Consider the following 123843-nt stretch of genomic DNA (forward strand, 5'->3'; position numbering starts at 1 on the left):
CCTGGCTATGGGAGAAACAGTACCATAGAGTGGATGCTGATTTAGAGCATACACAGCCCCCTGGAGAACACTGCCCCAGCCCTGCAAGGTATTACCACAGTTGGCACTGTAACTAAGTCTTCAAAAAGCCACTCCACCATTCTATCAATCCAGCTGCTTCAGGATGATGGGGAACATGCTAAGACCAGTGAATTCTGTGGACATGTGCCCATTCCCGCACTTTAATTGCCATGAAGTGGGTTTCTTGATCAGAAGCAATAATGTGTGGAATACCATGATGCTGGATAAGGAATTTTTTAAGTCCACAGAAGGTAGTTTTGGCAGAAGCACTGTGTGCAGGGAAGGCAAATCCATATCCAGAGTATATGTCTATTCCAGTTAGAAAAAAATGCTGCCCTTTCCATGATGGAAGTGGTTCAATATAATCAACCTCCATCCGGTAGCAGGCTGATCACCTCGAGGAATGGTGCCATATCAGGGACTGAGTGTTGGTCTCTGCTACTGGCAGATTAGGCACTCAGCAGTGGCAGTAGCCCAGGTCAGCCTTGGTGAGTGGAAGTCCATGTTGCTGAGTCCATGCATAACCTCCATTCCTGCCACCATGGCCACTTTGAGCAATGACAGGGGAAAGAGGCTGACTGGTATCCACAGAACAGGTCATCTTACCTACTTGGTTATTTAAATCCTCCTCTGCTGAAGCCACCCTCTTGTGAACATTCACATGGTATGAAAATATCTTCAGGGTTTTTAAATGTTCAGAAAGGCCTATCCACATACCTCTCCCCCAGATCCCTTGTCACTAATTTTCCAATCATGTTCTTTCCAAGTCCCTGACTATCCAAACAAACCATTGGCCACAACCCATGAATCAGTATATTAATGTATCTCTGGCCATTTCTCCTTCCAAGCAAAATAAACAACCAGGTGCCCTGGGCAAAGTTCTGCCCACTGGGAGGATTTCCCTTCACCATTGTCCTTCAGGATGCCCCAGTTGCCCTCTTTTGGGTGGAACCTGTATATTATGCAGAGCCATCTGTAAACCGGGTCCATGTTTTCCCTTGCTCAGACAAGTGATCATAAGGAACTCACCATGAGGCCATAGCTGTGGGCTGGGAGAAAGAAGGTTATGTGGCAGGAGTGGGGCCATGACATTTGGTTCACTTCCTCATGTAACTTGCTTGTACCTTCAGAGCCTGCTTGAGACTGATCTCATATATACCACTTCAATTTGATGATGGAGTGCTGCTGTGCACATCCAAATTTATGGCTCGGTGTGTCAGACAACACCCAGTTTGTAATAGGTGACTCAGGTCTCATGGCAACTTAGTGGCCCACAGCTAAGCATTTGGTCTCTATCAAGACCCAGTAGCAGGCCAAAAACTGTTTCTCAAAAGGAAAGTAATTATTTGCAGAGGAATGCAAGGCTTTTCTCCAAAATCCTAAGGGTCTGCATTGTGATACTCCTATAAGAGCCTCCCAGAGGCCCCAACAGTATCTCTATTTGCCACTGAAACATCGAGCACATTGGATCTGCTAGATCCCATGGCCCAAGTGGCAGAGCAGCTTGCATGGCAACCTGGACCTGTTGCAGAGGTTCCTCTTGTTCTGATCTCCGCACAAAACTAGTAGCTTTTTGGGTCACTTGGTAAATGAGCTGGAGTAGCACAATCAAATGAGGAATATGTTGTCTCCAAAATCCAAAGAGGTCAACTAGGTGTTGTGCCTCTTTTTTGGTTGTAGGAAGGGCCAGATGCATCAGCTTATCCTTAATCTTAGAAGGGATATCTTAACATGCTCCACACCACTGGAAGCCTAGAAATTTCACTAAAGCAGAAGGGATCTGAATTTTTGTTGGATTTATCTCCTAGTCTTTGACACACAAATGCTTTACCAATAAGTCTGGATTACTTGCTACATCTTGCTCACTAGTTGCAATCAGCAGGGTACCATCACTATAATGGACAAGAGAGATACCTTGTGGAAGAGAAAGGTGATCATGGTCACCGAGTACTAGATTATGACATAGGGCTGGAGAGTTGATATACTCCGGAGGTAGAACAGTGAAGATGTATTGTTGACCCCACCAGTCAAAAGCAAACTGTTTCTGATGATAATTACCGATGGTAATTCATGACAGGTATCAAAAAAAAGCATTTGCCAGATCTATAGCTACATACCAGGTACCAGGGGATATATTAAGTTGCTCAAGCAATGATACCACATCTGGAACAGCCGCTGCAATTGGAGTCATCACCTGGTTAAGTTTACGATAATCCATTCTCATCCTCCAAGATCCATGTATTTTCTGCACTGGTCAAGTAGGAGAATTGAATGGGGAGGAAGTGGGAATCACCACCCTGCTTCCTTCAAGTCCTTGATGGTGGCACTAATATTTGTAATCCCACCAGGAATGCAGCACTGCTTTTGATTTACCATTTTTCTAGGTAGAAGCAGTTCTACTGGCTTCTACCTGGTCTTTCCACAAGTCAGGGAACCAACGTGGTGATTCTGCCCATTGCTGAGCATATCTATTTGAATTATGCATTCCAGAACTGGAGAAATAACCACAGAATAGGTCCAAGGAACTATTAGGCCCACTGTGAGACAGACCTGAGCTAAAATTCCATTGATCACCTGACCTCCACAAGCCCATACTCTGAAAGGTGGACCAGAGTGACATTTTCTGTCTTCTGGAGTTAATGTCAGTTCTGAGTCAGTGTCTAGTAATACCAATTATCCTTTTCCCCAATGCACAGTTGTTTCCTTTTTCCCAGTGCACACTCACCCTAGTAAAAGCCACAAGTCCCTTTGGGTAAGACTAGGAAAAAGATTAACAATATAAATTTTTGGCAGTGTAGCAGGGTCCTTCCCCAAGGTGACCCAGCCTTCCTTTCATTGAAGGAGTTCTGGGTTTGTAAATTATCTCAAGTATGGGAATTGATTGAGGGGCCATGATTCTGTTTCTGTGATTCAAGTTAGGCTTTTATTTACTTGGCCTAGAACTATTCTGCTTATACAGATCAAGTAAGAATCTAGTAGACTGCCCATCTATTTTACTTCTTGGTATAACCAGCGCCCTGCTGGCAACAATGCCAGACAGAACCCCATTCCAGGTTCAGGAGTCTCACTGTGGAAAGAATTCAGAGACAAGAGGGGCCAGTAGGAATAAGTAGTAAAGTTTATTAAAGAAAGAGATAAAGAATATACATTAAAGGTATAACACAGACATGTTCAAGGGAGAAGCGCACACTGAGTGGCAGTGGGTTAGCTTGTTATACAGGGAAGTTTTACAGTGATTTTCTTATCTCAACCTTTGAACACCATGTGAGGATAGGAGGATATAGTTATCAGAACTTGTGACCTACCATCACATATCTAAAATTTTCTTTGGACAGATGTTTAGCAACCTTTATGACCCCATGCTTTCTGTCATTAACTAAAAATTTGCTTTGGGCCCATGAATTTACAAACCTCTATGATTTGGGGAGGTTTCTGAGCTTTAAGGGAAATTTTTGTCCCATGAGGTTTGCAGCTGAAGTTCGCAGCTCTGCATTAACTCTTTTGAAGCTGAATAGAAGACCAGGGACCACAGCCTTGATGCCCTATTCTATCCTGCCTCTTTGGTACACCGTGATCAATGAGTTAACACCATAAGTCTCTGCAAGTCAGACTATTGTGATTACTGTTTTGAGTCTGCTGTCCATTATGGTAGCCATACCTGTTAGGTTCAGAGCCATTCAAGAATCCACACAAACGCAGTGAGTCATGGTTTAAGTAGAGAATTTAAGGTTTATTAGAGGAAGAAAGCAGAAGAAAGCAGGTGGGAGCCATCAGAAAAGAAAGAAAGGAAAATGGCTCCAGCCCTCTATCTGAGAGCAGCATTTTTAAAGGAAAAACCCACATGAGGAGGGAAGGGTGTTGGGGGAGAAGGGTGCCTGCTGAGTGCATCCTGTGCCTTGATTGGGTGGGTGTCTGTCAACTTCTAGGCTGAAAGGTTGTTAGGATTCTAGCCCATTATTCTTCTCAGAAAAGCAGCTACATTATCTATCTAGGAAGAGCAGGCCTTTTCAGTTGTTTGTCCTACAGAAATATCTGATCTTGCTTTTACCCGCCTTTTGGGGTTGGGGCACCACTGTGGCAGGGACAGCCTTAAACAGCCTTCACTCTTTAGTTTATGGGGCGCCTGTTTTCTGTGAGTTAACCTGCGGGGCCTCTGGGTTAGAAACTCCTTCTACATGTTAGTTCCTTTCTTTCTGGGATCTAACAATACCCACCTTATTTTTAATAATTAAGTACTGCCCCTTGGCTTCCACTAACCCAAGATCCAGTCATCCCCATTATGTTTAAGGATCCAAGTTCAGTGACAGCTGTTCCTGTAGTAATATCTGACCTAGAGAGATGAGTAACCACAGAGCTCTTTAGGGGTGATGGAGTTAGTCTCCCAAATTTATTCCTCACAGTCCTACTGAAATGTGTGTCTTCTGGACATTTCTGGGGTGGGTGGGTAGGTCTTATACATGATAAATCCATGTTAACATTACAATTTCTCTAAGCCTTTGGAGCGCCTCATCTACATTATATCAGGGCAGTTCTAACACTTTGACCTCAGGCAATGCAGGCCACTTTTTGGTCCATGCTTCAGCCAACCACCTGAATAAACTGTTAGAGCCCTTTCTAATTCCTTGAGCTACAATATTGAATCCGGAATTTCTGCCTAGAGGGTCTATATCAATAAATCCAGCTTGATCCAACTTTATGTTCCTTCCACTATTACACCACATCCTTAATTTCCATTCCCACACATATTCCCCAGGTTTCAATCTATATAAATTGGAAAAATCATGCAGTTCTTTTGGAGTGTAGAACACCTCATGAGCCATACTTTGTACCTCAGCTTTGGGGGCCTATTGGGACTTCAGTCTAATTCTAGGTCTGGAAGAAAAGAGGGGTGGTGGACATGGGTCATGAGAGGAATTAGCAGTGTTTTTGCAAGCCAACTAACTCAGGGCATTCCATTTCAGTTTCACATGACAGGGTTAATCTCAAGAGAGGGTTAATTTCTTCAGACAGAGGTGTGAGAGCCATTTCCTTAGGGGAGGCAATTACACATTTATCAGTTTTGTCAGGGTTAATCTCTTCAGGTGGAGGCTGGGAAGCTGGTTCCTCAGGTTTAATACAGGTTTATCTGTCAAAGAAGACTCAACAGAATTTAGGGTTTCAATGCCTGCACTAGCATCATTATCAGACCATAAGTCCCTAGTCTAATTTTGAGGATCCCATTCCTTTCCAATCAACATCCTCACTTTAACAGCATACACCCTACAAGTTTGGGGATTCAATTTATGTTGTAATTCAGCCACTGGCACAATGAGACTCTGGCTCCATTTTTTAGAAATCTCAAGTCTGTGGCTACAAGAAATAACAAGTTTCTTTATGGATACACATAGAAACTTTCATGTCCTTCATGTGGCACTCGAACTGGGAATTCAGAACTTGAGCTCATCCCTTTCTTTATCTGTATCCAGCATACTGAGCCACAACCAGCCAACATCATTATACTTTTTAATGCCATGAGACTCTGTTGTCAAATACAGTGTCACACTGAGCCTTCCCTGCCTTTTGTAAGTATTTGAGTAGAAGTATCCAATGGTGATTTTTTGCATATCTTTATTGCCAGTTCACACCATGGACTATCAGTACCATCTTAATCATTCTAAGCAGAGACATTAATGCCTTTGAATCTAATCATATTAGAGAACAAATTCCAAAAACACCAGAACCAACTCAGAAACCTCATGCTTAAAATTCTGTTTCTCAAGAACCACTCTTGGTACCAAATCTATATTAGTAAGGTTATCCAAGGAAACAGAACTGGCAGGAGATACATATATATGTAAATATTATGAGATTTATTATAGGAATTGGCTCATGTGACTGTGGGTATTGGCAAGTCCTCTAAATTCCTTAGGGCAGGCCACAAGCTGGGAACTGCGATGATGAAGGGTTCGATGAATTCCCCGGAAACTGACTGGTTGACATAGAAATAGAAATTCTTCTTTCAGACTGCTGCAATAACTAGTTTCTCCCTTTAGGGCCTCCAACTGATTGGATGAGATTTTTTCCTCATCATTGAAGGTAGATGTAATCAGCCATAGGTACAATCAATTGACTGATGATTTAAATCCAGGAAATATCCTCACAGTAACAATCAGGCCAGTGCTTGCTTGACCAAACACCTGGACACCATAACATAGCCAAATTGACACATGAACTTAACCATCACAATCCCTCAAAGTGCACTATCATTGAACCTATCGCACTATACTGTGATCCGCTACCCAGTCCTCAGCCCTCACACACTTATCATTGGGCACAGAGAAGTCAGATTTGTTGAATGACTGCACACGTGGAGTTGATCTGACCTTATTTATCAGACACATTGAGTTTCTCAGAAAAAAAGGTAGCCAAAGAGTCTGTTTCTCTATTCTTGAATCACAGTCTTTAACTACGTAGTGTCCTGTATTGCTCATACTTGTTTCATGCATGTGAATCTCATCTATCAAGCTATTGTGTAAGCTTCTCAAAGATAAGAACTGTCTGTATCTGATAAATGTTTGCCTTCCCTACAGTGTTGGAAACATAGCAGATACTTAGTGATCAATTGCCTAAAGGCTTTTTACACTATATTAGGAGATTTAATCATATTCCTGTCAGTCTGGTTCCCTTAGAATCTTGGATAGAGAGTTGTTTGAATTCCTTAGGCTATTGTAACAGTTCAAATGACCAAGGGTGCCTTCCTCCAACACTATTGGTTGTTAATAGACCTTTCACTATTGATCGAGAGAGTCAGATCTCCAGTGAAAGAACTACAAACCACAGAATAGATGGTCACTGGCAGAGTTGATGCTGTTTGTGCACCACCCACACCTCCTCTGATCATTTTTGATCAGTCCTGGGGTCCGTGTGCCAGCTTCTGTTTGCTTTGTTTCCAATGAAGCTGTTTCACCAGTATTCACAGAAACCCAGAATTGCCTTTTGTGTGTGTTGGGGGTGGGGGAGGAGGGTGGGTTATGAGACATACAAAACAGCCACTGGCTGACTGGTGCCTGAATATGAAAATCCAGCTCTTTTGCCTCAGGGCTGGACACACTTGAGGTGTAATTTATGCTCCAAAGTTCGCCACAGGATCAGGCTGAGGCTTGGACTTCATCTGAAATTGTGTCCTTCTTGGCTTCTTTCCTCCTTCCCTATCCTACTTCCTCCACTCCCTTTCCAGTTTCTCCTGGGAACACTTTAAAAAATCTCTTGAACACATACTTTTGCTTCAGGGTCTGCTTCTGGGGAACCAGGCCTAAGACAACTAGTAAATTAAATTAACAATTCAGGAAAGGAAAAGATTTTAGTCCCACCCCTTATATTGCAGTTGAGGAGGCCAAGAGCCAAAGAGTTGCAGTGATATGCCCAGACTAAGGTATCAGTCAACCTCTGCTGGGAAGAGGAGAATAAGGATTGAGCACTTCTTTACAAGCAATAAACACTCTCTGCCACCTCAGGTAAAATGTCAGAGATGAGGATAAGTCATGATTCTGAGCAAGGATTGGTCATGGTTCCTGAGTTGGCTCGTTCGATTCCAACAACACCATAAGCCCATCTAGTTGAAAAGGCACTGAGTTAAGTTGCTTCTTACTACCCTTGTGACTCTGGGGAGGTTGTTTACGCATTTGGATCCTGTTTCTGCATCTGAGATTTAACTTGTAAGAATTTCCATTTGAAGTTTTTTATAAAATACTATACAAGTATGAAGTTAAATTGATTTTCAGGGAACTAACTACGGTGAATTTAAGCAGGGCTGCTACTAGGCCATAGTTGTCTTTGGGTAAATTAGTAAAAATTGTGCCTTCCTTTATTTAATTAAAAAAAAAATCTGAGTGGAGCTTTCCAGAGCCCCAGACGGTGGCAGCTATGCTGCATATACATGACACTTATATTCTCTCCCACTCACACCCTCCAGAAAATACATACTCTATATAACCCCACCCCCCTAACTGATGACCTGTATCAGGCAGGAAGCAAGAACCAACTTCTGAAAGTGGTGGGATGTGGGAAAGGAAAACAACTTCAGGCGATCCCCGGAGCATCGCTGGAAGAGGGTGTAGTCACAAAAGCAAGTGTCAGTTGATATTTGTATGTACATTCTCCCGAGTGTATATGGCCACGTGTGCCCTAGTGGGTTTAGAAAGGAGAAGACTCTTCTCTAATGCTCCAGGTCTGGGCCAGGAGGTCCAGAATCCCAGTACTTGCTTGCATATTCTCATATGTGTTAACATAGCTCTACCTTGTGAAAATGCCTCTTGAGATGTGACCCCCTTTTAGAGTGCACAGCTTGGACACCCATATAGGATGACATTTTTTAGGTTAGGTCTGATAGTCCAGAGCCTGTAAGCGATGAGGATAGTTTACCTTTTCTTTTTCACTACTGCAAGCATACCTACAGACTTCTATTTGTAACAAAAAATAACAGCTAATTTTTTTTTTAATTTCTATTACCTCCTTTAATCCTTACAATGATCCTATGAAGTAGGTGCTCTTATTACAGATGAGAAAATGAGGCCCAGAGAAGGTAAAAAACTTTTGTCAGCTTTGTGAGTTTCCTGGTTGGCTAGGCAGTGAGTCTGCAAACTGGATATTTTATTGTGCAACAATTTCACCAGATAATTTACACACATCTCAAATAATATTTTCCCCAGACAAGAAGATTCCACTGTTTCCTGATTGAGAAGGCTATTTACACATAGATTTTCTTATAAATAAGAATAAATACCACATGAAGAAATAAAGATCTCTGGTAAAGATAAAAAAAAACAACAACAACGAATAAATAGAGCTGTTGAAACCAAGCCAGGAAGAAGCTAAGAGATGAAATCCAGGGTTTACCCTGGGGAAGCTAAGAGAGGATCCCCAGACGTTTAGAGAGCAACAAGCAAGGACACACAGGAGCTGAGAGAGAAAAGCTAAGACAGAAGCCCAGAGACATTTGGGAGAAAGCAATGGCAATGGGAAGCTAACCCTGGAAGAGGTCCAGCAGACTCCGGCCATGTGCCTTCCCATGTGACAAAGGAACCCCAGATGCCATTGACCTTTCTTCAGTGAAGGCTGAAAGTGAACTAAATTTGGTGAGAAAAATGATACAGTGGAAACCCTGGGAGCCTTTAGTGGAAGAACCTCCCACCAACTAATGGAAATGGCCAATATAATCATCATTAAATGACTTTAGTGAGTTGATAGAAAAATGGTGTAATTAAATGTTCTGGTATATTATTAAAAATGTTTCCATATTATTGACATCTTAGAATCAAGAAAACTGATATGGAACATATTTAGGGAATTTATTAAAATTAGTGATTACTTCACAATTATGGTATTAGGGACTTGTGTATCAATTTTTGTTTCGTAAAGTAGCCACTCAAAATAAATGATTCAAAATGTTATTTCTTTAAACAGAAAGATGTTGGTAAGATTTGAAAGTTAATTGGAAAAATTCCTACAGATCTTCAAAGCTGAGACCATAATCCAAAGGTGAAGTACTTATAGATGGTATTTTACCTTCAACACATCATTTAAAAAAAATTATTATCCTGGAAAAATGAGAAAATGTACTCTATTTACTATTATTGTCTAATCAAATTTATAAGTCACTACTTGAAGTGAAGTGGTGAGAGTGAAGATGTTTGAATGTGATTAAATAGTGAAAGAAGTTGGCAATGAAATTTTAAATTGTGGTTAAACTCCTTGACTCTGATGTTATGTATGTAAAGTCAAATTTAAATATATGATTATACAACAATCACCAAATCCATTATAGATAAAATTTTCTTTTAGTCTATTTTTGAATTATTTATTCCATTTACTCTGTTTTCATATTGTCTTCATTTTGTCATATCTTTACTAAATCACATTTGAAAACCTTCATCAAATGAAAATTCATTGTACAGTAAAAGAAATTGTTTCAATACTTGAAAGAAAGATTTGTTGTACAGAAGTAGTTGGAAAAGCCTTTCCTTTTGCCTCATTTAAGGAAATTAATTTTCTGGTCCTTGGCCCTTAATTTTTTTTATCAACCCAATTATATCAAGATAGAGGTAAATTTTTGCAAAAAAGAGACATTAAGAATCCCCAAAGTTTATCTGGCATATGTACAGGCATATACGCAAGGCTTTTAAATTTCAAAAGCTTTATAATTTCAAAGTGGAATTAGTAAGTAGTTTCCAATATTAGTACAATTGGATATCAAACAGAAGAAAATGCTATTCAAGGAAGGAAGCAGTTGGCAAGCTTAAAGTTAAAAAGAAAAGAAAATTACGTCTCACGTGCCCTCAAAAAAAAAAAAAAAAAAAAGAATAAATAAGGATGAAATTGGATGACCTGTGTAAATGCCTAACTTAATTCCTACTCAAAGTAGATGCTTGAAAACGGTTATTGTTGCTTTTATTTTCACCCAGTTTCTCATTTATACCCCAATATTGTCCATTCTCATGGTAACTCTTTTTTTTTGTAACTCTTACTTTTTTAAACAAAAGCCTTTGACATAGAGCCTGATCAAATATTTTGAAGCCATAATTAAATTATGTCCACTAGTTTCTCTTTGTCCATATGTACAAAGATCTTACCCAGTCTCAGTAGTAGAAGTTTAGAGGTAAAAGATCTTGGAAATCATCTAGTCCAATCCACTCAGAAAGCAGAGTAACAGGACCGAGATCACTTATGATCAGCCCTGAAACAGAGGTTTCCTGATTCCCAGCTCAGTGTTCTTTATTATATGTTGCTTGTCCCCGAAAACCCTATTGCATTTCTCCCAATACTGTAGATCTTCCCAAGACTGGCAGTACTGATGCTCGAGGTATGTGGTTTCTAGAATTACTCTGTATTGGGTTAGCTTATACCTGGAAAAGGAGAACTTGTTTTCTTTTTCTAAATCCTACCCCTACCTACAATCTAAACACCATGATTATCAACTGACATCCTTACAATGTAAAGGCTTTCCGAGAGACATGTTAAAAGGACATGGTAAATACTTTCAGAGGACTTTCATACAGTTAGGATAGATGTGTAAAATGGCAAATGACAATATGTCAAGGGCCATCAGAGTGATGGGAGCAACACATGTTTTCAGAGCACAAAGAAGGAAGTGACCCTTGAGGACTGATGCCATCGGGGAAGACCTGATTTGGACCCAGCCTGAGAGTGGAGAGTAGGATTTAGGCTAGTAGAGATGGGAAAGCATGAGCAAAGATGTAGTGATAAGAATATGGAGGTATTCTCATCACTACCAGGGATGCCAGGGAGAGGGGCGGAAGAAAGACTAGAAAAGGGCACCATGAGCATTGCTTACTGTTTTTCAGGATCCTTATTCTTGATTTGCCATTTTCTCAGTTACTACAACCCTTTAACTGTTTTCCAGAGTTTTGAATAAAATGGCTCTGCTAGTATGTGCTATCGGTTCAAAAATTCTGTGGAAGGACAGCACCCTGAAACTTCTCTGCTGCCATCTTGGTCAACCAGAAGTCCCCATACAGTAATTATATCAGTCCAGGCTAGTAATTAATTATGAGTAATTATATCACTCACACTCTGATGGTTTTGGCTGAATTAGCAGTGTGCTACACTTCAGGGGTCAAAAGAGGGATAGCTACTAGGCCTCAAGGTATAAGATTCTGGGAAGGGGCAGACACTCCTAATAAAATCCCCATCATTGAAAAATAAACATGAGAAATCCTGCATTTCTCGTATCCCTTAACTATTTAGGTCAGAGACAGATTAAATTAAATTTAGAACAAAGTAGTATAGAAAATTTTGTCTGTTTTGCTCATTGCTTTATTATCCCTAGCACCAAGAACAGTGCCAATAAACTGTTGCTGAATGAATGATTTCTTGCTTCCAGTGCCAAAGACCAAACTCATGCCTGCCATTTCAGTAAATCACCTGGTTTAGTATTAGGTACCACTGAATGGTACTTACTTTTGCCAAACACCATAGAATACCTATTTGTATGTAATTTGTCAGATGAGCCTAGGGTACCCTGTTTACTTACTAAATTGTTTTGGCACTGGTAGACTCTCTGTTAGGCCCTAGCAGAGATCCTTGCCTTCCAGGATCCCTCACTTCCTTACTGTCATAGCTCCTCATCCCATTTTCTGATGGGACTCCTAGTGATTAAAATTTCAGAGTTTCTTGGAAATTTGTATGTGAACCCAACCTGTTCCAGAGACCTCAGTTTAGGGCTCTAGACCCCTCTCAGTCCATATGTGACTTTCCTGCCCATCAGAGTATAGTTCTGCCCATTGGTAGTGCCCACATTTAATACAGTACTTGCCTTCTCTTCCATCCTAGATGCAGTCTTTAAGTTAGAAATTCCAGTTGGTAAAGGCTCATCACCAGATATGTCCTTTAATCTCCGGGCCAGAAAGCGATTCTCCCACTGTTACTCTTCAGAATGCTTTATTCAGAGAAGAGTTATAGAATGAGCGAGTGCATCCAAAGCAATCTCCTTTCTTAGCAATCTGAGGACTCAGGGTGCTGTTTTAAGGGTACCCTAGAAGTCTCCATGTACCTATTTGTGTTTCTCAGCTCCCTGCCACCTGCAAAGAAAAATCCCATTCTCTGAGGATTAAACATCATATGGTCTCCGCTCTGTTGTTGGACTGTAATTGTAATCATGGCCAGGACTCTATTAGTTTGAATCCGACCCTCTCCTGTATGTTAACTTAACTTAGAGATTTAGCTACACTGAAATTTTACTAGAACCCAAGCTCAGTAAACTCCTAATCTATACAGTGGAAACTCATTACAGACAAGAACTGTGTTTTCTGTTTCTCTATCTCCAGCCCTCAGCAATCTACATATATTAGTTTTTCAGTGAAATATTGAGTTGAAAGTCCAAGTAGTACCTCCTTTCTGAGGATAGGTGTTGTCAAGAAACTGTGGAGGGTATGAGATATCACCCTTCTTTCAAGTTAACAAGTAGCCTGTGACAGTTTTATGGATGCTGTTAGAGGATATGAGACTCCTGGTTCAGAGACAAACCAAAACCAAAACCAAAAAAAAACTATTTATTACTCACAACAATAGCAGTAGGCAGAATATCTGCATGTTTTTCAGACAGTTCAAGAGCCCTAGACCCCACAGGGTAATGTAAATAGGACCAGCTAACACCTGTACGTGAAGAACTCTGAGCTTAGGTAACCTGATTTTTTGTAATGGAGCAGTAACCACGCCTTCCCTTTGCTCCAAAGGGAGATACTATCTCTATCTTCCAAGGCTATGCAAACATCCCTGGAATGGTAATCTGGAACAAAGAGCAACCTCTGCCTTGCTTGCAAGACATGTAGAAATGTGAGATGTTGTCAACAGGTGGTTAAAGTGAGGCAGAGGTAGAAGCAGCTTGAAGTTTACTTACCCCTGTCCACCCGCACTTTGGAAGAAGAACAAGCCACTTGTGCTGTTCCACCATCACACTGTGCTGCTTCCAGCTTCTATTTGTTTGGTGGTGCAGTGCTCCCTGAATGCATTCTTCCTACTTCTCTTACTGTATAAATAATCTTCAATAAGTAATCATTATTATAAATTTTATTAATCTACCCATGTCACAGATTCAAATTCCACCTCTTCCATAAAGCATTTCCTGATTGGCCCAACTCACAGTGATTTCTTCTCCAAAATTATAGAACATGTATCATCATATCAATCACACTGGCATTTAGGAAGTAACAATAGTATCAACATCGACAATCTCTGACATTTGTGTATCACTGCTTACAGGTGAGATGCCCAAGAGAGTCACGCAGTATGGACAATGCACATTGCACTCTCATGAGCAAGAAGTAAATGTTTTACAAAGTGTTTCTACACAAACTATTTCTTTGAACCATCACAGCAATCTAGAGGCATGCAAAGGAAAATACAATTATTTTAAATTTATAGATGAAGAAAAGCAGAAATTCAGAAATTTGCCTACAGCTACCTAGTTAACAGATAGCTTACCAAGCTGAGAGCTAGTTCCTAGGCTTGTAGGGGCTACAGTATATCCCATCTTGTTGTTTAAACTTCCAAATGCATTTATGTCATGTGGTATTAAATCTCAGGAAAGACTAGATAGCTTTCCTATAGTCAGAAATTAGGGGAGGGGAGTAGAGTTAGAGAAGAGCTGAATGATTAAGAGTTCTGAGTCAGACAGACCTACTATGGAGAGATTTCTTGGGTCCACCAATATCCAGTTTGTCTTTCCTTTTGGAACACAAAACTAAACTACATTTCCCAGGTCTCCTTGTGTGTAGATGGAACTATGTGACTGACTTCTGGCTAATGGAATGTAGGCAGAAATGATGTCATCACTACTAGGCCTACTCATAAAACATCCTGCTCAATCTTCCATGTTCTTTTCCTCGTTCCAGGCTGGTTGATGATGGAATGACCTTGAAGCTATAACATGGTCAAGCCACAAGATGGAAGGGGCCTGTGTACATGAATCTCTGCTTTGAAGTGAGCTGCCCAGGAGAGCCACCCCATGAGGGTCATCCACACTGCACTTTGCATTAGCAAGAAACAAAGTTTTATTGTATTATATCACTGTGATTCGGGGATTGTTAAACTAGTTAGCCTAATCAAATACACATAAGATTAAATCTCAGCACTGCAGTGTACCAGCCTGGTGTGACCTTCAGCATGGTTCTTAGCCTCTGTTTCCCCATTTGTAAAATGGAAATAATAATTGTTTTGGTTTGCTAAAGCTGCTGAATGGAATTAACCATAAATAGGTTGGTGTTTAACAATGGGGATTTATTAAGTTACAAGTTACAATTCTAAGGCCATGAAAATGTCCAAATGAAGGCATCAAGAAGAAAATATCTTCTCTGAAGAAAGGCTGCTGGCATCTGGAGTTCCTCTGTCAGTTAGCAAGGCACATAGCTGATGTCTACTTCGCTCCCAGGTTTCGTTGCTTTCAGTGTCTGACTCCAGTGGTTTTCTATCTTTGCCTCTGTGGGTTCTCTCTTAGCACCTCTGGGGCATTCCTCTATGCTCTCTCTGGGTATCTTTCTGGCTTTTATCCTCTCATAAAGGACTCCAGTAAAGGATTAAGACTCACCTTGAATGGTGTGGGTCACATCTCGAAACAACCTAATCAAAAGGTCCCACCCCCAGGGATGGATTAAAAGAACATGGAGTTTTCTGGGGTAGTAACAGCTTCAAACCAGTCCAACAATATCTACCTTATAGGATCTTGTGAGAATTAAATGATGTAATACATACAAAGCACTTAGCACAGCATCTGGCACATAGTATAAATACTGTTTAATCAATAAACATTAACTATTTGTATTATTATTGTGAAGCCATTTTCTGTTGGTTTCAAACAGAAAAATTTGAAAATTTCTGGTTTTCTACCTTATGTTGGAGGACAAAAGAGAGTGCCTCTTCTCATCCTGATTACTTTATGACAATGAGAATGAGGTGGCTTGGTTTAGAGCCAGCCTACACATGGACCTTATTTTCTGGGTGCTCTGCCAATCTGTCCTTTCCTGCCCCTACAGATATTTAATTTTCAATGAGAAATAATCAGGGGAAAAAAATAACACAAAACTATATGGCTATTTCCATTGCAAAAACAAAAAAATCAAAATCTTCTGACACTATCTCAATATCATACTGGAAATAGCCATTTCTAACATTTGGTAACACTTAGCCTGCATGTTCACAATGAATTCGACTGTTATGTGGCTGGGCCATTTGGACAACTAGATCTTTCAAGTAAAAATATCCTATTCACCACCACTGAATTGAATGTCCCATTGTAAACATTGGATAATTATGTTAATAAGAACAAATTAAGATTGTTTGGTCTTTAAATGATTGGCACAGTGTGTTCCCAGTATATTTTTCCCCCTAGTTGGTGGCAATATAAACTGGACATCAGACTAAGCCATCTCTGTGACACGTGGGAAGATTACAGAACACAGAAAAGCCTGTCGCAGGCTGATTTCAGTTTACGGCTCGTTAATAGGTGGGGCATAGACACACTTACAGTAGTACAGGGGATTTAAAAAAGGAATACCTGAAGATACGCAGCAAGAACATTTACTACATGAGAAGATTGGAAAAATAAGGGGATTTCTTTGGAGTTTTTGCTTGATGGCTCCAATTTAAAGATATGCCATAAGATAAAGAATGATTTTCATTCACCCTCTTGTCAGTTATGTTGCTGCTTGCTCTCACCTGTCTGCTGAACAAGCAAACCTCAATAAAGCTGTGAACTCTGAAATCAGCTTTGACAAAGTTTTTTACCTTTCCAGGGATTCGCTATCCTTATCTGTAAAACTGGAACATAATAGTACCCAAAGGTTGTTTTTTTTTTTTGTTTTTGTTTGTTTGTTTGTTTTTGTTTTTTTAATTTAAGGATTAAATGAGATAATACATATAATGTTCTCAGCACAGTGACTGACCAATTGTTAAGTACCAAGGAAATGTTTTTTTGTTTTGTTAAGATAAGATTAAGAACCAAGCTTTGCATCGTGGGATGGAGAACATCTTCTTGACCAAAAGGGGGATGTGAAAGGAAATGAAATAAGCTTCAGTGGCAGAGATATTCCAAAACGAGCCGAGAGATCACTCTGGTGGGCACTCTTACGCACACTTTAGACAACCTTTTTTAGGTTCTAAAGAATTGGGGTAGCTGGTGGTGAATACCTGAAACTATTAAACTACAACCCAGAACCCATGAATCTCGAAGACAGTTGTATAAAAATGTAGCTTATGAGGGGTGACAGTGGGATTGGGAATGCCATAAGGACCAAACTCCACTTTGTCTAGTTTATGGATGGATGTGTAGAAAAGTAGGGGAATGAAACAAACAGACAAAGGTACCCAGTGTTCTTTTTTACTTCAATTGCTCTTTTTCACTCTAATTATTATTCTTGTTATTTTTGTGTGTGTGCTAATGAAGGTGTCAGGGATTGATTTAGGTGATGAATGTACAACTATGTAATGGTACTGTAAACAATCGAAAGTACAATTTGTTTTGTATGACTGCATGGTATGTGAATATATCTCAATAAAATGATGATTAAAAAATAAAAAAAAAAGAGAAGAACCAAGCTTTGATAAAAATTTGGCATAAAGAAAACAGACTACTCTAAAAATTCCTGAAGAGTTAATCACAAAACTTCTGGTAAGAGGAGATTGTAATGACTAATAACCCATTTTTTTAAAAATCTCCTCAACCTCTTCCTAACTTCTTCACCCTTTCAACACTTGAAGTTATACAAGCAGTTTTTTGGAATATGAACTATTTTATATAAATATACTATCTTATCATATTATCAAGGAACTTTAATCCCAAACTGCTTATATTTTTTCCAATTGTTTACCATTAAGCAGATAGTCTATTGAGGGATTTGTAACACATTAAAATGAAAATTCATTTTTATTTTCATTTTAAAACTGAAAATGAAAACAGTCATATTATGAGAAAAACTTTCAATGAAATGACATAAAACCACTGTGAAGTTAATTTAATACTTTTATCTGGCCTGGGTGCCAAGGGGTTTGGCCAGTCCAGGTTAATATGTATTCCAACGAGCATAGTGTCCAGTTACGGACCTACCAAGTGTTTGGTCTGAAGTTTTGGTCCTCTCTACCATCTCAGAGAGATTCACACTTTGATTTGGCCTAGAATTGATCTAGTCCCTCCAGAAAGCCTCCAGTGAGAATTTACTGGAGACTACTTACCAAGGTCTATCTAGTTCAGGAATCACAATGTTTCACCTTGATGCCTTCTACCATCATTTAAAAAAATAACCTAAAAACTGTTTTTAAAGTAACTGTAAGCGGTGGCAGACAGTTAATACTCACCCAATACTCCATTTTTTCCCTATGCTGCCCAGATCATAGCAGGTAGATGGGGGCATGTGACTAATTCTGGCTAATGGGGTATGAGGAGAATTGATGTATGTCACTTCCAGACTGAGACAGTGAAAAGCCACTGCCTGATTCCGACTTTCTTGCCACTCTGATTGGTGTGGTCTCATGGGTCCCTGACTGATACTATAGAGTAAAACGTACTGCCTACTTCCCTGGAAGTGTAAGTGAGAAGTGTGTGTGAGAAATAAAAATTTAGCTGTGTTATGCCACAGAGATTTAGGGGTTATTTGTTACTGCAGCTTAATTTAGTCTGTCCCAATTCACAATGGTTCCCTGAATGCAACATGTTCTTTTACTCCTCGTGCATTTGCACATACGACTCACAACACCTCAGAGGTCCTCAGAACTTGTCCATTATTCCAACTCCTATTCGTACCTCAAGACCCAACCCCAATATCTTCTCCCGTCTAATGAAAGACAGCATAGCATATAGAGGAAAGAGTATGGGTTTCAGAATCAGTTTGGCTCGGGTTCAAATGTGGGTTTCATCTCTTACAAGCTAAGTGACTTTGGGAAAGATATTTAACCTTTCTCTGCCCCGGTTTCTTCCTCTATGTATTGAGGAAAATAACCTCATTGGGTGGTTGGGAGGATTAAATTACACAGTGTATGTAAATTGCTTAGCACAATGCTTGGCACATAGAAAATACTAAAAAAAAAATACAAGCTGTTATTATTATTCCTAGACCACTGCCACCCCATCTAAATTCAGTTGTATTCTCCTATGGGTTCCCATAGCACCTTTGGCCCAACACTTACCCTCTTGCAGTATATTTATTTGTATCCATGTCAATATCCTCCATTAATCTATAAACAACTAGAAGTCTGGCATTATCTGATTTTGTTCACAGTTTAAGTCCCAGCACCTAAAAATAGCTGGCAATAGTAGGTGCTCTCATGAATCTCGACATGTCCAGCATAGTCAGTCCTTAATAAACCGTTTATTGTTTGAATGAACACAGCAATGAACAAATGAATGAATAAATGCTAATCACTTGCCTTTCCTGATAAACAAATTAACTTTTTAAAAAGGGAAACTATTTAATTTAGTTCTTATAAACCCCATCTCATTCCTCCTGCTGCTGCTTTTGCTTTCCTCTTAGGCAGACTGGCTGGGAATTCATCAATATTTATGTTCTCCTAATTAGCATGCTTCTAGAAAACATTTACCAGTCCCCTTGCAACTGGGAAGGACCTTGTGACTAGTTCTCACCAATGAAAAGCAAACAGAAACAATGTACCCAACTATAAGCTAGTCTGTAAAACACCCCTCCCCCCTTAAGGTCTTCCATCATTTGCTATCCCTTCACCTGGATGCTGAGGAATCAGTGCAGGATTACAAGGCCCTAGAAGATGGTGGAGTCACCATGTGGAAGACGCTTAGAAACTGGGTTCCTGAATGATTGTGTAGAGTAAAGCTCCCCAGATGCTGCTCCAACTAATTCATATCAGACTGTGACATGAATAATAAATATCGTGTTTAGCCATTGATATTTTTATTGTTAATTACACTCAGCACCTTATTTTCAACTGCAGTTCCCTGGCCCATCAGGGTTGGAGTAAAAAGCACTTAAGTAGCTCAGTATTCTTCAGTTATCTTCCCAATCTATGGGGCTTGGAAGGAACTGGTCTTCTCATTAGTGCTGACCACTAGGCTCCTGTGTTTTCCACCAGTTTATCTCTGACAGAGATCTAACCTGGGACCCAATCAGTGCTGTCTACAGTTCCAGCTCCTTATGCCCCTGAGATGCCCTGTTCTGGTAGTGGGTAATGCAGAATTCCATTTCCATTCGCACAGCTGAGTCCTTGTTTTAAGCCTTGTATCGTAGGGCTCTTAGGAATGGGGACTTGCTTTGCTTTGGCTGAGTCTTGCTCCATAGCCATAACCCCTACTCCAGAAGCCCAATCCACATTAGTTAATCATGGCCAGCATCCTAAAGCCAGCTTCCTGCCTGTTTGCAGTCCCGAGTCTTGCCTACTTCCTCAACACCCTTCCCACACCCATGCTGGGAAACCTTGCAATACCCTGAGCCTCTAGTTGGCAGACCAGCCATTTGCTTCAACTATGCCCAGTTCCCTTGTAGTTCACTGGGGCCCCTTTGCCCCACTGAGCCTTTACTTTCAGCTAGGCCCAGCCTACCTTTCATGAGCTGAAATGGGTGGGTCTGGTGCCAGGTGCCCTCCTGACCTTCCTCTCCAGCCTAGAGTAAGCAGAGGAGTTGTGAGAGAGCACCGTTTCAGAGGTCATCAGGATACCTGATTTGTTTTCCATTGGCATTTAGTATTTTAATGAATGTTTTTTATTGTGATAAATAGGTTTTAATTATAGAGTATCACAAATAAATTAATGCTTTTAGGGCTCTTATTTTTTTATGAGCTGTGGATAAACTGCATTTGGTGCACGCTTAGCATGCACGCATTATTTTATTGTGCCAAATCAATTTCACATTTGATGTCTCAATACGCAGGTTTACAAAAGTCCTAGGTAGTTGCCCTTATGAACGGTGCCATGTAAGCAAGCTTTCAAGTGTCGTCCTTCTTTAATCTCATTTTTAACCCACAGTCCTTCCTAATATGCCTTGCTCTCATTAGCTAGCAGGTATCTTTGCCATTGAGCTAAATAGAGCTAATCTTTTCTAAACATTCTAAACAATTACTTCTATCATTAAGTTTAAGGAAGTTAAAAAATAAAATCAAACCTGCTGCTTGTAGGTACAAGTTGTCAGTTGTCAATTCTCAGGAAAGCAGCTGCTCTAAGTAGTCTGTCCTACACTCCTGGCAGCAAAAAGGACAATAAAAGCCTCACCCGACAGATTCCTGGAAACACCCAGTTTCCATCCTGGAAGGTGCGAGCATTGCATTTGCTCTCAGGTTTCACCACCTACACTAAGGACGTCTACAGAGTCCAGCAAAGATACCTATATTGAGTATTTAACATGTGCCAAGCATTGTTATGTGTTTTATGTACATATCACATAATCATTGCAGCATTTTTACAAGGCAGGTACTATTATTATCATCCCTATTTTACAAATAAGGAAACTGAGGCTTAGATGTTTTAGGTAGCTTGCCAACATCACAGTGTATCAATCAGTATGCATTCAGCTGCAAGAAATAAAAACTTACGAGGAGTAGCTTACACCAGTGCTTTTCAAATTTTAATGTGCATAAGAATCACCTGGAGATTTTGTTAAAATGCAGATTTTAATTCAGTAGATTGGGGTGGTCGTGTGAGTTTCTGCAATTCTAATAAGCTCCAAGGAATGTCAAAGCTGATCTGCAGACCATACATTGAGTAGCAAGTGCATAAGTCATAAGAACACTTACTGTTTACTTACGAGAAGTTTGGAGCAAGGTGGTGCCAGGATTGACTTCAGCAGCTCTATAACGTCCTCCACGACATCAAACTACACTGATTTTCTTTTACTTGAGCTATTTCCTTATGATCACAAATGACAACTACTGCTCTAAGCATCACATCTGTACATGGCCACAAATATAATTCATTCCTGAGACTGGGCACATTGCCAGCTGAAAAAAAATACCTAGCAAGAAAGATGTGGGGACAGAAATGGAAGTGCGAAGAGTGAAGGTTGGAAAAAAAAACTCATGAATAGGCATTAAATAGTGTCTGCCATGGTTTAGAAAGGATAGGGCCAGGATTCAAACCCATCTGTATGATTTAAATATAGCTAAGAGGACTTGGAGTAATTTCAAAAGGCAAGCCTAGAATGTGATTGTTCTAAGCACACTCAACTCTAATGACTTGTACCATGCCAGACTGAAAAACAAATGGGCTATCAAAAAGGAAATAGATCAGTTTGGAGCCTAGAAGTGAGGAGTCAAATAAGCGCTGTCTAGTGACAAAGATTCTGCTCTGTGAGAGCTGTTTTTTTATGAGGCAGAAATTGTTCAACTGGATTAGACATACACATAAAATATCCTTTTTAAATGATTTATCCTCCTTTAATATGCTTGATTCCATTCCCACCAAGCAAACTTCTGATTCTTCATTTGACCTGACAGGTAATTTGGTAGCAAGGAAGCGGGGATTCTTTAGTTAGCCTACACAAACGTTTATTTCTCTGAGAATGCAGTTCCCAGTGAAAAAAAATACTTTGGCAGAAAGTAGAGCCCAGAAATATACTCATGTCTAAACTGAGAACTTAACATGCAATAAAAGTGGAACCACTAATCATTATGAAAGGTACAGACTGTTTAGGAGACGTTGTTGGGAAAACTGGCTCACTTTAAGGAAGAAAATAAGACATAATCTGTAGTATACATGTTACTAGAATAAAAATTGAAAAAGACATAGGACTGTACAACACAAATCAGGAACCCTAATATAAACCATGGACTATAATTAATAGTACAATTATAATACTATTCTTTCATTAATTGTAACAAATTTACCACACTAATATAAGGTGTCAATAATGGGGTAGGGTATATGGGAACCCTGTATTTTCTGCATGATTTTTCTACAAACCTACAACTTCTCTACTAGTAAACAAAGCAAGAAATAACTGTAATCTATACCTAATATCTTATTTGGAAACTTGATCATTTAAAGACTGAAATGTGAAAGGTAAAACTATAAAGTTAACAGATGAAAATATAGACCAATTTCTTTGTGACTTAGAGGCAAGGAAAGAGTTTTTATACAAAATTTCGGCAACACAAAACACATGGCAAAAAATAATTTGGCTACATCAAAATAAGGGTTTTCTGTTCATCTCGGACAAGGTGAATAGACTGTAAGGGAATGAGAGGAGTTTTTTTTTAATTAAATTTTATTGAGAAATATTCACATACCATACAATCATCCAAAGTGTATAATCAATTGATCACAGTATCATCATATAGTTGTACATTCATCTCCACAATCAATTCATGAACATTTTCATTACTCCATAAAAATAGAAGTAAAAAAGAATACCCAAAAACATCAATGAGGGGAGATATTTTCAATTTAAAAACCAACAAGGATTAATAGCTAGGATAAACAAGGAACTCCTGTGAATCAACAAGAAAAAAAAAAGGCAACTCTGATACAAAAAAGTGGGCAAATTTACAGAAGAGGAAACTCCAAAAGTTAAATAAGCACCTAGCAAATGCTCAAAATCACTGGTTTTCAGAGTAATGCAATTTAAAACAATGAGATATCATTTTACATCTGGTCTCTCAGGAAGCAGGTAAGAGGGTGTTCACTGAAGCATTGTTTACAATACTAGGGAGCTTGAGGCAAACTGGGCAGCCATCACTGAGAGAGTGAATTGGTTGAGAGCAATGGATTAGATGTGTACAGAACATGAACAGATCTTAAAAACAGTGCTGTTCATGAAAATTAAAAATAATAGCACACAGAATAATAGGCAATTTGTATAACACATTCAAATAAAAAGATAGATATTAAACACACTAAATTGCCTGTGGAGATAGGGGAATGGGAGTGAGGTACAGTGTGTCAGACCCCAGAAAAAGAGTCTAACATACAGAAGGAATGTCTGATCTAGGGGCCCTGCTGCTTATCTCATAGATACCAGGTGCGCCATAAACTAAGGGCTGAAGGCTGTTTTAGAAATCCCAGTCACAGTGGTGCCTAGACCCCAGGGGGCGGACAAGGCAAGATCAGATATGCCCATAAGATGAACGACCACAAACAAGCCAAAAGGCCTGCTTCCTCCACATAGTAAGATAATACAGTGCACATCAAAGAAGAGTAGTGTGTTAGAATGCTAGTAACCAGTCAGCAGAAACTGATAAGCACTCACCCAATCGAGGCTCAGAACACACTCAGCAGGACCCTTCCCCCCCAACACCCAACTTTAAAAAATGCTGCTCTCAGAGGGCCAGAGACATTTTTCCTTTCTTTCTTTTCTGATGGCTCCCACCTGCTTTCTTCTGCTTTCTTCCTCTAATAAACCTTAAACTCTTTACTTAAACCATGACTCGTTGCATTGTATGGATTCTTGAACAGCTCTGGACCTAACACAGTGTAAAAGGGAATGGATGGATGGGTGGATAGATGTATACACAGACGAGAGGGATCTTAGTGGGGACCAATAAAGATTACATGCCAAGACTTAAGTATACCATTTACCCAACTGTCTGCACCTAAGAACCAAATAAAAAAATAAACAAACATATGCATGCATACACATGTACAGATATATAACTATCTATACATAGACATAAATTTTCAAAAATCAAAAAAATGAATACATGAAGATTCTTATTTATTCTTTAGTTTCTTGTAATATCTTGCAGATACCCTGACAAAATTGAATCTCAGGGCCTGCAAGCTGAGTCAGAGCCTGGACTGTGGAGACATCAAAGTAACCTACCTTGAATAATAGCCTTTCTAGGCCATAGCCATTTTGTCTCTCCCTAACTGTAACTGTCAGTTTGGATGATTTTAGTTATTAAAGTTAGATGTCACCTTTCCGTCCAGTTAGAATTCATCCTTCTTTTCCTTCAGACAAGAAGTTATGCCTTTTCATTTTTGTTTCTATTCAGTTACTATTCCTTTGTGTTATTAAGTTCTTCAGTTGATGGGAAGAGTTAATATATTATTAACAATTGAAAACTTCTCATTTGCACTAATAGTTTTCATATTGTCACTGTTAAAACTCCTATAAGCAATTTTACTGGTCAATGTAGTTTTTGTTTTGTTTTTGTTTTTAGTGTGAATGTAGATACCCCTTTTTGTGTTTTAGAAATAACTCCTAATATTTTAGGGAAACCATCTAAAGTGAAGCCACTATAAATAGAAAACCAGCTCACTGAATTGTAAATTGGCCTTTGCAGTGGAAAAAAAAAAAGTGTGTCCATAAATGGAAGAGAATGTTTGAACATAAGGCCAACTGTTGTTTTTTTAAATTAACCTTTATGCTAGGATTTAACCCTTTATTCCCAAGGATATTAGGTTCATTTCTAACCAGTTGGAATCAAAAGGCAACAGGGGCAAAATTATGAAAATTTGTAGGTCATGCTTGAATTTGGAAAAGCTATAATCTAAAGTGCTAAGCAAATGTCAAGACAAAATCCTTTATTGCCTGTTTTTTTGTTGTTGTTGTTGTTTTACAGAGGTAAGTTGTAAGACGTATAACCAGTATACTGAAGGAAAACAGCTGCATAAGCAAACAGTTAAAATATCTGCCTGATATAAAAATCCAAATGAATACATATACTTTTATAATAACCAACAGAGAACTTAGAACAGCTAAAAATGTGGGTGCCTGTAATGTGTGCTTTTTATAACACAGTCCAGCACTAAAGGAATGTTATGACTTTGTGGCTTCAGGCTTTCTTCCTCTTAAAATGCCGTTTATATGCATGCAGGTGTAACTCATTGCTATGGACTGGTGTTACAGTTTGCCTCTAGGATAGTGTAGCTAGAAATGAACTTTGCAGATGCCAGACACTCAGGCTCTTATCTCTGATAAGATATAGGGCCCAAAGGCAAGATCACAACAAATTCTAATTGCATGCCCTCTGGAAAAAAATACATGAACTAAGGCACTGCAGTTCTAGAAACAGAAAATGGAAATCAATCCAAACAAATGGCCAGTTTGGAGAAGTAACTCAGTAAAGGGAGTTTGCAGAGGAAGCATGTTTACCTAGAAAAACATAATGGGGAAGTATTTGAAAACAAAACTACTAAATTGAAAAGGGATAGTATAGGAAACATGTGCTTCTTTAGGATTTTATTTAAGAGCCAAGCTTTATTACATTATTTATCCAACTGCTAAAAAATGACTGGCACTGGTGCTTCCCAAATTGGGAATGGGATATGAAGAAGGAGGGTAAGGCATGGAACTTATTAGGGGAGGTCAACTCCAGGAAGTAATTTTGAGAAGAAACTGCTTTGCATCTATTCTCCAGGCTTTAGGCAGAGAAAAGGATATAAATAAGGTGACTATTTAATTTATCATCCAGATATTTTGAGAGTAAAAGGGAGCAGTATTAATAAATATGCAAGTATAATAGGTGTAAACTAGGACTGTCTCAGGCAAACAGATATATAGTTCCCTAACTATTTCAGGAGCACTAGAAAGAGGATTAGCTGATGTATAAAATCCCACAATTAGAGCTTTATTCCTTTGACTTACACAAACAAGGGAAATGGCTCCATTTCTATAAAATTACTTCTGGAGAAGTAACCACTAAACCTTAATAGTCATTTACATTTTAGCATGAATAAACACCTCAGATTCTTTTCTGGGGGGCAAGGAGGGGAAAACAAATCTGTAGGAGAACTCTGGACTGCCTTTGACTGAGAGAGGAGGGGAAAGAGCATTAGATGAAGGAAGCTGGAGAAGTCTGAGGATGCCTTTGGCCATTATGACCCAGCTCCAACCTAGAGAAGACTCTACGTGGACCCACAGGTGCCAGCCAAGCCTCCTCAGCCTGAAGGATCTATGATTACATAGGTCCAGGGAACTCATGATTCCCCAAAAATGAGCTCCCCACTGCTTAAGACTCATCCTGCTCCAAATAAGCCAATTTAGAAGCTCACAGGATAAATGCCATTTTTATGAAGTTTAGAGGCTGATTTCCCTTCTTCACCACACGACTAGTAAAGAAATGTCCACGGTCAGACCATCACTCAGTACGGGAGCGCTGAAGAGGAATGGGTACAGAATACTGAGTTAACGCTACGAAACATCATTTCCTACAGAAAAGATTAAGGGATCTTTTTTTTTTTTTTTTTTTTGCATTTCTCAACTGAGCAATTTATATCTCAGGTTTAATCACTATTTAACTAAACCCTTAGTATTGAAAACAGTAACTACAAAATAAATAAATGAATAAATTAAAGTGTCTAGGCTGTAATTTGGGCCATTTTTGGCCAGTAATTTGCATCAACCCCATCCTTGCTTTTCACAACAACAGGTTTTACAAGGAGGATAATAGCCAGTGACCATTCACTTTTTATGAATATATAAATGAACTGAAGGATGTCTCTGGAGAACATTACAGGTTTTATGTAAAGCTATTTTCAAAAATAAGGCCCTGAAATAGAAACTTACAATCTGATCAGAAAGCAAACTGCTTCAGGATGTCTGTACTAAGGTGTCCTTTCCAAAAATGTCTGCTATGGCAAATGCCCCATCCATAAAAAGCTTAACAATCAGGCCACAGCCTCTAGTTAACCCCAGCAAGGTTTGCAGTCTAGGACAGCCCTGTCAGTAGAACTTTCTGCAGCGATGGAAATGTTCTGTATCAGTGCTGTCCGACATGGTAGCTATAAGCCACATGTGGCTATCGAGCAGGTATGTGGCCAGTATAATTTAGGAACTGCATTCTTAATTTTATTTTATTTCAATTAATTTAGATTTAAATAGCCACATGTGGCTAGTAGCTACTCTGTTGGACAACACAGGTCTAGAAGTTATGATAGCCTAAAGAAAGCAATCAGGAATTTCCTTTAATTCAGCAAGGAATTTGACAAGAGCATTTGATAACTTAACATTACTATACATAGATAACTATTATTTCATGAAAAAACTCCTAAATTTCCTTGTTTCATCTTGGCATAAGGAAAATACACAGTCTGAATGGCCTTAACAGTGCAGGATGTGGAACAGGCCATAATTTCTAGTGACACTACTGATTTTTATTCAAAGGAAGAGAAATGGGGATAGTGAGAAGGTGGTGGGGGCAGTGATCCACCAGGTTAAGAATGTGAATGTTCTTGGTTGTCCTGGTATCTCAATCCAGTGGTTTTACAGACCATCCAAGCCAATCAGTAATTTAGGAGAAAATGTGGTCAAAAGATTCCCACATCGTCATGTGGATGGCCCAAGATGGGCCCAAGATCCTCTGATCTTTGTGTATGGTTCTTTTTTCAAAAAATTCAGTTTTATTGAGCTATGTTCACATATCATACAATCATCTGTGGTATACAATCAACTGTTCACAGTATCATCATACAGTTGTGCATTCATCACTCCAATCTATTTTTTGAAAGTTTTCCTTGTACCAGAAAAAGTAAAAATAAGAATAAAAATAAAAGTAAAAAAGAACACCCTAATCATTCCCCTATTCCTACCCTATTTTTCATTTAGTTTTTGTCCCCATTTTTCTATTGAGTATGGTTCTTAACCCCTTTTCTTGCTGCATCACTTTGGAAGAATAAAAAGGATTTTCATCAGTAAAAATAGTGAGTTGTGACACTGATCCTTAAATGGAAGGGGAGATTTTGAGAAAGTCCCATAGCACGTTCTAGCATTTTCCAAGCTTTGCTCTTTATAACAATCACCTGGGGCTTTTAAAACTCAACTAGACTAACACCTGACGAATTCCCTCCTCTGGAAATTCTGATTAAGAGGATCTGGGATGGGGACTTGGGAATTTATGTTTTTAACAAATACTCTAAGTGATTTTATCAACAACCCAGCCCACCCCCCAGTGAGGTTATTCCCTCCAAAACTGAAGAGCAATCTTGGGCCACAGAAGATGGAGAAACCATCCTATCATCCCCACAGAGACTCAGGTCTCCTGGTGGCCCTTCAACACATTTAGTTTTCTAGATTAAAAACATGGCAGGCATGTTTTTAATCTGGCCTCACAGTAGTTCCAATTTTTTAATCCAAGTATAAAAATATCAGGGAAACAGCAGAATATCTTGAAAGCTGTGTCCCAAGAATGATGGTTAAAATGTAAGATTTATTTTCTGAAAATGTTCACATTCAATTTCTTTATTCATCAAATCTGAGGAAACTTATAATAACCGTGCAACTTTATATATATATAATTCCCCAAAAGTTACTAGGTCTGAAAAAGATGAGTTTCTATCACTGGATTAATTTTGTATTAGATTGTAGAAATCAAATGTATTCAACCAATCCTGTGCTTGCTCTACAATAAGCACTGGGAATAAAACAAACAGCAAGTAAGACACAGACCCTGTCCCTAAGGTGTCTGCAGTCTCCTGTGGGGGGAACTTACAAATAACCAGGCAATACAGCAGCATGACCTATATTATCGTGGGGAGAGGAGGCTTCCTGGAGGAGGAGCGACTAGACTGAGACCCAAAGGAGGGGTGGGTATCATCCACGTTAAAGAAGAGGTGGTGGGAAACAGGAATATCCCAGCAGGAATGAACAGAATGTTCAAAGTCAGGAGGTACGAGAGAGTGGCTGGATGCTACAACGGAAAGAAGTTCAGCATGACTAGACTTTTAAGTGAGATCAGGGGAGTGGCAAGAGTTGAGATCAGAGAAGCAAGTAAGGGCCAGGTCATGGGGGTCTCGTAAAATCATGTCTTTCATTCTCTGAAATATGTCCTTTTCCTTTTTGTAATAGCCAAAAGCTGAGAATTACTCAAATGCTCATAAGTAAAGATGGATAATAAATTGTAAAATATTCATAAAATGGAATAAAACGATGATGATCACATGCAACAATATAGATGGATTTCACAAACAACATTGAGAGATAAGAAACAAAAGCCTACAAACTATTTGGTTCATTTATCTGAAATTTAAGAAGAGACTAAACTAATATGGGATGATAGAAGTTAGAAAGCAGCTATTCTTGTGGCACAAATACTAGCTAGAAGGGAACAAAAGGGAACTTGTGAGAAGCTACTAATGCTAAGTTTCTTCAACTATGTACTGGTTACAACAGTGTGTTGACTTTGTGAAAGTTCATCAAAGTGTACACTGAAATACATGCACTTTCCTGTCTGTATATTATACTTCTATAAAAAGTTAATTTAAAATATATATAGGGCTCTTCCATCATCATAAATTATAAAAGACTTCTCTTACCTCTCCCTATTCCCTAAGCTCCTCACTTTCCTTATCAAATTTTAAACTCATGGCGTTAAGTATGTATCTTGTGACAATGGGTCACCTTCCTAAATACCCTTTCATTTAAATTGATATTCCCATGTCAGCTGATCCAAGTGGGCTGGACATGATCGGCTGCAGTTGGTGACAGGTTCACCCAGTGGATTGGTGATATCACATGGTCCTATCACTGCAAGCTCTGGCATGTACTCCTGACACAGAATGCTAAGTGTAGGTTAAGGAAAAACAAGAAAAAGGTAAAGAAGAGCATAATACTGTCAAGGCTTGTTAATGAGAAAATATAATTTTATATTTTATATTTTACTCAAAGAATTCATGGAGTCAGCCTACGCATTGTTAAACATGCAATGTTCCTGAAACATCGGTCAACTGATAAAACATTGATTTAAAATGTTAATTTATTTTTGTAAATTGGTGCCATCATTGATCTGGGGGAAAAAGACACTGGTTTATCACCAAAAATATTCCCTATTCATCTTGTACTTAATAGAGGCTCAATATAGTTTTCACTGACTTGCACTATTGGTCAAAAATCCTGAGTCTGTTTTTTTCCCTAAGCAGGTAACATAGAATCATAGCAAAATAGAGCCGGAAAGGTCATGTGCAAATTACTATGATGTATAATGAATGGCACCTTAGAAATCTGAAAGTGTCCTTCTGTGTCAAAAAGCATCTGACTACATTTATTTGCTTTGGGGGGTAGTTTATTCATCTGGAAGTTTCAAGAAACTTTGATTTTAAGAGCCCATAGTGGTCTCAACATGCCAACAGATAATCTTGTAGTGCCCAAACAAGCCATGTCAGTTAATTCATGTGGAGCCAGAGGCGGATTTAGTAACACGTGAATCAATATGCTAAGTTTGGAAATGGGCTAGGCTTTGCCTTTCCCAGCAAAATCTAAAATAATCAACCACTGCTTCTTGCATTCACACTGATTAAGGTAGACAATAACACCCCTTAACAAGAACAACATAACTCTAGTTTACATTACGTTATCTCTTTTAGAGTTTCTAAGACACCTCATTCATACAAAAGAATACGTAAGTACCTACATAAAACATGTCTATAAGGTTATCTTATGTATGTATCAGGTTATCTTTATTAATTTTCAGTGCGGAAATATTTCCTGGGAGAAAAAAATTCAGGCTATGTCCAGAGACTCACTTCATGTATTGAAACTGTCCCAGAAAGTTGCATAACCTTTTAAAAAATATAGTTGGGGGTTAATAATTCTTATGACCAAAAAGAATCATCTACATATTGAATCTGCAACTTAAATGTCTTCTTCCTTGTTACCTAGTCAGTAAGGAGATTCTTGGATTTTCTAGGCAAATCAAAATTCAAAGAACTGATTTTGTTTGAAATTATATCCAGCTAATCCTCAAAAAAAAAAAAAAAAAAACTAGATTTGTTTAAGTTTTAGAAGGCACCTCAGAGGTAATTTCGTCAAAATATTCAAAACCACAATATAGGCTTTTAATTATCGGTACAAGTTTCTTAGTTTAGCAAACATTTATCGAGTACCTACAATGATACAAATGGGAAGAGGATTGACCAGATTTAAATCTCTGCTCTGGGAGGTTTTGTATGCCTAAACATAATTCGACCTCTCGATTTCCTCTTATGCAAAATGGGAATAATAATTTACTTCATAAGACTGCTTCAAAGGAATTAAAGTATTTAAAGTAATTAAAGTACATAATAGCAGTAAATGCCAAATTTAAAAAATAATAATAGTTTATAAGACATTATTATTAAATTTTGCTTGGCTTTTGCATTCAAGAAGTTCCCGTATTGAGAGCTTACGAGATTTCCTAAGAGAAAGCGACCAGAACCTAAATTTTGCTCTATCACCTTGGGTCACGTGCTGCCCCATTACAGTGAGTGCTGTGAAATCCTTTCTCCAATTATTTACATCTAACGAGTACTTCTCTTCTGTGTTCCCTGAGATTCAAATCAACATTTCAATTCACTTCTCATATAGTGTCTACCACGTTTCTGTGATTGACACAATTCCAAAGGGGATGAAGCTGTATCAAAAGCAGTAATAAATATATGTGAACAGGTAAACAAGATCTAGGGATGAAAGAAACCACAGGCGACTGCTAGGCTTCTACTAACCCATTGCGAACTAGCAAGCATTCAAGTCCCACCTTCTGCTCAAGCTGGAATGTCTTGTAGACAGGTAAGCAAAGGAGAAAAGAATTTACTCTAATCCAGGTAATCTGTACAGAAACACAATACCAGGAAACTTTGAGCAGCTCTTTGATCTGCAGGCAAGATAATTGCTGAATCTGAGATGGTAACATTGATTATTCCCATTAAAAGAGTGATAAGTATGTTGTCTCCCAAAAATTGTGTTCACAGAGATAGATTCCAACTGCATCAAACCTGAACAATGGAACCACTGACTAAAAACTGGGAGGATACTTTTTTTTCTACTTTTAGAGAAGAGAAGAAGGAATGAGATCCAGTCCATAGACTCCTCTGGAAACTCCTAGAAATTCCTGATTTCTCTATACCACTGGTTCCCAACCCTGGCTGCATATTAGAATCACTTAGGGAGCTTTAAAAATATACTGATATCCTGATCCCACTGCAGACTAAATAAATTGGAATCTCATGGGGGCTGGGGACTGGGCAGAGGATTTGGCTGTGCTTTTTTGTTTGTTTGTTTCACTTATTTTTTTTTACAGCCTTATAGAGGTATAATTGCACACATTTAAAGCATACAATTTGATGAGTTTTGACATAATCGTATACTTGTGAAACCATCACCACAATCAAGATAACAAATACTTCTATCATCCCCCAAATTTCCTTGTTTACCCTTGATTCCATCCCTCCCTCCACACCCATCCCCAGGGAACCACTGATTTCCTGATTTCCTTTTGATCACTATGGATAAGTTTGCATTTTCCAGAATTTTATATAAATGGAATCATGCAGTATACACTATTTTTGGCTTGGCTTCTTTTACTCAGCTTAATGATTTTGAGGTTCATCAACATTGTTACATAGGTCAATGGTTTAATCTTTATTGCTGTGTAATATACCATTGCATGGATATACATTTTGCTTACACTTCACCTCCTGGTGGATATTTGGATTGTTTCCAGCTCGGGGCTATTACAAATAGAGCTGCTTTGGACAATCATGTACAAACCTTCACATGGACATATGCTGCTTGCTGGATCCTATAGTAGGGAGATGTATAACTTTATAAGAAACTACCAGTTTTCCAAAGTGGTTATACTATTTTACTTTCTCACCAGCATTGTATGAGAGTTCTGGGTCCTCCATAGCCTCGCTAAAGTTGGCCAGTGTTCTAGTTTGCAAATGCTGCCAGAATGCAAAACACCAGAGATGGATTGGCTTTTATAAAAGGGGGTTTATTTGGTTACACAGTTACAGTCTTAAGGCCATAAAGTGACCAAGACAACACATCAGCAATTGGGTACCTTCACTGGAGGATGGTCAATGGTGTCTGGAAAACCTCTGTTAGCTGGGAAGGCACGTGGCTGGCATCTGCTCCAAATTTCTGGCTTCAAAATGACTTTCTCCCAGGACGTTCCTCTCTAGGCTGCAGTGGCTCAAAAATGTCACTCTCAGTTACTCTTGGGGCGTTTGTCCTTTCTTAGCTTCTCTGGAGCAAAAGTCTGCTTTCAATGGACGTCTTCAAACTGTCTCTCATCTGTAGCTACTCTCTCAGCTTCTGTGCATTCTTCACAGTGTCCCTCTCGGCTGTAGCAAGCTCACTCCTTCTGTCTGAGCTTATATAGTGCTCCAGTAAACCCATCAAGGCACATGCTGAATGGGCGGGGCCACACCTCCAAGGAAACTATCCAGAGTCATCACCCACAGTTGGGTGGGGTGCATCCCCATGGAAACACTCAAAGAATTACAATCTAATCAACACTGATATGTCTGCCCACACAAAATTACATCAAACATAATGGCGTTTTGGGGGACATAATACATTCAAACCAGCACAGCCAGTCTTTTAATTTTAGCTAGGTATCTGATATTTTAAATTTGTATTTCCCTAATAATAAATGATGCTGAGCATCTTTTCATGTGTTTATCAGCCATGCATATATCTTCTTTGGTGAAGTGTCTGCTCAAGTGTTGTCTTCTATAAAATTTTTTTTTTTGTCATCTTAATGAGTCTTAAGATGTTCTTCATATATTCTGGATGCAAGACTTTTGTTGAATATATGTGTTTTAATATAATTTATTGATTTTAATAGTGGTAAAATATATATAACACAAAAATCATTTTAACTGTTTTAAGTGGGCAATTCTTTAAAGCTAAGTTATTGGCAATAATGTGTAACTTTTACCACTATCTATTGCCAGATTATTTCATCATCCCAATCCAAAATTCTTACTCATTTAACAATAACTCTCCATTCCTCCTTCTCCCCACCTGTGGCAACTACTATTCTGCTTTTTGTCTCTAAGGATTTGCTTAGTCTAAGTATCTGATATAAGAGAAATCATACAATATTTGTCCTTTTGTGTCTGGCTTATGTTACTCAACATGATGTCTTCAAAGTTCTTCCATGTTGTAGCATGCATCAGAACGTCATTCCTTTTTATGGCTGAATAGTATCCCATTGTGTGGCTGTACAGCATTTTGTTTATCCATTCATCTGCTGATGGACACCTGGGTTGCTTCTACCTTTTGGCTATTGTGAATAATTCTGTGATGAACACTGGTGTAAGAATAACTGTCCAAGTTCCTGCTTTCTACCGTTTTGGGTATATGCTTAGGAGTAGAATTGCTGAGTTATATGGTAATTCTATGTTCAACTTTCTAAGAAATTGCCAAACTATTTTCCACAGTGACTGCACAATTTTACATTCCCACCAACAATGTACAAGGGTTCCTAGTTCTCTGCATCCTCACCAACACTTGTTATTTCATACCTAGTGTTGTGAAGTGGTATCTCATAGTTTTAATTTGCATTTCTTTAATGCCTAATGTTGTTGAGCATCTTTTCATATACTCTTTGGTAATTTGAATATCTTTTTCTGAGAAATGTCTATTAAAATCCTTGGTCAATTTTTTAAATTGGGTTGTCTTTTTGTTATTGTGATGTAAGAGTTCTTATAGATTCTGAATGTTAAATGCTTATCAAATATATGGTTTCCAAATATATTCTCCCATTGGGTAGATTGTCTTTTCACTTTCTTGATAATGTCCTGTGATGCACAAACATTTTTAATTTTGAATTCCATTATATCTGTTTTTCATTTATTCCTTGTGTTTTTGGTGTAAAATCTTAAAATCCATTGTAATCACTCCATTATTGTCCTTTATTGTATTTAGTTGCTTTTTTGGAGTCTACCATTTTTATTCCTTATTCTTTCCTTTTCTGTATATTTTTTAGTTATTTTCTTCGTGGTTACCTTTGTAATTACAATGAACATTTTAAACTAATAATAATCTAGTTCGACTAGTGCCAACCTAGTTTCTGTAGTATACAAACTCTCCACTCCTATATATTGCCATTCCTCTCCCTTTATACTGTTATCTCAGATGACATCTTTATACATTATATGCCCGTTAACATAGATATAAAATGTTATTTTACACATTCACCTGTTAAGTCATGTGGGGGTGAGGGAAAGCACTTACAAAATAAAATAAAACAATAGAGGATTTCATATTTACCTATGTAGTTACCTTTACCAATGTTCTTTATTTCTTATTACTGAAGGATTTCCTTTAGCATTTCTTGTAGGGCAGGTCTGCTGACAATGAACTCTTTCAGCTTTTGTTTATCTGTAAATGCCTTAATTTCTCCTTCATTCTGGAGTCACCTCCAGAGAACCTCTTTTGTTGTTCAGAGATGGCCTTTCTCTCTCTAAGTCCGACTCTGCAAATAAATTCATTAACCTCCTCCGAATGTGGGACATGACTCCCAGAGGAGTGAATCTCCCTGGCAACATGGGAAACAACTCCTAGGAATGAACCTTGCCCTGGCGTTGTGAGACTGAGAATGCCTTTTTGACCAAAAGGGAAAAAAGAAAGGTAACAAAGTAGAGTTTCAGTGGCTAAGAGATTTCAAATAGTGTCAAGAGGCTATCCTGGAGGTTACTCTTATGCAAGCTCCAGCTAGATATTCCAAATGGCCACAGTATGTCCAGCCCTAATCAACAGTACACCTGAAAGTACTAAAGAATACCTAGGTCCCTATCTGAGACTCTGTAAAAGTTTCACCCACTAAGTTTGCTTTTCAGAAACTTAAATTCCCCAGAGTGTTCCTATGCCAGATAAGTCCCAAACCCCATAGGCAACAGCCTCTCCAAGAACATCAACCAGATGTAACCCTTGTTCTAGTTTGCTAGTGCTGCCAGAATGCAAAACACCAGAAACGGATTGGCTTTTATAAAGGGGATTTATTTGGCTACAAAGTTACAGTCTTAAGGCCATAAAGTGTCCAAGGTAAGTCATCAACAATCGGGTACCTTCACTGGAGGATGGCCAATGGTGTCCGGAAAACCTCTGTTAGCTGGGAAGGCACGTGGCTGGTGTCTTCTCCAAGTTCTGGTTTCCAAATGGCTTTCTCCCAGGACGTTCCTCTCTAGGCTGCAGTTCCTCAAAAATATCACTCTTAGTTGCTCCTGGGGTATTTGTCCTCTCTTAGCTTCTCTGGAGCAAGAGTCTGCTTTCAATGGCCATCTTCAAACTGTCTCTCATCTGCAGCTCCTGTGCTTTCTTCAAAGTGTCCCTCTTGGCTGTAGCAAGCTCGCTCCTTCTGTCTGATCTTATATAGTGTCCCAGTAATTTAATTCAGACCCACCCAATGGGCGGGCCAACACCTCCATGGAAATTATCCAATCAGAGTCATCACCCACAGTTGGGTGGGGTGCATCTCCATGGAAACACTCAAAGAATTACAGTCTAATTAACACTGATAGTCTGCCCATACAAGATTACATCAAAGATAATGGCGTTTGTGGGGACATAATACATTCAAACTGGCACAACCCTATTCCCCATAATGTTGACACCCCTTTTCAATATGAACATGTTAGGGTAAGTTACTGCCCAGATTTCCCTGAAGATTGAGAAAGTGATCAAACAAGAGAGAGAAGGGTAGCAACTGACAAGATAGGATTTAATAAAGGATTATGAATACTGATTCTTTATATATATATATATAATATGTATTTAGTTTCTAGGGTACTAGAATAGCTAGAGGGAAATAACTGATATGGTGGAACTGTAACATATAACATGCTTTGAAATTTGCTCTATAGCTACTTGTAAAATCATACTTTGAAAGTTATCACACTTCTATATATGTTATACTTCACAATAAGAAAATAACTGAAATTGTGGAACTGTAACCCATAACATTCTTTGAAATTTGCTAGTGACTTGTTAAACTGTACTTTGAAAGTTACAACTTTTCTGTGTATATATTTCACAATAAAAAAATGTAAAAAAAAAAAATAAAGATGTCATGTGAAAGTGATTGGACAGCTACTTTAGATTGGGTATGCCAGGAAGTGTCTTCTGGGGAAGTGACATTTAAGCTGATAATTAAATATCAATGAGTCAAGCTTCCACATTTTAGAAAGAACAGCATTCCAGTGAGAGGGCTACCAGAAGAACCAAAGAAAACCCATGTGTGGTTCAGAGCATGGGAAGTGAAGATGTGGTCACAGAGAAAGGCCAGATGACAATAGGCCAGAGCAGAGTTCTGATTTTATTAAGTGTGATGGGGAGTGATATGATCTAATTTATATTTTTAAAGGAGAACTTTTCGTACTGCTCAGTAGATAACGGACTGCTGGATTGGAGTGAAAGCAGTTTGAAGAAGAGTAACGTTGGTGGCCTAGATAGGGTGATCCCAGCGGTTTTGGAGAAAGTGTACGAATTTGGAATATATATGTCAAAGTGGACAAGACATGCTGATGGGAAGATGAATTATGATTGACCCGTAGACTTTTGGTTCGAGGATCCGGGTAGTTACTGGGGAAGGAAGCAGGCGCTCATTAACTTCCAGAGGAAGGAAAAGTCCCTTCACTTCCCGGAGCTGCGGCGAGAGTTGAGATCAGGCGGCTGGAAAACAATACTCCAGACCCACAGCGCGGGGCCACCCCGCACCAGAACGCAGACAGAGCGCGGCTGTCCGCGGACGGCTGGACACTAGACCCACCATTCTCCGTGCCGAGCTTTTGGCGTCTTCCGGGCGGGGCCGGAAGAGGAAGTCGCCTGTGCCGTGGCGCCCCTATTAGCAGCAGCGGCCTTGCGAAGCCCGGCGTTCCGCCACCATCTGGCCGGTCTGTGGAGGCAGCGTAGCGGCAGGATCCGAGCCTTCCTACGCGGAACCGAGCCGCCGGGAACACACTTCCCATGGGACTGCAGTGGCGGCTTCCCTCGGCCGCGGCCGTCCTGTTCTGGGGCTTCCTGCTGCCTCTGGTAAGGGGGCCGGGCGGGCGCTCGGGCCTCCCCGGGGCGGGGCTGGGGCTGGGGCCGGAGCTCCCCCCTCCCTGTCCGGGCCTCCCGTCGGTCTCCGCTGCTTCCACCCTGCCTTCTTCCCCCGCCAATGCTGGCCACTCTTATTTTTACATTCTGTTTTCCTCCCCTTTACGCCCTTCTCTCCTTCTAGTCTCCTCTTTTTCACCTGTTTCCCCCATCCTTTGTAGCCCGCACCCCATTCCCTTCCCTTAAAGTTCCGCGAAGTACTTACCCTAAAGAAAGAGATCTGCGGAGCCCCTCACTTTACGTTTACCTTGGTGCTTCTCTACAGTTTTCACTGTTCGGGCATTTTTTATTGACCTCTGAGTTTCACCGTCTGGCCTTGCTTACCGCCTCTAAACCTCTTTCCTCCGAGTGGAAAAAAAATTATGCATGGCTCAGAAGTGTTAATCAGGGACTGCACTTTAGTTTAATTGCTCCAATAGAGGCTTTTTTCTTTTTTCTTTTTTTCCTCCCCATCTGTAGTTCCCGCTTCGCCTTTGGGCTCTTAAAATTCTAGGTTTTTTGGGGGGTAATAGTAATTTTTTTTTTTTTTTTATTACACCGAAGAACATCTTTAGTGATTTTCAGTGTTCTACCGAGTTTAAAGGGGAGGGTGTCCAATAAGTGTTCACGAGTAAGTGTTGACGAGTTTACTTTCATAATTACAGAAAAATAGTGATTTTTAAAAATTCAGCGTGAAGTAATTGGAACTTCAATCAGTGGGCAGGACGCCCGTTTTGAATGTTTCAGTTTTTGTTCTAGTGAATTCTACTGAGGGAGTTTCATGTTGGAAACTTTTGTGAACGTTATTTTATACAGAATTGGTATCGTGTATGCCTATCTATTTCTTTCCGTTAGAATATGAAAGTTCTCCGTAAGACATGTTTTGCTTGCTTTCCAGTTTAAAGGCCCAGTGTTAGTGAATATATTCAATATAAAGTGTCTTTAACTTTTATTAAAAAAATGATGTAGTCATATCTTTGCTAGGCAGCATTAGGAATATAAAGAGAATGTATCTAAAAATTTCTTTTGGGGGAGTATGGTATAAAGAATAATAAAGTAGCAGTAGTAATCTAGTAATAGTCTGTTTACTGTGTGACAAATAATACTTATGGTCCAAAAGATAGCAACTTGGATAGAATATAAATGCACTTAAAACTATAACCTAGTTATTAAACTTGTCAAAGTGTTTTTGGACTCTTTTTCATTTGAATCTCTTAAACTAATAGTAAGTTTGTGTGTGTGTGTGTGTGTGTGTGTGTGTGTGTGTGTATATATATATATATATATATATATATATATCATATCCCCATGAATCCTTTGTCAATGTTAATTGATAATACAGTAATACATCAGTTCCTCGTAAATGTACATTGAATTTCTTATTAAAAACTCTAAAGCCTCTCCCTCGAAAAAATGTAGGCAGAATTTTCATATGATTTCAAAGGCTTAACAAATCTAAAGGCTACTGTATTCTACGTCAACTCAAAGAATCTTCTTTAATTCCTTCTCTCCTGCCCTCCTCTCAATCCGTTGGGTAAGCTAGGTGTGTTCTGCTATCAGAGATGCTGAGCTGCTGGTTTTACTACATTCCTCCTTTAACTTTCAGGTTCATCACAATTTTGCCACCCTATCAAGTTCATGCCATCTTTGCCTTCTGTATTCTGAGCTGTTTGTGAATTTCTGCATTCCATTGCTTGCTTTTTGAGTCACTGATGGTTGTTTTATCTCCTTCCCAAAATATTCCACCTACAAGTACATCTCTTTGAAACTCAAAATAACCCTGAGAAGATTCAAGAAGATTATGACTTGTCCTAGATCCAATGGAAAGTAATGAAAAAGAAGACTAGATTATATACATTTATTGATATTTTTTCTACTCAATTATGCAGTAATGATCTTTTTCCAAATCAAAAGTAGAACACAGACTGATAGGATAAATTCATGATTTATTATTTTTAAGAAAAAACTTAATGATAGAAGTTATATTATTATATTCTTGATACTATGTTAAAAATCACCTGAAATTGAGTCTGTTTATGAAAATCTAGATCATAAAGTCTCTAGGTATAGACCCTCATTCCAAGCTTATTAAGATTCTTTTTTTCAATTTTGATTGCCTTTATGCCAGAATTTGTCAAGCTTTACCATGCCCTATGGTCTTAAATCTACTCTGATTGGTGCATTTTTATCACTTGCCTGGACTTGTAGGCATTTGTAGTTGTGAATTCTTGTCTACATCATAAATTCTGTAAAAGTTGAGATGAGATATATCATTATGTAGTAAGATTACTTAGGGAAAACCCAGGAGGAAGGATGGCTCTAGGTAACAAGTACTATATAAGTCCTATGAAAGAGGAACCATCTGATCCTGCTGTCTCCCCTGGCAGCTCATAGACTGCTGAGTACTGACTGAATGAATGGTTGCCTTCTGTCCTCTTCTGCACCCCAGTACTTATTAGCCTGTATATTGCAGTCCTGAGATTCTCCAAGTGCTAAGAATGATCCTGGCCCTATTTCCCCATGGCCCACAGACTACTCTGACCTCTAAATCTCATTAGATGCCCTGGCTCCCACTCAGACATGAATTTTAAGTAATTAAGATTAAACTTAATTTCTGTGGGTTTGGGTCTAGTCTCTTTCAGTGCTTCATTTCTGTAAACCTCAAATGTTAGAAGTAGGAATAGAAAAAACATTGGTTATCTTGATTATATAATTCATTGGAGAAGAAAGACACATAGAAAATATATGATAGTGGATGATCAGAAAGTTATTTAGATGTGACTTTGGGATGGGTGTTATTTAGACACACAGTCTCAACTCTGCCTTTCCTGCAGAGGCCCCTTAAAACTTTTACTATAGTGCTATTGGCTAAAACTCAACTATGTGTAAAATAAAGATGTTTGGGAAGAAAGAGGAAGCTTCCTACATTGATGTGATGTAAAGGTTATCTGGGTAGGCCTCAGCATTTACCATTCAGTGATTATATTGCAACTTCACATATTCTGGTTTAGAAATACAGATTTTTAAAAAATTGTGAGTTCCCATATATAAATTCTGTTTATTAACAAAATTAATGCAAAAAAAGAACTACTGTATTTTAATGTCTAAAAAAGTGAAACAACATTAATTTGTAGATTTTATGAAGAAAGATTGCAGGGGATTTAATTAGAGTCACAGTCACATTCCCACATTGCCCCTTGAAACTGAAGGATTCAGTAACTAAGGGATAACATTACAAATAACACAAAGCAGGTTTAATTGGCATACTGTGGAGGGGAGGTGGTGGAACTGGGAGTCTGTGATACATCTACTAAAGAGTTTTGAAGGTGCTATGGATGAAATGGGGGAACTGCGGGCCAAAATACAAATACTGGCTGTGCCAGCAGACTGCAGATGCAGTGTGACTCATATCTTGAGAAAATTTCTAACTGGGCCCCAGCACTATCCAAAAAACTGGTAGATTTCATTCTCATTCGTGATGAGGTCTATAAGCTTGTACTCTGTGGACCAACGTCAGAGTATCACCTGGAAGCTTGTTATAAATGCAGAGTCTTAGGCTCCACCTCAGATCTACTGTATCAAAATCTGCATTTTAACAAGAACATGAAAATTTGAAAAGCACTGAACTTTAATAAAGGGTAAGAAATTGCTGTGTAAATTTCTAAGCATAATCTCCAGGAAAAAAAAAGAAGAGCCATGTTTGACTAATCTGTTAAAGCTTTTAAAGAGAATTAAATATATACACGGGTAAAGTTAATGTTGCGTTATTCAGAGCTTGATCGTGTGAATATGGGCCAAGATACAGAGTCCCACAGATCCAAAGGATGGCATGAATACAGAGGGTAGGGCAGAGTATGCTAGATAAGTAATTAGCTAAAGAATTGTTTTCAGAATGAGTATGTGAAGACTTGAACTTGGAAAATAAATCCAATTCTCGAAGATCCTGTTGAAAGAGAAAGAAGGGTAGAAACCAATAAACCTTGTGAATCAGGGTCAAGAAAGAATCTAACTGTCGTATTGGCTTGGACAGGAGTAGAACAGGCCTCTTCCCAGTAGGTTAATATTGGGCTAGTGAGTCAGCATCAGGAGGCTGTTGGAACAGAGGTCAGGAATCCAAATACATGTGGTTGGAGCTACCAGGAAACTGGAGTGTGAAGCATTAACGTAGCCCTAAGAGACGGACATGAAGGCAGTCTAAGACTGACTCGGTGTAAGTAAGCTGATGAAATAAAGTTCCTTGTACAGACCCTCTGTTTAGGGTCTGAGTACGGAGAAAGGGAAAGTAATGTCCGGTAAGGATATGAATATAACATGTACCATTACAGTTGTCCTTTTTTAGACTTTGGAAATCTTTTGGTACTTATACCAAAAGCTTTTTAGGAGAGAAATTGTGAAAGGAATAGGCAACTATAACGTTAAGATAGACTTAAACATTAATATTCTTTGATTTGAAAAGAAGATGATATGGAAAATGATTGAAGTCAAGTGGTCTAGATAAAGCAGATTAGGAATTGTTCACAAGATCCTAGAATACCCAAACAAACAGACACACCAAGAAGTTTTATGAGGTAAATTTGAGTCAGAAAAAAAGGAAGTACTGGTTCACATTATGGGTTGATAAACTTGCTTTCCTTGTATGTGAGGATCAAGTAATATGCTGAATGTTAAAACACTCATGTGAGTTGATGATTTCATGGCCCTGGAGGACACTTGTTTCCAGGACCAGTTTGTATTAACTGGCCTGAGAGAGAGAATTTGGGGCGAGCAGTAAGGAGCAACTGTCATAGGGAAAGGAGCTCATAAAGGTCTAGAGCCTATAATTAGGGATATTTGAAAGAGCACAAGGAAAGGACTTAATGTTTGGGATATTTAGGATGTGGTAGGAACTGGTTAGGTATTAGAAGAATTTGAGGAGTAGTAGGATTATTGTGGAGAAGATATATGTGACCAATATTAAAACTGGAGGTTGATGACTGGACACTAAAGAGAGAGGTGCTTGGGCCCTTCTCTATGAAGGGACTGTTAAGTAAAAGCAGAGTTGAAAAACTGGTGGTCTCAGTTTTTGGAGAGCTTGGTTCTGATCTTGGCCCTGACTGATCATTTCATTTTGATCATTTTCGCTCAGTTTAATCTCTAAAAAGGGAGTAGACTGTGTTATCTCTAAATCCCTTTTAGCTCTCGAAACTAAGCTTTTTCTTAAGAAAATATTTTTGTTATTGATAGGAAACTTAAAGGGTTTTGTTTTTGTTTTTGTTTTTTTGGGTTTTTTTGTTTTTTAAGGATTGAATAAAGTCATAGATGATCAGGCTACTGTTGATTGTAAAGGAAAATTCACATGTTTTGAAGCATGTCATTAACTTAAAAGATGTAAAGGATGGTATCCTGCCCACTCCATCATAGTCTTTGTCAAATGATCAGTACTAGCCTGAGTGGACCACAAGTCTCACCTAATTTGGCACTTGTAATATTTGAATGGAAGCTGAGTTTCAAGTCCATTTTCTTTATGCTTCCCAATTTAATTGATCCACAGTGATGGTGATGTGGTTTCCACTACTATGTTCCTTATAGCCTTGCCACACATGGTGTGGTCCATAACCAGCAGCATCAGCATCACCTGGGAGCTTGTTAGAAATGCAAAATCTTAGACATCACTTTAGACCTACCGAATTAAATCTGCTTCGTTGGTATGATAACTAGGCAATTTGTATTCACATTAAATCTTAAGAAACACTGTTCCTATAGCAGTGGTTCTCCAATTTTATCAGGCATCCCAATAACCAGAAGGGCTTGTTAAGACACAAGTAGAGTTTCTGACTCAGTGGATCTTGGATGGGCCTCAAGAATTTGCATTTATAACACTTTAAGAACCACTAGAGCTTTTACTAACAACTCTGACTTTACTCACATTCTGTTTGTGATTGTTTCAGGTGTATTTTTAATCTCCCCAGTAAAACTAATTTGTTTCTTTCTTTAATAGCTTTATTGAGATATAATTCACATACCGTACTGTTCACTGATTTAAAGTATATAATTTAATGATTTTAGTACATTTCCAGGTAAGTGCAACCATCACCACAATTTTAAAACATTTCACACCTCAGAAAGGAACCCCATACCTTTAGCTATCAATCTCCTATCCCTTATCCCCTTGGCTTAAAGCAACCATTGATTTTGTGTTTCTCTTGCATCTCATACAGCACTTGGCAAGGTGGTAAATATATTTTTAATGATAAAAGCTACCTTTATTAAGAGCTTACTATGTGCAAACAGTTGTGTCATCTAACTTAACCCTCATGATAACACTGTGAGAGCAGGGCATTTATTGTTCTCATCTGAAAGCTGAGAATATTGAAGCTTAAAACAGGTTAAGTGACTTGCCCAATGTAGCATAGCCAGTAATATTGAAACTGGCATTTTATCCCAGGTCTCTAACTCTAAAACTCATGTTCTTAACCTTTATACCATAATATTTGTTGAAGTAAACTGAATTTTGAAGCTTTACAATCTCTATGAGCAATTTTACCAAGATAATTAAAAATGTAGTGGAGATGCTTAAGTTGTTTTTAGACATGCTACCTTGTGAAATTTGCTGCATGCTCTACATTCAGTATAACTATTCTAAAATCATATATGGTTGTACTTTCATCTTTTATACTAGTCTTCCCCTAAAATGTGTGTTTTTTTCTTAGTAATTCCCGTAGCAATGAGTTTTCCTTTTATCAGTGGTGAATTTTCTACAGTTGTAGGAAAGATTGTAATCTCTTTATAATGATAAATTTTACTTATTTTTGGACATCTTTGTACTGCCTTGAACATAACACTTAAAAAAACTCTTATTTTTGTAATTATAAAAGTGATGCAGATGTGTTTTAGAGGCAGCCTCAAATGACGAGGCAAAGGGCTAGAGCGTTTCAGGCTGAGGACCCAGCCCGAGCAAAGGTGTGGAGGTCGGGAATGTTATGGATATAACTGGGAACTGCAAGCAGGGCAGGCTGGATGCTGTGTGTGCAGAGAGTGGGAAGACAGGCCGAATCTGGGGTGTGGAGAGCCTTGACCGCCAGGCAAAGGCGTCTGGGATTTATCTCATGGGTGGTGGGGAGCCACAGAAGGTTTCTCTCCACAGCCGACCCAGTTCCAAAGACACATCCTGTCCTTCCTCAATGTCTCTGAAACCTCAGTCCTCCTCCTCCTCACTTCTCTCTCCCAGATTAGAGCAGCAGCCACCCCCACTGTGCTCCCTGCAGTTTGGCTCCTCTGAGCCACCTTCCAAAGGGAATGTCCCCAACACCTGCTGTTCACCTTACACCTCCTTCCAGGAAACTTCACTGGATGTGGGAACTCCGCATTTGAGGAAGGTTTTATTTTGTAAACCTATAGCTTCTCTAATAAAAAATTAAAAAATAAACAAATAAACAAAAAAGATGCAGAGAACAATCATATAAAAGAAGATACTGTATATGTATCCGTATGGAAAATCTAATTGAAATTTTAGAAAAGCTACAGAGCAGTATGTATAATGTGATCCCATTGTGTCAAACAAACAAAAAAGATCTGTATATATTTATCTTAAATGTTCATGGACAGTGTCTGGAAATATATAAAAGAAACCCATGAGAGTGTGAGTATGAGAGCCAGGATGATCGAAGAGGAACTTTGTATATACTCTTCTGTTTTGTTTGAATGTTCTTCCTTCTATTAATTTCTCTCCCTCCTGTCTTTTTACACCCTCGCCTTTGTTTTCCTTTCACTTTTTTCTTTTAATAGCCTGGTGTGTGTCTCTCACATCTTTTTTTCAGACTCACACAGATATACGTAGGAATTTATTGGTCATTTTTATAAAAATAGCATTATACAATAAATATCTCTCTGAAGTTTTTCTCACTGTGGACATCCATTTTGCTAAAGGTAGAGCTAGTGATTTTTTATTCTGTGTACTATGCCATAATATAGCCTTACCATAATTTAATTGGATCCCTATGAGTGGAAGTTGTTGACATTTTTTTCCATAAATAATATTGCAGTGATTACCATAATTCATTTATTTTTGTGCATTTGTGTATTATATCAGGACAAAATGCATCAGAGGATTCTATCAGAAATTTTGATAGATACTGCCAAATTGTCTATTGAAAGGGTTATACCACTTCAACATAATGTGTAAGTTAGAGCCCAGATCCTGGTTTCTAAATACTCTTCGTCTCCAAAAGGACCTTGGTGGAATGGCTGGTTTCAGATCTGTGGCAGAACAACAAGTTGTGCCTAGTACATCCTGTGTGGAAAAATAAGGAAGTCCTCAAAGACTAATGAAATCTTCTCAAAATGATATAATGGTCAAGTAGAGTAAGCTCTACTGGCCAAATTTGGAACGATTTGTGCATCAAATGAATAATTATGGTAACTGTTTATAACCCTTTGAATTAAAAAAAATCAAAGCATCTCTAGTTTATATTTAAAAAAGGATGGTGGGGGTTGACGGTAGGAGATTAAGGCTGCTTTTAAAGAATACAAGCTAATAAATGTAGAAGGAATGATAGTATAGTATTAAAAAACATTCACCGTTTTCCAACCCCCAATGTGATACCTAAAATTAAATTCAGGTAAAGATCTTCATGGATGTAAAACCCTGGGGAGAGATAGTTGGGGTATTCACAAGGTGCCACAGATCACCTACCAATCACAAAGGGAAATAATATACCTTTACATGGGAGAAATCTTGCAATTACTACCTTAACCAGATGATCAAACTCAGCATCATTATAGATTTAAAATGGTTAAAAATCAGCAATTTCATATGGTTCAACCTAATTGCACTGTAGTGGCAGAGGTTCAGTATATTATTTTTTTTATTTGCCAAGCAGTCTCTTTTATCCTCCCTTATGGTTCTAGAGAAAGATTTGCTCAATGGAGGAGAGAGGAAGCATTTGGATTATTCCAAGTTTTAAGGAAATTGTGCTGTGGAATGGTATTCCAGTTATCTTAAGATGTTTCTTTAAATCATGCTGTCTCCCTTAACCCAATGTACAATAGTTATTTTCAGTCACTTCTTACCTCTTAACTTGTCCTTCCAGGTAGTAGAAAGTAAGGGAAAAGAAAAGAAAATTATAGTGACTATTCTTTTTCCTCACTTTAAGTTCTAGATTTTTTTTTTTTAAATAAGTTGGAGAATCTTGAAAACTTGAGAAACTGTTCTGTTTCAAGTAACAGCTGGTTCTCTTCTAAAGATAGCATTTAGAAATAATCACATACCTTTTTTATTCCAATTACCTTTAGAATATGTAAGGTAAGACAGGTTAAGGGATTTGGGATGCATTTTCTTTTATAGAAGGTAAACAATGAAGTAATAACTCATAGGAGATTGAGAAGAAAAGTTTCAGGCTGTGAGAGAGTGTAGTTTAATACATCATAGCAAGAATCCTCCATGGGATATGGCACTTATAACAGGGGCATAACTGTGTTACCATAAAAAAGTAACTTATTTTCCTTAAAGACTGTGTTCTGGGCAAATGTGTAGAGTTTAAATATCCTCAGGTTTTCTTTTTTAACTTCTCAAAACAAGAAACAAATTCATTGAAAACCTTCTTTCTTAAGGAAATGTAGTCAAACCCATATATAAATAGGTTACTAAAATCCTTAGTTGTTGACAAGATAAATTATTACCAATATGAAAATTATTGTTCATATCCTAGACAGCTTCTCAGGAAGCAATCCTGCATGCATCTGGAAATGGCACACCCTTATCATCTAAGGACTACTGCATGCTATATAACCCTCATTGGACAGCTCTTCCAAGTACCTTAGAAAATACAGTAAGTAAAACACAGTTTCTGTTCTTAAATATAAAAATATCAAAATGGTGAGAATGAGTAATCATTATGGTTTAGTGTGTGAACTCATTATAATATATGGTGATTAATAATTATTTTATTGATTTTGCTCAAGTATTTTTCTTTCTGTTGGAAAGGCAAGTTAGGGGATTTAAAAATATTTACCTCTAAGCCTTGGTTTTTAGTTATAAAATACTTCTGATTTAAAGAATATTGTGTAAAATCAATATTGGTACTTTATCATTTAATGCATTTAGGGTGAGATATGATATTTATCATGTAAAAGGAATTTCTTATTTTCAGACTTCCATTAGTTTGATGAATCTGACTACCACACCTCTATGCAACCTCTCTGATATTCCTCCTGCTGGAATAAAGAATAAAGCTGTTGTGGTGCAGTGGGGAACCTGCCATTTTCTTGAAAAAGCCAGAATTGCACAGAGAGGAGGTGCTGAAGCATTGTTGGTTGCTAATAACAGTGTCCGAGTAAGTTATAAATGTATAATTACTTTTTTACAGCTCATGCCATCAAATTTTGCAGGAATTGAATCAAAATAACTTCCTTGTGTGTGGTTAGGGACTGAATTTTGAATAATCTGATGATAGGATTCTTTTTAAAGAAAAATTTTGGATCTGATGAGCATTTAATTGGAAAATTTTGTTGTTTTCTATTTCTAGTGTAGACAAGATTTTGTTAGGGAATATATCAAATCTTAAATCCCTTAGAATTCTACTGTGGGTACCTAGGTGGCACATTGCTGCAAGGTCACTGGGCTGTTTGCCCAGTAAGTTGATACTGGTAAATACTATCCATTTTATACATATATACACACACATACATACATACATATTGTGTTTATGTGTATATATGTGTGTGTGTGTTGTGTGTATATATGTGTATATATCTGTGTGTATCTAAGTTTATTTGAAAAGGATTCTCGTTTTCCTTTTTTGATGGATTTTTGTTGTTTTTTGTTTTTTGAAAAAGCACTATGTGTTTGTAAACAGAAAATGGTCTGGTAAGACTTACAAATAGAGATTCACTAAAAAAGGACTCAGAAACGCCTTGGATTTAGGTTCTTTAGGGGTTTATAGTATAACATTGGTAGTAACTGGGAGCTAAAACTCTGGTTTTTGAGAACTCTTACTACAGTCTTAAGAAGGAACACCTGAAACTTTGTTGTTTTTTTTTCCTAAAGCAGTTTTATTGAGATATATTCACATACCATACAATCTATCCAAAGTGTACAGTCACAGGCATTACTGTATTCACAGAATTGTGCATTCATCACCACAATCAATTTTAGAACATTTTCATTACTCCAAAAAATTAAAAATATAAAATAACTGAAATTTTAAGAAAAAGGAAACCCAAAACATCCCATATGTATTAGCCTCCCATATTATTGACTCCTAGTATTGGTCAATAATACCAATTTCTTACTGTTGATGAAAGAATATTAAGGTATAATAGTGTTGTACCTCTTAATAATATTTAGTCTTCTGATCCATGAACACAGAATGTCCTTCCATTTATTTAGGTCTTCTTTGATTTCTTTTAGCAATTTTTGTAGATTTCTGTGTACAAGTCCTTTACAACCTTGGCTAAATTTATTCCTAGATATTTGATTCTTTTAGTTGCTATTGTAAATGGATTTTGTTTCTTGATTTCTTCCTCAGCTTGCTCATTACTAGTGTATAGAAACACTACTGATTTTTGCATTTGATCTGGTACCCCACCACTTTGTTGAATTCAATTATTAGCTCTAGTAGCTTTGTTGTAGATTTTTCCAGACTTTCTATATGTAGGATCATGTCATCTGCAAATAGAGAAAGCTTTTCTTCTTCCTTTCCAAATTGAATGCCTTTTACTTCTTTCTCTTTCCTGACTGCTCTGGCTAGAACTTCTAGCACAATGTTGAATAACTGATGACAGTGGGCATCCTTGTCTTGTTCCAGATCTTAGAGGGACAACTTTCAGTCTTTCACAAATGAGAACGAAATTAACTGTGTGTTTTTCATGTATGCCCTTTATCATGTTGAGGAAGTAAAACTTTGTTTTAAAACTTTAAAAAATATGTATTATTTATATTTAGTGGAATAGTTTATATTCCATTTTTTTCTGTAAACATAGCCACTCACAATTTTTCATAATATATTTTTTTCTTTTAGTATCCTCTCTCAGGGAACAAATCTGAATTTCCTGATGTGAAAATACTGATTGCATTTATAAGCCTTAAAGACTTTAAAGATATGAAACAGGTAAATTGGTATTTACATATTATATTTAATTTATAAAAATATGATTTTACTTTTAATCATTGACATTTATTGGAATTATATTTGTTCCATTTGCTGATTTAATTGGAACTGTTGTATTTGCTCCATTTGCTGACAAGAAGCTATAATGGCCTTTCAAGTCTTTATTTGGGAAGTACTCATCTCCTATTTGGTACAAACTGTCTCTTGTGCCTAACTTTAAAGCCCTTACTTTAGAAAGGATGTATATTTGTTTTGACTTCTTTTAAATCCCTCTGTTTCATATCATTTTTCTTAACTTTAAATCCCTCAACAAAATGTGATTGTGTGAAACACTACATTTTGAATGTTTAATAAACCAAAGCATAACCTGATACTTTTTTTTTTTAATTTTTGTTTTTTTTATTCTTTTTCTTTTATAACCTGATATTTTTAACTGAAGAATGTATCATGGTCTCAAAGATAATTCTGTTACTCTTTACTGTCTGATGTATAGTGTCCATTCCAGAGTGAAATGTAGGATATTGCTGCCATTCTTTGTAATATAGAAAAAACAAAGTCCTGTGCTCATCTGTTATTTTGCCTTTCAGACTCTTGGAAATAATATTACCGTGCAAATGTATTCTCCATCATGGCCTAACTTTGACTATACTATGGTGGTTATTTTTATAATTGCTGTGTTCACGGTGGCATTAGGAGGATACTGGAGTGGACTAATTGAATTGTAAGCTTAATTAAGTTTTTTTGTGATAAATGGTTAAAAAACATTGTTTGATAATGATTTTAATCCTTGTCACAACATCCAAAAAATTTACCTGAACTCAGAATATAGTACCAATATATATGTAGTGCCAATAAGACCAGACTGCAGACCTGTCCTCATACAAGACATTTAACTTTTCACTGAGAAGAGAATCCTGAGAAAAAGAAGAATTTCTTCTAATTCTTCTGCTGGCAGGGAAACAGTGAAATCACAGCAAAGACTCTTTTAGGTTAAAACGTTTAATTATCTTTCCCAGGAAAGGTGAAGGTATTTAATATCTTAATATGCCTATTTGCTTAGATTGGAAGAAAATAAACAGGAGAAGGTAAGGAGTTTTTCAGCTCCTTTTGAGATGGGTCATCACAGTGTGGCCTCAGCATTCTGTTTAATGCTTTAGGAATTTCAAAAATATTACGCATACCTGTATTTTATTTTACCTATAGAAATTCCAAATGTACATAAAATTTGGATTTCCATACTTAATAGTAATATATTGACCTGAACACAATCTTCAAGGTTATGTACTTATGAGTCTCAATTAAAGTAGGCAATATAATACAGAAGGATCAGTTCATATTCATAACTCTGAATGGAAAAGTTTTCTCAAAGCATATTGTTTCATGCATAAAACAATATATTCATGTTCTGAATTGATCTGTTGGTTCCATTAAAAGGGCTTATTTTTAACTAATAAAACCAAGCTTATTTGTAATTTCTTAAATACTAAAACATAATTGTCTTACATCAAGAGGGAAGTCTTAGAGTTTAACAAGTGTAGTAGGTTCCTGGAATAGTGAACTTTGAACATTTTACATATTTGGGAAGCATGTTTCAGCATACTTGATTCCATTTATCCTTGTGAATAAGTTTTTTTTTGTTGTTGTTCATTATTAATTTTTAAAAGCGTAGTATGTAAGAAGAGTTCCAAGATCCCTAAGATCATTTTCCAGTTTATTTGGTGAGAGTTTATAAATTATTTTTCAAAAGCTATTGAGCATTAAAAATGTTTTCCTATTTAATACAGATTCTACTTCCATTTCTGTGTAAATTATGTTTCTTCTGTGGAGGAGGGCTTTTTACACTGTAATGTGCATAGAAACTATCTGGAGATCTTGTTAAAATGAAAATTCTGATTTAGTAGGTTTGCATTCGGGCTGAGATTTTGCATTGTTAACAAGCTCTCAGGTGATTTTGCTGGGCCAGGGAGTGCACTTTGAGTTAGCACAGGAATCTTCTTCATCTATGTCAACACAGGCTCCTCCTCAAAATTGGAGATGGGAGAGGAGCACATTCCTTTTTTATTCATAAAAGATAATTATGGGACAGGAAGAATTTGTTGCCTTCTGTAGTCAGGTTGGAGAAGGAGTTGACCCTTACCTCCAGGATTTTGGAATTTAGAATTGAGGGGGCTGATTCTAAGAGAGAGATAAAGATGGGAAGAATTAAGAGTGTGTTGGGATTGGGGAGAGGATGGTGTTATGGGAAGGAGAAAGAATATGAGTCAGTGATAAAAAGGAAAAAGTTCCATAAAAGGAGAATTGTCAAAAACCTAAGGACTATTGTTTAGCAAATAGAGTTGGGTAGAAAGAGAAGGAAAAAGAGAGTAAGTCCTGGGAAAGAGAAAATCTGCCAGAACAGGAACTCAATCCAGAATTACCCTGCCATATGAAAGATGTACATTATACAAAAGGGAAAAGATACCTTGGTTCCTTTTAAAGATTTCTTAGCAGAAAGTTAAAATCTGTCCTCAAATGTCTTAGTTTGCCTGAGCTGCTCTCAGAAATACCACACAATAAGGATTGGTTTAAACAGGAATATATTGGCTCATGGTTTTGAGGCTAGAAAAAGTCCAAAATCAAGATATTAGCAAGGCTTGCTGTATCCCCAAAGATTATAGCCTTCTTGGGCTGGCTGCCAGCAATCCCTGGGTTTCCTTGGTTTTTACACCCGCCTCCCATCACATGGTAATGTTCTCTTCCTTTCTCACTTCTGTGACTTCCAGATTCTCTTTGTAAGGCCTCCTGTAATCCGGAGTAAGGTCCACCCTGCTTCATTGGCCACATCTTAACTAAAAATAATATCTTTAAGAGGTTCTGTTTACAGTAGGTTCCTACCCGGAGAGATGGAGATTAAGATTAAGAACATATGTTTGTTGGGGTACATAATTTATCCTGCCACATCAAGCTTCTTGGCCTTAAGGTGGCATGGAAAAAGGCTCCACTTCCCATTGCAAGTGGCTCTCGAGCTGATTTAAGAGTACATTTATAGAAAGATGAATTGTAATATTTTAAATTGATACAAATCTAGTATGTGCTTTCCCTTCATGAAATTGCCTGGTGCTTTTGGAACACTGAATATGACTATATAGGTCTTTAATGTGTTATGGTTTATATTGTACAGTGGTAAAAATGTCTTTAAATGTATCTGTATGCGATGACAGATACCAAAGGTTAGCACCTTTTCCCACTCAGGTCACACTTGTATAAAAACTTCTGTTAATCCTCTGTCATCTAGTTAAGTTTCAGGGGAGGTACTGGTATGGTTTTCTACCAACTCTCTTTCTACTCTCTTCTTTATCCAGGCAACCTGCCTAAAGTCACAGATGCTTAAAATGGTAGCCGTCCTTTTACAAGCAAATGGTGTGTTGGTAAATGAGTCATTAGCAGATGTGCGATTTAATAAGTATGAAAGTGTTGGGGTGTTTTTTTTTAACCTACAGTTTATATTCTGTGCGGACTTGAGCAGGGTCAAGATGTGCACAAGAGGGAGCAGAGTTTAGGAGACTAGAGATTAAGGTACTGGAGCTGAAGCAGTATGTAGTGGGTTCCGTATAAGGAGGAGGAGATAGTAAGGTAGAACAGAGACTGCTCAAGAAAGGAATCTCGTGGCTCTTTCCTCTTCAACTTCTGTCTCTTGCTTTTTATTAGCTGTGTGACCTAGCAAAGGTTATTGGGAGAATTTTAATCAATATTTTGCTGTCTTAGATAAAGATAGAAAAAAGCCATGACTTGAACTTCTTTTTGAATCCTTCATAACACTTTGATGAGCACAGAATAGGCATATAGTAAATCCTGAGCTAATTGGTATGAGAATTACCTGTTTACATTCAGGAGGATTTAATTTTAGAAGTACTTTACTATCTATGAGCTGGTAATAGTAAATATTTAAGAAGAATTGTTTATAATTTTAAAAATATCATATCAATATAAATAGTTTTCCAAGTTAAATAATGTAAACATCTACAAACATTAGTTTTATATAATGAATGTCATCTGTTTCAACAATTTTGCCTCCAGAAAAGATACTTCTTCAAAAGTTAGTGGTTAATAACAGATCATCTCAGGGAGGTAAATTATAGGCAATTTCCACTTTCTAGGCTAGATACATCCTTTTTGTGTGCAGTTTTTCAAAAATACATTCTTTTGTAATCAAAAACAAGTCTGAATTGGTGTTAGAGATACATTTTAAAAATAACTATACTTGGCAGAGATTTGCTGACATTCCTGTGTGTGTTTATGCAGGGAAAACTTGAAGGCAGTGACAAACATTGAAGATGGAGAAATGAGAAGAAAAAAGGAAGAATATTTAACTTTTAGTCCTCTTACAGTTGTAATATTTGTGGCCATCTGCTGTGTTATGATGGTCTTACTTTATTTCTTCTACCAATGGTTGGGTAAGAAGTCATATTTTATGTTTGCTACTTTTAGTACATATTCTTTTCATTTATTTTGCCAGATTTATATTTTCCTTTAAAGTCTCCATTACTCTGGGATAAAAAAAAATTCAGGTAAAAAATATAGCCTGTCTTAAGGTACGAATACTTCTTCATGGCTGACTTGAAAGAATTGCTGTGGTCCCTAAGTTTTCCTTTGCAGATAAAGCATGATCACCCAGTATCTAAGCAGTGGACTGAGGACTTCTTGGGTGGATATATTTAGTTACGTGAAATAGAAAACTATGCAAATTACTGGTTTATTGCTTCTGCTTACCCCCAAAGTATAGTTTAGTGTAATGCTGTATTGATTGAAGTTTGTTTTACTTATACAAGCTGTCAGGATCATATTATATCTGAAGACACACAGGTACTTGCTGTTGTCTGGAGAGTAACTGGTACTTTTTCTCCTTTAAAAATGCAAGGGTAGGAACTATAATTGCTTGCCCTTTCCCTGGACAGTCTTCCTAATGGTTTGACAGGATGGAAATTTACCATCCCTGGCCAGTGTATAGCACAAAAAGGAGGGAAACTGGAGAAAAGTGGAATGTGCCTAAAGAGAACCAGCAGAAACCCTTTGTAAAACCACCAAAGGCTATAACTCTTATTTGAAGAACATTAGCATAAATTTCTAGACTAGAAAGCTGAGGACCTGGTATTTCATCTTTTTATAATTCTTTTGTCTTGTGGCAGGAATTTAAAAATTAGACCTATGACATGTACTTCCAATTTTAAAAAAAACATTCTGTAAATGTCACTCATGTTTCAGTCTGTTGCTGGGAGAGTGGCTGCTAAGATGATTTTTGTCTTATGTGGGTATTGAGCAGCTAACTTTTCTGAATTTAATACTCAGTCTTCAGTTGTTTAATTTGTGCCTGAACCTCAGTTGATATATCAGTGGTTTTTAATAGAAAAAAAAAGGAGTCCTACCCTAAAGCATGTTTAAATATTTGGTGAGAAATAACCTGAAACTCATCACATTTAAAAAGTTGACATTGTTCATAAATGCAGTTTTTGATGTAAGAGGAGTATTATTGAATCACATGGTTTTCCCAAGACACAGAATTTAATTGTGATTCTGACAATGGTTTGTGTGATATTGCAAGATTTACTTTACTTCTGAACACTTCCTAATGGCTAAATTGCTTTCATTTCTTAGTATATTAAATAAGGAGGTTGTACTAGATAGCTAAGATTCTCATTACCATTTTATGATTAAATCATACTGAAGAAGGTAAATAAAGAGGAGTTAAATAAACCAAATTATTTCCCAGCCTAATCATTTTCTTAGCTATAATAAGACATTGAATGAAAACTCTCTTAGGGCCTCAGGAGCATGATGTCCGCCAGTGTTTTAAAACTTGGATTGGACAACTGTGGTAGATGACTTACCAGACTCCACTTGGCATTCTGTACCTGTATATCTTACTATTCAAATTTCCATACATAGTTACTGCCAATAAAAAAAAAAAAATGATGTTTACATAAGGCTTATTATGGGCCAGAAACTGCTCTAGGCATTTTACATATATTAACTCATCTAATACAATAACCTTGAAATAGGTGTTATTACATTTTATGTTTTAGAAATGAGGAACTCAAGGGACTAAAAGTAATTTTATTAGGGAGAAAGTGCCTATTCCTGATTTACTGTCTCTACTCTTTCCTCCCTTTCTCATCTAGAACAGAACTCTAATTCCTGGAATTTAGTGGAATTGGAAAATTCTGTTAAAATTTGTATTTCCATTGTGAAATTTTGAGAGTTCAAAAGGGAATGCTTTTAGAGTACAGCAATTTCCCTCCTTTTTAGTAACAAAGAGGTTGTAATATTTTTAATTTTTAAATAGTTCTTGAATAAGTCTAGATAATATAGAGAAACATTTGTCAATATTACCCACCTTTGGTTATTTGTGTATCATATCATAAAGAAGAAATGTGTTTAAATGGATTTGATTTTACCACAGGCCAAGTTATTATAGATAAAATCCTACCATAGGAAAATATAGATAGCATGGTTAATGTCTAAGGTGGGTGTCAGTTCTCATCCCTAAGCTACATTTAAGAAAAGTATTTCTTATTGGTTTATTAACTCTGTCATTCCTTAGATTTAAATTAAATATTCATAAATGTCTGCAACTTGCTTTATAAAAAACTTTAACAAACATTTCCGTTTGAATCATTGAATGATAGAAAATGTAGAGCCAGCTTCAGCCTCTTAAGCAATCCTACCAGTGTGTAATGGACCTAAAACAATGTGTAAAATACCCACTCTAAAACTCAAGATTTAAATATTTTTAACTTAGTAACCAATTCAGATTATAGTATAGTCACTCACATTGAAAGTATCATGATCTAATAAGAAAGCTGAAGAATCAATATTTTTCTTATCATAGTTCCTTCTATTCAAATATAATTCAGTGTCTTTTTTTTTTCTAGTTTATGTTATGATAGCAATTTTCTGCATAGCATCAGCAATGAGTCTGTACAACTGTCTTGCTGCACTAATTCGTAAGATTCCATGTGGACTATGCACGTATGTATCTTTTATAGGGAATCCTATAATGTTAGCATTTGTAATTTTAAAAAAATACAAGATGTAGGAGCGTTATTTTAAACCTGCGTGGTCCAATATACATCTGGCTGTTTAAATTTAAATTAATTAAAATTAAATAAAATTAAAAATTCATCTCCCCAGTCTCAGCCATATTTCAGGTGCTACATATGTTAGTGGCTACTGTATTGGACAGCTCAGATACATTTCTGTGATCACAAAATGTTCTGTTAGACTGATAAACATTTTACTATTTAACATTTGTTTTACTTAAAATTAAGATTTTTAAATTGGTATTTCAATAGCCTTCTTGTATCTCTGGTTAATGTTTACCATATATTATATCAAGTAAACATATTTCTTCTGCAGGGTAAACAAAACTGTTTCAATCTGTTTTTTAGGATTGTGTGTCATGGCAAAAGCATTGAAGTAAGACTTATTTTTCTCTCTGGACTGTGCATAGCAATAGCTGTTGTTTGGGCTGTGTTCCGAAATGAAGATAGGTATGACCACTCAACATTTTTGCTTTTTGATTATGGATGGGTTATTTTATATCTTGACTTGATAATTATTCATTTTTGTTACTGGAATTTTTTTTTTTTTTTTTTGCTTTTATCCCAGAACAACATAGTCTTGAACAAGCTTTTTAAATCAGCATATCTTCTGCTAATACATTTGAGCTCATAGAGAGAAGAAAATGGGAACTATGATTTAAACTCCTAAGCTGAAATAGACTTCAGAAATATACTTAACTATGATGTAGCCACACAATGGAGTATGATGCAGTTTAAAAAAAAAAAAAAAGATTTCTATGAACAGATATGCAGTGATTTTTTAGGATATATTGTTGTGAAAAAGCTGAAGTTTGCTCCTTTCATGTAAGAAAGAAGGAGATACAAGAAAATATACAGATATCTGCCCATTTGCAGGAAAGAAAACCAGAAAAAATATATACTTACATTTGTTTAAAGGTTTATTAATATAATTATTAAAAGTGAAATGATTTAATGGCCTAAAATTTGGGGAGTGAATTTCATACAACTTTAGGCAGCTGTAGGCATGATAATCAACCAATTATATATCACTTTCTGATAGAGTGAGTTGCATAGCTCTCATTTCTTTTTATGTTGTAGCTGTCTGGATGTATAACACCAATGTTTTAGTTTGCCAGTGCTGCTGTAACAAATACCACAGACTAGCTGGCTTAAACAATAAGAATTTATTTTCTCGTAGTTTTGGAGGCTAAAAGACCAAAATGAAGGTACCAGCAGGATCATGCTTTCTCTGAAGCGGTAACATTCCTGGTGGTGGCTTGCTTTTAATCCATAATTCAATCTCTGCCTCTGTCACATGGCTGTCTTCCTGTCTGTCTCCTGCTCTGTCCACATTACCTCCTTGCTTATAAAGACTCCAGTCATATAGGATTAAGGCCACCCTGATTCATTTTGGCGTCACCTGAACTAATAGGATCTTCCAAGATCCTATTGTAAACAGATGAGTTTACATTCACAGGACCAGGGGTTAGGACTTGAACATATCTTTGTGGGGGAGATCATTCAATCCATAACACCAGTGTCTTTTGTTATAAGCCTCCTTTCTAGAAACAGACATATGTATAAGTTCAAATATTAAACATCAATGTGCATTGATGTCTGTTTGTTATACGTCCCTCTAAGGTAGACTTTCAACTTCTAGAATAGTGGTATTCATTTTTCTGCAAGGGTAGTAAATTACTACACATGGAGAATGTGAGAGCTTCTTTTATTACTGTAGTTGCTGCTAATCAAATTGTCAGATCATATTGAGCAGTATTATTTTAGTGGTCTTTCTTTTGAAAAGTTTCATCTAAAAAAATAACTGGGTAAAACAATGCAGTAATATCTTTTGATTTTAGGTGGGCTTGGATTTTACAGGATATCTTGGGAATTGCTTTCTGTCTGAACTTAATTAAAACACTGAAGTTACCCAACTTCAAGGTAGGGTATACTACTTCAACTAGCTAAGATAAATTTTTCTTTTTAAACTATAAAGTATAATTTTCATACAGTAAAACGCACCCATTTTAAGTGTAGAGTTTGTTGAAAGTTTACCAGTTTATAAGTGTCACTACTATCCCATTCAAGTTATATAACATTTCTTATGACTTCAAAAAGCTTTTATTGTATCCTTTTTCAGTCAGTCCCACCCTTCACCCTCAGCACTATGCCAATCACTGATCTGCTAGTTAAAATATTTTAGTCATTTATAGTATATGAGTTAATAAAATCCTTGCAGGACTAAATACCAGGGAAGAATATTTCTTTGATTCAGTGATTTCTTTTTTTTTTTAATGAGTGGGATAATGAGTTGCAATTTTATTGAGCTATATTCACATACCATACAATCATTCACATGTACAATCACTTGCTCACAGTATCAACAAATAGTTGTGCATTCATCACCACAATCAGCTCTTGAACACATTCATTACTCCTAAATAAATAAATAAAAATAAAAATGAAAATGAAAGAACACGCAAAACTTCCCATACCCTCATCCCCTCCTATTATTATTCATTTACTTTTTGTCCCCATTTATCTACTCATCTGTCCATACACTTGATAAAGGGAGTGTGAGCCACAAGGTTTTCTCAATCACGTGGTCATACTGTATAAGCTATACAGTTATACAGTGGTCTTCAGGAATCAAGGCTGATTGCAGTGCAACAGTTTCAGGTATTTCCTTCTAGTTGTTCTAATACACTAAAGACTAAAAAGGGATATCTATATAATGCATAAGAATAACCTCCAGAATGACCTCTTGATTCCATTTGAGATCTCCCAGCCACTGATTCTTTATTTTGTTTCATTTCTCTTCTTCCTTTTGATCAAGAAGGCTTAAGAGAAGAGTTTTAATGTGGTATACAGAATAAAACTACAAATAGTAATCATTCCGGGGAGGAATGTAGACCTGGCATCATGGGACGGAGAACATCTTCTTGACCAAAAGGGGGATATGAAAGGAAATGAAATAAGCTTCAGTGGCAGAGAGATTCCATAAGGAGCCAAGAGGTCACTCTGTTGGGCACTCTTACGCACACTTTAGACAACCCTTTTTAGATTGTAAAGAATTGGGGTAGCTGGTGGTGGATACCTGAAACTATCAAACTACAACCCAGAACCCATGAATCTCGAAGACAATTGTATAAAAATGTAGCTTAGGGTGACAATGGGATTGGGAAAGCCATGAGGACCACACTCCACTTTGTCTAGTTTATGGATGGATGAGTAGAAAAATAGGGGAAGGAAGGAAACAAACAAACAGACAAAGGTACCCAGTGTTCTTTTGTACTTCAATTGCTCTTTTTCACTTTAATTATTATTCTTGTTATTTTTGTGTGTGTGCTAATGAAGGTGTCAGGGATTGATTTAGGTGATGAATGTACAACTATGTAATGGTACTGTGAACAATCGAATGTACAATTTGTTTTGTATGACTGTGTGGTATGTGAATATATCTCAATAAAATGAAGATAAAAAAAATAGTGTTAAAATGTGTGTTTCACATGCTTATCTGTACTTGCAAAATAACATAATCTCTTCGTTTACATATGGGAAGTTTGACCTTTAAATTTGTTTGTTTCTTCAACAGTCCTGTGTGATACTTCTAGGCCTTCTTCTCCTCTATGATGTGTTTTTCGTTTTCATAACCCCATTCATCACAAAGGTATGACCGTATTTTTGAAATCCAGGAAGAAACCTGCTAAAAGATGAAAATCTTAAATCTGCTCTTGGATTATTGATTTTGCAGATGCTCATCACTGAGTGAATTCTAATTCTCTTAAGAGAATTGTTGAAATTGACCTTTTAATAGAGTGTATTTTCAAGTCTTTAAGCCATTTTGTTAGCTAAAAAATGTCTTCTGACTGATGTAAACATGAGGATGTAATTTTTCTTCCTACCCTTTTAAAATTACTTATAGAAAGTAGTGTTCACTATAGACAATGTAGACAGCAAAAAGAAGAAAAATTCGTCATTGCTACTTTCATTTCTGATGCCCTAGTTTGAAACTAAGAAAGAGCACCACACCAGAAGTCTGAAGATGTAGGGTGTAGCTCTGTAACCTTCTAACTCTGGGCAAGTGACTTAGCCCTTTGAGCTTCAGTTCCTAATGCACTGTGTAAGGGAGTATTGCTAGCATTCCCATCTCAACCCCCACTCTCCTCAATCAAGATTCTTTTGGTTGCCACTGACAGAACCCAACCTAAGCTTTTTATACCAAAAAGGTCTTATGTATCACTGCTATGTGTAGAGGCAAGTTGGGGCTGGCCTCAAAAGAAAATAGTAGGGTCATATGCTCTCCCTTTCTGCTTCTGTCCATTTGTTCATTTTCTCAGACTGAATTTTCCAAAGGGTTGGAAATATAGCTATTGTCAACAACTAGGTTATATATTCCCAGCTCTGCCACCAGCTCCTCAATGAATATTGGTGCTGTTCCTAGAATAAGGGAAGGGTGTTGTTGGGTGAGTGTGGTAGGCCTTCATTATTTGTCTGATTTTCTACCTTTCTTTATTCCTGTCTCATGAATAAATTATTAATTATAATTTATATATAAATTATATAATATATACAAATATATATTATGAATTTTTCCCATTTTGAGTCTTGCTTTTTAACTTGGTATTATCCCTCTATCCTTTGTCACTCACATATTTCGTATTTGATGTAATCACTGCTTTTCTTCCCATTAGTTCTTTTTTTTTTTTTTTTTAAGAACCCGTTAGTTCTTTCTCCATTCTGCGCTTCTGATATTGTTACAACAGCATAAGATAAACATGTACCTTGTTGAGGAGCTAAGATTGCAAATAGGTAACAAATATAGTTAACTGCCCAAATTACAGCTTCCTGCAGTTTTACTATCATCTTTCTGTGTCTTAATGATGAGCCATTTGACTTAACTTCATTGAGCAATTGTATCCTAAAAAAAAAGCATAGAACTGTTATTATGGATTATAACTAAAATTCTTAATTTATTAAATCATTGTTTTTAGTTCTGTCTAAAGCCATCCAAACTTGTGTCCGCTTACTTGGTTCAAAAAAAAAAGTTTCTGTAGGTTACTCCATCAGACATACAATGGAAATAAAGCATTGTCTCTAACAAAGCCATTCCCATAACCCAGAAATGTCCCATGGTGTAATAGTGCACAGTGGATGTAAATATAAACTGTAACTAAACTCTTTTTTTAAAAAGTTTTTCCACTCTATTTTAAAATTAGTATAACTTTATAAATGCTGAACATGTCTACCACCAAAATATGTCTACTCTATACCCACAAAAAGGTTAAGAGTTTTAAAGGTATAGGAAAATAATAAAGATGTCTTTGAGTCTTCCTTTCTTCTGTTCTTAGGAAATTTTTCATTTTCTTTTTTTCCATCTTCGTTCCTACTGACTAGGTTTGTGATTTCTAGCAATCGGATATGTGGTAAAGACCAGAGTGCTCTTTAGAGTTCACTGTTGTAGATTTACTTTAATGCTATCTTCTCGGTCTGTCTTGTTTGTTTTTATTGAGGATATGAGACCTCACTTTAGTAAGTAACTCAAAGTGAATCTCAGATATTTAATTTCTGATTTTATGGCTTTTACTATAATTGTGAGGGGTAGAATTGGATATTCTAAGCATGTTCTTGACCCAGGTATTCATGGACTTGTAGTGAGTTGGCAGGTGGCCATAGGAGCATGGGCAATAGGAATTGGTCTTATTCATTTTTTTCATCAACTACAGTACTCAGTATCATTACCTTGCAAATAGTAATTTCTCATGTATCTTTGAATGTATGGAAAGATGCCAATGACAATCTTCAGTTAAATGTTTTAAATAACAATTAGAAAATGAAGCAAACTTAACTCTTTATCTGAAAATTTGATCACTACCAGGGAATTTGCCTTAAGGAACTGTATTTAGAATCTCAGTTTATTTTATTAAACTCTCCTTTGACTTAACCCTTCTGTAGTCAAAAGTGTAACATGAGGAAAAAATTTCTGTAGCCAGGGATTTTATCTCTCCTTCTGTTTGGCTCAGGCATCAATGAAGTCCTTTAAAAACACTCAAATAATTTCTTCTATGGGCCCCACCCACATTGAAAATTTTGTAGTTAGTCAATCAAATTGTCCTCAAATCCAGCATTTGTTTATCTTCCTACTACTTCTTTTGTTGATGTATTTATCATAAAGTGAAGCATAAAATGGATGCTTTGTGCAACCTTAGTTTGCTACCTCAAATGTTTCCCCTTCTCTATAGCAGACTTTGCTGTCAGGGAGGAACTTTTTAATGAACTCACCCAGTCCACATAAAAAGACTTGAGCCAGACACAAGGGAGAGAAATTCAACTAAGGCTAATGTTTTGATTGGAACATAAAAAGCAGGCAGGGCTGAAATTGGACAGAAGTAAGGCTAGAGAAATGTCTCACTTTCTTCAGGGTTGGGCCTTATGAATTTGGCTTCATTGTTTTGTTATTGTGGTGATGGCCAGAATGTCAAATGTTTATTTATTTAAATAAAGTTACCAGTATTTATCACAAAGCAAATTATAAAAGATTTTCATTTTTATTGTCTCAATTCATTATTATTGCTGAAAATTACTAAGAACCATAGTGTGTGATACAGTATAACCAAAAGCACTTATAAATTTATAGCCCATTACAAATGTTAGATATTATGATGTCAGAACAAATCATTGCTCAGAGATAATCACTTGATTTATCTCTGGTAAGGGTTTATCAGTCAGTTTCTGATAATTGCTGAGCACTGATAAAGTAGAATAGTGTGTTAGGTGAATTTTGTTTTGGATGGTTCCAATTTTTGCTATCTATAGAAACTGATTTAGGGAAAAAGCAGTCCATGGCCCATTTTCAATCAGTACTCAAATCATCATTGACTATTGGCAGATTGTTCTCTTTAAATGATAGACAACATCTTTCATCTTTGATTTTAGAATGGTGAGAGCATCATGGTTGAACTTGCAGCTGGACCTTTTGGAAATAATGAAAAGGTAAGGATGGCAATTAAATAGACACGGCTGCCCAGTTTAAGTATGTGTGTCCAATTAATGATCTTGCCTTCTCATGTAATTTATGGGCATGTACTGCATGTTAAGGTATTGTAAGACTTTATTTCTCACAAGATATAGCCCTTTTCTTAGTTATTCTAAATTATTAAATACCTATTGACTTGGGTTTCATCCTAGAATGATGGAAACTTGGTGGAAGCCACTGCTCAACCCTCAGCTCCCCATGAGAAAGTAAGGATTGTATTTCAGATATGTTCATTGGACTTTAAATCATACCCTCTGAGACAAGACTCTTCTTTGGGGAAAAAAATCCAGATTGCAAAAAAATAAAAATAAAAAAAAATAATTCTGTTTCAAGACCTGAGTCCTATTCTTGGTAATAAAGGTTAGATGTGGGGATACTGGATTAATATTGTTAATCCTATGTCTGTGTTGAGTTTCATTTTTCAAGACTACGTATCTGTTTCTTTCAAGCTTTCTCTATATTCAGAGTATATATATGTATATGCCTAGTATATGTCCTCTGATTTCAAGTTCTTTTAAAATGTCAATTAGAAATATTAAAACAATTATTCTAATATCAATCCTTCCTTTTCTAAAAAATATGGGTAAAGATTCCTAGGAGGCTTAATGGTAGCCTTTTTTTTACAGTTACCAGTAGTCATCAGGGTACCAAAGCTGATCTACTTCTCAGTAATGCGTGTGTGCCTCATGCCAGTTTCAATATTGGGTTTTGGAGACATTATTGTACCAGGTAAGCAATTATTTGTAACAATTTCAGTAAAAATAACTGATGGTTTAAAATCATCATATGTATAGTATCTGTTAAAAGTTATCTACTCTCTACTAAGTGTTTTTGCCTGTGTTGCTAGACTTGGGATCAGTGACAGAGATTGAAAAAGAAGCATTTTGAGGGGTAGACGATAAAACCCTAATGATAACACCAAGATATCTCCCATGGATCAAAAGTGTCTTAGAGAGAGCAAGTAGGGTCAGTTTAACTTTTCTTACAGGAAGTGCTATTTGTGGCCTTTAAAAAAAAATTGTATTTAATATTGCCAAAGAAATAACAGTTTCTATTCTATTTTAAAATAGTAGTTATGTTTTAGGAAAGTGGTTTCAGAATGCTAGGGCAAAGTTGTGATCAAAAGGGGAAACTTTAAAAAAGAAAAAAAAAATAGAAAAAAAGAAATGTAGAAGACCAGCTTGTAAGGCTCCATAATATAAAAAGACACAGCTTATGGTGGAATCAGTCACCTTCTCCTATTGTATGCTTTCTTACAGTTATTGCAGTTCTATATTATTTTCCTTGCGGGGCTACCTGCAGAATAAACTTATATTAGCCCAGTAAGTAATTGTATTTTAGGAGTAATTAACAGTATTTCTGTATCAGCCAGGAGTTTATCCTTCCTCACTTTTCTTAGAGTCTCTCTGTATACTAACTGCCTGTGGATGGGTGAAGAGTACTTGGCTCTTACGAAAAAGCCCCTTCGTCTGTACATAGTAAAGCCAGGTAGAGAGAAGCTCACAGTTTTCCCTTGTGAGTTGGCATGGCAAAGTCCGTTACAGCAAATCTCTTAGCTCAATGAGTCTCTATTCACATAATTGATAAAGTAGGGAAGGCATTCTATTGTGTAACCTTTAGTTTTCCTTGAAATCTTTATTTTAAAACTTATCCCTGATTTTACCAGTTCCACATCAAATGCTTGTATATAGCGCTTGGCATAGAACTGTTAGAGAGAAAATGTATATATATATAAAACTTTCTTGAAGTAAATGTCAGATGTCCCAAACAGAAATATTTCCTCAAAGAGCAGAGTTATTAACAATGCATGACTTAATTCTAAAGGCACAATCTTATTTTGGGGGAAGAAGTACCGTTTTAAAAATGAAAACATATAGAAATGTGATTAAACAGAAAAAAATAAAAATAACAAGGAACTTATTAATCATGTTAAGAATCAATTAATTAATTCAAATAAGGAGAGTCAAATTATTTTATGATTTTAGAAAAGAAAATATAATCCTTTTTAAGATATAAAATTCTAAGGGATTAAATGTCAATCTTACTGTTTCATTTTTAATAAATAAATAAAATCTGGGATTTCTTCTTTGATGTGGTTCAACAGATTTCTTACAAGAAATAGGGAATAAAGTGGGTTGTTTCTGCATACCTTCATGTTTACAAATAAAAGCTTATATTTCATTGTTATTTGTACTCTTGGTATTAAAACTCCAAATCATTTTATTCCACTAGGAAGGGAGACTTCTTTGATCCAATTTGAAATTGCCTTTCTTGATGCTCTTTCAATACATTTTTAAATGATACTTTAAAAAAACTGTCTCCATGACATGGAATATTGTGCAGCTAATAAAAGTCATATTTTTTTTTTTTTTTTTTTTTTTTTTTTTTTTTTTTTTTTTAATCATCATTTTATTGAGATACATTCACATACCACGCAGTCATACAAAACAAATTGTACTTTCGATTGTTTACAGTACCATTACATAGTTGTACATTCATCACCTAAATCAATCCCTGACACCTTCATTAGCACACACACAAAAATAACAAGAATAATAATTAGAGTGAAAAAGAGCAATTGAAGTAAAAAAGAACACTAGGTACCTTTGTCTGTTTGTTTGCTTCCCCTACTTTTCTACACATCGATCCATAAACTAGACAAAGTGGAGTTTGGTCCTTATGGCATTCCCAATCCCACTGTCACCCCTCATAAGCTACATTTTTATACAACTGTCTTCGAGATTCATGGGTTCTGGGTTGTAGTTTAATAGTTTCAGGTATCCACCACCAGCTACCCCAATTCTTTAGAACCTAAAAAAGGTTGTCTAAAGTGTGCGTAAGAGTGCCCACCAGAGTGATCTCTCGGCTCATTTTGGAATCTCTCTGCCACTGAAGCTTATTTCATTTCCTTTCACATCCCCCTTTTGGTCAAGAAGATGTTCTCCATCCCACGATGCCGGGTCTACATTCCTCCCCGGGAGTCATATTCCACGTTGCCAGGGAGATTCACTTCCCTGGGTGTCTGATCCCACGTAGGGGGGAGGGCAGTGATTTCACCTTTCAAGTTGGCTTAGCCAGAGAGAGAGGGCCACATCTGAGCAACAAAGAGGCATTCAGGAGGAGACTCTTAGGCACAAATACAGGGAGGCCTAGCCTCTCCTTTGCAGCAACCGTCTTCCCAAGGGTAAAACTTATGGTAGAGGGCTCAACCCATCAAACCACCAGTCCCCTATGTCTGTGGTCATGTTAGCAACCATGGAGGTGGGGTAGGCGAATACCCCTGCATTCTCCACAGGCTCCTCAAGGGGGCACTATATCGTTTTTTTTTTTTTTTTTTTTTTCCTTGTTTGTCTTTTTTCTTTTTTTTTTTTTTTTAACTTTCCCTTCTTTTTTCAAATCAACTGTATGAAAAAAAAAGTTAAAAAGAAAACAAACATACAATAAAAGAACATTTCAAAGAGACCATAGCAAGGGAGTAAGAAAAAGACAACTAACCTAAGATAACTGCTTAACTTCCAACATGTTCCTACTTTACCCCAAGAAAGTTACATACTATAGCAACATTTCAGTGAACTTGTTCCTACTACATCGATCAGAAATTAACAGACCATAGTCATTTCTGGGCATCCCCAGAACGTTAAATAGCTTATCTGTTCTTCTTGGATTATTGTTCCCCCTTCCTTAATTGCTCTCTACTGCTAGTTCCCCTACATTCTACATTATAAACCATTTGTTTTACATTTTTCAAAGTTCACATTAGTGGTAGCATATAATATTTCTCTTTTTGTGCCTGGCTTATTTCGCTCAGCATTATGTCTTCAAGGTTCATCCATGTTGTCATATGTTTCACCAGATCGTTCCTTCTTACTGCCGCGTAGTATTCCATCGTGTGTATATACCACATTTTATTTGTCCACTCATCAGTTGATGGACATTTGGGTTGTTTCCATCTCTTGGCAATTGTGAATAATGCTGCTATGAACATTGGCGTGCAGATATCTGTTCGTGTCACTGCTTTCCGATCTTCCGGGTATATCCCAAGAAGTGCAATCGCTGGATCGAATGGTAGCTCTATCTCTAGTTTTCTAAGGAACTGCCAGACTGACTTCCAGAGTGGCTGAACCATTATACAGTCCCACCAACAATGAATAAGAGTTCCAATTTCTCCACATCCCCTCCAGCATTTGTAGTTTCCTGTTTGTTTAATGGCAGCCATTCTAACCGGTGTTAGATGGTATCTCATTGTGGTCTTAATTTGCATCTCTCTAATAGCTAGTGAAGCTGAACATTTTTTCATGTGTTTCTTGGCCATTTGTATTTCCTCTTCAGAGAACTGTCTTTTCATATCTTTTGCCCATTTTATAATTGGGCTGTCTGTACTATTGTCATTGAGTTGTAGGATTTCTTTGTATATGCAAGATATCAGTCTTTTGTCAGATACATGGTTTCCAAAAATTTTTTCCCATTGAGTTGGCTGCCTCTTTACCTTTTTGAGAAATTCCTTTGAGGTGCAGAAACTTCTAAGCTTGAGGAGTTCCCATTTATCTATTTTCTCTTTTGTTGCTTGTGCTTTGGGTGTAAAGTCTAGGAAGTGGCCTCCTAATACAAGGTCTTGAAGATGTTTTCCTACATTATCTTCTAGGAGTTTAATGGTACTTTCTTTTATATTGAGATCTTTGGTCCATTTTGAGTTAATTTTTGTGTAGGGGGTGAGGTAGGGGTCCTCTTTCATTCTTTTGGATATGGATATCCAACTCTCCCAGCCCCATTTGTTGAAAAGACCATTATGGCTCAGTTCGGTGACTTTGGGGGCCTTATCAAAGATCAGTCGGCCATAGATCTGAGGGTCTATCTCTGAATTCTCAATTCGATTCCATTGATCTATATGTCTATCTTTGTGCCAGTACCATGCTGTTTTGGCAACTGTGGCTTTATAATAAGCTTCAAAGTCAGGGAGTGTAAGTCCTCCCACTTCGTTTTTCTTTTTTAAAGTGTCTTTAGCAATTCGAGGCATCTTCCCTTTCCAAATAAATTTGATAACTAGCTTTTCCAAGTCTGCAAAGTAGGTTGTTGGAATTTTGATTGGGATTGCATTGAATCTGTAGATGAGTTTGGGTAGAATTGACATCTTAATGACATTTAGCCTTCCTATCCATGAACATGGAATATTTTTCCATCTTTTAAGGTCCCCTTCTATTTCTTTTAGTAGAGTTATGTAGTTTTCTTTGTATAGGTCTTTTACATCTTTGGTTAAGTTTATTCCTAGGTACTTGATTTTTTTAGTTGCTATTGAAAATGGTATCTTTTTCTTGAGTGTCTCTTCAGTTTGTTCATTTCTAGCATATAGAAACATTACTGACTTATGTGCATTAATCTTGTATCCCGCTACTTTGCTAAATTTGTTTATTAGCTCTAGTAGGTGTATCGTCGATTTCTCAGGGTTTTCTAGATATAAGATCATATCATCTGCAAACAATGACAGTTTTACTTCTTCTTTTCCAATTTGGATGCCTTTTATTTCTTTGTCTTGCCGGATTGCCCTGGCTAGCACTTCCAGCACAATGTTGAATAACAGTGGTGACAGCGGGCATCCTTGTCTTGTTCCTGATCTTAGAGGGAAGGCTTTCAGTCTCTCACCATTGAGTACTATGCTGGCTGTGGGTTTTTCATATATGCTCTTTATCATGTTGAGGAAGTTTCCTTCAATTCCTACCTTTTGAAGTGTTTTTATCAAAAACGGATGTTGGATTTTGTCAAATGCTTTTTCAGCATCTATTGAGATGATCAATTGATTTTTCCCTTTCGAGTTTTTAATGTGTTGTAATACATTGATTGTTTTTCTTATGTTGAACCATCCTTGCATGCCTGGAATGAACCCCACTTGGTCATGGTGTATGATTTTTTTAATGTGTCTTTGGATTCGATTTGCAAGTATTTTGTTGAGGATTTTTGCATCTATATTCATTAGGGAGATTGGCCGGTAGTTTTCCTTTTTTGTAGCATCTTTGCCTGGTTTTGGTATTAGATTGATGTTAGCTTCATAAAATGAGTTAGGTAGTGTTCCATTTTTTTCAATGTTTTGAAAGAGTTTGAGTAAGATTGGTGTCAGTTCTTTCTGGAAAGTTTGGTAGAATTCCCCTGTGAAGCCATCTGGCCCTGGGCATTTATTTGTGGGAAGATTTTTGATGACTGATTGGATCTCTTTGCTTGTGATGGGTTGGTTGAGGTCTTCTATTTCTTCTCTGGTCAGTCTAGGTTGTTCATATGTTTCCAGGAAATTGTCCATTTCTTCTACATTATCCAGTTTGTTGCCATACAGTTGTTCATAATATCCTCTTATAATTTTTTTAATTTCTTCAGGATCTGCAGTTATGTCACCTTTTTCATTCATTATTTTGTTTATATGGGTCTTCTCTCTTTTTGATTTTGTCAGTCTAGCTAGGGGCTTGTCAATCTTGTTGATCTTCTCAAAGAACCAACTTTTGGTGATATTTATCCTTTCTATTGTTTTTTTGTTCTCTATGTCATTTATTTCTGCTTTAATCCTTGTTATTTCTTTTCTTGTACTTGGTTTAGGATTGGTTTGCTGTTCATTTTCTAGCTTCTTCAGTTGATCCATTAGTTCTTTGATTTTGGCTCTTTCTTCCTTTTTAATATATGCGTTTAGTGCTATAAATTTCCCCCTTAGCACTGCTTTTGCTGCATCCCATAGGTTTTGGTATGTTGTGTTCTCATTTTCATTCGTCTCTATATATTTAGCAATTTCTCTTGCTATTTCTTCTTTAACCCACTGATTGTTTAGGAGTGTGTTGTTTAACCTCCAGGTATTTGTGAATTTTCTAAGTCTCTGATGGTTATTGACTTCTAATTGTATTCCATTGTGGTCAGAGAATGTGCTTTGAATAATTTCAATCTTTTTAAATTTATTGAGGCTTGTTTTATGTCCCAGCATATGATCTATTCTGGAGAAAGTTCCGTGAGCACTAGAAAAGTATGTGTATCCTGTTGATTTGGGATGTAATGTCCTGTAGATGTCTGTTAAATCTAATTCATTTATCAGATTGTTTAGGTTTTCAATTTCCTTATTGGTCTTCTGTCTGGTTGATCTATCTATAGGAGTGAGTGATGTGTTGAAGTCTCCCACAATTATTGTGGAAACATCAATTGCTTCCTTTAGTTTTGCCAATGTTTCTCTCATGTATTTTGTGGCACCTTGATTGGGTGCATAGACATTTACGATTGTTATTTCTTCTTGCTGAATTGCCCCTTTTATTAGTATGTAGTGGCCTTCTTTGTCTCTCAAAACATCCCTGCATTTGAAGTCTATTTTATCTGAGATTAATATTGCTACACCTGCTTTCTTTTGGCTGTAGCTTGCATGAAATATTTTTTTCCATCCTTTCACTTTCAGTTTCTTTGTGTCCCTGTGTCTAAGATGAGTCTCTTGTATGCAACATATTGATGGTTCATTTTTTTTGATCCATTCTGCGAATCTATATCTTTTAATTGGGGAGTTTAATCCATTTACATTCAACGTTAAAACCGTGAAGGCATTTCTTGAATCGGCCATCTTATCCTTTGGATTATGTTTGCCATATTTTTCCCTCTCTCTATTAATATCCTTTATTGTACCCATACTGAATCTCTTTAGTACTGAACCTTTCTCCAAGTCTCTCTGTCCTGTCTTTGTTTCTCTGTCTGTAGGGCTCCCTTTAGTATCTCCAGTAGGGCAGGTCTCTTGTTAGCAAATTCTCTCAGCATTTCTTTGTCTGTGAAAAATTTAAGCTCTCCCTCAAATTTGAAGGAGAGCTTTGCTGGATAAAGTATTCTTGGCTGGAAATTCCTCTCACTCAGAATTTTAAATATATCGTGCCACTGCCTTCTCGCCACCATGGTGGCTGCTGAGTAGTCACTACTTAGTCTTATGCTGTTTCCTTTGTATGTGGTGAATTGCTTTTCTCTTGCTGCTTTCAGAACTTGCTCCTTCTCTTCTATGTTTGACAGTGTGATCAGTATATGTCTCGGAGTGGGTTTTTTTGGATTTATTCTATTTGGAGTTCGCTGAGCATTTATGATTTGTGTATTTATGTTGTTTAGAAGATTTGGGAAGTTTTCCCCAACAATTTCTTTGAATACTCTTCCTAGACCTTTACCCTTTTCTTCCCCTTCTGGGACACCAATGAGTCTTATATTCGGACGTTTCATATTATCTATCATATCCCTGAGGTCCATTTCGAGTTTTTCAATTTTTTTCCCCATTCTTTCTTTTATGTTTTCATTTTCCATTCTGTCATCTTCCAGGTCACTGATTCGTTGTTCAACTTCCTCTAGTCTTGTACTATGAGTGTCCAGAATCTTTTTAATTTGGTCAACAGTTTCTTTAATTTCCATAAGATCATCCATTTTTTTATTTAGTCTTGCAATGTCTTCTTTATGCTCTTCTAGGGTCTTCTTGATTTCCTTCATATCCCGTACTAGGGTCTCATTGTTCATCTTTAGTTCTTTGAGTAGCTGCTCTAGGTGTGTCTCTTCTGGTCTTTTGATTTGGGTGCTTGGGCTTGGGTTATCCATATCGTCTGGTTTTTTCATATGCTTTATAATTTTCTGTTGTTTTTGGCTTCGTGGCATTTGCTGACCTTGATAGGGTTCTTTTAGGGTTTGTAGACCAGTTGAAGTCCTTATCTCTAATTTATCAGATCTACAGCTTCGTGGAGTACACTCTCTCTAACTAACCAGCAGGTGGCGTCCACGAGCCACCTGTTCTCCACAAGCCAGATCTCCCCTGCTTAGCCTTTTTGGTGAGTGGGGGAGTGAGTCTTGTGGGGCCCAATTGGTGTCCCAAGCTTGCGTGTGTAGTTGGTGTTGCCTGCCCTGTATGTGGGGCGTGTTTCTGGGCAGTCGGGGAGGGGGGGTGGCCCTAACAATCAAATCTCCCTGATGATCCTAGAGTTTTAAAGCTACTGCAATAGTCTAATCCTTCAGTTCAGTCCTGCCACAGTTTGTCTCTGCCACTGACCCACAAGTCTTTGGTATTGGCGTATGGCTCCTGAGACTTGCAAGTGGGCCCCTCTTCCAGGCTGTGCACCCCGGGTCCTCTGTTGAGGGATGACTGTGCTATGTCGCAGGTGAGTGCCGTCCCCCCAGGGCAGTTCTGGGCTGCTGGGCTGTGTTGGGAGGCTCCCAGTCTGCTCAAATGATGGCTGAATGGGGCTCTGTTAATTCACATTGCTCCCCCTTCCCAGCTCTGGTACATTCAGCTGAGGTTGCAGGGAAGGCTAATGTCCACGCCCAGTTTTGTGGTGTGTGCCTGTTATTTGAAGCACTTCCGTCACACTGGGTTGTCTGGGGCAGCTCTGGGCTATGGGGCTGGCGATGGGCAGGAGTGTTTCCTGTCCACCAGGATGGTGGCTGTGAGCAGACACCCCCCTTTTCTTGGGAAGTTGTGTTGTTTAGTGAATTTTCTCAGCCACTGGATTATTGCCTTTTGTCTCAGAGCTCTCTTAGTTCTGCTCTTGACTTGACGTGCCCAAATTTCAATTCTTTGAGGCTTTCTGTATTGAGCTTCTTAGAGTAATTGTTTTAGAAAAAGCAAAAAGGATTAAAAAAAAAAAAAAAAAAAAAAAAAAAAACGGCCCTCCTCAGAGATCTAATGGGTTATTGAAATGCTAATAGACAAAGCAACCAGGGCCATTAAGGAAAAGTGCCCAGGGCAGAGAGATCAGCCTTGCTTCGGGATTTGCATATGCGCCTCAAGGCCTGATCTCCGCCCTTCCCCTTTCTGTGTTCACCAGAACTCCAAAAATCCTCTGCTTTTATTTTGGAGTTTTTCGTGTTGTTTTTTTTCTATGCCTGTCTCCTCTCTGCTGGGCTGGCTGCTCTCAGAGTCTCTGGTGTCTGGCCTCAGTCTATCTATGGTTGGAGTTTGAATCAGTAGAATGAGTTTCCTGTAAGAGCAGCCACTGCAATTCTCCCTTCTCCTTCCTGGAGCTGACAGCCCCTCCTCCCCCGGGACTGAGCCTGGCAGGGAGGGGCGCGGGTCCCCTGGCCGCAAAAACTTACAGATTTCGCTGATCTCAGCAGTTCCACGTTTTCATGAGTGTTGTATGAAGTATGCCCAAAGACAGATTGCTCTGTGGTGTCCAGTCCACGCAGTTCCTGGCTTTTTACCTACTTTCCTGGAGGAGTAACTAAAACATACAGCTCACCAGTCTGCCATCTTGCCCCGCCAAAAGTCATATTTTTAAGACAGTTTAGTGGCATGGGAAAATGTTTAAAATATAGTAGTAAGTGAAAAATTCAGCATATAAAACCTTGTCCAAAATCCAAAGTACTTTAATGTTCTCATAATGCAAAGATGAACATTAAATACAATACAGCATGTACTATTTCCGTAGTTAACAGTTGAGTTTGTTTTGCTGTTGTTTTAAGAAAATAATGTGGAATTTTTTTTAGGCCTGTTGATTGCATACTGTCGAAGATTTGATGTTCATATTGGTTCTTCTTCTATATACTATGTTACCTCTACAATTGGTAAATTTTTGTTTTTCCTTTTTGTTATGTTGAATTGTATTGTCTGAAGGAAAAGGCAGAGATCTAGAAATAAGAGTCCTGAATTCTAATTCCTTGCCATTAATTAGTAAGAGAAGTTTTTTTTAATCAAAAAGGGATAATTATACTTTACTACCTATATCACAAGGTTTTGGAGTTTTAAAAAAGGAAATTTGATGTGAAAGAAAAAGATTAGCTTCTATATATTTATCCTGGTGCATAAATAGTAACTAAATTGTATAATACTGGATTTTTAAAAACAGAGTATGGTTAACTATGTATTTATATAAGTGAATTTTTGGTACAATAACATCTCACTTACCTGGATCAGTAGAGCTTGATGCCACTTAGCCCTTATTTCTGTCACTTATTCCTGCTATTGAGAACAGAGTTGAGAACAGGAAGCAAGCCAAAAATACTACTTCTGAATATATCAAATAGATATCGCAAAAGTTCATACACCAAAGCTCTTGTATTAGGTAAATGACCTGCGCCGGAGCCATTTACTCTTACTTTAGATACTATTCAAGAAGGTTTTCCAGACTACAGTGGAATTGAATTCAATAAACTAGAAGTATATAATAGCAGTAGATAAGGGCATTGCTAGAAATAGGTACTCAGACAGCAAGAAGGAACAGCTAAGTTAGGGAAAAAAATAAAGAAATGAGAAAAGCAGTCTGAGGGCATTAACACATGAGAGTCTAGTACCAGTCAATGTGATAGAATAAAAGAACACTCTGGAAAGGCAGATAATAGAGTATCCATCAATTCCACTGTATAACTTTGGGCAACTCACTTAACCTCACTTGGCCTCCATTGCCTCATCTGTTAAAGGAAGGGCTAAACTAATTTGAAAGGGCCCTTGCAGCTCAAATATTCTGGGAGCTTATGTTCATAGGAGATCTTGAGTCATTAAGAAAAGATCAGATGATGTTTGGTATGCTCTTGCTGAAGAAGTCTAAGAAATATGTGATCAATATTAGAAATATTTTTCAAAACAAACTTAAGTAACTACAAGTGAAAATTTTAGTTGTAGATGTGAAACTCAATATCCTAATAACAGAAAATTAAGGTTTTCTTGAATTATTATCTTTATCAGTGATGAATGATTAGGTTAATAATATTGAAACACTAGCCAGTCTCCTAATTATGCTCTAGGAAAATAATGAAATCATGAAAAGAAGTCATGGGGCAAAATGCACTCAGAAATATTTGAAAACCAGTACTTCAATGGGGGAGGGGAGGGAATCTACCCTAGTAGCAGGTAGGAAAAAACTGATACTTGGTATTCTTCTTGCAGCCTATGCTGTTGGCATGATACTTACATTTGTTGTTTTGGTGCTGATGAAAAAGGGGCAACCTGCTCTCCTCTATTTAGTACCTTGTACCCTTATTACTGCCTCAGTTGTTGCTTGGAGACGTAAGGAAATGAAAAAGTTCTGGAAAGGTAGCAGCTATCAGGTATGTGCTTATACTTTGGTTACCAGCTTATGATATAATTCACAGAGTAATTGGTTGGAGCCTGCCTATATGTATATCAAAGCTTTTATGTATCAGAATGTTACTTTGGATCTGTGAGAATGCCATAAGTTTTTTAACTACTACAGCCTTGGCCACTGTTGACCTGCTATATCATCAGTTCCCACTCCCAGTGTAATCTGATACCAAAATCCTGGTGCCTCAAGATAAAACTATCAGAAAGCAGTGGGAGGGCATCAGGAAAAACCAGAACATCATTTCAGCATGAGTTTTCAAAATCCACACAAAAAGGAACTTCATGAAAGATAAAACTATGTTTAAAATAAGTACTGAATTTTGAGACTGACATTAACTCTTTATAGTAGGGGTCCTCAAGTCTTGCAGATAAAAGGTATACTCTTTGCAGCATCTTAATGAGCCTAACTAAATTAGACAGGATATTCATTTCAGATTTAAATGGGACAAGGTTTATTTACCTTTCTGTAAAATACCTAAAGCAGAGAAAATCTAGATACCAGAATCTGTTGTTTGGTTGTTTCTTCATTGAAATTAAACCCCTGTCTTCTTTTCCTAAATGTTCTTGGTATTCCTGTAAAGTTTGTTTTCTCTGAAATTATGGAGGATTGGGAAACCTTAACCTACTGAAGTCAGTGCCATGGTATTGATCCCTTTGTGAGGCAGTTAGCTGTTTTGCCCTATTACAGTAAACTGTCCTCCTCCTTCCACCCTCATGCATGTTGTCAGTGGTCACATGAATAAAAAAAGAGGCACTTTGAGCCGACAGGTGCAATTCTAGCTGTTACTAGACAAACAGTTCAAAGTTCATGTCCATTTGGTAGTTGATCTGTAGTATCATCTTTCTTTATGAGAGGTGATTAAAACATTAAGTTAGACAGAATAGTGTAATTGGAAAAAGCACTGATCTTGAATTCTTTTGGGTAAATCTCAAAATTTCTTTGAGGTTTGGATAAAATATTATCTATCTGGCCTACCTCACAATGCTGTAGTCTCAAATTATGTTAATAAACATACAATTAATTTTTGATCACAAAGCCCTTGGCTGAACCACTGAGATAGCTTTTAGTTTTTCCACGGAGATGACACGCACATAAAGTTTTTTATTTTTATAGATTTTCAAAAAATAAAAGTATGTCCTATAACACACACTGTACTGCTAACCTTTGAAAGTCACATCCCCAAGAATGCTCATCATTGTTTCATTTTTTTATGGTGTTTATGTTTCTCCATTTAGCAAATGTTTATTGAGCAGGTCTATGAGCCATATACTATTTTAGATGCTGGTGACAGGATGTAAACAAATTAGAAACAGGCCTACGCTCATGGCCTCTTGAAAGTTAAAGTCTAGTGGGACTGTAAATAAGAGTCACTAATGACTAAGTGTGATAAATGTATTAGTTATAGTAGGATGCCATGAAAAGCTGGAGGCATATACCCCCAGTGTATATGGTTTCAGGACAGGATGATAGATGATTTGGGGGAGGCTTCTTAAAGCATGTTAAATAAAGATTAGGATGACTATTATGTTGAGTAAGCATAGGGGAGCTGCAATTAATGAAACTGGTAAAGGTAGCAGGGGTCTCATAAGCCACATTAAAAGGTTTGGATTATGTCCTAAAAGGACTGGAGACTATTTAAGGGTTTTAAGAAATCTAGAAAATAGATTGAAGGAGGGAGCAGGACTGGAGGCAGGAAAGAATACATGATTATGAGAAATAATAGTAGCCTTAATTAGTAAGAATTAAGTGGACATGTTCAAAATAAATTTGGGGGCATAATTAGTGGGGTCTAGTGATGGATTCAGTGTAGGGAGACGAGAAGAACTGGAATCCAAGGTTTCTGGCTTGGGTGGGTGGAAGGTAAATTCACTGAGATAAAGGAGGGAAACTGATTTGGGGATGGAGATGATGAATTCAATGTGGGGCATGTTAAATGTTGGATATGAATTCAGTGTTGGACATTTCAAAGTACCTATAGGACCTCCTTTAAGAGATAAATAATAGGCAGTCGAATAAATGGGTCTGACATGCCACAGACAGACCTAAGCTAGTGATAGAAATTGGGAAGTGCCATCAGCATACTCAGTGAGTGAGTGAGAATGTAGAGGGAGAAGAAAAGACTAAGGACAGAACCATGAGCAAGAGGTTTTACCATTATGTGCACTAATCTGATGAACTTGCTGTGAGGTAAGTTAGGAAAAGGAAAACAAACAACATAGGGAACGTTTTGTTTAGGGTTAGCATTAGATCTTTGTTAGAATTTAAATTTGGGCTGTTAGTGAGAGCACATGTGCCATCTTACAAAATTAAGTATGTTTTTTATTATCACCAGCATTTTCTTTTTACTTATAAAAATGATTTCCTTTCTCTTTACTGCAGTTTTTAAAGTACATTATTATAAAAATACATGCTTATTATAGAAATTTGAAAATGTAGAAAAATATAACAAGAAAATTAAGTATCCCTAATCCCACCTCTTAGAGATATCTAGTATTAAGATTTAATGAATTTTCTTCTATGCATCTCTGGATGAATGGATAGCTGGTAAATAATATCGTATTCCAAATAGTCATCTTTCTTTTTTACACTTCATTTTTGTGTTTTCTTTTAAAATCCCTTACAAAATTTGTTTTGATGGCTGTATAATATTCTCTCGTATGCAGGTACCATACTTGATTTTACCTTTTTCCTTTTTTCTCCCACCTAAAAATTACCCAATTTATTTTTTGTTGTGATAACATGTATATAATATATAATTTTCCATTTTAACTATTTTAAGTGTACAATTCAGTGGCATTGATTACTTTTACAATGTTGTGCTACAATCACCACCTTCTTTTCCTAAAACATTCATCACACAAAACAGAAAGGCTTTACCCATTAAGCAATAACTCCTCTCTCCAAACCCTGTGTCCTCTAATCTACTTTCTGTCTCTTTATTTGCTTATTCTAGATATTTCATGTAAGTGAAATCATACACTTTTTGTCTCTTTCTGTCCAACCTGTTTCAGTCAACATAATGTTTTCAAGGTCCGTCCATGTTGTCGCATATATCAAAACTTCATTCCTTTTTATGACTGAATAGTATACCATTGTATGTATATACCACATTTTGTTTATTCATTCATCCATCAGTGGAAGTTTGGGTTATTTTCACCTTTTGACTATTGTGAATAATGCTGCTATGAACCTTGTTGTACAGGTGTCTCTATGAGTCCCTGCTTTCCATTCTTTGGGGTATATACCTAAGAATGGAATTGCTGGTCATATGGTAATTCTATTTTTCACCTTTTGAGGAACCACCAAACTGTTTTCCACAGCAGTTCACTGTTTTACATTCCCACCAGCAATGCACAAGGGTTCCTATTTCTCCATATCCTTGCCAACACTTGTTATTTTAATAAACACTTTTGTTGTAGTGTTTCATAAACACTTAGTTATTTTTTAACAATAGCAGTTCTAAGTGGGTGTGAAGTATCTCATTCTGGTTTTGATTTGTGTTTCCCTAATGGCTAATGATGTTGAGCATCTTTTTATGTACTTATTGACCATTTGTGTATCTTCTTTGGAGAAATGTCTATTTGAGTCCTTTGTCCATTTTTTAATGGGTTCTTTGCTTTTGCTGTTTTTGAGTTGTGGGAGTCCTTTATATATTCTGGATATTAAACCCTTATCAGATATATGATTTCCCCATTCTGCAGGTCGTCTGTTTATTTTCTTAATAATGTCCTCTGATACACAAAAGTTTTTAATTTTCATGATGTCCAATTTATTTTTTGTTGTTGTTGCTAATGCTTTTTTTGTAAAGTCTGAGGAACCACTGCCTAATACAAGGTCCTAACTATTTTCCCAAGTTTTCTCATAAGTGTTGTATAGTGTTAGCTCTTATAGTTAGGTCATTCATCCATTCTGAATTAATTTTTGTATGTGGTGTGTGGTAGTGGTCCAATATATTTTACATGTGGATATCCAGTTTTCCCAACATCATTTGTTAAAGACACAAATTTTTCCCATTGATTGGACTTGGCACCCTTGTCGAAAATCATTTGGCCATAGATGTATAGGTTTATTTCTGAACTCTCATTTCTATTCCATTTATCTATGTCTGTCCTTATGCTAGTAGCACAGTGTTTTGATTTGTGGCACTTTATAGTAAGTTACCATTTCACTTTGATCCAGTAGCGTCTCTCCAAGAAATTGTCTAGAAAATTATTTAAAATCTGAGCTTAGTTGATTTAAAAAGATGTACATTACGGTATTACTGGTGATCTTTGTTCTGTTGTAATGACTTACGAATTCATATTATTATTGGCAGTATGTGTACTAGAATATTTACATAGACTAACCCTATTTTCACTTTAACTTTTTTTATGTTTTAATTACAAAGTAATGCATGTTTGCATTTTTTAAACAAGCAATTCAAAAAGTGTCTAAAGTAAAAATGGAAGGCCCTTTTCTAACCATTTTACCCCCACCTCCACACCCACCCTTAAGGGGCAGCTATTTAGAATAGTCTGTGTGTAGCTTGCAGATCTTTTTATGCCAGCTCACACTAGAAATAGTGAATAGAGATATTGTATACATTTTTAAATGTATAATGACATTGTGTCTCTTTGGAAATATTCTACAGATTTTTTCCTGTGGTTTATTCTAGCAGTTTCTCCTTTCTCTCTTCTTGATGTTTATTCAGGAGAAAGGGGATGGTAGGTAAGGAAGAAATTCAACCAAGGGATGCATTTATGTTCCCTATGAATAAATGCTCTGCCTTGGTCCATCCAAGTTCCATTCTTAAAAATCACAATTGAAAAAAAACTATCATGATTCTGCTTCATATGAAAGCTACTTAGAAAAGAAAAGATCACTGCAGCTAGATATAAAGCAGTAATAGCTCTTGAAAGGCAAACCTATGGGGCTTAACCACATGACATAGTAGCTAAATAAGGCAACTGATTGTATGAAAGTCCATTAAAAACAATCTGAAAAAATCGGGCAATTTTGGTTATAAACTTCTCACTTGTATATTATGGCATGGTAATTTTAGTAGGTAAGACATCCAGAATACAAAATAATACAAACTGGTAAAGAGCATGGAGTCTGGTGCCAGACTGCCTGAGTATGAATTCTGATTTTGTTAATTACTCACTATGTGACCTTAGGCAAGTTACTTAGCTTCTGGGTGCCTCAGTTTCTTCCAGTGTAAAATGGGATAATAATCATCTTTAGAGGGCTGTTGTAATAGTTAAATATGTTAGTACATGCAGAATGCTTAAAATAGTGCCTGACACCATAAGCACTGAGAATATATTTGCTTTTTTTGTTTTTGGGAGTCAGCTATTTTGGTTTGGCTTATTTGTTGGTTTGGTTGTTATATTTCAGTTCATTAACTAGATTTTCATTTATCTGGTTTTATCTTAAAACTTTGGATTTTTGTTAAATCTGGTTGCTTTAACTTATTTGTAAAATGATTTGGTATTCATCACAAGCCTCAGAGAAAATCTTCTATTAGATTCAGTCATTTCCCCATTGCGCCCTGAATTTTAGAATATGAAGAATGGATATTTGATGAAATGTTAGGAAAGTTAGTTGCAGAATATTAAAAATTAGTATTACTGCCCGAAAGGAACCTATTTTTCCAGAAAATTAGCAATTTTGAAAGTTATATAACAAATGCCTTCACAAAATTATTTCCCCATTTATGTGAAAAAGAAAATCTGTCATTGCTTTTGTCAGACCTTTGAAGTAAAAATTAATTTCATTTGAGTGTTGTCATTTGTGGGAGACAACATTTTATAGGCTTTGGGATCAGTTCTGGCAAGTTATTTAATCTCCCTAAGACACTAGCATTACATGCATAAAATGAGTTTGGATCTTCAAGCAGGTAGGACAGCCAGTAATCGACAGTAGCGGGTTAGCCCAATGCTTTGTCAGGGAAGTAGATGGCAGAGGCTTTGAGTAGAATGGGGAACCTCAAGGAGCCAGAGGGAGACTAGATATGGATCCAGTTTGGGATAGGCCTAAGGGTTGGCCTTGAAGACAACTGTCAGGCAGTCACTGGTTCTCCTGTTTTAGACTATAACTATTTTCTTTCTTTCCCTCTGCCTTCATCATCTTCCTACTTTTGCCAATCTGTATTTCCAAAATATCCCTTAACCCCGAACTTTAAAGTCTGCCTTGTCCAAGCATATCTCCAAGTGCCTCCAAATGAAATTAGGTTCACCTTCCCCGTATTTTTTAGCACTTTGGACTGTAAATAATTATTAACATCTGCCTTGTGGTATAGGTATTTATGTATGCCTTTCTCTCTAAATTATTAGCTCCTAGATTTTAGGGATCCACAGTGCTTTTGCCAGTTTTTACATGCCATAAATTTTGTTGAAATTCTTTATGCAAAGCAATATAATGTTCAGTTCTCAATCCCTTGACCTTTAGTCATTTTTTGTGTGTCTGTATAAGCTTCCTGATTATATTTCAACAGCCCGCATAAAACTACTCAAATTGTCATATGCTATTGTAAGAGTGAGGCACCTTTAAACTTTAGAGTAGTTATATCCCGGCAATCTTTATGTGCATTTTTTTATAAGTATCAAAGTTTTTACTACTGTTTTGAAATAATCAAGTACAAAACAAGTAGAATAAATAAATTTAGAATCTAAGTCAATGGCACATTTGTTTATAGTACTAATCATTTGGTGCATTCCAATGCTTGATATTAGAGTTGAGTGCAAGTATAGTAATGGTAGAATCAGGACTTTCCACTGGAAATTTTATAAATTCAGTCTTCACGGTCTGTTTATGCTGTTTTCAAAGGGCAAATTATACCTCATCTGTTGCTATAGCTAGGAGATTTCGTTAGAAGTACATTGGTATGTCTTTACTTGGGGGTCTTTTAGCTCTTCCTGTGCACTTTCTACCAAAAGAAGTTAAGTTTCTATAGGATTTCACTAAAATAATTCTGATTTGGAAATCTTGACTGTGTATTCTTTTCCATAGCCCAAAGTTAGTTATAATGTATTTTTTTAAGAACTTTTTTCCTGAAATACTTCAAGAGCTTCATTATTCATTTCCGTTTATTTATTTTACTCAAAGTCCTAGTTTTAATTAGTGTAAAGTAAATAAAGGTATATTTTCTTGAGAGAAAAATCAAGCAGTGGCACAATTACTTTAATATATAGAATGATAAAAAGAAATAATCATTTTAGGGGATATTTTTGTTAAGTCAGTGGAGTTTTTGAGATTTCGACAGACTATTTTATGCAGCCTTCAACAGGCTATTTTATGCAGAGTGGGAAGTAAGTTTGCAGTTTATTGATAACCAGTAAATAGTGGGATGGTCTCTGTTAAATATCACTAGTGCTTCTAATTATTTTTAGAAGTCACAAGCTGTAATTGACAACTCAATACAGAGATACTTAAAACTACTCTCTCTGCTTTAGTATCAACAATCCTCCAGTTACCCCACTTTAATGAGTGTTTTTTATTAGGCTTTCTGGAGATTAGTTCATTTACAAATGAGCAGGGCTATCAGTAATTGCCAGGTTAGCTGACCAGTTTCAGAGGACATATTTTTCCAAATTGCATTACCTATTTATAAATGTAAAACTAGTTTATACCAATTTTACCAATTTTCTTTGTTGTTTTTTTAAAGTTTTATAAAACTTACTTAATTATAATAAGCAAATGCTGGAGATAAAATCTAGAGTATAGGTTACCAGGAGATAGAAAGAGGGTAAGAGAATACAGAGATATGATTAGGGTGTACAGAATTTTTAATAAGGTTGATTGTAAATGTTCAGAAATGGATAGAGGTCATGGAAGCACAATACCGTAAGTGTAATTAACAGTACTTACTGTGAGTATGGTTGAAAGGGGAAGTCTAGGGTCATATATGTCAGTAGAAGGAATGCTAGAGATAAAACATAGGACTTCATAACATAATGAAACTTATTCTGGTCGATGACTGTAGTTAATTGTACAAATACAAGAAAGCTCTTACATGAACTAGAACACATGTATGTCACTATTATAAGATGTTAGTAATAGGATGGTATATGGAAAAAATACAATTAATGCAAACTAAGGACCATAGTTAACAGTGACAATGTAATATTCTTTGATCAACTGTAACAAAGGTACTATACCAAAGCTAAGCATCAATAATAGGGGGGATCTAAGGGACGTGGGTTTTTGTTTTTGTTTTTGTTTTCATTTTCGGAGAAATGAGAGAATGTTCTCAAAATGGATTCTGATGGTGAATGCATAATTATGTGATTATACCAAGAGCCGTTGATTGTACACTTTGGATGTATTGTATGGTATGTGACTAAAACTGGGTTTAAAAAAAACTTATTTCAAGTTTGCTTTTCATGTTTCTGTATTTTTTTTTAAAGTTAAGTAAAAGTAAAATACTTCTCAATAAATTGACTTTCAAAGTAATTTTAATGAATACACTTCTATAAACATAAGAACATAGTGCCAATGGGGTATATAGAGATCAGGAAAGAAGATTGTGTTGTAACTTAGGATTTGTAGGCTATTATTTCATTGGGTTACAGTTGCCAGTGTTAGTGGATCTTGAGGAAGAGAGAAATGTTAATACCTATCTATTCTGCTTCAGTTCTCCCTCCCCACAACTCTGACCTCTTTCACCCAGAGCTTCTAAATCACTAGAAGAAACAGAGCCAAAATATAACTTACATCTTTCTCCTTTCCCTACCTGATTTAAATTATAACTAAAATTAACTGTTCAGCAACTTCATTTTTTTCAGTTTTTTAATTAACTCTTTTTTTTAAATCAACTATATAAAAAAAAATTTTTTTAAACATACAATAAAAAAAACTATTTCAAACAAACCATAACAAGGGAGTAAGAAAAAGACAACTAGCCTAAGATAACTACTTTACTTCCAACATGTTCCTACTCTACCCCAAGAAAATAACCTAATATAGCAACATTTCTATAAACTTGTTCCTACCATACCCATCAGAAATTAACAGACCGTAGTCATTCCTGGGCATTCCCAGAACGTTAAATTTACCCATGATAGCTTATCTGTTCTTATTGGGTTATCATTCCCCCTTCCTTAATTGCTCTCTTTCGCTAGTTCCCCTACATTCTATGTTATAGACCATTTATTTTACATTTTTCAATGTTCACATTAGTGGTAGTATATAATATTTCTCTTTTTGTGCCTGGCTTATTTCGCTCAGCATTATGTCTTCAGGGTTCATCCATGTTGTCATATGTTTCACGAAATCGTTCCTTCTTACAGCCGCGTAGTATTCCATCGTGTGTATATATCACATTTTATTTATCCAGTCATCTGTTGAAGGACATTTGGGTTGTTTCTATCTCTTGGCAATTGTGAATAATGCTACAGCAACTTCATTTTATGTTTCATATGGTGAAGTGCTCTTCTTTTTCCCATAGAAGTGCTACAAATGCATAACTTTAATCACCGGGGTGTCTTTTGCAAATAGAGGATCTCAAAACTGATCAAGGATTTGGGGTGACTTCTAGAGTATCAGTAGATTGGGTTATAAGCTGTCTTCATTACTTGAGAGAGTTCTCAGCTGAAAGTATCAGTTCATGTTTTATTTTTCTTACCTGACAAGCTCAAAGACCCCATTTGGAAATTATTCCTCCCTCTTCCTCTTCCTCTAGAAAACACTAAAGCTTTTAGTATCAGTTTACAAAAATAGGAACTTTTAACTTGCTGGTCTCTCGTTCTTCCAATTCTCAATAAAGGAGAGGTAAAAAAGTACACCGTAATACTGAAATTTAATCACTGTTCTAAAAACTTGGACAATTTTCTTTTTAAGTAATTTTATCTGAAGAACAGAATAAAAACATTGACAGCATATGAGCAGTTTCTTCTTCCTTTATTCCCAGATATGAAAAGATTTTTGTGGGAATATGGGCAAAGCTGAAGTGACCATTTGTAGAAAAGTTTGACTGGTAATTCCTCTAAAATTGTCTGCAGCAGATTCATTCTTGATTTTGTTTTCAGAACCTTCAATGTATTTGTTTTACTTTTTTTAGTAGAAATGTTTCCAAAGTTTCATGTATTAAATTTTCTGCTTAAAGTCAGTTCAGGGTATCAACCAAGTTACATCATCCCAGAGAGTCAGCAAGTGTTCTCACGGTGACACCTGGGGCCATTTTTTGTTTTCCCACTTCTACAAGTGAATGCTCTCCTAACTGATCGTTTTTATGCCTGGAATAATGGTCAGGAATATCTAACTTCCTTTTGTAGTGGAGTTCCCACTGACATCAAAGACAGTATTTGTATTGGGAAATGCAGATAATGGGAGATCTAGGAAAACATGTATCAAATTGGCCCTGAGTCACGAGATTAGGCTTCTCAAAGGTTCAGTGTCACTTGATCTTAGGAGCACGGATGTACTGAAACTGTAGAATGCTCCAAAAGGAATGCCCAATTCCATGTGGCATTCTGTGTCTTTTGTAAAAACTGGAATCCTTTTGCCAAGTTAGTTAATTTGGGCAAGTTGAAAATTTTTGTTTCCTGACAACTTTTATTTATGCGTAGATGATGGATCATACGGACTGTGCAACAAACGAAGAAAACCCTGTGATGGCTGGTGATCAGATTATCCAACAATAATGTTATGTGGACCTGCAATAATGTGTCATTCATTTTCTACAAATAGAGTTCAACTTTTTAAATCGACTTTTGAATTGACAATCTGAAAAAAATCTTCAATAACATGCTTGCAAATATATATTTTTTATGAGCTGGTACTGACAATTACAGCATAAGTAATTAAAATGCATTTGCTTTTAACAATGTTAAAGTTGTGCCTTCACACTAAATAAGCATATGGTCTGTGTAATTTTCAAGGTGTATTATTTACAGTATATTTTTCTAAAAAATGTCTTTAGCCATCTCTACACTTTTCTGACTGAAATTTGTTTCTTTTAACTCTGATAGATAAAAGTATTTGTCAAAGTGAGTTTCTGAACAAATTTTACTGTTAAAGAATTATGCAAATTTTATCTGCGCTATAGAAATAACTGTTTAAGATTGTACAAGAAGGCAGTTCAACAGTATTATGAAAATTTGGACCTTTATCACTGCGAGGTTAGAAATATATAAATTTGGGAATAAAGTATAAATACATATTTTTGTAGTGTTAGTTTAAAAACCCTGGTTCTTTTTTAAATTGAGAACATAAATTACTTTGGATTGTATACATATTATATTAGAACGTTTTTCCAGGTATAGAGAAACATAATGCATAAAACTAGTCATTAAGAGGACAAAAACCCTGAAATCCATAGTTTTTAGTGGTCTGCTGTTTCCTTAAAACTATAACTTAAATTTACGTACTCACATTTGATTTGACTATGGTATATCTGTTCTTTCAGGTTTGGTTCTATTGATGTCAAGGTTTGGCCTTTTTTAAAAATTACTTTTCTTATCATAATTAATACATATGGCTCATTAAGTGTAAGTCCCTAACAAGTTTTTTGCAGTCCTCTCCCCCCACTTCTTTCCCCATAGGTAAACCCCTATTAACCTCTTAATATTTTGGTGGAGGATGGTTTACTAATATACAAAGTGTGGTTCATAGGAAAGAATTGGAAACAAAAGTCAGGAGACTGAGTGTTGGTCTCAGTTTAATTATGATAATAGAAGAGCTTGAGTAATTTGCCTCAGATCAAGACACTTTATCATAGTTTTCTCATATGTAAAATGAATAAGTCCCTCTGGTATCCTCCAGCTTGAAACATCTTTTTCTCATTCTTTGCTAAATTTTAGATGTGGCCCTGAACCTGCTCCTGAGAATCAGAGGTCAATTTATCTTCCCATTTTCTTTTTTCTTTTTTCTAAAATCCCCACATGACAAGGATTTGTCATGCAGGCAGCAGGATTTTGCATTTCTCTGTAAATACTGTACAAAATATGTGAACAAATCTGTGATCTTTCATTCTAAGTTTAATTTATCTTACTAAAAGATAAAACTAATGTCTTTTAAAATGGATCAGATCTTGGATGCTTGTACTAAATTTAATTTGAGGCAGTTTGATGTTTTTGTTTAATTGTTAATTTTTGCTACTTAACTAAATTGCAAATGGAGAAGCTTCCTTGACAGCTCCTCTTTCTATTTTATACACTTATGGATCCATATAGGTTTGTGGCAGATTACTTATTTGACAAGTAAGGGTTAATTTTAATCTTACCTTCATAATATCAAGTTTGAATTTTTTCCAGAGAATCTAATTTTATTTGGCAGACTGTGATAGAGAAAAGAACAGATTAAATGCCATTTTAAAGCTCCAACTATATTTTTGTTTATAATATAAATAAGATGTTTGCCAGAATATAGCTTTTATAGTGAAATTATCTGCAGTCTCATCCTAACTTTATAATTCCCATTTTATGATGAATGTTAATGAAAAATACTGGGATATTCTTGTACTACATTGAAATAAAACAGTTTCTCAAAATAATTTTATTTCATATAACTAGAATAGTAGTTATTAATATTTTAATTTCTAAATCTAGGCTTTGCTTCAGAATAGTGTATTATCATGTATATCAAGAAATTTGAAACTGAGTTCTTTATACAATTATTTATATCCAACCATTAGATTTCAAAGAGGTAAAATCTTGTTCTAGTATGCCATTAAAATCTTATTGCTTAAATAGATATGACATAAAAATGAAATTCCTTAACTTTCTTCATCCTCAGTGTCAATTTTATATTATACTTAATCCTTTTAGCAACTTAGCTGAAAATGATTATTTAGAGAAATTAAAGTGCAGAAATATTTTTGGGAAACTCCAAAGTGGACAAAGGTAGGAGAAATGAAAATTTGGCTTTAAAAGGCAGTATCATCTTCTCTTCCTTCTCTTCTTCCTTCCCCCATCCAGTAACTTTAAAGGGACTAGAAGTTCTTTTTTCCTGAACATGTCTTAAAAACAAGATATATTGTATTTATTAACACTTACTAGGGAAAAATCATTTTTATCACTTCTTAGTTCCCTATAAATATTTTTATAGCTTATCAAAGAGGAATTACTAAATATCATTAAGTTGTACAAATTGTAGTATAGACTTTATTTCAATTTAATTCAGCAGAGATCAGTATGTGAGGTTTTTTAGGGAAGGACCTTGATAATCTAATACACTATATTTTGTCTACTTGTATAAAATTTTTTAGATGAGCAGTTCCTTAGTGGTAGAGTCTGAGATTTATTTCTCTTTTTAAGGAAGAGAATGTTAACCTGTCTCCTGTTGGGATTCATAAATTTTAGTTAGATGTCCATAGAGATGTTGGCGGAATGTGCATTTATAAGAAATACAAATGAGCTTTTCAGTTTTCCTTTCTCTTTCAGTTTTTGACTTAGGTATTAACAAAACTTATTTTGATATTTGATTTAAAAATATTTGAACTAACCTATTTAAACTTGGTCTCTAAAATGTCAGCCTGATTTCAGCCAATGAGATTTCAAAAACACATGAATTGCCCATCAACAGGGAAAAAAGGTTGAATTTACTCAACATGATACCAAATAACCTATTATACAATTTAAAAAAAACGTAGCGTCCTGTTGACTGCAGAGGATAATTCTAAAAGGAGTTGGGGGAGAGTAATAGAAATGAAATCAAGATACTGAATATGGATCACTTTATACTTCGTGGAAGAAAGATTAATTCAAGAGATCTGAATCAAAATAATCAACCTTTTGGAATTTGATCTTCTACTTTAGTACTTATGTTCTAGATTACTGAACTTTCAGAGTAAAAAAATGATTTAATGAATAATATACAGGCCATATAATAGTGGAGACCATAAATGTAAATTTTCTTGTTTAATGTTTCCATACCTTAGGACAGTTTTTGTATCTATAAAGATGTTCGTTGGGGGAAGAATTAATTTTAAAAATAAATTTTTTAGCATATTCCCCCATTATTGACAATTAAGGGATAACCAAAAAAATGTAGAAAATTTAATAATGTCATATGGTCCTTTGGTTAGGCATAAAAAGTATTATAGACAATGTGTCTATTCCTTTGGAATACAGATTTTTTTTTTTTTTTTTTTTTTTTTTTTTTTTAGTGTCAGGTCTATCTGGTTAGCCCAGAGCATTTTACAATAGGACAAGTCAATGTAATTAGGTAATTTTTTTGCATATTTTATACCTTCTGTTCTATTTTGTTTAAATGTAAACCTTTTTAAAAAATATGTATGATTCAATTTTTACTTAGATTTGTTTGAATGTGGGATTCTTTTTTTTTTTAACACTTTCACATGTAATTTAGTGTAAATTAATACTTTTTTAACACTACTAGGCTTTATTTTGTTATGGAACGTGATTTAAAATTAAATTTTTGAAGTGCTTTAAACTGTCTTCATTATGTGCCAACACTGACAAGAAAAACATTTTTTTTAATGTATGGAATTCACTTTGGTATTCAATAAATTCTATTTTAAAATAAAATTTGAATTTGTTTCCTTTTGAATGGTGAAAAAATAATCGAAAATGAACTAAAAGTGTTCAACAGAATGTTCACATCAGGCAAAAATGGTAATGATCGTTTAAGAAATTGTGTAGTTATTTAAGTCTGGCAAATTAAAATTAAAACCTAGAAAAAAGTGTTATTTACTGTAAATTTATATTGACACATAATAGCACTTAATATTTGTTGAATTTATGTATGTAATAAATTACATACCACCACCCCCCCTTTTTTTCTAAACCAACATAGTATCTTACCTCCTGTGGCAAACATTTCTGGTATTGGTAGCTTTGCTGATGCAGTTCCCCACTGATTACCAAGATCCCTACTGCCATTGTCCTATCTTTTTAATTTGATGAGTTTGGCTTAGATTTATGTCTGTAGTTTGTTTGTCTTGACATATATTGAGGAAATCCTGTTCTTCCGTCCTGCCCTGCTGCCCAGATTAGCAGAGGAATCTTGTGTCACCCCACAGAAGTGTTCCTGAGAATTCGGGGGGGGGGTGGGCCCTAGTAAAGTATGGAGCAGTCCAGTCCCATCACTGCATTCCTGCTAGACAGTCAGTATGTAGCCCACACTACAGACTTAAGTTTCTCTGGAAAAGGGAAGAAATGATTGCAGGAAAGTAAAATGATTAACGTAAAAGTCAGTATGGTTACTTGGGATGGGGGAGGGGATATGATTAGGGAAGGGCACTTGGGACCGCTAAGATCCAGTGAGGTTGTTTCTTAAAATGGGAGAGGGTTACATGTATCTGTGTTCATCTTTTTCTTTAAAATGCACTCATGTTTTATGTAATTTTCTATGATGTATATTAAATTGCTTTTAGTTATAAAGCTAAATTAAAACTGGTGCTAATGTTTAAATAGGCAGACACAATGGAACAGAATGGAATCTGGAAATAGACTCAATACATATGGGAATTTCATATGATAAAGCATATGACATTAAATCAATGAGGAAAAAATGGATTGTTAATAAATGGTACTGGAAAATAGGTGGCCATCTGGGGAAAAATGTTGCATCCTTACCTCAGTTCTTGTACCACATTAATTCCTGAAAGCCTAAAAACTTCAATGTAGAAATTAAACCAGTAGAGAATAAAGAATGGGGAACTTTTAAAATACAATTTTCAACTGGGCAGAAATTTTCTAAGTATGACATAAAACCTGGAAATCATAAAAAGAAAATGTTAAAGAATTCAAGTAGAAAGTGCGTGGAAAAGCACTACACAAAGTCAAAAGACAATCTGAGAAATTATCTGTAAAATATTGCAGAAAATGCAGAATTTCTTTAACCTATAAAGAAATCCTATAAATCAATAAGAAAAAACTAGCAATCCCATAGTAAAATGATCAAAGGAAATGAATTGACAATCATGGAAGAAGAATACAAATGTATTTTTACATATATAAAGATATTTATGGGAAAATGCTAATTAGAATTGTAATGAGGCATCATGCTTAACTTTTCAATATACCAAAGAACAAAAAGTAAGATAAACTCTTTGTGAGGGTATGAAGGAAATGAACACTTTTTTTTTTAATATTCATTTTATTGAGATACATTCACATACCACGCAGTCATACAAAACAAATCGTACATTCAATTGTTCACAGTATCATTACATAGTTGTACATTCATCACCAAAATCAATCCCTGACACCTTCATTACCACACACACAAAAATAACAAGAATAATAATTAAAGTGAAAAAAAGCAATTAAAGTAGAAAAGAACACTGGGTGCCTTTGTCTGTTTGTTTCCTTCCCCTATTTTTCTACTCATCCATCCATAAACTAGACAAAGGGGAGTGTGGTCCTTACGGCTTTCCCAATCCCATTGTCACCCCCTCATAAGCTACATTTTTATACAATTGTCTTCAAGATTCATGGGTTCTGGGTTGTAGTTTGATAGTTTCAGGTATCTACCACCAGCTACCCCAATTCATTAGAACCCGAAAAGGGTTGTCTATATTGTGCATAAGAGTGCCCACCAGAGTGACCTCTCGGCACCTTTTGGAATCTCTCTGCCACTGAAGTTTATTTCATTTCCTTTCACATCCCCTTTTTGGTCAAGAAGATGTTCTCCGTCCCACGATGCCGGGTCTACATTCCTTCCCGGGAGTCATATTCCACGTTGCCAGGGAGACTCACTCCCCTGGGTGTCAGATCTCACGTAGAGGGGAGGGCAGTGATTTCACCTGCCAAGTTGGCTTAGCTAGAGAGAGAGGGCCACATCTGAGCAACAAAGAGGCATTCGGGAGGAGGCTCTTAGGCACAATTATAGGGAGGCCTAGCCTCTCCTTTGCAGCAACAGTCTTCCCAAGGGCTCAACCCATCAAACCACCAGTCCCCGTGTCTGTGGGCATGTTAGCAACCATCGAGGTGGGGCAGGCCAATACCCCTGCGTTCTCCACCAGCTCCTTAAGGGGGCTCTGCATATTTTTTTCCTTGTTTTTTTTTCTTTTTAACTTTTTTTTTAAATCAACTGCATGAAAAATTAAAAAAAATTTAAAAAAAATTAAAAAAACATACAATAAAAGAACATTTCAAAGAGACCATAACAAGGGAGTAAGAAAAAGACAACCAACCTAAGATAACTACTTTACTTCCAACATATTCCTACTCTACCCCAAGAAAGTAACCTAATATAGCAACATTTCTGTGAACTTGTTCCTACTATACCCATAAGAAATTAACAGACCATAGTCATTCCTGGGCATTCCCAGAACATTGAATTTACCCACGATTGCTTATCTGTTCTTATTGGATTATTGTTCCCGCTTCCTTAATTGCTCTCTATTGCTAGTTCCCCTACATTCTACATTATAAACCATTTGTTTTACATTTTTCAAAGTTCACATTAGTGGTAGCATATAATATTTCTCTTTCTGTGCCTGGCTTATTTCGCTCAGCATTATGTCTTCAGGGTTCATCCATGTTGTCATATTGAACACTCTTTTACACTGTAGTGAGACTATAAATTGGTTCAGCTTTACCACGGCCCACCCCACCCCTGAATTCTCAGGAACACTTCTGTGGGGTGAAACAAGATTCCTCTGCCAATCTTTGCAGCAGGGCATGAGGCAATTTGGCAATATGTAATCAAACTTTAAAATCTACATCCTCTTTAATCCAGTAATTCCACTTCTAAGACTACCCTACAGATACACTCTCACATATACACAATGATCTATGCACAAAAGCACTCATACCATTCTTTGAATAGCAAAAACTTGGAAACAACTGAAATTCCATATTTAGAGGACTGACTAAATTATATTCCAGCCATATAATGGAATAATATTAAAAAGGATTTGATGCTTTATGGACTGATATGGAAAAAGCTACATTGTTAAAAAGAAAGCAAGATATAGAACTGTTACAAATGGTGGGCTATCATTGGAAAGTTTTCAAATTCTGCCTTCCATCCAACACCAGGACTCTGCAAGATGTCCATTTAAATTTGAATTTCAGATGAACAACAAATAATATTTTAGTATAAATATTTCCCAAAGTATACTTAGGGTATATTTCATACATATTTTAGTGCAATTTTATTGAGCTATATTCACATAACATACAATCCTTCAAAGTGTACAGCTGTTCATGGCTGTGCATTGATCACCACAATCTTTGAACATTTTCATTATTCCAAAAAATAAAATAAAAATTAGAATAAAAGAGAACTTCCAAAACATTCCATTCCCCTCCTCCCCGCATTGTTCATTTACTTTTTTTTCCACACTCATTGTTTTTTAACTTTATCAAAAAATTTAAAAAACAAACAGTAAAAAAACATTTCAAACAAAACCAAAACAAAGGACTAAGAAAAAACAAGTAACATAAAATAACTACACTGTTTCCAAATGTTCCTACCCTACACCAAGAAAATAAACAGACTATAACCCAATAAAGGAATAAGAAAAACAAATAACCTAAAATAACTACATTTCTGCGAACTTGTTCCTACCATACCCCCCAGAAATTAACAAACCATAGTCATTCCTGAGCATTCCCAGAACATTTAAGTTTACACTCCATAACTTACCTGTTCCTATTAGATTATCGTTCCTCCTTCACTATTTGCTATCACCAGATCCCCTACATTCTACAATATAAACCGTTTATTTTACATTTTTCACAGTGTGCACATTAGTGGTAACATACAATATTTCTCTTTTTGTGCCTGGCTTATTTCGCTCAGCATTATGTCTTCAAGGTTCACCCATGTTGTCATATGTTTCATGGCATCATTCCTTGTTACTGTCGTGTAGTATTCCATCGTGTGTATATACCACATTTTGTTTATCCACTCATCTGTTGAAGGACATTTGGGTTTTTTCCATCTCTTGGAAATTGTGAATAATGCTGCTATGAACATTGGCGTGCAGATATCTGTTCGTGTCACTGCTTTCAGATCTTCCAGGTATATGCCAAGAAGTGCAATTGCTGGATTGAAGGGTAACTCTTTATCTAGTTTTCTAAAGAAACATCATACTGTCTTCCAGAGTGGCTGTAATGTTATACAGTCCCACCAAACAATGAATAAGAGTTCCAATTCCTCCACATCTTCTCCAGCATTTGTAGTTTCCTGTTTGTTTAATGACAGCCATTCTTATTGGTGTGAGAAGATAATTCATTGTGGTCTTCAGTTTGCATCTCCTAGTTCAGGTAGTGAAGCTGAACATTTTTTTCATGTGTTTTTTGGCCATTTGTATTTCCTCTTCAGAGAACTACATTTTCATATCTTTTGCCCCATTTTATAATTGGGCTGTCTGTACTATTGTCATTGCGTTGTAGGATTTCTTTATATATGCAAGATATCAGTCTTTTGTCAGATACATGGTTTCCAAATATTTTTTTCCATTGAGTTGGCTGCCTCTTTACCTTTTTGACAAATTCCTTTGAGGTACAGAAGCTTTTAAGTTTGAGGAGTTCCCATTTATCTGTTTTTTCTTTTGTTGCTTATGCTTTGGGCATAAGGTCTAAGAAGTGACCTCCTAATACAAGGTCTTGAAGATGTCTCCCTACATTATCCTCTAGGAGTTTTATGGTACTGTCTCTTATATTGAGGTCTTTAATCCATTTTGAGTTAATTTTTGTGTAGGATGTGTGGTAGGGGTCCTCTTTCATTCTTTTGGATATGGATATCCAGCTCTCCCAGTCCCATTTGTTGAAAAGACTGTTATGTCCCAGTTCAGTGGCTTTGGGGGCCTTATCAAAGATCAGTCGACCATAGATCTGGGAGTCTATTTCCAAATTCTCAATTAGATTCCGTTGATCAACTTGTCTATCTTTGTGCCATTTTGACTACTGTGGCTTTATAATAAGCTTCAAAGTCAGGGAGTATAAGTCCTTCCACTTTGTTTTTCTTTTTAAGAATGCTTTTAGCAATTCGAGTCATCTTCCCCTTCCAAATAAATTTGATAACTAGCTTTTCCAAGTCTACAAAGTAGGTTGTTGGAATTTTGATAGGAATTGCATTGAATCTGTGTATGAGTTTCGGTAGACTTGACATCTTAACATTTAGCCTTCCTATCCATGAACAAGGAATATTTTTCCATCTTTCTAGTCCCCTTCTATTTCTTTTAGTAAAGTTATATAGTTTTCTATGTATAGATCTTTTACATCTTAGGTTATTTCATGTATTTTTACTTGCTAAATCTAACAATCCTAGGTCAATATAAGGAATAAATGTCTTAAATTAAATTCACTACAAAGGTTTTTTGCAGTGACATTTAGTACCTGTGCCAGTTTGAATGTATTGTGTCCCCCAAATGCCATTATCTTTGATATAATCTTGTGTGGGCAGATGTTATCAGTTTTGTTATCAGTTTAGATTTACTTGAGTATTCCTTTGGAGATGCGCCCCACCCAGCTGTGGGTGATGACCCTGATTGGATATTTCCATGGAGGCATGGCCCCACCCATTCAGGGTGGGCCTTGATCAGTGGAGCCATATAAATGAGCTGACAGGCAGAGGGAACTCAGTGCAGCTGTGAGTGATGTTTTGAAGAGGAGCTACAGACAAGAGGGACACTTTAAAGAAAGCACAGGAGCTGCAGATGAGAGAAAGTTTGAAGATGGCCATTGAAAGCACTCTTGCTCTGGAGAAGCTGAGAGAGGACAAATACCCCAAGTGCAACTAAGAGTGACATTTTTGAGGAACTGCAGCCTAGAGAGGAACATCCTGGGAGAAAGCCATTTTGAAACCAGAACTTGGAGCACACGCTAGCCGCGTGCCTTACCAGCTAACAGAGGTTTTCTGGACACCATTGGCCATCCTCCAGTGAAGGTACCCGACTGCTGATGTGTTACCTTGGACACTTTATGGTCTTATGACTGTAACTGTGTAACCGAATAAACCCCTTTTTTACAAGCTAATCCATCTCTGGTGTTTTGCATTCTGGCAGCATTAGCAAACTAGAACAATACCCTTAATATTTGTAGGGTTATTGAAGATAGGGTTATAATTTCATGAGCTAAGTTAGCTTTAGAATACTTATTTTGAAAATACTTTGAAAAATAAATGTATAATTATATTATATAAGGCTTATAGTTTACTAAAGGTTTAATAATGTGAGAATTAATCTTTTTTTAAGTTCAAATTTTTATCAAATTTATTCTTAAACAAACTGTATTATGGAAAACTACAGTTCCCCAGCTTCTTCTCACCTGTTCCATTTCCTTCCCCAAAGGCAACTATTTTCAGTACTGTTAGCTGATCATTTTGGCATTTCCCACCACCTCTCCCAAGATCATAATTGCGTTGGTATTCACTTTTCAGTTTAGATTCTTTTACTATGAGACATAAGAATTTAGCTCTCTTTTCTCCAGACCACCATCCACCAATACACAGTCATATTTTCCTTTCCTTTTCCCTTCTCATATAGTTATATCATAATTTTTGTTAGCTCAGTATTCAGTGCTCCTATTATTATGACTTTTATTTCCCTTTAGAGTTGAGTCATAAACTATGATTGCTTTCTCTTTCCTGGAAATTTTGGTTTTCCCTGGAGTTACTAATTTAACTGTTGGTAAATCAATCCTATATTTTCTGCCAAATATCTAATTCTCCTCTCAAGATGTTCAATCAACAGGAATTCCATCAATTTTGTCTTCTAGAAGAAATCTTTGCAAGGGTCTTCCTTCGTCAGCATCCCTTTATCTCTCTCCTATCCTGAATCTCCTGCTTCCTATTTGCCATGTCTTCTTCTTTCTTGGCTTACACTCCATTTTGGTGGAGCATAATTCTCCAGTTGCAAAACTTTTGAGACCTGGCACATCTGACCATTTCTTTACTTTCACACTTGATTATCAGCATGACTGAAATGAATTGTATGTTGGAAATAAATTTTCTTCAGAATTTGGGAGGCATTGCTTCATTATCTTCTGGCTTTCAACATGGCTAATGAGAGCTCTGAAGCAATTTTGATTCTTTATCTTTTGTATATTGTTGTTTTGTTTTGTTTTCTCCTTCCTTATAGCTTGTTCCCAATTATTAGTCACTCATTGGGCCCTTTCAGTTCCTCCATTTACTCTGTTCTCTCTTTTCTGGAATCCTTAATCATTTAACATTCACCTCCTGAACTAATCCTTTGCCTTAGCTTTCTTCTCAAATATTCCATGTCTTGCCTTTCAGCTCTTTATCTGGAATATTTCCTTAACATTATCTTCCAACTCTTCTTTGAATTTTTTCATTTCCTCTAACGTATTTTCAATTTCCAAGAGTTCTTCTTTGCTCTTTGGTGCTTTATTTTATCTTATTTTATTTTTTTGAAGGAGCAAACTTTTATTGTCACACTTATTCTTTTCATTGTTAAATTGATAGGATAAAGAAGTGAATTAAAAACAAACAAACAAACAAACAGTAAAAGCTGTTTACTCCCAAACTAATTTCACTGTGGTCTTAGAGGTCAGCAGGTCAGTTAGTCAAATCATGACCACCCAGTTTTGTTATAAGCCACACCTTTGAGAGACAGTCTATAAAACTAGCACAGCTCTTCTAACATAGAACCATTCATTCACAGGATCAGCTGAGGTCCATTAAAAATAAAACTTCTATTAAAAAACTATTGAGAGAAACTAAGATGACAGCTAGGTGAGACAGGGCAAAAAAACACCTCCGTGAAAAATACTAGATAAAAACCAGAAAGTGACCCAGAATACCACTTCCACCGATACACCAGCCGACAAGTTCTGCTAAATCCACAGGGAACATGCATTTGGTGAAACCAGGGGCCTGCATTCTGAAACAAGTGAGTAAGCCAGCTGAAAGTCCCGCGGCCACGCTACGGTGTGGGGAAACAGTGGGCTGGCATTTGGAGACGGACTAATTCTTTAAAAAAAAAAAAGCCCGGGAGTAGCTGCAGATACGATGGGGAGAACTGCACAGTGAAGCCTGGCAGGAGCGGGCTGAGCTAATGCCTCAGTGTCTGGCGTGGAGAATACCCCTTCCCACACCCGCTGCTGATTGTCTAGAGGCCAGAGGAGCAGAGGGGAGCCAAAAGGAGGAAAAAAAACGCATTCTTTGCAGCCATCTCCCCAGCAGGCAGGAGACACTCCTGCCCAGGGCCTGACCCACAGCCCAGAGCCACACCGAGAAACCCAGTGTGACAGGGAATCTTTCCTGCAGCACTATGCACAAGCCACAATATCAGCCGTGGACAGTGGCCTTTAATACACCCACGGCTGATTGTCCTGGAGCTGGGAGGGTGGAGCTGTGCGAAAAGGGGGAAGTTAACATGTCCCATTCAACCATCTTTGAAGCGGGCTGGGAGTGCCCCTGCATGGCCCAGCGACCCAGGGCTTTCCTGGCGGGCCAGCGCACACTAGTGATGTGTCATGGCCCTCCCTCAGCCGAGGTCCTGGAAGAGCACAGCTGGGAAGGGGGAACCTCTCGGAAATCCCAGGGACCCTATGTGAATACCAAGGACGTGTGGGTCAGGGCAGAGACAATCGGTGGAAAGACTGAAATGAAGGCTTAGGCTCCTGCAACAGTGTAAAATCTCCAGGAACACCTGGGAAGTTTGATTATTAAAGCTGCCCTGCCTGCAGCACCAGCAACACACCCAAACTTGGTGCACCAATTGGACCCCACAAGCATCACACCCCCACATAACACAAAGACAAAGTGGGAGAGAACTGACTTGAGGGGAATAGGTGACTCATGGACACCATCTGCTGGTTAGTTAGAGAAAGTGTACGCCACCAAGCTGCAGTTCTGTCAAATTAGGGATCAAGAAAGCAAATGCCAAGAGGCCAAAAACAACAGAAAATCTTAATGCATATGATAAAACCAGATGATATGGAGAGCCCACACCCAAACACCCGAATCAAAAGATCAGAAGAGACACAGTACTTGGTGCAATTAATCAAAGAACTAAAATCAAACAACGAGACCATGGCACGGGATATTGAAGACATGAAGAAGAGCATGGCACAGGATATAAAGGACATAAAGAAGACCCTAGAAGAGCATAAAGAAGAAATTGCAAGAATAAATAAAAAAACAGAACATCTTATGGAAATAAAAGAAACTTGGCCAAATTAAAAAGACTCTGGATACTCATAATACAAGATTAGAGGAAGTTGAACAACAACTCAGCCTCCTCGAGGACCACAGAACAGAAAATGAAGGAACAAAAGAAGGAATGGGTAAAAAAATTGAAAAAATCGAAACGGATCTCAGGGATATGAGAGATAAAATAAAACATCCAAATTTAAGACTCATTGGTGTCCCAGAAGGGGAAGAGAAGGGTAAAGGTCTAGAAAGAGTATTCAAAGAAATTGTTGGAGAAAACTTCCCAAGCCTTCTACACAATATAAATACACAAAGCATAAATGCCCAGCGAACTCCAAATAGAATAAATCCAAATAAACCCACTCTAGGACATATTCTGATCAGATTCTCAAATACTGAAGAGAAAGAGCAAGTTCTGAAAGCAGCAAGAGAAAAGCAATTCACCACATACAAAGGAAAAAACGTAAGACTAAGTAGTGACTACTCAGCGGCCACCATGGAGGCGAGAAGGCAGTGGCATGACATATTTAAAACTCTGAGAGAGAAAAATTTCCAACCAAGAATATTTTATCCAGCAAAACTCTCCTTCAAATTTGAGGGAGAGCTTACATTTTTCACAGACAAACAAATGCTGAGAGATTTTGCTAATAAAAGACCTGCCCTACTTCAGATACTAAAGGGAGCCCTACTGACAGAGAAAAAAACTGAGGGACTTCACCACCAGTAGTTCAGTCCTATAAGAAATGCTAAAGGGAGGTGAGCAGGCTGAAAGGAAGGGACACTAAACAATTGACTGAAACTACATGAAGAAATAAAGGGTACCACTAAAGATCACATGGTAAATATAAATAACAATTCTACTGTATTTTTGATTTATAACTCCACTATTTACTTCCTACAGGATCTAAAATACATAAACTGTAATGATAAATCAGTGGTTTTGGAATCAATGTAAAATATGTAAGTTTTGACAAGAACTACATAAAAGTGGGGGAATGAGGGAGTATAGGAACATAGTTTATGTGTCATATTGAAGTTAAGTTGGTATCAAAGAAAAACAAGATTGTTATAGATTTTAGATGTTAAATTGAAGCCCCAAGGTAAACAAGAAAGTATCAGAGAATATGACCATAGAGATGAAAAGTAGAGTAGGGGTTCTGAGAAGTGGGGGAAGGGGCAATGGGGAGTTAAGAAATCAGTGTAGAGTTTCTGTTTGGGGTGAAGGGAAACTTCTAGAAATGGATGGTGGGAAGGTGATAACATTGCAACATTCTAAATGTGATTAATGCCACTAATGGAATGCTAGGGAGGGGGTGGAATGGGAAGGTTTTAGGCTGTATATATGTTTCCACAATTGAAAAAAAAAAGAAAAAGAAAAAGACAATATAAATAGATGACAATTAAATGCCAAGGATGATCCTGAATGGGATCTGAGGATGGAGGAGAGGAGGCTCAAAGGGACACAGATGGGACATAAGGAAAAAAAAAAAAAAAGAAATATAGAATGTAATCTTTGTATCAATGTTGAATTTCTTGAACTTCTTAGCTGCGTTTAATGGGATTGCATAAAAGAATGTTCTTCTTCATGGGAGATGTATATGTGAATTGTGTTGTTTTCTCAAGGATGTGTGCAGCTTGCTCTCATATGTTCAGAAGACAGAGCAACAGATGATGGATGGTAGGGAGAGAGAGAGGGAGGGAGGGAGGGAGGGAGAGAAAGAAAGAAATGGTGGTGTGACAGGATGTTAAAGGTGGTGGATCGGGGTATTGGGGGAGGGGGGTCAGGGTCTGCTGGAGTTCTATGGGTTTGTACTGTTTTTGCAACTGTTCCTGTGAGTTTGAATTTATCTCAAAATAAAATTTCTTTTAAAAAAAAAAGTACAATACCATAGACCAGAAATTTTCATTTGTATTGAAAACTTTGGGGAGAAGGAAAAACCTGAACTCTGACCAACACTTAAAAAAGAAAAAAAAGTATCATGTCACAGAAAAGACCTGAGAGAGTTTGCAGAGCTCAATGGATATAGGGGCCTGGGAGAATGTGGATATGTGGATTTCTTCCAAAGGCTCTCCCCACCATCTTTCCTCCCAATCTATTCCAAATCTAGAAAGCTACTTGCTTAGAGGTGCTGCTTATACATGAACATTGAATCTTTTTGTTAGGAATACCGCTTTACGTTCCTTTGGAGAACCTGGAGTCAAACCTAGGACCTTACTGTCCTGCTCCCTGGAGATGCACTGAATAGGGAAGGTGTGGAGGGTGGTTGCAGCAGGAGTTGGAGCAGCAGGCACTACATACAGTATTAGTCTGACATGGTCAAACTTTGCATTATGAGGAACAGTCCATTGAGCAGGCTGGGAGGTAGCCAGGATGGTGCTTTATTTTTGTTAATAATATCCTAATGCTGTTTCATTGATGCCATATATTCTCTTAACTCAAAATATTGATGATAAAGTTTGACTGGTTTTAAAATTGTTCTTAGTGTATAGCCACTGTTTCCTCCCAGTTCAATTTTTGTTTGTTTTGTTTTATATCATAGAAGCTTTCTTCAGAGGGAGGATAATATTTCGTTTTCTGCTGTTTAAAGATGAGACACTAAAGAAAAAACACACACACACACACAAAAAACACACACACAAAAAACAACCAATTGGACATGCCAAGCACCAGAGTGGGGTTTATTGAATGTGAGGTAAATTGTAGGATGATCTATCTGGCTTTGCTGCAGGGGAACCCCAACATCAATTTCTCTTGGCCTAGTCAGTTTTCCCCCACGTGAGGAAAAAAGTTGGTGGTCTCAAAGTTCAATATGCACACATTCATTCAAATACCATTTTCAGTGTGTTACCCAGATACTCAACCATGACTGGTATCCTTCAGGCCAGAGAACCCATTATATTCTCTCCAAGAATAAAATCGGTTTTGTGTCAGAGTGGAGGGGGGACATTTGCCCAGCTGTGTGAAGTAGGTATTTAAAATTTAAATTGTTCTTAAATACATTTTCAACCAATTCTTGTTTTAGGACTCTCCCTTCAGTTCTGCTTCCAGAGGAACTGGACCCCAATACCTGAGGCTTTTGTAGATTCTCAAGTAAAAATCATACTAGTTCCCATAGTTCCCCACTTTCTGGCTAAGGATTTGAATTTCTTAAGGCTACTAAGTCATCTCTCCATTCTCTGGCTTCCAAAATTTTGTTATTGTTGTCTCCTCTTCTGATATCCCCATATCTGTGGCTTCTTGCCTTAAAAAAAAATCCCTTTCCAAGATATATTGTTAAAATGCAAAAAAGGAGAATTTTTAATATACATATGTGTGTACATATATACATATATTATATATGGATACATATGAACATCTTACCAATGCGAGTGATACAACTCTCTATATATACATAATTGCTTTTATTTGCAAAAAGAGATACCGGGAAGATAAATCAAAAATTAATAAAAAAAATTGTTACCTATAGTAGTAGAGAGGGAGCAGGGAAAAAAAGGACAGGGACTTAAATAAAACTTCTCTGAATATATCTTGAATACATCTACTCTTTATTTTAGAAAAATATAATATATACCAAAAAAAGAGGAAAATAATAGTTCACAAACTGAATGGCTATACCTAAGTCTATATCAAGGAAGAAAAAAGTCAAATGATCCCAGAACACAGTATTGTGACTGCACATCTTCCACGGAATGTAAATTCAAACAGAGTTGGAAAGAAATTTTAATTTCATCCTAATTGTAAGTAGTGATATTGATTTTGTTACTCTGAAATGTTTAAAATAATGAAAATAAATAATTTTTAATGTTGTTAGGAACCAAGATATTCAGAATAGAGAAGAGAGATATAGGTTAAAGAAGTAAAACACCTGTAATACTACATTAGAATTAAAAATGTCAGTAATAGCTCATGATTTTCTTTCTTTACAAAAAAAATTCCTAATTTTGTGCTTTGTAAAGACACAAGAAATGAGGACTCCTAATGTCCATATTGTGATCTCCAAATACCACTATCAACCAAAAAGAATCAGAATTCCTTAGCGGAATGCTAATTTCAGGTCTGGTACAGGAAATAAGAACAGTCTGGGACATCTTATTGTGCCACAAAGCAAGGAAGTTTTCAAAGATTAATGGGGTCACTTCAGAAAGACACTAAAGCCAAGATAAAGAGGCTTCCATTGACCAAATGTGACACAATTTGGGAATCAAAGAGAGTACAGAATGCAATTGACTGAAATGTGATAAATATTTAAAAAACACATTATTTTATAAAAATGAAAGCAAGGGAGAGAAAGAAAACCACAAATCACTGAACACTGTTGGAAGTAATCAGTTCTCCAACACCCTAGCCTGAAAACTGACAATTAAAAGGAAAGAATTAGATACCATATTCATTTTGTGTTTCCTCTATAAACTGTATTTCAGGGTATTCAAATCACCCTAGCTGATGGGGGAAATTTATTCTCTAAGGACCAATTACAGTTTATAAATAGAGGAATGAATGATAGCATTAGAAAATAATCATTTTGTAATCCAAAACAAAACCACTGATTTAGGCAATGATCATCAGTGGAGATGATCATTTAGATGAAAGGAGAGATTAAGTTGTCAGCATCTGAAACCACTGAAAAATCTTAACATAACTAAAAGTGGGACAACTAGACATTGTGGGCCTTTCAGTGTGATACAGTACAAAGCACACAGCACCAAATGTGAAGTGTCATTGCTCAAAACCCAGAATCTAATCAAACATATAGCACCAATTTACTACAATGGGAAATAAGGAGGATGGAAGAACAAGATCAGTGTCACTCAGGGAAGCAAACTGACAAATACAGAATGTGCAACATTCCAAGGACAGCTGAATTTTATATATAAGTATAATTTTTTTAAATTAGAGAAGTTGTAAGCTTACAGAAAAATCATACAGAAAATACAGATACCTCCCCTTATTAACACTTTGCATTAGTGTGCTGCATTTGTTACAATGGATGAAAGAGTATTATTATAATTGTACTCCTAAGTATATTCCATAGTTTACATTAGGGTTCGCTGTGTTGTATAATCCTATGGTTTCTTAAAATTTTTTATTCTAGTAACATATATACAACCTATAATTTCCCTGCTTTGACCACATTCAAATAAATAAGTCAGTGCCATTAACTGCATTCACAATGTTGTGCTATCATCACCATCAACCATTAACAAAATTTTTCCAACACTCTGTTTTGGTTTGCTAAAGCTGCTGGAATGCAATAAACCAGGAATGGGTGGACTTTTACAATGGAGATTTATTAACTTACAATTTAAAGTTCTTAGACTGTGAAGACGTCCCAACTCAAAGCATCAACAAGATGGACTCTGAAGACAGGTGCTGGCATCTCTGTCACATGGGAAGGGGCATGACTGGTATCTGCTGGTCCTTCTCTCCTGGGTTTCATTGCTTTCAGCTTCTGGCTGCTCCATGTCTCAGCTTCTCTAGGTGCTTCTCTGAATTTCACCTCTCTACTTCTGTATATGTTTTATTCTCTTATAAAGGACTCCAGCAAGAAGATAAAGACTCACTCTGAATGAGGTGGGTCATATCTCAATTGAAATAACCTAACCAAAAGGTCCCACCATGCTAGTTCTATACCCACAGAAACAGATTAAAAGAACATAGCCTTTTCTGGGCTACATAACAGCTTCAAACTGCCACATGCTCCAAACAGAAATTCTGTATCAATTAAGCATTAACTCCCCATTCTCTACTCCCACTGGTAAACTATACTCTAGTTTCAGGCTCTATACTAACAATTTCATATCAGTGAAATTATAAAATGTTTATTTTCCATTTTTGAAACAGTAGCCATTCTAATGGATGTGAAATGGCATCTCATTGTGGTTTTGATTTGCTTTTCCCTAATGGCTAATGATGTTAAACATCTTTTCATGGTTTTTTGGCCATTTGTATTTCTTCTTTGGAGAAATGCCCACTCAAGTTTTTGCCCATTTTTTAATTGGGTCATTTGTCTTTTTTTGTTGAGTTGTAGGAATTTTTTATATATTCTGGATATTAAACCCTTATTGGATATATTGTTTCCAAATATTTTCTCCCGTTCTTTAGCAGATGCCTTTTTACATTAATGATGAAGTCCTGCATTGGTTTTGCAATAAATCAATGGTGTGAGGGAAAAAAAACATGAGGAGGGAGTGGCTGCTCCATAGTAAAAAAAATTCTGTAACATGACGACCAAATCCCTAGGGTAGACATTGTTTGCTTCCCAGTTCAGCAAACCAACTGAAAAGACATTTGTGACCCAACTGGGAAAATTTGATTATGAACAGGGTATAAAATGATACCAAATAATTACTGTTAATTTTGATAGATGTTATAATGTATCATGGTTATATAAGAAAGTATCTGTTTTCTTTCTTTTTGTTTTTACAAATGCATGCTGAAATTATATATAAAGGGGCAAAATGACATGATGTCTAGAATTCACTTTTAAATCATTCCACTATGAAAATGGAAAAAAGGACAGATAAAGCAAATGCAATAAATATTGGATAATCATTGAATCTAGGTGGTGGGTGTATTGTCTTTACTTTGGCACATGCATGAAATTTTTCATTAAAAAACTTTGAAAAATGATTGCTTTGTAGAGTTTCAAGAGGAAGTAAAATTAGATGTATGTTTAATTATTATCTTTTACCTGCAGCTCTCATTGCATTTTTATTCTTTATTTCAGCTATACATTTGTAAACATTTGGTATTACATGCCTATATCATATTTAAATATATTCAAAGCACAGGGCCAATTAATGTAATTAATAGCTTGTTGCTTTATTATTTTATGTTGATGTATTTTAGATTTACTTAGTTTATATATACTATAATTGGCTTTTATTATCTTGAAGTATATTAGGTTATGATTAGCTACCTGAATGTAATCCCTTTGAGATCTTCATAAAACAAGATGAAAACCTCTTAAGAATAATGAAGCAAATATACACACACTCATACACATAAACACACATATATACTTATATTAACACTGTATCATTTCTCTTTAATTTGCATTTTATGATCTTCCTTAGATAATTTTGTAATGTTAAAATTTTAGTAAATTAATAAAGGATATATATTAGCAATGTTACTATATAGTAAAAATCATAGTATCCAGTATCAGAAAATCAGATCTTTCCTTGTTTTCAACTCTTTATTAATATTCCATGCAGAGAAAAACCCTTTTTAGAAAGCCAGAATAATTACTGAAGCAAACAACCTAATTGTGAAACCAGATAATCAAATTTAAATATGCTTATTTTTTTATATATCTTACTACTTGGGTTTGTTCAAAAGCATTGATGTATCACTGTAAATTAATAGAAATTCACGACTAGAAAACACCAACTAATAATTTACAAAGTGATGGTACAAATGATGCTTATCAAATTGTTAACAGTTCTATGATCCCTGTATTAGTTAGGGCTCTCTAGGGAAACAGAATCAACAAGAGATATCTATAAATATAAGATTTTCTAAAAGTGTCTCACATAACTGGGTATGCATGAGTCCAAATTCTTTAGGGCAGGTAGCAAACTGGCAACTCCAATGCAAATGTTCAATGAACTCAGGCAGCGAACTGGCAACTCAATGAACGTGTTCAATGAACTCCTTAGGAAACGAACTGGCAACTTCAATGAACTCTTCAGGAAATGCTTCGCTGGTTAGCCAAAGAAGAAGTAATGGTCCTCTGTCTCGCTTGAAAGTCTTCAACTGATTGGATTAAATCCAGCTGATTGCATTCTCTCATTGTGAAAGACATGCCCTTTGTTGATGTAATCAGTCACAGCTGCAGCCAATTGACTGATGATTTAAAAAATCAACCTTCTGGTTTATTAACCAGCCACAAATGTCCTTGCAGTAATGGTTAGGCCAGCGCTTCCTTTACCAGACACCTGGGTTCTATCACCTGGCCAAGTTGACACATGAACCTAACCATCACAGTCCACCCCTTGTCAACTTGGCAGTTATACACATCACCTTAAACCATACTTTAAGTAGAGAACAATAACAGAGATATATTTCACCTACCAATACGCCGCTCTCCTGCGTACAACTGGAAATACACTAAATCTCTCTAGAATAGGGTGCAAGTCCTTGGGTGACATTAACTCTTAAAATTGATATCCTTTAACGTAAATATCATAACAAAACAAGGAGGAAATATTCACACTATCATAGTCCTCATTTCTGTAAATGGTCACGTGATTGTAGTTCATATTTATCACTACCTTCTTCCACTACCCATTCCGTGTTCCCTTTGCCCCCAGCAAGCACTTCAGCTGGCCATGGTTCTTTGCCTGGTGGGGTGACCCCGGCCTACATTCCTGAATTTTCTTGGCCATTGGTAGTCTTGCCTGGATTGGTTGGGTTGTTGCAGTTTTCCACTGACTTTAATCACAGGGCATGGTAGTACTAAAAGACACCCGAGGGGATCTCCTGTATTCCAGGAAAACTCTTCTTTACCTCCATTGTGTAGTTGCAGTGCTACCTCCCCTTGATAGGATCCATCACCCCAACCAGTACAGTAATCCTCTTCCTTGCCTGTTGATTCAGAGGCATAAGAAGCCCAAAGTGGCCAGGTGGCAGTCTTAACTTCCAATTCAATGGAATTATTGTTGTGTGTTTCTGGTGGAAGCACTCCTCCTTTTGGAACTGAGACTTGTAGACCAGCAGAACTTAAGCTTGCAGGGACAGGCAGCAAAAATTTTCCTGGTGGATCACTAGGAGTGATAGTGAGTGGTACCACTCCTGTTCCCACCCCTTGTTTTGTGGACCCATGAATCCTGGCTATGGGAGAAACAGCACCATAGAGTGGATGCTGATTCAGAGCATACACAGCCTCCTGGAGAACACTGACCCAGCTCTTCAAGGTATTGCCATCGAGTTGGCACCATAACTGAGTCTTCAACAGGCCATTCCACCTTTCTAACAACCCAGCAGCCTCTGGATGATGGGGAACATGGTAAGACCAGAGAATTCCATGAGCATGTTCCCATTCCCTCACTTCATTTGCTATGAAGTGGGTTCCTTGGTCAGAAGCAATGCTGTGTGGAATACCATGATGGTGGATAAGGCATTCTGTAAGTCCACAGATGGTAGTTTTGGCCGAAGCATTTTGTGCAGGTAAGGCAAACCCATATCTGGAGTAGGTATCTATTCCAGTAAGTACAAATCACTGACCCTTCCATGATGGAAGTGGTCCAATGTAATCAACCTGCCACCAGATAGCAGGCTGATCACCTCAGGGAATGGTGCCATATCGGAGACTGTGGGTCTCTGCTGCTGGCAGATTGGCCAATCAGCAGTGGCTGTGGCCAGGTCAGCCTTGGTGAGTGGAAGTCCATGTTGCTGAGCCTCCATCCCTACCACCATGCATAACCTCCATCCCTACCACCATGACCACTTTGTTCATGAGCCCATTGGGCAATGACAGGAGTTGCTGGGGAAAGAGGCTGATTGGTATCCACCAAATGGGTCATGTTATCCACTTGATTATTAAAATCTTCTTCTGCTGATATCACACTCTGGTGAGAATTCACATGGGACACAAATGTCTTCATGTTTTTTGCCCACTCAGAAAGGTCTATCCATATACCTCTTCCCCAGACTTCTTTGTCACTGATTTTCCAACCATGTTCCTTCCAAGTCCCTGACCATCCAGCCAAACCATTAGCAACAGCCCATGAATCAGTATACAAATGCACCTCTGGCCAGTTCTCCTTCCAAGCAAAGTGAAAAACCAGGTACGCTGCTTGAAGTTCTGCCCACTGGGAGGATTTCCCCTCACCACTGTCCTTCAGGGACATCCCAGAAAGGGGCTGCAGTGCTGCAGCTGTCCATTTTTTGGGGGTACCTGCATATCATGCAAAATCATCTATAAACCTGGCCCGAGTTTTCCCTTCCTCAGTCAACAGATTGTAAGGAACTCCCCATAATGCCATAGCTGTGGGCTGGGAAAGAGAAGGTAATTTGGCAGGAGTGGGGGCCATGGGCATTTGGGCCTCTTCCTCACATAACTCATTTGTGCCTTCAGAACCCACTCGAGCTCTAGCTCACATATACCATTTCCATTTTTTGTGCATGCACAACTTTCTGGCTTGGTGGGTTGGACAACACCTAGCTCAAGATAGGTAACTCAGGGCTCATGGAAACTTGGTGGCCCACAGTTAAGCATTTTGTCCCTACTAAGGCCCAGTAGCAGGCCAAAAGCTGTTTCTCAAAGAGAGTAGTTATCTGCAGAGGATGGTAAGACTTTACTCCAAAATCCTAAGGGACTGCATTGTGATTCTCCTATAGGAGCATGCCAAGAGCTCCAAACAGCATCTCTATTTGCCACTGACACTTCCAGCACAATTGGTTCAGCTGGATCATAGGGTCCAAGGGGCAGAGCAGCTTGCACAGCAGCCTGGACCTGTCACAGAGCCTTATCTTGTTCCAGTCCCTACCCAAAACTAGAAGATTTTCTGGTCATTCAGTAAATGGGCCAGAGTAGCATACCCAAATGAGGAATATGTTGTCTCCAAAATCCAAAGAGGCCAACTAAGCATTGTGCCTCTTTTTTGGTCATAAAAGGGGCCAGATGCAATAGCTTATCCTTCAGCTTAGAAGGAATATCTCAACAGGCCCCACACCACTGGACACCTGGAAATTTTACTGACGTGGAAGGCCCCTGTATTTTTGTTGGATTTATCTCCCATCCTCTGATACACAAATACCTTACCAACCAATCTAGAGTAGTTGCTACTTCTTGCTCACTAGGTCCAATCAACATGATATCGTCAATACAAAGGACCAGTATGATATCTTGTGGGAGGGAGAAATGGTCAAGATCCCTGTGGACAATGTTATGACCAGGGCTGGAAAGTTAATATACCCCTGAGGTAGCACAGTGAATGTACTGCTGGCCTTGCCAGCTGTATGCAAACCATTTCTGGTGGCCCTTGCTAACAGCTATTGAGAAAAAAGCATTTGCCAGATCAATAGCTGCATACCAGGTACCAGGGGATATGTTGATTTGCTCAAGCAATGATACCACATCTGGAACAGCAGCTGCAACTGGACTGACCACTCGGTTAAGCTTATGATAATCCACTGTCATCCTCCAAGACCCGTCTGTTTTCTGCACAGGCCAAACAGGAGAGTTGAATGGGGATGTGGTGGGAATCACCACCCCTGCATCTGTCAAGTTCTTAAGAGGGCATTAATCTCTGCAATCTCTCCAGGAATCTGGTATTGCACCTGGTTTACTATTTTGGTAGGCAGGGGCAGTTCTAGCAGCTTCCACTTGGCCTTTCCCATTGTGATAGCCCTCACTCCATGAGTCAGGGAACCAATGTGAGGATTCTGCCAGTTGCTGAGTATGCCTATTCCAGTTATGCATTCTGGAACCAGGGAAATAACTACAGAATGGGTCCAGAGACCCACTGGACCCACTGTGAGACGGAGCTGAGCCAAGACTCCACCAATCACCTGATCTCCATATGCCCCAACTCTGACTGGTGGACCAGAGTGACTTTTGGGTCTCCTGGAATTAATGTCACTTCTGAACCAGTGTCTAATAATCCATGAAATATCTGATCATGTCCTTTTCCCCAGTGCACAGTTACCCTGGTAAAAAGCTGTAGATCCCCCCTGGGGAAGGCTGGGAGGAAGATTAACAGTATAAATTTTTGGCATTGTAACAGGATCCTTCCCCAAGTGTACCTGGCCTTCCCCTCATTCAAGGGCCTCTGGATCTGTAAACTGTCTCAAGTCTGGGAATTGATTAAGGGGCCATGACTCTCTGTTTTTGTAATTCAAGGTAGACTTTGTTTACTTGACCTAGAATTCTTCTGCTTGTAGAGCTCAAACAAGAATTTAGTAGACTGCCTAAATCTATTTGACTGCTAGATACTCCATGATTTACAAGCCAACGCCATAAGTCTCTTGTCAGATTATTTCGACTGCTGCCTTGAGCCTGTCTTCCGTTATGGTAGCCATGCCCACCTTGTCTTTGATGATTAACTGCTGCCACGTGGCTTCTGCTGACTTGGGATTCAAATATCCCTATTGTGTTTAAGGATTCCAGCTCAATGACAGCAGTTCCTACAGTAATATCTGACCTACAGAGAAGGGTGACTACAGAGCTCTTCAGGGATGACGGAGCTAGTCTTACAAATTTATTCCTCACAGTCCTGGCAAAAGGTGTGTCCTCTGATAAATCCACTTGTGCCAGTTTGAATGTATTATGTCCCCCCAAACGCCATTATCTTTGATGTAATCTTGTGTGGACAGATGTATCAGTGTTGATTAGATTGTAATTCTTTGAGTGTTTCCATGGAGATGTGACCCACACCACTGTGGGTGATGACTCTGGTTGGATAATTTCCATGGAGGTGTGGCCCCGCCCATTTCTCACAGGCCTTGATGAGTTTACTGGAGCAATATATAAGCTTAGACAGAAGGAGTGAGCTTGCTACAGCCAGGAAGCACACTTTGAAGAATGCACAGAAGCTGAGAGAGTAGCTACAAATGATAGACAGTTTGAAGATGGCTGTTGAAAGCAGACTCTTGCTCCAGAGAAGCTAAGAGACGACAAACACCCCAAGAGCAACCGAGAGTGACATTTTTGAGGAACTGCAGCCTAGAGAGGAACGTCCTGGGAGAAAGCCATTTTGAAACCAGAACTTTGGAGCAGAAGCCAGCCACGTGCCTTCCCAGCTAACAGACATTTTCCGGACAACATTGGCCATCCTCCAGTGATGGTACCCAATTGTTGATGTGTTACCTTGGACACTTTATGGTCTTAAGACTGTAACTTTGTAACCAAATAAAGCCCCTTTATAAAAGCCAATCCATTTCTCGTGTTTTGCATTCCAGCAGTATTAGCAAACTAGATCACCACTCTAACATTCCAATCTATTTAAGCCTTTGAATCCCCTCCTCTACATTACACCAGGGTGGTTCTGGCATTTCGACCTCAGGTAAGGTCAGCCACCTTTTGATCCATGTTTCAGCCAACCACCAAAGCAAACTTAATGCCCTTTCTAACCCCTTGAGCTACAACACTGAATGCAGAACCTCTGCTTAGTAGGCCTGTATCAGTAAATTTAGCCTGATCCAACTTTATATTCCTTCCACCATTATCCCACATCCTTAATGTCCATTCCCCTACATATTCCCCTGATTTCTGTCTGTAAAAGTTGGAAAACCCATACAGTTCTTTTGGAGTATAGCGTACTTCCTCATGGATCACACTTTGTACCTCACCCTTCGGGGTCTGTTGGGACTTTAGTCTAGTTATAGGTCTTGATGCAAAGACTGGTGGTGGGGGGTGGGTCATGAAAAGAATTAGAAGTATCCCTCAAGCCATTTACCTCAGGACATTCTGCTGCAGTTTCATCCCCTGAAATAGGATTAATCTCTCCAGACAGAGGAGTGAGGGCTGCATCCTCAGGCGAGGTGATTACAGGTTTAGCAGGCACTGAAGGGTTAATCTCTTTAGGTGGAGGTTGGATGGCAGGCTCATCAGGGCTGACTAGAGGTTGGGAAGCTGTTTCCCCCATGGTAGAGTGGAGGTGGAGGGGCTGTTTCCTCAGGACAAACCACTACAGGTATATCTAACAAAGACTTGGCAGAATCCAGGGTTCCAATGTCCTCACTGCTATTATTATCAGTCCATATGTCCCAATCCCAAGTTTCAGGATCCCTTTCTTTTCCAATCAATGCCTTTACTTTAACAGCAGACACCCTGTGAGGTTGAGAGTTTAGTTTATGTTATAAATCTGCTACTTGCACAATGAGACTCTGGGTCTGTTTTTCATAAATCTCAAGTCTGTGGCCACAGGAAATAAGATTTTCTTTCAGGGCACATATAGAAACCTTTACATCTGTCATATGGTGCTTAAGTTTCAAATTTGAAAACTTTAGCTTGTCCCTTTCTCTTATAACTTTATCCAGCATATCTAAGAGCAAACAACCAACATCATTATACCTCTTAACTCTGCAAATCTCTGTTAAGGTGTCAAAAACACTGTCACCCAGAGCCTTGCTTCATAGAAGAGTATGATTAGGAGAATCAAATGGTGACATTTTGCATATCTCCATTGCCAACTCATGCCATGGACTGTCAGTGCCAACTTGATGATTGGAAATGGAATCATTAGTGCCTTTGAATATAATCAGAGTAGAAAACCAATTGTAGAAGCCCATTTTAAGAGTTTCTCAAGAACCACTCCTGGTACCAAGTTGTATTAGTTAGAGTTCTCTAGGGAAACAGAATCAACAAGACATATGTATAAATATAAGATTTTATAAAAGTGTCTCACATAACTGTGGGTATGCATGAGTCCAAATTCTGTAGGGCAGGCAGCAAACTGGCAACTCCAATGAAAATGTTCGATGAACTCCTCAGGCAGTGAACTGGCAACTTCAATGTACTCCCGAGGAAATGCTTCACTGGTTAGCCTAAGAAGAATTGAAGGTCCTCTATCTGTCTTGCTTCAAAGTCTTCAACTGATTGGATTAAATCCAGCTGGTTGCATTCTCTCATTGTGGAAGACACGCCCTTCATTGATGTAATCAGTCACTGCTGCAGCCAATTGACTGATGATTTAATAAACCAGCCTTCTGATTTATTAACCAGCCACCAATGTCCTTGCAGTAACAGATAGGCCAGTGCTGGCTTGACCAAACACCTGGGTACCATCACCCGGCCAAGTTGACACATGAACGTAACCATCAAAATCCCTAACATCCAAAATCACTTATGTATACAACCTGATTGTTCATCCTTCAAGTCAATGTGATTAAGCCTCAAAATATGTTAAAAACTAAACCATCCTTCTGCCTCATACAAATTTAGGGATTAGTTTTTATATAAACTTCATCAGGTTTATTTTAATTTCTCAGAAAATAGCTCAATGAAGGATTTAGGGGTAGATATACTATCCAAATTAGTTTTAAGAAAATATTGTTTATCACAGTTCAATACATTTAGTTTTAGATTCCTTTAAATTCTGTCTAGTCAAAGTAATTCCATTCATATACTGTCACCTATGCTTCAGAAAAGTTCATGTGGTCCCAGTCATAACATTTTTCATCAACACAAAGGCTTTGCTAAATTCATGGGGGACCATAGAGAGCTCTGGTTACTGGTAATTTGTTGCAGATTTGCCCAAATCTTGTTACTTGGGACAGAGTTTTAAAACTTTAGGAAGAGATTTTTTTTTCCATTTAAAAATAAAGTAGGACCAAAGAAAAAGATTATATTAAAAAGTTTATTAGTTGTATGTTGTGTAGCTAATTAGCATATTCACATACAATAAAATTTGAAGAACTCTGATTTTCATACTTTCAATTATTCAAGAACTATTTATTGAATCCCTATGATGCCAGGCACTGTAGTAAGGTACTGGGGTTAGAGATTAATATTTGAAACATTCCAATTATTTTTAGTTGGCATTTTTAAAGTTTTCTTCTTGTAAATTAGATTAATTCTTTTAAAAGAATGCATAAGAAGGAAAATACACTAATCCTCTATCCAAAGTACAGCAAAAATCACCCTTCTGCTTATATAAACACAGGCCTCTGTAACGATTTGCCAAACATTTACTAGTGTCTAATATCAAGTTACATGGAAAACTACATAAAATGGACATTTCATATACTGGCTGTCTTTTCATTTGTTTTGGTGCTTTAATCCATTTTAAGGTTTTTAGTGTTGCAAGTGTTCTAAGTTGTTCCTTTTCAGTTTGGAGCTATAGTGTTCCTTCTCATTGCCTAGGGACTCCTGCTAGTGGCAAATCCGTTCAGGAAGAAGTCAGAGGCATGAGTAATGTGGAAACAATCATATAAGCCAAGTGTTTGGTCCTAGTGAGGTAAAGATACTTCATAAAACAGGTTGAGGAAAAGATTTTGCGAAAGATTAAATTTGACTGAAATATACATACTTTGTTATTGATTATGAGTGACAGATTTCTTAGTTGTGTTTCACTGTCACAACAGCTAACATATTGTAGGTTAAGGGTATTAACTCTGGAATCAGATTGCTTTGGTTCAAACTCTGGTTCTGCCCTGTGTCTCAACTTCCTCCTCTGTGCAATGGGGATAATCATTGTATCTAGCTCAAGGAGTTTAGAGGATCTAATGAGTTAATACATGTTAAATGATTTGAATCGCACCGGGAGCACAGAAACCGCTCAATAAATGCTATTATTTGATGTAGGGAAACAAGGACTCTCGTATTTTCAACTTATTTTACTATGGAGCCTGTTTTTATCTATCTGAATGTAAACCTCTATATTTGTGTGGATATCAATATCTGTGAAACATTTTTTAATAATTATGGAAAGTCATAAAACCTAGCTAGTGTAAGAGGCAGTAATCACTCATAAATTGTACTAAGAGTCACTTCAGATAAAATATAATTTATAAAAATTTTACTGCTTTCTAAAAATACATTTTCTAGGTTAGAATTAAGTACCTTTATTATTTAACAACATAAAACCTCAGAAACACTAACTGTTTAAAACAGTTGCTTTACAATTACCATCTTCCTAATGCAACTGTTTAAGTCAACAAACTGTGCTTCTGAAAGTTTCTGAACTTAACATGTAAAACCAAATATGGTATATATTTATTAACAAGCTTAAATTACAAAAAACAAAGAAGAAATTTTACTACAGACATTATTGCACTAATCACTGATATGTGTTAAACTGACTGAGATTTGTTGCTTTGTTTGTTTTAATTTAATTTCTCCTCTACTGTTTGGGAGTTATATAATCTATTTCTAATCTTAACCTTAGTGTTTTAGACTTGAAATTTCACAGGAACATTAAACAATTATCACTGTCTCTACCCTCTTTCGAAACAATAAAAGGGCCTTGGAATGATGGCCTTCAAACTCTTTTGTTAGCATACCACCTAAAATAACTTATGGCGGCAATAGTATCACACATTAAAAATGTAAATAACACCACTGAATTGTATACTTAAAAGTGGTTAAAATGGCATCATAATTACATGGAGCCTTGATTAGGGAGTAAGATCTGGTCGGCTTATATAGGTTAGTGTGATGCCCCGATACATCCCAGAGTAATTTGGGCAGAGAATAAAAATGTATTTGCAAAGCCCCTTTGAGGGACTGGGGAAAAATGTGGAAATATTAAAATTCCCCACCTGGGGAATTCCTGATATTCTCCCAAGCATTGGAGACTACCAATTTAATAGGCTAAGCTCTTGATCTTCGAGCTTTCCCTTATGAAACTTATTCCTGCAAAGGAGAAGCTAAGTCTACTTATAATGACGTCTAAGAGTCTCCCACAGAGAACCTTTTTGTTGCTCAGATGTGGCCTCTCTTTCTAAGCCAGTTCTGCAGGTAAACTCACTGCCCTCCCCCCTACATGGGACATGACTCCCAGCAGCGTAAATTTCTCTGGTAACAACGGACATGACTCCTGGGGATGAGCCTGGCCCTGGCATCATGGGCTTGAGAAAGACTTCTTGGACCAAAAGGGGGAAGATACATGAAACAAAATAAAGTTTAGGTGACTGGGAGATTTTAAATAGAGTTTATAGGTCATTCTGGGTCATTCTGGAGGTTATTCTTATGTATTATACAGATATCCCTTTTTAGTTTTTAGTGCATTAGAACAGCTAGAAGGAAATACCTGAAACTGTTGAACTATCATCCAGTAGCCTTGATTCTTGAAGATGATTGTGTAACTATATAGCTTATATGGTATGACTGTGTAATTGTGAAAACCTTGTGACTGACACTCCCTTTATCCAATGTATGGACAGATGAGTAAGAAAATAAACACAATAAATAAATAAATAATAGGAGAGGATAAGGGGTACGGGATATTTTGGGTGTTCTTTTTTTATTCTTATTTTAATTTTTTTGGAGTAATGAAAATGTTCTAAAATTGACTGTGATGAATGCACAAGTATATGATGATACCATGAACCACTGATTTTACACTTTGGATGATTACCCAGTATGTGAATATATCTCAATAAAATTGCATAAAAAAAACCTGCAAAAAAAAAGTGGTTAAAATGGGAAATGTTATGTTGTACATATGTGTGCTGATTTGAAGCTGTTATGTACCCCACAAAGGCCGTGCTCCTTTGGTCCATGCCTATGGGTACAGACCTTTCATGGATGGGACCTTTTGATTAGGTTATTTCATTGAGATGTGACCCACCCAGTTCTAGGTGGTTCTTAATCCTTTACTGGAGTCCTTTATGAGAGGATAAAAGGCAGAAAAAGCTGAGAGAGCTCAGAGAGAAACACCCAGAGAAGTTTGGAGACAGCTTAGAGAAAAAGCCCCCAGAGGAGCTAAGAGAGTCACTGAAGCCAGAAACTGAAAGCAATAAAACCTGGGAGAGAAGGAACCAGCAGACGCTGGCTATGTGTCTTCCCAGGTGACACAGAGGTCCCAGCTAACAGCCTTTCTTCAGAGAAGTTCTTCTCCTGTTGATGCCTTAATTTGGATATTTTCATGGCCTTAGAATTCTAAATTTGTAAACCAATAAATTCCCCTTGCAAAAGCCAATCCATCTCTGGTATACTGCATTTCGGCAGCTTTAACAAATCGAAACAATATGTTAGCATAATAAAAAAATTAAAAAACAAAAATAATTTTGAAAAATTACTTCATAATATTCTCAAATATATTTTTAATTTTTATTTTGAAATAAGTTCAAGCTTGCAGGACAGGTGCAAAAATAATATAAATCCCCTACAGAGAACTCCAGCATACCCCCCACCATATACCCAAATCTTCCAATTTTAATATTTTGCCACCTTTGTCATATCTATCTGTCTACCTACCTACCTACCTACTTACCTATCTACCTATTTTCTGAACATTTGAGAGGAGTTACATGTCATATTCCTTGAATACATAATGCTTCCATGTACCTATGAACAAGGATATTCACTTATGTAATCACCTTGAGTACAGTTACCAAACAAGAAATTTAACATTGATATAAAGCTTACAATCTACATTTCAATTTTTTTCTTGTGCTCCATTAATGTCCTTTTGAGCCTTTTCTCCTCCATTCTTAGATCCCATCCAGTACCATGCATTGCATTTAATTGTCATTATTTCTACAGTCTTTCTTTCTTCTTAATTGTCGAAACGTATACAGTATAAATCTTCCTACCCCAATGCCTCCCAAGCATACCATTCAGTCGGAGTAATCACATTCACAATGTTGCAGTACCCTCACCACCATCCACTACTAGAACTTTCCCTTAACCCCAAACAGAAACCCTGCACTTATTTTACATTAACTCCCCATTGCCCCTTCTCCTCATCCCTGGTAACTTGTGCTCTCTTACCTTCTGTGTCTATGAATTTGCATATTCTCTGATATTTTCTTAAATTTAACATACCAATTCTATAACAATCTCATTTTCTTTGATACTAACTTAACTTCAATAGCATACATAAACTATGTTCCTATACCCTTCTAGCCCCCACCTATATGTAGTTCTTGCCACAAATTACATGTTTATACATTATGAGTCCAAAACCACTGATTTATCATTTTATGAATCTAAATAAAAATATTCTTGCTTCAGAATATTCTAATTGACTACACTGTTAGACTTCTCTACAACAAAATTATGCATATAAGAGTAGACTGGAACATTAAGATAGAAGAGCAGTGACCAGAGTTATTGTTCTAGGGCAATGGTCTTCAAACTTGGGTCCATGTGCCTGTGATGATAAACAAAGACTTTCCAAGGGATATAAGTAGTATTAAGGGAATTGATACGGTAAGTGCAACTTTTTTCCCTATTTCCCTTATATCCAGTTTCTTAGGGAATATCTCCCCAGTTGTCCTTATATATAGTTAACAGTAGGGAATGGGACACTTAGATAAAAATGTTTTAGGAAAGGCATTAACAGAAGGCAAAATATTTCAGGAAAGAGGCTCAGTAGGCCTGAAGTAAGCAAGGAAGTGACCTAGAACATACTGTGTCTGTCCACAGATGTTCAACAAATATTGAGTATATGGATGGCTGGTTCATAAACAATAGAATGGAGGATTCCAGACTTTCTTGTTCTGCCCCACTTCATGTAGCTCTCTTTGTAGGCTTAGCACCTTGCCTTGATCTGTCACATGAAACTGAGCATGCCAGAATCAGGGGACATAGTCACTTACATCTTTAGATTCTGGCCTATCAGGGGGCTTGTATCTTCAACAAAAATATGTTGAATGCATGCTAAATATGTACTATTAAGCACTGAGCTAGGGTACACTGGTGAATAAAATGGATAAGGTTATAATCCTAATGCAACTGAGTTTTTTTTTGGGGGGGTGGAGATTAGCAAGTAAACTGGTAGAGTACAGTGAGACAAGTGCTATAATAGGGAATATACAATGTGAAATGGGAACATACAGGGGGGACATCGAAACCTGATTGTTTCTCTGTGTTGGGCAAGGGGGTAAAACCAACTCTTGAAAGAGTGGACTTATAAGCTGTGTTCTGAAGATTGACATTTGAAGGGGATAGGGAGTAGGTTAGGAGAATTGACTAGCGATAAGATTGGAAAGATAAGATAGGGTCAGATTCTAAGGTATCTGGACTTGTTATAACAGCAATAAAAGCTACTGAAGTGTTTTAAGTACAGAGTGACTTAAGGTTCACTCTTACTAAATTAATCCTAAGGGAAAGGCTGTTTGGGTTTATTACTGGAGTTCCAGGCTTCTTATCACCTAAAAGGATTGATATGATTTGGTTATGCCTCTCTGTCTTTGAGTGTTCTCTGTGCCTGTAATGCTCTTCTTCTGTCTATACACTTCCAATGCTTCTCACAAGACCCAGTCGAAATTCTACCACCTCCAGCTTTCCAAATACCTCCACCTGGTAAACAGGAACTTGGGAGGGCCTTATCTGGGTGATTCTGTCTCAGAGTTTCTCATGAGGTCACAGTCAAGATGTTAGCTGGGCTGCAGTCTGAAACATGCGAAGTCTTGATTAGAGCTGAAGGATCTGCTTCTAGAATGGCTTACTCAACTGTCTGGCAAGTTGGTAATGGCTGCTTACGGGCGGTCTCAGTTCCTTGCCAAATGCACCTCTCTATAGGGCTGCTTGAGTATTCTTATGACATGACAGCTAATCTTTCCCAGAATGAATGATCCAAAAGAGCAAAGTAGAAGCCAAATGTCTTTTATGACCAAGTCTTGGAACTCACACATCCTATTTTCTACAACACCCCACTGATTACACAGGTCAACTCTATTGAGTGTGGGAGGGGAGTACACAAGGATGAGACTATCAGGAGGTGAAGATCATTGAGGATTATACTGGAGGCTGGCTACCAAAGCAATTAATAAATTTATTTTCATTATGACTTAGACATGTATATGTCTCCACACCACTAGACCAGGGTTTCTCACCCTTTTTTTCTTATTGTGATCCCTCTCAGAGCCTTTTTAGACATGTTTTTTTCTGAATTACACCTTCTTCCATGATACTTTTTTAAAAAACTTGTTATTGTTACAACATAAATATAACTCAAAATTTTCCATTTTAACCATTTTAAAGTGTACAATTCAGTAGCATTAATTCCATTTAAAATCTTGTGCTACCATCACCAACATTCCTTACCCCAATTTTCCTATCACCTCAAACGGAAACTCCGTACCCATTATGCACTAACTACCCCAACCCCTAAGAAATAGTATTGCCACAAATATACTATATGTTTGTTTATGCACTGTGTGTATATCTGTGCTTTAAACACAACAAGAGTAATATTTTTTCACTACCCTAAGAATCAGTTTTCACTTCCTTGGAGGTACTATCATCCCCTTTGAGGTTGAGAATATATGCACTAGTCGTTGAGCTAAGACTCCAAGAGGGTTGGTACAGTACCATTCCTTTTCATCTTTTTATCCCATTTTAGTTTCTGGCTGCTAAAACAATGACCATGCAATGGGTTGGCTTAACCAATAGGAATTCATTGGCTCACGGTTTTGGAGGCTGGAAGATTTATTTCTTCCAGGGGTTGTTATCTTTTGGCTGGCCAGCAATCTTTGGGGTTCCTTGGCTTTTCTGTCACATGGCATTGCATATGGCAGCTTCTTTTCCTTTCCCTTCCAGGTTTTGTTGACTTCCACTTTCTTGCTTTCCCATGGCTTCTCTTTTTGTGGTCAATTTCCTTTACGTATAAGTACTTCAGCCATATTGGATTAAGGCCCACCCTCTTTCAGTTTGAGTATACCTTAACCAGTAACATCTTCTAAGGTCCTATTTACAAATGACTTCACATCCACAGGACCAGGGGTTGGGATCTGAACATACCTTTGGTGGGGAATATGATTTATTCCCTAATGTCTCCCATAATACCTAGCTTAGCACTTTAAACATAGTATAGTAAATGTTTGTTGAATAAAATTGTTATAAATAATTAGGCAAATTCAGGGAGGAGACTGAGTATATGATCCGGTGAGAATGGGGAAATAGAAATGCCATTGACCAAAAATAGAAACAGAATTCCTATTTAAAACAAATGAGAGAAAAAGAGCATTTAATAATTCATTTCAGAAATATTAAATTTATGAATTTCATTCATCACTGAACATTGAATAGGATTGTTCCTGACATATACTTAGGCAGTCAATATATATTTTTTGAATGAATAAATACATCCTCCAGAAGTGTTTACTCATTGAAAGTTGGCATATGTGAATTTCAAGGTTGTTTGATCATCTATAAAACAAAGAATTTATTTTTGTGTCAAGGAATCATTCATGTTACATTTCTCTGTCAACCAAGCAAGGGGATAATTGTGGGAACAACAAAATGGTCAGAGTCACAAAATGCCCAGGGAAACAAAGAACTCTTTTTTTTAATCTGTTTTAAGATTTGCATGTCTCCACCTCCTATATTATCAACTCTCTAAGGGCAGGAAATGCGTAGGACCAGCTGATACTAGAAGACAACCAAATTGGTTGAATACATGCATAAATTAGACAAGATCCCTGCCCCAAGGCGCTGACAATGTAGTTTAGAACATTTTTTTTTTTTTAGCCCTGGTCCTGCTGGACCTGCCATTTGGGGAAGGAATACCTAACACCTGAATATTTTTCACAAGCATGGCTAAAACTTGTTAGGGAAAACAACAGTTTTGTTGGAGAGAAGATTCTACTTCAGTGAATTGTGGGGCATGAAGTTTAAGAGGTTGTAATTATGCTGAGTGAAAGCAGCCAAAGAAGAGTCAGTATTTTATGATTCCACTATTTAAAACTCTAGAATATATAAACTA

The 123843-nt window shown here is 37.0% G+C and overlaps 1 protein-coding gene across 6 annotated transcripts; it reads left to right on the forward strand.

The window, feature by feature from the left end:
- Nucleotides 1-37913: 37913 nt before the first annotated feature.
- On the forward strand, nt 37914-90901 carry SPPL2A (signal peptide peptidase like 2A). Of its 6 annotated transcripts, XM_037833985.1 has the most exons (16): nt 37926-38234; nt 47966-48085; nt 48407-48589; nt 50276-50365; nt 50953-51086; nt 54647-54798; nt 57274-57370; nt 57790-57891; nt 59283-59364; nt 61019-61093; nt 64360-64416; nt 64612-64665; nt 65086-65188; nt 74912-74989; nt 76308-76468; nt 87051-90901. In XM_037833985.1, the coding sequence occupies exons 1-16, from the start codon at nt 38169-38171 to the stop codon at nt 87123-87125; spliced, it is 1629 nt and encodes a 542-aa protein (XP_037689913.1). In that variant the 5' UTR covers nt 37926-38168; the 3' UTR covers nt 87126-90901. The 6 variants fall into 6 exon arrangements, with proteins under 6 accessions (XP_037689917.1, XP_037689918.1, XP_037689915.1 ...); XM_037833987.1 differs by lacking the exon at nt 74912-74989 and having other exon boundaries at nt 37920-38234; XM_037833986.1 differs by lacking the exon at nt 64612-64665 and having other exon boundaries at nt 37930-38234.
- Nucleotides 90902-123843: the final 32942 nt, after the last annotated feature.

The sequence above is a fragment of the Choloepus didactylus genome, chromosome 4, assembly GCF_015220235.1.
Source record: "Choloepus didactylus isolate mChoDid1 chromosome 4, mChoDid1.pri, whole genome shotgun sequence".
Taxonomy (NCBI): domain Eukaryota; kingdom Metazoa; phylum Chordata; class Mammalia; order Pilosa; family Megalonychidae; genus Choloepus; species Choloepus didactylus.

Coding starts and splice junctions, on each gene's coding strand:
- SPPL2A (XM_037833985.1), top strand. CDS start 38,169: ATGGGACTGCAGTGGCGGCTTCCCTCGGCCGCGGCCGTCCTGTTCTGG. Junction 57,371..57,789: donor ATTCCATGTGGACTATGCAC/GTATGTATCTTT, acceptor TCTGTTTTTTAG/GATTGTGTGTCATGGCAAAA. Junction 65,189..74,911: donor TGGAGACATTATTGTACCAG/GTAAGCAATTAT, acceptor AATTTTTTTTAG/GCCTGTTGATTGCATACTGT.